At 44.4% G+C, this 130,529-nt stretch overlaps 1 protein-coding gene across 1 annotated transcript; it reads left to right on the top strand.

The window, feature by feature from the left end:
• The first annotated feature begins 8,986 nt into the window (after positions 1-8,986).
• On the top strand, positions 8,987-116,243 carry CMTM8 (CKLF like MARVEL transmembrane domain containing 8). The gene is made up of 4 exons (XM_044252624.1): positions 8,987-9,407; positions 101,290-101,463; positions 114,076-114,192; positions 115,800-116,243. The coding sequence occupies exons 1-4, from the start codon at positions 9,261-9,263 to the stop codon at positions 115,881-115,883; spliced, it is 522 nt and encodes a 173-aa protein (XP_044108559.1). The 5' UTR covers positions 8,987-9,260; the 3' UTR covers positions 115,884-116,243.
• Positions 116,244-130,529: the final 14,286 nt, after the last annotated feature.

Consider the following 130,529-nt stretch of genomic DNA (forward strand, 5'->3'; position numbering starts at 1 on the left):
TATTCACCCCCTAAAAAGATTATATATGCATACACAAGCACACACGCGCACACACACACACACAGCCCTGCACCTCTCCGTATCTCACATAGGAGTGGGTATAGTGTGACCTCCAGATGCATAAATGCTCACTGATGGCATTTCTCCATAGCTTCCACTTTGCCACATGCAGTTTGATAGATGCTTTTTGATCAAATGGAGAAGGAGCAGGAAGAACCCATTGTTCTCTATCCTGGAAGGCCTGGAGGACTCCCAACTGCCTCTAGCCACCTCTCTCAGCAAACACACAGGCCCAGGGCTTCCTGATGGGGGGTTGGGGGGAGTTGCATCTCTGCTTCTGGAATTTCCTTCTCTATCCCCTTATTCTTTGCTTAGCTAAATTTCAAGGGTCCTTACAAATAGCTAAAATGTGCGCTCTTTGAGGAAAATGTCTCTGCGCCCCAGTCTGACTTTGCTGCCCTCCTCCTGTGCTGGTTGCCCCTGGGCCTATCCCTGGCCTGGTGGGGATCCCACCCTGCTTACTCCCTGGCTCCTGATTACATAGTCACTAAGGGAAGGGACAGTGTCTTACTGAACTGTGTAATGCACTAGTGCATGGCGACTCATAGACAGTGGATGAATATTTCTTGAACCCAAAACACAGCCAGAATCTTTGGGGAGCCCATCTTTCTCATTGAGATAAAAACCCCTAAGGTTTGTTTTTTTTTTTTTTAAATCAATGACTTCACAGAATTATTTAAGGAGTTGAGTCAGTGAATGACACAAAATAGGCCAATAATAAGTTAGTGACTATTTAGTTATTACTATTATCTTCCAGGAACCCCTACTTCTAAATAAGCTGAGTCTTAGCATCCTTTTACCTTCTCCCAATCTTAACCTTCTTTGGCTTCAGAAAACCCTCTTCTGCCCTGAGCACCATACCTTTTATTTCACATTTCACTCAACGTTCTCCTTGGAGTTCCCTCCAGCTCTGACCCTCTCTACTTAAACTCTGAATGCCCCAGGCCTCTATAGGGCCTCCCAGAGAAAGCTGGGGGTCTGAAGGGCAGGGAGAGGGAGAAGGGGCCCTTCTCTCGTTGCCTGAATCAGATGGGACCAGCGGATTGTTCTCAGATATGTCTGTTTAGCCCACAGAGGTTGGCATATACAGTTTCAAAATAATGTACATTACCTGCCCATATTTAAAAATCAGGATTTCTAATGATACCAGGGCCCAAATTCTGACATGGTAACAATTAGATGGAGCAGAAAGCCAGCTGGCCCCTTCAGAACATTAGAACTCTTTTCCACCACAGACCCCCACAACTCCCTACTGTCTCCTCCACAACTGAGTTTGAAAGTTGGGGAAATTATTTGAAAAATGATTTTAATGCAGTCCCAGGTTCCCAAATGTTGCTTTATGGTGAGAGGAAAATGAAATCTTTCTGGTTCCTGTGTGTTTTCTGCACTAAAGCAGAAAAATGAAAGTACAACCCAGGAGTTCATATATTTCAAAAAACATGGGAGTGAATACACTCCTTTGTATGACTGAAGAACTCTCTACAAAGTTAATATTTAAGCTCAACAGTGTCTGGTTCAGAAGAATACAATTCAAGAAGCCATTCTGAAACAAATCTAGCCTGATTCACTTATCTTACCTTATCTCCTAGCCCCAGGGGATTTAAAACCTCTGCCCTTACTGATAGACCCTTTTGGAACCCAAACAAACCTCAGACCCAGAGATTCATTGGCAAACGGATTTGGGCCCTACCTCCACTGGTTTTCTAAACTGAAGTCTGAAGACCAGACTGCTTGGTAGCTTCCGAACTGGAGTGGAAAGTACATTCTTACTTCTCAGCCAAGCTCCTGGTTTCCCTACAGGATGTGCTCAGAAGAGGAACGGAGGCAGGAAGTTGTAGGGTGGATAAACCACAAAATCAAACGTGTTTGGAAAATGTGAACTACAGTTGGAATTAGAAAACTCTATTCTTGGGGCACCTGGGTGGCTCAGTGGGTTAAGCCTCTGCCTTCAGCTCGGGTCATGATCTCAGGGTCCTAGGATCGAGCCCTGCATCGGCTCTCTGCTCAGCGGGGAGCTTGCTTTCCCTTCTCCCTCTCTGCCTGCCTCTCTGCCTACTTGTGATCTCTGTCTGTCAAATAAATAAATAAAATCTTAAAAAAAACCTTTATTTTTAATTAACCATAAATTAAAATTATTTTTAACTTTTCCTTTGAAACTATTTCAGACTAACAAAAAAATTGCAAAATAAATAAATGAATAAATGAATGAAGATTTGCTGTAAACTTTCACCCAGAGTCCTTAAATGTTAACATTTTACACAACAAGAGTACCAGGATTAGAGCCATAGAATTAACATCGGTACAAAGATGTTATCTAATATACAAAGTTTATTCAGATTTTACCAAAAGTCTCGCTAATATCCTTTTTCTGAACGAGGATCCAGTCTAGGATTTCCCATTGCATTTAACTGTCAGGTCTCCTTAGTTTCTAACAATGTGGAACAGTTCCTTTGTGTTCCATTGTCTTTCATGACCTTGACATTTAATTTAATTAAAAAATTTTTTTGACATTTAATTTTAAAATGTCCCTCAATTTTGTTCTGTCTGTTCTTTCCTCATGATTAAATTTGGGTTATTCATTTTGGTAAGAGTATCACAAAACTGATGCATTCTTCTCAATGCATTGTATCAGGATGTTCATGCTGTCTGGGCTACCTTTGATGTCTGGTGGTGTCCCACAGGTTTCTCCACTGCATGGTTACTTATGAATTACAATGGGAAAATAGTATCTTTTGGAGAATTTATGAAAACATAGTGTATAACCAAAGCAACCTAGATTCAATGCAATCTTTATCAAATACATAAGACCCTTTTCACAGAACTAGAACAAATAATCCTAAAATAGGGGCACCTGGATGGCTCAGTGGGTTAAAGCCTCTGCCTTCAGGGCGCCTGGGTGGCTCAGTGGGTTAAGCCGCTGCCTTCGGCTCAGGTCATGATCTCGGTGTCCTGGGATCGAGTCCCGCATCAGGCTCTCTGCTCAGCAGGGGGCCTGCTTCCCTCTCTCTCTGCCTGCCTCTCCGCCTACTTGTGATTTCTCTCTGTCAAATAAATAAATAAAATCTTTAAAAAAAAAAAAAACAAAAAAACACAAAAGCCTCTGCCTTCAGCTCAGGTCATGATCCCAGGGTCCTGGGATCGGGCTCTCTGCTCAGCAGGGAGCCTGCTTCCCCCTCTATCTCTGCCTGCCTCTCTGCCTACTTGTGATCTCTGTCTGTCAAATAAGTAAATAAAATCTTAAAAAAAAAATCCTAAAATATGCAGGAAATCACAAAAGACCCCAAAGAGCCAAAGCAATCTTGAGAAAGAAGAACAAAGCTGAGGGTATCACAATCCTGGATGTCAAGACATACCATATAAGCTGTAGTCATCAGAACAGTATGGTCCTGGCACAAAAAGAGACACATAGATCAACAAAACAGGATGAAGAGCCCAGAAATTAACTTATATTTATACGGTCAATTAATCTGCAACAAAGGGAGACAAGAGTATACTCTGGGGAAAAGACAGATTTTTTTTTCAATAAATGGTATTGGTTAAACTGGACAGCTACTTGCAAAAGCATGAAGCTGGACCACTTTCTAAAACCATCCATAAAAATAAACTCAAATGGAATAAAGTTCTAAATGTGAGACCTGAAACTATAAACTCCTGAAAGAGGGTAATCTCCTGGGCATCAGCCTTAGCAACATAGTTATAGATATATGTCCTCAGACAAGGGAAACAAAAGCAAAAGTAAACTATTGAGATTACAACAAAATAAAGGCTTCTGTGCAGTGAAGGAAACCATCAACAAAACAGAAAGGCAATTTACTGAATGCAAAAAGATATTTGCAAATAATATATCTGATAAGGGATTAATATCCAAAATATATATTTTAAAAAAACTTCTACAACACATATACACCCTAAATAATTTGGTTCAAAAATGGACAGAAAATCTGAACAGACATTTTTCCAAAGAAGACATAGAGATGGCCAACAGACATACAATAAAATATTCAGTATCACTAAATCATCAGGGAAATGCAAATAAGGACCTCAAAGAAATATTATCTCACATGAGTCACAGTGGCTATGATCAAAAAGACAATAAAGGGGCATCTGGGTGGCTTAGCTGGTTAAGCATCTGATTCTTGGTTTTAGCTCAGGTCATGATCTCGGGCCGTGTATCAGGCTCCATGTAGGGCTCTGCACTGGGCATAGAGTCTGCTTGAGATTCTTTTCCCCTCCGCCTCCTCCTGCCCCACTATGTACTCTCTCTAAAATAAAATTTTTTAAAATCTTAAAAAAAAAAAAAGACAAGAAACAACTAGTGTTGGTGAGGATGTGGAGAAAAGAGAACCCTCACACACTGTTGGTGAGAATGTAAATTGGTACAGCTGCTGTGGAAACAGTATGGAGGTTCCTCAAAAAATTAAAAATAGAGTTATCATATGATCCAATAATTCCACTACTGGGTATTTATACAAAGAAAACAAAAACACTAATTGAAGATATAGTGTTTATTGCAGCATTATTTATGATAGCCAAGACATGGAAGCAGGCCGAGTGTCCATAGATAGATGAATAGATATGGACAGAATATTGCTTAGCCATAAAAAAGAACAAAAGTTTGCTATTTGCCATATGACGAACCTAGAAGGAATTATGCTAAGCAAAATTCAGACAGAGAAAGACACATACCATATGATTTCACTTATATGGGGAATCTAAAAAACAAAAGAACAAACAAAAAGAAACAGACTCTTAAATACAGAGAACACCCTGGTGGTTGCCAGAGGGGAGATGGGTGGGAGGATGGGCAAAATACGTAAAGGGGATTAAGAGGCCCAGACTTCTAGTTATAAAGAGGTCACGAAAATGAAAAGTACAGTGTAGGGAACATAGTTAATGATACTGTGAGAATGTTGTGTGATGACAGATGGTGACTACACTTACCATGGTGAGCACGCAGTAGTGGACAGAAGTGTCAAATCACTATGTGGTACACTTGAAACTATATAGAATGGCATATCAGCTGTACTTCAATAGTAATAAAAAACAGAAAATGACTTTATAAATGAGAATGCCCCTTGCTCCTCTCTGAGACAGCAGGTAGAAATCACAAGGTGTCCACTTATTAAATCATTGATGAGCCTTGGGTCCTCACGGAATGGCCTGGGCTCCACAGACCCTTGGAAGTGTAGGTCTCAAAACATGCTTGTTGGGTGATACAGTCCTGTGGAAACTATATCTCAGACTCTGTATATGCCCTCTACCGTGTTACACTTCACACATCGCCCTCATTCCATGTGAAGAGATCCCCTTAGATTCTTCTGTATCTATGTGCACATGCTGGCTCATCCTGGCACTGTGCTGTCACTTGGGCTGTTCCTGCAGGCTCCTTCTCCTCCATTTTTATCAGTTATATGCTTTCCACAAGTCCCCACTCAAAGCTTTGCTCTGCATGAAGTCTTTTATGGGAGGGTAGGGCTTATCTTTTCTTTCTTTGTTATTTTTCTGCACTTAATGAATAAAGTTGGGTTTCAATATTCATTTAGTACCTCCTATGGCAGGAGGGAGCCAAAAAAAGGTTCATTCATAGACCTTCAAGACGTGGAAAAGAGAAATGTACACAATTAATGAATTCTGTGGCAAAGAAGAAAAGAAGATTTATGGGTCTCCAGAGGAAATCACAGAAAAGGAGGTATTTGAACTGGATTTTGAAGGATGCAGATTTGAGCTGTGGGTAAAGGTCGGAAGCTTTCTAGGCTGAGTCAAGCTGGTTATAAAGTGGTCTCACCTACAGAGACATAAGAAAATGTATCTGGGGCTGGAAAGGAAAGCATTCTAGACTGGTTGGGAAGAGACAGGTTGAGGCACCCTATAGAGGCCCTTACAATGTGCACAGAGGGATGTGAGCCCAGTTTTGAGCCTGGGATTTCAGGCAGGAAGAAGGAGGGGAGTTTGGATAATGGTATTATTAGAGGAAGGAATACCGATCAGGATGATTCCAGGCAGAAGAGGAGCACTTGAACCTAAGAAGAGCACCTGATGCAGCATTTGGAAAGGGGCAGCCATTTTGTCAGCATCTGTTGTACAATTGCTTCTTTGCAAATCTGGAAACTAAAAGGCTAAAAACTAATAGTGTCTTCTCAAGTTTGCAGAAAATTTATTTTATGGAAAACCTGACCCAAACTGATATGATGCTATCTATGGTTTTCATCTATCCTACTTCATGGATTAAAAGATGGCCAACATTCTTTTCTGCTTCTATTCCCCATCCCCCCATGCAGATCCAGCCTGCTCTTGTCATTGGCCTTAACTGGTAGAATGTGCTGGAAATGATTCTGTGTAGCTCTCAAGGCTGAGCCTTAAGACATCAATAACTTCGGGGTGCCTGGGTAGTTCAGTGGGTTAAGCCTCTGCCTTCAGCTCAGGTCATGATCCTGGGGTCCTGGGATCAAGTCCTGCATCGGGTTCTCTGCTTGGTTGGGAGACTGCTTTCTCCTCTCTCTCTCTCTGCCTGCCTCTCTACCTACTTGTGATCTTTCTCTGTCAAATAAATCAATAAAATCTTAAAAAAAAAAAAAAGATATCAACAACTTCAGCTTTTTGGCCCTCTTAGAATGTCCTGGAAGACAGTTGTCATGTAGAAGTCCAGCTACTCTAAGCCCAGCATACTGTGAGGACACCCAGGTTTCATGACGAGAAAGACTACACAGAGGAGCACTGAAGTGCCATAATGGAAACCAACAGAACATCAGTGAAGCCTCTTCGGACTCTCAGGCCTGTCCAGCCGCCAGCTGAAAGCTGCTGCATGAATGACTCCAAGCAACACCACATGGAGCAGAAGAAACTGTCAGCAGAACCCTGCCCAAATTCCTGACCCACAGATTCAGGAGCAAATAAGATGGTTATTTTACACCACTCACGTTTGGGGAGTGTTTATTACATTGCCATAGACAACCCAAACACAAACTTATGTCATATATACATATATTTTATTGCAGAACATGACTGTGTTGGACAAAAGTGCCACTCTAGACCTCACTGAGGGTGTTATGTAGTATATATGGTCTGTGTATATTTTACCTTTTTAAATTAGAAAAAAAAAATCTGAATTTTGAAATCCACGTGGGCCCAAGGGTTTTGTTTTTGTTTTTTGAGAAGAATTGTCCTTTGTATTACAGAAATAGAGTTGTCTAGACTTCCTTCCTGTCTTCCTGCATTCCCTAAATGTCGTGTGCATGATGCCATAGTCTTTTTCCCAGCCACTTTGTATGTGCACCCCTGATCTCCCCAGCTGCACGGCCAGGTTCTTTAAAGCAGAAGTTCTCAAACCAAAGTGTGTATGGAACCCCTTGGAGAGCCTGTTCAAACACAGCTTCTTGGGCTGTCCTCAAGAGTTTCTGCCTCAGTGGATCTAGGGTGGGGCTGGAGAACTTGTATTTCTGACAGATTCCTAGGGTAAGAGAACCATTGCTCTAGGGAAGAATGCCATTATTTCAATTTTTGTTGTATTTACCTACCAGCACAAGGGGCTTAGTAAATGCTCATGGATGGAATTTCTCCAAATCCTCATCTTTATAATGCTGTTGAAGCCTTAACTTTTACTCCCTGAGGTGATCCTGACTAGACCCTAGACTTACAAAGAATCGAACTCCCTGTTTTATTAGATACAGTTTTTGCTTTCTTCTCACCTGACAGGACATGGTGAATAAAAGGTCCCTTCTGACCTCTTTTTTGATCTGTCTTGCAGCAGATCAGAGGGAAGGCCTTTCCAGTGACCTGGAAGCAGCCCTTTGTGACTAAATTACTATTCCTTTCCTTTTGGTCGTTTCCCAATAAAACTCGCTTCTTGCCAGCCTCTTACAAAAGAGAGGGAGGGACCACCCAAAAGATCCCCTTTCTGGCAAGAGGACCAGTCTCTCAGAGCCTGCATTTTACAGGTGGCCCCACTGAGGCCAAAAGGGGTGGAGCCATTGGCTCGTGGTCACACAGGTGAAAAATGGAAGTGCCCTGTTGGAGCTCAGGTCTAACTTGACCCTGTAACAAGCTGTCTCACTCACCAGCACCCTCATCCCCTCCCCCATCCCAGAAAAGCATAGCCCGTTGGTCATAAACTTCGCTTTGCATAATCCACACCTTTCGAGCTTTCCTTCCGAGTACCACGGGATGGTCGCACTGATTCATCTTGACCAGTGACGCCGAATCACTCCCCCGTCCCGTCTCCCGGCCAGGGGCCGTCACTCAGACTCCACGAATCCCAGATAGAGCCAGTGCGAGCGCCTGTAAGAGTCTCGCCCTCGAAGCCCAGCGATTAAGTCGGTTCCTCAAATTGTTCCCAACCGGAGGGGCAGGAAACAACGCCCGCCCTCGGTGGCGGCCGCAGAGGGAGGGGGAGAAGCTCTGGCCGGCTCCCGGGCAGTCCTAGCGGCCTCCCATCGATCTCCGGTCTAAGGTTCGGCCGGGTCAGAGTTCCGGCCGTTCTTTCTCCCGTTCGAGTCACACCCCCACCCCCGACCCCGGGAACCCCGGACCCCTGGCCTCTGTTATCGCGGAGCGGGCTGACTCCCGGGGCCACAGAGCCCCCAGAGTCCGCGCTTTCCCGGGGGCCCCGCAGCCCTGGCCCAGCCGCCAGGTGGAAGGAGACAGGTCAGCGGAGCCGCCCGCGCGAGAAGGCGGGGTCTGGCGGAGGCTGCGCGGGCGGGCTGCGGCAGGCGCCCGGGACCCTCGCGCCCCCTCCTCCGCGCTGCCCGCCGGGCCGCCAGCGCCGCGACCCCCACCGCCAACCAGTGCCCTCTCTGCCGCACCGGCCCCGGCAACAGGTGAAGAGGCCGCCGGCCCGCAGCGCCTCCCTGGGGCGGTCCTTCTCCCGCCCGCCTCGCGCCCGCCCCTCTCCACGCCCCCTCCCCTCCTCCCGGCCTCAGCCGCCTAGCTCGGCCGCCCGGCGGTCTCCCCTCGCGCGGTCTCCTCCTCCTCCTGGGCCCCAGCGCAGCCGAGAGCCCCGCGCGGAGGAGCGGGGGGCGCCGAGCACTCGTACGACACGCGCCGCGGCGGGACCGGCCCCGGGGGGCGCCCCCGGCGCGCCTCCCTCCCCGAGCCCGCAGCGCTCCCCTCCCCCCCGCCGGTGTCCCCAGGACTCCGGGCCGCGCGTCCAGCCCCAGACACACGGGGGGTCCCCGAGGAGGGGCCAGCCCGGCCTCGGCGCGGCGATGGAGGAGCCGCAGCGCGCCCGCTCGCATACCGTCACCACCACTGCCAGCTCCTTCGCCGAGAACTTCTCCACGAGCAGCAGCAGCTTCGCCTACGACCGGGAGTTCCTCCGCACCCTGCCCGGGCTCCTCATCGTGGCGGAGATCGTGAGTGCCGGGCGCGCGGGGGGGGCGGGGAGGCGCTGGTGGACCTGGGCGTCGTGCCTCCGCAGATCCGCTTCCAGGGAACCCTTTTGGCTCCGTCTCGCCTCCTTCCCAGAGTGCAAAACTCAGAGACCGCCTCTCCGAGCGAGGTACGATCACCTGGCGCTCTCATCGGAAAGAGGGTCCTGACCCCCACCCAGGATGTCTACTCGGGCAGAGACCCGACTCGTTGGGCCCTCTCGGTGGTCCTGGCGTCCCTTGGGAGCGGAATGCTTGGGGGGCGTTGAGTTTGTGTTAATGAGTGTCACGGACACCTGATGCCTCCCTTGCCTGACCTCCACGTGGATGGCCTCCTCCCTAAAAGCAAAGCTTTCTAAAACTCGGAGCGGAGGAGACATTTTCTTTGCTGATTGATCTCCGTGGCAGTAAAATTGAGGTGAATGAAGAAACTTTTACTGAGTAAAATCTGAGGAGCTCAGCCCCGTTGAGGACTGGAAGGCTTCCTGCCTGGTGCAGTGCACATCCTGGTTGAGGCTCAGAACATTCCTGGACAGGAGGCCTGGCTTGTGCCTTCTCCTCTTCACAGCACATGGAGGCTGAGAGATCAAGCGATTTCTCCTGAAGTCCCAGCCAGTCCTTCTTGTCTGGAGCCCTGTTCACAGGGCTAGTAGTGGGTACTGTTTATTGTCCTCATGGGACATAAGGGTTCCATGAGGGTCCATGGGCTGGGGCTGGGGTTCCCTCAAGACCTTTAGATGCCTTTGTGCCCTCATGTAACCCACACAACAGCCCTACTCTGTGAAGGTGTCTTCAATTAATTCCACTTTCCATGGGAAGAAACTGAGGTGTAGAGAGGGGAATTCAGTCCCACCTGGGGGTGGTGGGTCAGCCTGACTCTAGGGCCCTGCTCTTCACTGCAGAGTGGTGATACTGATATTTTGTCTGTCTAACTAGTCCCCTCTCCATCATATGTCACACACATTCATTTACACATTGGTGGAGTTGAAATCTAGCTTTTATGGGGTGAGAGAATGTGGGCTGTGGTGGTAAAGACATGGCAGAAGACGCAGATGCTTTCTCTGAGAAACCCCCAACTAAACCTGTGTACATCAAGCAGTTTCCCTGCTCCTGGGAAGTCTCAGACTCCACTCCAGATCTAGGGAATGGATTCCCTAGCACCTAAAGTTTGAGAAAGGTTGGCTCAGCCCAGCCCCCCCCCTCCCCCCCCCCCCCCCCCCGCAGCTGATTCTCTCAGCTGGTACTGAGAGGACTTCAGGAGAACCAATAAAAAAGATTACGGTATTGGACTCACCTTGCAGGGCCTGGCTTATAGGAATTCAACAAATATTTGCTGTGTGAATGAAGTAGTTGGCAGGCTCCCCTGCTCCAGCAAAACAAATAAAGCTGAAGTCAGAGATGGGGGCTTCTTCTCCTGTTCCATGCTTTTTCAGAAAATAGAAAAGTGAAGGACAAAATGTAAATGGCCCACAATCCCATCCCTAGAAATAACCATGAGTCATTGATATTTTGGCATATTATCTTTTTAGATTTCAATAATTTTTTCTAGGGTGGAAAAAATAGGTGAGTAAAATTACTCATACCACTATAATAGTTCAATTTTTATTTTTTTTAATTTTTATTTATTTATTTTTAAAAAAGATTTAAAAAAATTTGTTTGACAGAGAGAGACACAGCGAAAGAGGGAACACAAGCAGGGGGAGTAAGAGATGGGGAAGTAGATTTCCCATGGAGCAAGGAACCCAATGTGTGGCCCCATCCCAGGACTGTGGGATCATGACCTGAGCAGAAGGCAGACGCCTCACGACTGAGCGACTCAGGTGCCCCCAGTTTTTATTTTTGACTATATATACACGTTTATCAGTCTTACAGGCAGAGTTTTAAGTTTGCCCCACCCTCTCCTCACTTTCAAATCTCTTAGAGCCATTAATGTTTATAATCTGTTCCTTGATTTTTTTTTTTTCCCAGTTGTAGGTGTTATCCACTGGCTTCTCCCTCTGAGAGATGAGGCTTTAGCCCTCTCAGACCACCTTTTACCCATCACACCCCACCCCGTGTTATACATATATCCCTCCTGTCTCCCACAGTATTTTAGGTTAGACTAAGGACTAAGAGTTGACCTTACGACACCATAAATGCTGTTCACAGTTGAGCCAGAGTGGTCTGTGAGGACTTTTCCTTTCCAGCCCAATTTATTTCCCGGAATTAGTAATTTTCTTTTTCCATTTCTTCATTCTCTAGCTGTTTAGCACTAATTTTACCTTAATTGTCAAAATCTCCTATCAGGCAAGTGAGAGACATTTGGGAGTCTGTCAAAGTCATCATCTCACGACCGACCCTTTCTGGGAGCCTCTGCCCTGCTCCCACCAGGCCTCTCACCTTGGCACAGGTGACAGCATGGGGTCTATAACAAGACTCTGGAGATTCTTTCTCTCCCCTTCTCTTCTGGGTTGGGTCTCCTGCTTCTCCTGACCAGTATTCCTCTCTGTTTTGCCTTACAAAACCCCTTTTATTATTACTATTGTAGTTTACTGTGGGGGAACCGCACAGACTTTAGTCATTTCCTGAGAAGGGATATATGTGTGAATAGAGATTTACATCTTTCAAAATATCTTGATTTAACTCTTACACATAATTAATAGTTTGTCTAGGTAAAGAATGTTAGATTGGAAATTGTTTTCCTTCAGCATTTTGAAAGTAGTCCTCCACTCCCTTTGAGCTGTTCTGTTTTTTGTTTTCATAAATTTCATTTCTTCATCCTTTTTTTTTCTTTACCTTCTGGATCTTTTCCCTAAGAAATCTTTCAGTTCATCCTAATGTGCCTTCTTCTGAGTCCATTTTTCTTCCATTATACAGGGGACCTCATGTCTTCTCTGTCAGGAAAGCTCATGTATGTGTAAGGAGATTTTTTTAAAGTGATTTTTACATTTCTGTTTTTTTTTTCTTCTGAAACTCCTTTTATCCCTTATTTTTGTTTATTCATGTATTTTCTTAGAATTTTACTCATGGGTTTGTGACATGCTGTGTTCACTTACCATGCCCTAAGCATTTCTCAGGATCTTGGATCTCTCAATTATTACAGTTTTCTGTTGTAAGGAAGTACCATATTTGATTTCCTCCATTTTCATGTTTCGGGGTGACTGAGTGGCTCATTTGGTTGAATGTCTGCCCCTTGATTTTGGCTCTGGTCATGATCTCAGGGTTATGGGATCAAGCCTGCACTGGGCTCTGTGCTGGGTGTGGAGCCAGCTTGGGATTCTTTCTCTCTCCCTCACTGCCCTACTCCCCACCCGCTTCACACGCCCACATGTTCCATCTCTCTCAAAAGAAAAAGAAATAAAAGTTAAAAAAAATAAAATTAACATGTTTCTAGGTTTTACTAGTATAGCCAGTGTTATAGCAATTTTCCTTCTTTGTCCCTCTTTCCACATTTATGCAGTGATTTTCTCAAGAGAAAGTTCTTTAAAGTACAGTTTTGTGTCAAAGAGTGCACAAAATTAAAGGTTTGTTACATATTCTGAAATTATCTTTCCACAAAATTCTGCTGGCTTAAATTATTATCAGTAGTGTGAACCTATCAAACTAAAAATACTTCTTTTTTTTTAAGTTAGGGGAATTTCTAAAATAAAAATCTGAAAAATCATCTTAAATGATATATGCTTTATTGATCTAAGATATTTCTGGTTCGTGTTTTAATGTCTAAATCAGGATGTGGCTTACTGTCGATGGTTTCTTAGAAGTAAAGCAATATGGTACCACTGAGTCTTTATTGGGGGGTTGTGAGGGGAGCAGGTTTCCAACTATTGCTGTCCCCACCCTGGAATTCAGATAGACCTGTCCCGAGAAGGATGTTATTTTCTGCCTCGAAAAATAAACACCAAATACCGGGACAAAGAATTGCTAAGACTCCGACTTCCTGCTTGAATCTGGGAGAAATGAAGTAGTAGAGAATAAAACACAATGTTTCCCCAAATCTGTTGTCAAATTCACTAGCCCTGGCTTTCCCACAGGAGCAAATGGTTGTAGCTAACCTACTCAAACACTGGGCTGTGCCAATGTAACATTGTGTTGAAACCAAATTGTAGTCATTTCCTTCCGTTTAAAGTTTTATAACAAGCTAGAAGCAATCCAGTACCTGACCCGTGACTTGTAGGATGCTGTGATCTTATAATAATTACGAGTACTTGAAGAATTAAAGTGGTTTGTCAGAAGCTGAGTTAATTGCACCCTTCCTGTTATTGGTGACTTCAAAATGAATTACAGCATTCGGGTAATAATGTCAGGTCACCTTTCGTGTGCTTACTGTCATAAGCAGACGTAGGTGGGGAGGGATGAGTAGAATTTATCGAGAGCTGGAATCTAAATCATATTATCCTGTTGAATTCTTTAAAAAAGAAAAACTCAGTGACCATAGTTTCCATTTCACAAAACAATACCTAGTCTTTGTAGAAAAATATAGAAAAATGCAGTTAAGAAAAACCCCCTGTAATTCTAGCTCCCATGGTGGTTCCTAATGGGCATGGTACTACTAGGGGATAGGATTTAAAATTGAAAAAAAAATTGGTTATTGTAATATTGAAGCATCTACTGGTGTTTTGTGCCCTGGGGGTCAGGGTCACTAAATGTCCTGAAGTGCACAAGACAGTCCCCAACAACGAATTGCTTTACCAATTGCCAACAGCACCACTGTTAAAGAACGCTGAGTGAATCACTATTTAGCACTTGGAAAAAACCACTCCAGAATTGTTCAAGTGGTTATGTATCATTTATCTGTATTTTTTTTTTTGGATGCAGTCACTTACAAACTATTCTTTCGTTTACTGCTATGGCCATCTGCGCTGGATATCTCCCATTTGTCCCCCAGATCCACTCCACACCCTTCCCCACTCTGTCCTCCACCCTGAAGGCTGACTTGCTTGGACTGTCGCAAGGAGCTCCCCTTTGATGTTTCACTGGATTCATCCGGAAGTGATAACCACAGGAGGCTGGCGGTGAGAAGAGAGCAGGTTCTGGGTTTTCAGTCCCTGGGATTCCTGCCTGCTGACTCTGAGCAGGTTGACTCTCTTGGTGGAAGGAAGGCTGTCTGGCAACGCTCCGCACCCAGCTGTTTTCCCTGGCTCTCAGAGCCAGCTGTTCCCTCCCAGCTGCTCTCCACTGCCAGGCCCTGCACTATCACTGTGGTTTCCCTGCACCCTGCTTTATAAATAACACCTTTATTAAACTCATCTGGGATTACCCAATCTGAAAGTGCTGGGTGTCCTGCTGAGTCCTGATAAATCACCTTTCCTCATTAATTAATTTCTTATGACATTCTTAATGGCCACATAGTATTCCATAAATATTCAGGCTCCTACTCTTCAGGTTATGTTTCTTTCCTTTAAAAATGTAACAAGCTTCCTTTATGCTGATTCTTTCTGGTGGTTCTTTAATGTTTACTAAGAGTGAGTACTTAGAAGTGAATAAAAGGTCATTGAATTTTCTAAGTCAATTTTGAGGTATCCAGTAAAATTCACCCTTTTTATTTTAAAGATTTTATTTATTTATTTGACAGAGAGAAATCACAAGTAGACAGAGAGGCAGACAGAGAGAGAGAGAGAGGGAAGCAGGCTCCCTGCTGAGCAGAGAGCCCGATGCGGGACTCGATCCCAGGACCCTGAGATCATGACCTGAGCCGAAGGCAGCGGCTTAACCCACTGAGCCACCCAGGCACCCAAAATTCACCCTTTTTAGTGTAGAGTTCTGTGAGTTTTAGCATGTGCATTCCTAAAATGCAGCTATATGGAGATATTCAGATCCTAAAATTGACCTTTTTAACATGTACAATTTGAGATTTTTAGGATACTCACAGAGCTGTTGTACCACTATTTTAGAACATATTTGTCACCTCAGAAAGAAACCCCATACCTCTTAACAGTTACTTCCTATTCTCCCCTCCTTGCAGCCCTTGGTAACCACTAGTCTACTTTCTGTCTCTCTAATTTGTCTATTCTGGACATTTCAAAAAATGGCCCTATAATATGTGGCTCTTTCTGTCTTGTTTCTTTTACTTAGCCTAATGCTTTCATTAGGCCATCCATGCTGTAGTACATATCAATACTCAATTCCTTTTTTGCCAAATAATATTCCGTTATGTATTTAATTTTGTGTATCCATAATTGATGGACATTTGGGTTGTTTCCACATTTTGGCTATTATGAATAATGCTGCTATGAACCTTCATGAACAAAGTATTTTTGTGGACATATGTTTTCACTTGGGCAGTTACCCAGGAGTGGAATGGCTGAGTCACAGGGTAACTCTTTGTTTAAGAGTTTGAAGTACTGCTAGACTTTTCAAAGTGCCTGCACTGCCCTGCAATCCAGCCAGCAATCCGAGTTCCAATTTCTCTGCATTTTCACTAAGATTCTTTATTTTCTCTCTTTTTGATTCTGGGTATCCTACAGGGTTTGAAGTGGTATCTCATTGTGGTTTGGGTTTGTATTTCTCTAACAACTAGTGATGTTGAGCAGATCTTCATGTATTTATTGGTCATTTGTGTATCTTCTTTGGGGAAATGTGTATTCAAATCCCTTGTTTAAAAAATTATTGTTGAGTTGGAAGATCTCTTTACATATTCTGGATACAAGTCTTTTATCAGATATATGACTTGCAAATAATTTTCTTCCATTCTGTGAATGGTCTTTTCACTTCATGCGATGGCATCCTTTGAAGTGCGAAGATTCTTAATTCAGTAAAATGCAATTTATGTAGGTATTTTCTGTCATGGCATATGCTTTTGATATCATATATGAGAAGACTTTCTTAATCCAAAGTCATGAAGATTTACGTTTATGTATTCCCCTAAAAGTTGTATAGTTTTGTCTTATCTTTGAGTCTGTGATGCATTTTGAGTTACTTTTATACAGTATGAAATAGGGGTCTAAGCTGATTCTTTTTCATATGGATATCTAGTTGTCCCAGCACCATTTGTTGAAAAGACTTTTTCTCCCATTGAATTGTCTTGACACCCTTTTCAAAAATCCAATGTAGTATTATAAGAGCTTATTTCTGGATTCTCAGCTCTAGTCCATTGATCTCTGTGTTCTTTTTTTTTTTTTTTTTTTCAAAGCCAAACAGCAAGGGTCGTTTATTACGAGTTCAAACCCGGACCTCTGCGCCCTCGTTGCCGGTGACGCTAAGAGGTCCTGAGCTCAGGATCACGGCACTTTTTTTTTTTTTTTTTTAAGATTTTATGTCTTTATTTGACAGAGAGTGATCTCTGTGTTCTTAATGCCAGTACCACACTGTACTGATTATTGTAGCTTTGTAGAAAGTTTTGAAGTCTGAAATTGTGAGTGTGCCAAATTTGTTTTTCTTTTTTCAAAATTGTTTTTTGGCTATCCTGGGTCCCTTGTATTTCCTTATAGATTTTTAGTATCAGTTTGTCAGTTTCTGTAAAAAGGGGCAGCTGAAATTTCAATATAGATTATGTTGAATCTGTAGATCCATTTGGGCAGTATTGCCATCTTTAACAAAATTAAATTTTCCAGTTCATAAACATGGGATGGATTTCCATTTAATTAGGTTTTCTCTAATTTCTTTCAACATGTTTTATAGTTTTCAGCACACAGGTCTTATTTTTCTTTTGTTAAATTTATTCCTAAGTATTTTATTCTATTTGATGCTGTTGCAAATGGAATTATTTTCTTAATTTCATTTTCAGACTCTTCATTGTTAGATCATAGAAATCCAATTGAGTTTTGTATCTTTGATCTTGTATCCTACAATTTTGATGACCTCATTTATTGATTCTAATAGTTTTTTTTTTTTCGTGGTTTGGCATATGTGTTTTTAAGACTTTTGATTCTGCTGCCAAGTTGTACAGAGTTTATACCAATTTACATTTCCTCTAGTGGTATTTCAGTGTGTAACAGGGTTTGTTTCTACAAATACTCAAACTTTGTTTTAATATTTGCCAGTTCTGTTAGAGTGGGAGATACTCAAAATAAAAAAAAACTAGTTTGGCATAAACAACTCTAGTCAGAAAGAACATCAGCATTAGCTGATTTAGGGGAACCCTGGACATGTGAAAAAGAACAAATTGTTTTTATTTGCATTTCTCTGATTATTAAAGTTGAATATTTTAAATATACTCATTAGCCATTTATTTCTTCTTTTGATAACCAGTAATTTTTTCCTATTCATTTAAAACATGGGCTCTTTCTTTCTTTAAGAAAATGTTTAAAAGATATAAAAGAGAGAGAGAAAGCTTAAATGAAAATTACCTCCCAGGAGACAGATAAGGTTGGTATGGGGAATGTGTTTGAATGGGTTGTTTGCTTTGTAGCTGCTTATCTTTTTATAGGTTTACATTTTTCTATAACAAGGATATATTTATGAGTTAATGGAATTAAAGAAGCCTACAGCAATGTAATAAGTGCTCATTGTAAAGGTAAATTTCATATCATTTATATATAGAATGAAAACTGAAAGTCTCTGCTAACATACGTCCTTCATTCCATCCCTCATCTACCCTTCTGCTTTGATGTATTTACCATTCACATTTCTCCCAGACCTTTTTCTGTGTACATGTGAACATACAGTATTCTGCACATACATGAATGAGTATATTACATATATTCTGCAACTGCTTTATCTTTTAATAATATCTTAATATTTTTCTATGTTCTTCTTTGTTGATTTATAAATTTCCTATATACGGTTATTAATTTTCCTCTGTCACTTGTTAATAGCATCAATCATGCCATTTTCACTAAAATAATTTTCTGATTTGCACAGTCTAAACTGTTATCTTTGAAGCACCTGGCTGGCTCAGTTGGTTAAGTGTTGGACACTTGATTTCTGCTCAGGTCATGATCTCAGGGTCGTGAGAGCACACTCCACATTGGGTTCTTGGCTCAGGGCGGAGTCTGCTTGAGATTCTCTCCCTCTCTCTCAGCCCCTCCCTCTGCTTGCATGTTCTCTAAATAAATAAATAAATAAATAGGATCTTTAAGCCCATTATCTTTATTTAGCCTTCTAGGGTTTGCTTTGCTTAAACATGGCTTCCCTACCCACAGGATTATGCAGATATTTGAAGGAAATATAGGATAATTTTTTTTAGTGTTAAAAGTATTTACTGTCTTAAGCCGTAAGTTCCTTTTGTTTGTATAAGAATGTGATTTCACTTTTTTCCTCAAATGGATATGTAGTTGTCTCACCATTAATCATATATATCCCCATATATGTGTAACTATTTCTTGACCCTAATCTGTTCTATTCCTGAGTTAGCTTTATAACCTTTTAATTACTGTAGCTTCATCGTGAATTTTAATATCCAGGAGAGTAAGTCTTACAGACTTGTATTTCTTTGCTGTTCTTGTATATTTACACTAAGTGATTTTCAGAATCAGTGTTCCTTAAACCCCCTTACAACTTTGAGTTGTATTAAATTTATAAATTAACTTGATAATTCAATAATGTATAAATTAATATAATCAATATTATAAATTAATATATTGAATCTTATAATCTAGGGATATTGTACCCTTCTATTTATTTGGGTCAGTTTATGCTCTTGAAGTCCTAAGTTTTTTCCAGATGAATCTAATATATTTTTTTAAGATTTTACTTATTTATTCAAGAGATAGAGTGATCAAAGGAAAGCATGAGTTGGGGGAGGGGCAGAAGGAGAGGGACAAACAGATTCCCCACTGAGCAGGGAGACCAACACTCGGGGCTCAATCCCGGACCTTGGGATCGTGACCTGAGTGGAAGGCAGACGGCTAATCAACTGAGAGACCCAGGCACCCTTTATGTATTTCTTACTAGAATTAGGAATTCTCAATTTTGATACGGGATATTTATAAAAATTAGTAGGATTTATCAATTTCTAATTATTTGTGGTTTATAAGGAAGCTATTATTTTTCTTATTTCAATCTTGTGTTTAGCTATCATATTTACATTACTAGTTTTAACAGTTTTATTTCTTTTATAAGTAAATTATAGTACTGTTTGTGAATGAGGATTGTTTTCTATTTTTGCTTTTTAAAGATTTTATTTATTTATTAGATAGAGGACATGAGAGAGAGAGCACAAGAAGGGGAGGGGGCAAAGGGAGAAGCAGACTCCCTGCTGAATGAGGAACCCAATGTGAGGCTCAGGCCCAGGACCCCAGGATCATGACCTGAGCCAAAGGCAGATGCTTAACCAACTGAGCCATCCAGGCACCTTAGATTCTTTTCTTTTCCTTTTTATATTTATACTTTTTCTTTTTCCATTATTGCGTATGTTGGGACTACCAGTATAATGTTGAATGATTGGGATGGTATGAGTGTCCTTGGCTGGCTCATAACTTTAGTTGGTCGCTTTCCAATGTATCAATGATAGTACAGGTTTAACTATAGGTTCTGGTAGATATTCTTTGTTGAGTTAAAGAAGGGAAGTTTAACTTGTACTTCGAATCAAAAACTATTGTTGAATTTAGAAGATAGGATTTGGGGGGAGGAGTGTTTGTCAGTGTGATCACCAGGATTTTATTTCCCTTAATTCGCTAATGGAGTGAGTTATATTAGGAAATCCAACATGGAATCATTCTTGTGATCTTGGAATAAATCTCTACTTTGTTATAATATATTCTTTTAATATTCTATTTTATTTTAAAACTTTTTTTACTCTTGAATTTAATTTGTTAATATTCTGATTGTTTCTACACTCATGTAAGACCAGCCTCTTTGATTCATTTGCTGTGATCCATTTTGTTTGATTTTAATATTGCCATACAAGCTTTCTGGCTAACGTTTATCTGTTATGTTCTTGTCCCTTTATTTTGAATTGAAGTGAGAGTCCCAAAAGACAAAATTAACTATTTAAGTTTTTATTTTAATTCCAGTTAACATACAGTGTTATATTAGTTTCAGGTGTACAATGTAGTGATTCAGCAATTTCACATGTTGCCTAGTACTCATCAGAGTAAGTGCCTGCCCCAAGCCCCATCATCCACTTCACCCATCCTGTCACCCCCTTCCCTTCTGGTGACCATGAATTTGTTCTCTCTAGTTAAGAGTCTTTTTCTTATTTTGTCTCATGCTCTCTTTTTCCCCCCTTTGCTTGTTTGTTTTATTTCTCAAATTCCACATATGGCTGAAATAAAATTGAGTATTTTAAAGTGAACAATTGAATGGCGTTTAGCACATTCACAGTGTTGTACAATCACCACTTCTGTGTAGTTCCAAAACATTTAATCTTCCCAAAAGGAAATCCTCCCTTTATTTTTCACTTTTTTCTTCTCATTATAAGTACATCTTCTATACCCATCGTATAACTAAATTTTATTTATACACCCAGTCTGAGAACTTGTTTTCCACATGGAAATGTTATCACATTTACATTTATTGTAATAACTTACTTAGTATTTTTAGTTTTCCTTATTTTTTCCTCTAATGAACGAAATTATAAATTCTGTTTTGTTTAGAGTTTAGTTTTAAGTTTTCCTCAAAGTACCTAAACATATCTTTCTAACCACCCAGAAAATTAAGATGTTTAACCTCAAAACCATTCAAAAAACAATACTGTCCTCCTTATTTATTCTTTTTTTTTTTTTTAAGATTTTATTTATTTATTTGACAGAGATCACAAGTAGGCAGAGAGGCAGGCAGAGAGAGAGGGAAGCAGGCTTCCCGCTGAGCAGAGAGCCCGATACAGGGCTCAATCCCAGGACTCTGGGATCATGACCTGAGCTGAAGGCAGAGCTTTAACCCACTGAGCTACCCAGATGCCCCTTAGGAATTGTTTCTTGCTGGTTTTCTGAAGCTTCCCACCCATATTACTGAACAACTATTTAAACTTAACAAGTTTAGATTTTTTTCACTCTCTTGTCAATTTTTTGTGTCATTTACTTTCTTATTTTTCAGTTTCCAGATAACTCCTTGAGTAATTGTTTTAGTAAGTGGGAAGATGGTAAACATTTTAAATTATTGCGCATCAAAAAACATTTTTCTTTTATCTTCATACTTGAATAATAATTCAGTATAAAATTATAGGTCTTAACACTTCTTTTCGCTATTTCTTTGAACACCTTTCATTGTCTTCAAGCATCTAGTACTGTTAATAAGAGACCTGGTGGTCTGGTAGACCCTAGACAGGCCATGAAGTTTAGTCCCTCCCAGGCCTTGTCCGTTCATGATTGTGCATTCCCACAGACTTCATTGCAGCACAGCCTTGCATGAAGTGACTTGCACGTTGCAGGAGAATGTAGAAAGATGGCATTGGTGGTATAGCAAGAACTTGGGGGTGGAATGTTTTATTGGGGTGAAATAGTTTGTGAAAGGTCATTTTGCGGCCATATCTGGTAATTATAGTAGACCTTCAGATTGTTATGGTTGGTAATTAAAGATTGTTAAACCCTCACTTGGAGTTCCCTGAGTCCTGATGGCTTCTCTCCCTGGGCAGACAGAATGCTGTTGCCCCAACCTGGGATGGATGAAGAGGACTTGAAGGTCCTCTCTCAGGGCGGTTCTAGACTGATGGCCCCTGGTGATCCCTGCTGAGACTATGTCCTTTGCATCTCTTGCAGAATAGAACCTTTGTAATATTTAAGTCAGAGAGCTTGTTTGTCCTAGGTTATAAACCCACTTCTCTGTGGGAATAATGTTCGTATTTCCTTTTAAACAACCAAATGGTGTTTTTAAAAAATCTCCTTAGAAGCTTTTGGAATTTTCTCCCTATGTTTATAAATCTGAAGAGACCATATACTTTACCACTGTGTGTCTAGAAAAGCATTCCTTATTTATCAGCCTTCATGGTACCCTATATAAATAATAATGAAATCTCTCTTCAGCACAGAGAACTTTTTTCTATTTCCTGCATCTGTTCCATTTCCTCCCCAAAAACTCTTTATTCAATCCAGAAGTTCCGGGAGAGATTAAACTGTCTTCAGTATCTCCTTGCTTCACCTCCCCTCCCCGCCTCACCCAAACTTTCCTTCTCTTTGTTGTTTTGCAGAGTTTTGGGAAATAGCAGTTCCAGCCCCAATTCAGATTTTCTGTGGAGTATGGTTTTTTGGGCTTTGATATTTTTAATTCACAACAGTTTATCATTCTTTTTTGTTTGTAGCCTGATCATTTCTTTTTTTTTTTTTTTTTTTCAAATTGAATCATTTTAGGACCCTTTGGTATATTTACACTTCGTTTGCAGAGAGACCTTGTCTGCTTGTTGAATCTGTTGGCTCCTTCTCTGGCTGATTTCCTCAATCATTTGGTGATTCATATTTGTCGGTTTGTAATTGTAGATGAGATGGCTGGAGAGTGTTTGCTTAGTGTGAGTGAGAATCCTGTGCCTCTGGCAGTGAACATGGGTTTTCATCACATGACCTAGACCTAGTGGGTTTTGTTTTGTTTTGTTTCCAGAGGAAGAGAGATATTAATCCGGTGAAGGGGGAACAGTAAGGAACAGTGTACCTGTGTGGACTTTTCTATGAGGTGTGCACATAGCTTCCTGAAGGATCTGGCTGTCTTGAAGCTTTGTCTTGGGGGCTTTTTCCAGAAGTAACTGCTGGAGGGAATCGGGGAGATGATGATTAACTTGGCAGCTTCTAAGCCTTCAAATTCATACTTAGCAGATTACTCTTGGCTTATTCCTTCTTCCACTTCTGTTGTTAACTCTAGTTTGGATTTTTCTGAGGGTCTGTTTGGAAGCTCACCTTTTTTTGATAGGTCCTCAATTTTCCTTTCTAGAGCTATAGGTTAGAAACTGCATGTTTGTCATTAGTTTGTTCCCACGTCCCTCCCAGGAATCCCTCACTACTCTAGGAACCGCTGCTGCTCTATCCAGCTTTTCAGCACTACCCTGTACTTTTTTTTTTTCAGATTTTATTTATTTATTTGACAGAAAGAGATAGAGGGCATGCACAAGCAGGGAAGCAGCAGGCAAAGGTAGAGAGAGAAGCCAGGGTCCTCACTGAGCAGGGAGCCCCCATGTGGGGCTCAATCCTGGGACGCTGGGATTGTGACCTGAGCTGAAGGCAGACGCTTAGCCAACTGAGCCACCCAGGTGCCCCTGCACTACTCTGTGTTTTGAAATTACTTGGGGGTTTGTTTTGTTTGTTTGTTTTTCAGTTATTTCAGTGGGATATAAGGAGGATGAAGAGGTAAGCATACAGGTCTGGTCAGCTACTTTGAAAGAGAAGTTCAGCTGTTTTGTTACTTAGAGGTGTTTTTGATGTACAGAAGGAATATTGACCTTCTTTCTGTATTGCAAATTTTTTTTTCTGCCCTATCACACCATAATTTTATTTATGTTGATTTTATTTACAAAATCCAAAGTTTATCTTTGATTCATCTCATTTTGACCCCACATTTGCCATCATGCTTAGAAGTTTGTACCTCACTAACAAAACCCAAATACATTGTATTTAACTTTTTTCTTTTAAGACTTTTTGATGTTTAATCTTCATATTGAAATTTACTGTAGTAGAAGGTATAAATTTGAGCTCTAACTTTGTTTCCAAATGTCTGTTCAGTTGTCCCAGCATGATCTATTGACAACTCTATTCTTCCTTCACTAATCTGGGTTGCTTCTTTGTTTCACTTACTTAATTCTTGTATCTTCTTACCTTCAACTCTGTACTTACCACTCTATTCCAGTCTCCGTTCCCATTTTTTACCATCTGTAGTTCTAGGATAACATTTTAACATCTGCTAGGGTAAACCACCTCAGATACAACTTTCAGAATTTTTTTAAAGCCCTGCACTGTTTTGTCCCCTCTCTCTTGTCAAACTGTATTGCACTTTGATTAATGCATAGATTAATTTTGGGACAAAGGATTTACATTAGTTCCTACAAAGACGACTTCTCAACCATTCCCTTGTCTTCAGTGACATGTTAGGATTGATTCTCACGCTCTTCAAGGTATTTTCCAGTGTAAGTTAATAATGCATCTCTTATGTATTCAGTCATCAGGTATGTGAATATTTATTGTGTGCCAGAATCTGTATCTGGCATTTAGAATGTGGTGGTAAATAGCACCTTTCTATTTTTATTATAACAAATGATCAGTAATAGGATGTAAGACATAAAAAGAAAATACGCTTAGGGAGGTACTGAAGGAGAGTTTAAAGCTTCAAATTTTCAAGTTTGAGCTGAAATTCAAAAGGCATTTATTCCTTGTAGGTCTTTGGTCCATTATTCATCTCAAAATCTAAAATATAAAAGATACAAATTATAGTTTGTTTGTTTTTTTTGCTAAGATTTATGACTAGAACTATTCATAGGAAGGTAGCAGTACTTTTCGTTAGATGAGTATTTTACTATTAATTCCTTTCTCTCTCTCTTACTTTCTTTTAGATTTATTTACTTGTTTGTGGGGAGAGGGGCAGAGGGAGAAGGGGGAGAGAGAATCTCAAGCAGACTCCCGACTGAGCATAGAACCAGCCGTGGAGCTCAATCTCACGACCATGAGATCACAACCTGAGCTGAAATCAAGAGTCAGATGCTTAACCAACTGAGCCATCCAAGCACCCCACCATTAATTTTCATTTAAAATGATTTTTTTAAAGATTTTATTCATTTGAGAGAGAGAGAGTGAGAGAGCATGAATGAAGTGGAGGGGTAGAGGGAGTGGGTGGGAGAGGCAGATTCCGTGCTGAGCAGAGCCCAATGAGGGGCTCGATCCCAGGACCCTGAGATCATGACCTGAGCTCAAGGCAGACACTTAACTGACTGAGTCACCAGGCGCCCCATCAGTAATTTTCATTTAAAATGAAATGAATTTTGGGGCACCTGGGTAGCTCAGTGGGTTAAAGCCTCTGCCTTCAGCTCAGGTCATGATCCCAGGGTCCTGGGATCGAGCCCCACATGGATCGGGCTCTCTGATCAGCAGGGAGACGGCTTCCTCCTCTCTCTCTCTCTCTGCCTGCCTCCCTACCTACTTGAGATCTCTGTCTGTCAAATAAATAAATAAAATCTTAAAAACCAAAACAAAGACAAACCTATAGGCTGTCTATGGTGACATTTAAATGTCCATATTTCCATCTGAATTATTAAATGCTTAGCTGGTTGATACGAACAAGCCTTCTAGGTATTCCTTGCTTTTTTCTATTTCTTAGAAGGGCTGGTGATGGGGGTGCTTGGGTGGCTCAGTGGATTAAGCCTCTGCCTTCAGCTCAGGTCATGATCCCAGAGTCCTGGGATCATGCCCTGCGTCCAGCTCTCTGCTCAGCAGGGAGCCTGCTTCCCCCTCTCTCTCTGCCTGCCTCTCTGCCTACTTGTGATCTCTGTCTGTTAAATGAATAAAATCTTTTAAAAAGATAAAATAAAATAAAATGAATTTTCACTCTTATTATCTCAATTGATATTAAGCCAGTCCAAGTTTTGGGGAATCCTCTTACCTTTACTTTCTAGTTGAGCACTGATTTGAGGAAACGGTTCCTAAATAATACACGAATGAGTCAGCCATACTTGTGGAGAGACAGGTTGAAACAAATCTCACCTGATTGCTTCTCCCTCTTCTGTACCCACCCATCAGTTCATGCTAGCCTGTCAGTAAAATCTCCTTTCAGTGGGAAAGCAGGATATCCATTTGTCTTGGTCATGGTTCAGTCGCAGATGACAATATCCATTCTAGCTGGCTGAAGCAGCAAGAGGTTTATTAAGCATCATTAGACGACTTCCAAAATTTTTTGTAGGGCTGGAAGAGCAGGCTTTAAGTGCAGCTTTTGGGCAAAACTTTTCAGAATCACCCTGAGAACTCCTCTGTCATGGGTAAAAACATAAAGAAGTAGGATTTACTCTCACAACTGCTGGATCCTGGGGCTCCATTGCCTCCATTGTGACCCACGGCCTCAAAAGGCTTCCCCCTGACTTGTCTCTCAACACTATAAAGCAAGGGACAGGACACTGGGATTTCAGTATAGTGGCCACAAGGAAATCACTCCTTGGTTTGCAGTAGGAACACAGAAGCAGGGAAAGCATATCTTCTAGCCCCATGATGTTGTCTTTTGCTTTCCAAGCCTTGTTCATATGAGTGTGTCTGCCCAAGCTACACCATGCATGGAACCTGGACTATAATCTGGTTTCCAGCCTCTGGTGAGCAGTAAGGCATACTGCAAGGGGAATGGAGTGGAGTTGAGTGGGTCTATGTGCTGTACTTACCACAGCCACTTTCATTGGATTCTACTAGGCTCATTGTGTTGGAAGTGAAAGACCTGTGACTTGTCACACTTCTGGGACATTCAGAGGACTTGCCCTTTTTCAGTTCAGACATGCATTCAATTTCTAGCTCTATGTCCTTGTACGACTGACCTAATGTTTCCTGAACTTCCATCTATAATAATGAGAAGGGTGATGATGAGTTAGCAGAGAGATAGCGGAAGATGAAATGAGCTACATGTAAGCCTTGTCCCAGAGGTAAACATTGGTTTATTTCCTGGCTAAATATAGATTTCTTTCTGTCCTTCTTCCTTCAGTAGATCCAGACTATATAGATTAATCCCAGTTGGACAGGGCTGCGTTGAGAATGGATGGTCCTATCTTAGGTTCTGGTGAGTTTTTTGTACCCAGCCATGAGCGTGAACATAGAATTGAGCTTCTGTGGTGTACTGAGGTTAGGACTATGATGATACTTCTGACTAAAGAAAGCTTAAAGGCTACAGTGAGAACTCCAAACACCCATGTATTTTACCTTTTAACATGATCAGTTCACTTAGACTATGAGTAGAAGAATGACCTAGCTACAATTATGAATGATGCCAGCTTTGTTGGTGCAGTGGAAACATTTCATCCATTTATGTTCCTGTGTAAACTCTATTCAGTAAAGGTCTAAGAAGTTATGAGGTAGGTCAGTTTTCCGGAGGCCTGAGTTTAATGGCCTGTTTTGGAAAACATGCAAAGTTCCGACCTTCTTATCTTGCCTTTCGTTTCTTTCCTTCTTCTATCTAAAACCTATTTATAAACAGTGCCACTTTCTGGGGGGGAAATAATTCAGAGGAGAAAGACATCTTTATTGTTGATTTGTAACCTGCCTGGTTTCCAGAGAGGACTGGTGGTGGGACAGACGTCTTTAAATTGTGGTTTTAGGGGAGCCTGGGTGGCTCAGTTGGTTGAGCATCTGTGTTCAGCTCAGGTCATGATCTTAGGGTCCTGGGATTGAGCCCAGCATTGGGCTCCCTGCTAGGTGGGGAGCCTGGTTTTTCCTCTGCCTGTGCCCCTACTCGCGTTTTCTATCAAATAAATAAGTAAAACCTTAAAAAAAAAAGAATCTATATAATCTTTATCAACAAGGATTGACAGGCTTCAAAGTTCACTTCAGAAAGAGAACTTTGTCATAATCACTAAACTGTGAGCAGACTTGAAGGGGCATTCTTTTATTTATTTATTTATTTATTTATTTATTTGACAGACAGAGATCACAAGTAGGCAGAGAGGCAGGAAGAAAGAGAGGAGAAAGCAGGCTCCCGGCTGAGCAGAGAGCTCGATGCTGGGCTCCATCCCAGGAGCCCTAGCACCTGAGACCATGACCTGAGTCGAAGGCAGAGACTTTGACCCACTGAGCCACTCAGGTGCCCCTGAAGGGGCATTCTTGAATAGACTCTTTAGAGACAGAAAACAGTTGTGTTTCCTGACACTACTCTGTGTGGTGGTCAAGAGGAGAAGATATCCAGGACTTTTCAGCTCATCTGCCTTCAACTCTCGGTTTACTTTAGGGGGGAAAAAAGATCTGTGTGCTTTGAGTCTCTGGCCTCCTTCTGGTTTCATGAACCCAGAAATTTCCTTAGAGATGGAGACATTAGAGGAGACCTATGTAGTTGCTGTATTTAATATTCTACTAGCTTATATTTTGGAAATCATGTTTCAGGTTCCTTAAACTGTGACATGATGAATCTTGAGTGGTTTTCTTTTCATTCACATTTCGGATCAAGAGCTTACGTTGTTCCTGCCGTGGGATGCTAATGTTGGTTGTTTTTTTGTTTTTTTTGTTTTTAACTTCCCTCTATGTGGCTAGGTTCATTTAGTGAAAGGTGGAAAAACCAAAGCGCAGTGAACTAAGTCACTGGTTAATCAGGCTGGCTTAGCTGCTAGCCTGTGGAAAGAGAGCTCAGATGGGAGGTGGCATTTGTGTTTCCTGTTCCTTGGAGGATTTGAAAAGGTTGGGCCACAGTAGTTCAGTGGCTTACTTGCATTAGCTGGGGAGTAGTGTGTTTTGTAGACTTGTACCATGCCCCCAGAACTAAGATTCCTTAAAACATTTTTCTGTGTGAAATATCGTATGGTACTAAACTTATATATGATTTAAAGAAAAATTTTAAAAGTAAAGAATAATTTAAAAAAATTAAATAATAGGGGTGCCTGGGTGGCTCAGTGGGTTAAAGCCTCTGCCTTCAGCTCAGGTCATGATCTCAGGGTCCTGGGATCGAGCCCCACATCAGGCTCTCTGTTCAGTGGGGAGCCTGCTTCGCTCCTCTCTCTGTGATTTCTGTCTGTCAAATAAATAAATAAATTCTTTAAAAAAATTAAATAATAATAATAATAAAGTATTTTTTAGTGGGAAAAAAAAGTATATGCCAAACCCTCAGCTTAAGAATTAGAACTCTACCGTATCTTAGAGGCCCCTTGTGTGCCCTGTCTACTTCCCAGAGGTAACACTGTCCTGGCTTTGTATTTTATAAAGTTCAAAGTGTTCCAGCCATTGTTTAGCCTTGACTCATTTTGAACTTTACCGAATACAGAATCAGGTGATACCTTCTGTTACTTGCTGCTTCTGTTAGAGAAATGCGCATCCCTCATTGGCCCCTTCTATGTTGATGACCACCTGGATTACCATGTTTTGGAATGATTCGGTGTTCCATTTTGTATTTCTTATCCACTTTCTTCTGTTTGTTTGGAAGTTCTGCTCTAACTATCCTTTGTGGATTCCTTAGCTGTCTTAACATTCATACTTAGTCTGGTGTATGGGTTGAAATTAATACGTATTTTTAACGTGCTCCTAAGCAGGAAAAAAAAAAAAGACCTCAGAACTCTAATTCAGATGACATCCCTCACAATTTATAATATTGTACTCTTTTCCACCTACATGTTAGGCATTATAATTATTGTATACATTCAACAGTTTTGTTTTACCCACAACCCACATGGTTGCCCAATTTCTTTGCTCATTGTTTTTTTTTTTTTTTTTAATAACTCAGGCCCACCATCTGCTTTTGTTTTTACAAAAATCTTTCTCCTCCTCATTCTTGAAAGATAATTGCACAGATTATAGAATTCTAAGCTGTCAGTCTTTTTTGTCTCCATTCATTAGAAGTGTCATTCTTTTGTCTTACTGGTTTCCTTGGCTGCTGTTGAAGTTGGCAGTCAAATTGCAATTTGCCTCCTTTTTAATTTGGTTTCTTTTTCTTTTAAAATTGTCTTTGTCTTTGTATGCAGCAATGTCATTGTATGTCTGAGAATTTCTTTTTATTTATCCTTGGGTTTAACAGGATTCTTGGGTCCAATTTTCCATCTTTCAACAATATTGGAAAATTCTCAGCCATTATCTCTTAAAATGTTGGAAATATTTGTCTTATTTTATTTCGTCTCATTCTGAAACTCTAATTAAATATGTATTAGATCCCCAGGCTCTGTCTTCTATTTTTAAAATTGATAATTTCCGACTCTGTGTTCCTGGCCTGTATGTATGTATGTATGTATTATATCTTTTATTTTAATAATTCTTTTTTAGCTGTTTAATCCATATGTTCAACTTTTAAATTCAATTCTTTACATTTCTAGAAATTCCTTAACTTTTTCAGATCTCCTGTGTTCTTTAGTGCCTGCATAGACTCAGACCCAACCCAAATGAGAGACTGAGTGTGGCTCTGAATTGAAAGAAGGTATTTTTTGCTCTCTACCCATTGCCAAGACTGAGATAGCTGTTATCTTGCTGGTCCCTTTGGGCAGTGAGTTAATTCTTATCTACCTTGACATTGAAAGGATGGTCCTCTAAGATTCCAGCTCTACATGGAGTGGGGGTGGGAGGTTGTTTCCCTTTAGACTTTACGCCTTGGGTGGCCCCTTGGCTTTAATTGTCTTCTGCCATCTAGCACCAAGATGGAAGCTTGGCAAAGGATCTGAATAGCAGTTTCTCAAAGAAAGTATACAAAAGGCCAATAAGCACATGAAAAGATACTTTTTCTCCTTGGTCTTTTGGGAAATGCATATCAAAAGCACAGTGAGATCCCTGTGCACAGCCAGTAAGATGGCTATAACTAAAAGGACAGGCAATAACAAGGTTTGGTGAGGATGTGGAGAAATCGGAACCCCTATGTGCTGCTGTTAGGATCGTGAAATGGTACCGTTACTTTGGAAAACAATTTGGCAATTCTTCAAAGGAAAAACAGAGTTGTATCACCCAACAATTCCATTTCCAGGCATATGGTCAAAATAATTTAATAAAACAAGCTTCTGTTAAAAAAATTTGAACATGGGCACCTGGGTGGCTCATTAGGTTAAGTATTTGCCTTCGGCTCAGGTTATGAGCCCAGGGTCCTGGGATCAGATCTTGCACTGGGCTCCTTGCCCTGCGGGGGGGCCTGCTTCTCCCTCTACCTGCTGTTTTCCCTGCTTGTGCTCTCTCAGTCTCTCTCTGGGTAAGGAAAGAAAAAGAAAGAGTGAGAGAGCAAGAGAGCAGGAAAGCAAGCAAGAAAGGGCACAATGGGAGGAGGGGCAGACAGGGAAGGAGAGGGAGAGAATCTAGAGCAGACCTGAGCTCATGACCTGAGCTGAAACCAAAAGTTGGTGCTTAACTGACTAAGCCACCCAGTTGGCTCCATAGAATGGATTATTAATTTAGCAATAAAAAGAAATGAATCACTGATCCAGACTACAGCATGGATGACCCCTGAAACCATTATGCTCAATGACAGAAGCCAGACACAGGATGCGACATATTGTAGAATTCCGTTTATATGAAGTATCCAGAATGGGTGACTCCATAGAACAGAAAGCAGATGAACGCCGTCGGGGCCTGGCCCTGGAGGGGCGGTGGGGGAATGAGAAGGGAGTGACTGCTAGTGGAAATGGGGTTTCTTCTGGGGATGATAGAATGTTCTGACATTAGATACTGGTGATAGTTGCACAGCTTTGTGAATATACTTAAAAAAAAAAAAACAACCCTGGGCACCTGGGTGGCTCAGTGGGTTAAGCCGCTGCCTTCGGCTCAGGTCATGATCTCAGGGTCCTGGGATCGAGTCCCGCATCAGGCTCTCTGCTCAGCAGGGAGCCTGCTTCCCTCTATCTCTCTCTCTGCCTGCCTCTCCATCTACTTGTGATCTCTCTCTGTCAAATAAATAAATAAAATCTTTAAAAAAAAAAAAAACCCAAAAAACAATACTGACTCCTACATTTGAAAAGCTAAATTTTATGGTGTACAAATTGGATCTCAAAAAAACTGTTAAAAAAAAAAAAAGAAAAAAAAAAAAAGGAAGCTCAAGGTCCCCATGAGTTTCAACAAACTGTCAGCATGAAAACTGGCTTTGGCATTTGATGATTCCCCAGGATTCCTGTTTTATTTCCATTTTGGCCTCTTAGGGTTCTTTCTTTTCATGCCAGCTCAGCAACATGATTTAGAATGTTTTATGTTTTATCTGTATTTATCTCATTTGGGAAACCTGTCACACCACTAGAAAGTGAAGGCAGAATCTTTTTAATTTTTTAATTTTTAAAAAAGTTCAAATTGCTGAGGAAAATTATTAAGAACAATATAATGAATTTCCTCCTCCATTCAGTGTGATTTCTCAAATGTAAATATCCTACTTTATTCTTCCTCCCTGTCTGTCTACTTAATATTTTTTGTGGAACTGTTTTAGACTAGGTTACAAAAGTCACAACCCCAGATACCCCAGGTATTTTGGATGTGTCTCCCAAGGACAAGAATATTCTCCTGTGGAACCACCATATAACTGTCAAGTTCAACAAATGTACCGTTGATACAAAGACAGTTCATATTTAAATTTTACCATTTGTCCTAGTAATGCCCTCTATATTTATTCACTTTTTTCCCTATCAGGATGTACTCCAGGATCATGTGCTACATTAGCTGTCCTGTCTCTTTAGTGTCTTTTAACCTAGAAGATTTGCTCAGTCTTTCTACCTTTCACGACTTTGGCAATTATGAAGAATCAAGGGAGTTGCTTTGTGGAATGCTTTCGAGTTGGGCTTGTCTGGGGATCCCTACATAGATTACAGTTACATTGTCAGAAATACCACCGATGTGATGTGTGTCCTTCTGGGTGCAGCGTAGAGGGAGGCACGGGATTGCACTGCATCTAGTGATGAGTGAATCTAACCCAAGTCCTTTTCCGAACGCTAAACATGGCATATTTCAGAGCAGAAATGGCAGAATTTGGAATCCAACAGATCCAGCTTTCAGTCTTGACCTAGCAGGTGTTAGCTCTCTGATCATAAGCAAAATATATAACATTTTAAAGCCACTTGTAAAACAAGTCCCATAACACCTACTTCTTGAGACTATTGGAAAATCCAATGCAAATTCGTGTAAGTTGTTGAGCACGGTGACTGGCATAGGAGGAACTCCTAACTCTTGTTTTGGGAGAGGCGATGTTACCTCAGTGTCTTAGGAGCCTCCCTGGCCCTCGAGGGTATTGTTGAAATTACTCAGAACCTCAGTAAAGGAGCCCACAAGCCTCCTACACTCTTTAATTCTCAGAGAGCCAGTATTCTCTTGGTCTTCTCTGCTTTCTCACCCACCTCCTCGCCCCCTTGCTAGGGTGCATCTCCAGTGCCCCTAAGAAGCCCACTTGCCTGACTTCTGGGTTAGTTTTAGGCATTGACCGATGATGGGCAAGAGGCTCTTGGCACATGCACACGGACATCCCACTCCATTCTCCTCCCCCTCATTTTGTCACCTTCCCTCCCAGATTACTCATCCTCCTCACCTCCAAATCCAAATCCTTCTCCCTCCATTGGGGGAAACTCTCCAGCTCCTACCTCCAAATTTGTGTCTCTTACCCGGCGGGAGCACCACAAAGGCTCTGCACCCACCTGGACCCCAGCTCCTAGAAGGCAGGTGGTTTGATGAGAAGGCACCTCTTTTCCTGGAACACGATCTTTGGCGTCTGTTCATTGTGCTGCTTGTGCAACAGTGATGCCACAGTATTTCTCTTATCTTTCAATCGGCCTGTGACGACAGTGGGTGGTTTGACCTGCATGGGGAGAATCTTCATGGAGCCACTGCCCTGCTGGCAGTTGGGGCGATCAGTCGCCTGTGGCTAGCCATGGATGTTTGCATAGACATTTAAACCGGAATTCCAGTGGAAAGATGGGCTCAGCTGAAGTTGCCTCACATGGGATCTTCCTTTTTTAGAAGCGAGTGTAAGCTGGGACCCTGCAGAGTGATGAGGCCACCTAGGGTATTTTCTTGTTACCTGTCTCGTCGACAGGTCCCCCCTGAATGAGCATTGGATGTCGCATCCTCTGTGTCTTCTGTCACTGCGCACTCCTTCTCCAGGGAGTGGTTTGTCTGGGTGAACTTGTTTGGTGAGGCTGCCAGACCTTCCATATGAAACGGAGGGATGCCTTTCTCACCTTCGATTTTGTTTTGCACGGGTGGGTGACACTTGCCTGGTACTGTTGTCTATCCCCATCTCGTGAGAAATTCCTTAATCTTGAAAAGGAGGGGGAAGGGACCATGTTCAGCCTGATAAAGGGCACTGGTCTCCAGGGAGGCTGTGCAGTGGGCTGCAGGCAGGTAAGACCTGATGGCTGTCGCTGCTGCTGCCTTACAGGCTTGGGCAGTCAGTTCTCCAGAGGATGGAGCCACTAGGGAGACCATATTTGAAGGTGGTGAGTGTTTGGTAGAACACTCTTGTTTTGTCCAAGCTTTCAGGACTCTGAATACCTTGTCGCTATTATCACCCTAAATTATGTTGTTCATTCCCATAAAAAGTCTTCGTTTCAGGGAAGCCTGCAGAACAGAAATGACGATGGCCTCTCGACTGTTTTTTTTTGTTTTTTTTTTTGGCTTGTATAGTGTTGGAAATCAGAGTTACTTGCCAGTATGTAAAAGTCAGATATCTTAAGGAAATCTGCATTTTCTTTTCTCTTGGAAAATTGGACAAATGTACAGTTTTGGACCCATAATCCCTCATGGCGATAATCCTTTGGAACCAAGCAATGGCTGCCGTCTGCATATAAGTGTTAGTCAAGGAGCTCCTGGGTGGCTCATGGGTTAAAGCCTCTGCCTTTGGCTCAGGTCATGACCCCAGGGTCGTGGGATTGAGCCCCACATGGGGGGGGGGTGTCTCTGCCCAACAGGGAGCCTGCTTCCCCCTCTCTGTCTGCCTGCCTCTCTACCTACTTGTCATCTGTCTGTCAAATAAATAAATAAAATCTTAAAAAAAAAAAAAAAAAGAGTGTTGGTCAAGATGCGTGTTTGACTCTTGTGACCAAGACCGAAATAAGTGGTTTAAACAAGATAGGAACTTGTTTTTCTCTCCTTTGAAAGTTAAAGCGACAGTTGTCCAGGGCAGAGAGGATGACTCTATGGTTCCAAATTTCCAGCTGCTTCTGTCTTGTTTTCTCTGTTTCATGCACCCTGGGTTCCATTTTGTGGCCCCTGTGCTTTGTTTCCCACCATCACGTCCGCTCCAGTCGGAATAGTAGGAAGGGGCAAGTGGAGGATGCCTGCCTTCAAGCCCTAGCCTGGAAGTTGCACGGATCACTTCTTCTCCCACCGCTTGGGCAGAATGTCCTGGTGTGACCACATCCGGTGGCAGATAAGGCTGGGGAAGCATGGTCTCCACGTCTATGGCCATGTGCATAGCTTAAATCCAGTTCTCATTAAAGGGAGAGGGTGAGAGCTGGTGTCATGGACCGCTGGTGTTCTGTGCCACCCCAGGCCAAGAGTCATGGCCATTCATTCATTGCTTTATACCTGATGTGTTTCATTCATTGATATTACCTGTTTGGTCCCTGTAGACAGTCGAGGTTCCATTCTCAGCTCTGCCCTGATACTCTCAGGCAGGACACTTCCGTGCTTTAAAAAAAATTACTTAAATTCAGTTTAGGGGCACCTGGGTGGCTCAGTTGGTTGAATGTCTGCCTTTGGCTCAGGTCGTGATCCCAGGATCCTGGGATCAAGCCCTGGGTTGGGCTCCCTGCTCGGTAGGGAGCCTGCTTCTGCTTGCCATTCTGCCTACTAATGTTCTCAGTCTCTCTGTCAAATAAATAAATAAAATCTTTTTTAAAAATTCAACTTAATTAACATATACTGTATTATTAGTTTCTGGGGTAGAATTTAGTGATTTCTCAATTACATGTAACACCCAGTGCTCATTACATTACATGCCCTCCTTAATGCCCATCACCCACTTACCTGATCCCTTCCAGCAACACTCCTTTCGTTTCCTAGAGTTAAGAGTCTCTATGGTTTGTCTCCCTCTCTGTTGTAACCTTATTTTATTTTTCCTTCCATTCCCCTATGTTCATCTGTTTTGTTTCGTAAATTGCACATATGAGTGAGATCATGTGGTATTGTCTTTCTCTGACTGACTTATTTCACTTAGCATAATTCCCTCTAGTTCCAGCCAAGTCATTAAGCATGGCAAGATTTCATTCTTTTTGAAGACTGAGTAATATTCCTGGGTGTGTGTGTGTTCCTCTTTACTTTCTGCTGCCTCTGCTTAGAATTCCCTTCCCTCCCCTTCAGGCCTGGCAGACTCTTCCTCAGGATAACTTGGCCCCTTCTTTCCCATCCCAAAATGACTTCTTTCTCTGTTGTCTCATCCTAATACACAAATGCTCGTTTTTATATAATACCTTTTAGTTTCTTTACCTTTATATATTCAGTATACCAAGTGCCTGGCAAAGCACTTGGCACATAACAAACTAATGATCAGTATCATTTACTGACCAGAGAAATGGTACTGACCCTTTCTCAAAGACCCTTTCTCAAACCTTTATAAGCATTATTTTTCATACCCTACAGTGAAATTGTGTGTTAATTGTGGCTTTTGCTGGTGTAGAGGATGAAAATGTGGCCCAGACAGTTTGAGCAGCAGCCAGAAAAGAGGGGCCCTTGTTAGTTCATGTCTCTGACAAGTGGAGATGTGCGTCTAGCTTTAGGTACGGCTGGGACCAGGAGCACCAATGATAGCACTAGATCTCTTTCCATCTCTTGGTCATGCTTCCTTCTTTATAGACTTTGTCCTCAGGAAAACTTTTTCTGCATGATAGTAAAGATGCCACTCATAATTCTGTATTATCCTTCTAGTTTACTGATTCCGGAAAAAAAACAACATGAATCCATTCCTTTGTTGTGGTGGCCAAGTGCTGGAGGAAGCCCCTCACTGTCCTGGCTCAGGTCCCATGGCCATTCCTAGTCCATTCGGCAGGACCAGGGAGATAGAGGACACTAGTCATACTTGGATCATCTGTCTCCTTCTGGTACCAGGGTGTGGAGTCAGCCCTGCTCAAATTACATTACAGAAACATGAGCCTGCTACACTTGGAACTGTCACTATCCCATTTACAGTTATGGTGCCTGAGGCTAAAAGAAGGGTGGTGACCTAAGGTCAGACCAGGAAGTAGCAGAGGTAGGAATGGAACCAGGTCTTTCTGACACCAGGTGGTACTAGGTTCTTCATTTACCACCCTCAGCTTTTTCTGGAATGAATGATGCTGGAACTCCTGTCTCTGTGTGGGGGAAAACTCTGAGGTTTGATGCTCCTGTGTGTAGCAGTCAAAATATGGAAAGATCTCGTAGCTCCACCAGGGCAGGGTTTTATGTAGAAATACAGGTGTAGCTGTGAGCTCTGTTTTCCCCATAACACCTGCAGTGGCTGTGCCTGAAAACATTTCGTTGGCCAGCAGAATTCCGTTCACGTTGACGAGAGTGGGAGGAGTTAGGTAGCTGGATTCTTCTCTTCTCTTCAAGCATTTTGGTTCCTTTAGCACGTGGGATACTGCCCTCAAGGAAGCAAAACTGATTCTTGGGGAGAGGACAAGAAAAATCTTATCCTTTTTGTGTATAAAGTACATATATATGTATAGTCTATAAACATGTGGTTTGTAGTGTTAAACTTGCATGAGGAGGCTATGTCATGTTTGGTCCCCTCCTTTCTCTGCTCCCCTTTGAGGCAGAATTTCTTGACACACTTGTCATGGTTTCCTGTCTCTTTCTCTTCAACCATTTGCTCTTGAACCCTCCCCAGTCAGTCTGTCAGTTACCCACCCAGCCGGCTCTGCCAAGACCAGCAGTGGTGTCCACTTTGCCAAACCCAATGGTAAACTTTCCATCCTCATCACTGAACCTGTGGACTACACTGATACAGGTAACCACTCTCTCCTCAAGTACCTTCTTTTCTTGATGTTAGGGTCACTGGCTTAAACTTCTTTTCTCTTATCTGACTGGATTCGCTCATCTCCCTCGCTGTAAGCCTGGGAGTGCCAGGGCTCAGGCCTTCCGGCCTTTCAGTTCTCTGTCCAGCCTCATTCCCACAGTGCTCCCCAGAATCATGACTTCACACGCTCTCTGTCCAGGACTCCTAGTTCCTACCTCCAGCCTGGACCTCTCCCCTGAGTCCCAGATTTGTAATTGTCTGCACACCGTCTCTCTTTGGGTGTCTCACAGGCAGCTCAACTGTAAGTACCAATTTGCAGGAAATGTAGAGGACAGAGAAACATGGAAAAGGACCCATGAGAATGCAGTCAGCAAAATCCAAACTGTGTCACTAGGACAATTTCCCTAAAAACAACAATAACAACAAAAAACACACGAAAAACCCAATGTTAAACTAAAAACCAGAAAGGTGTAATGGCGGAGAAACCTACTGATGAGGGAGACTTAAGAGATAGATCAATGTCAGTCAGTTGCAATATACGATATATAGCCCTTATTTGGATGTTGATTAAAACAAACAAATGGTAAAGAAATTATGAGACAGTCGGGGATATTTGAATATTGATATGTATTGAAGTTAAATATTGTTTGTTTGTTTGTTTGTTTTCCCTAGCTGTGACAGTGATTTGGTTATGTGAGAAAAAAAGTTCCAAAAAAATGTACCCAGAATGTTATCGGTACTCACCACCTCCAGTATTTCCACCCTTGGCCAAACTAACATCCTCTCTTGTTTTATTTTGGCAATTGCCTCTTTTTTGAACAGATTTATTTATTTGAGAGACAGAGTGAGCAAGCAGCAGGAGGGGCAGAGGGAGAGGGAGACAAGCAGACTCCCCACCGAGCACAGAGCCTGTGGGGGGATCTCTGGATGCCAGGACCCTGAGACCATGACTGGAGCTGAAATCAAGAATCCGATGCTTCTATGTTAATTAATAGATTTTTAAATTAAAAAAAAGGAAAAGAGATGCTTAATCAACTGTGCCCTCTTAACTGACCTCCTTGCTTGTGCCCCCATCTCCGGCCCCCCAGTCTATTCTCTAAGGTATGTCATATTATGCCACTTTCTGCTCATTTGAAGTCAGACCCCAACTCTGTTCAATCTGCAAGACCCCATGTCCCACTCCCCTCCTGAATCAGCCCCTCCAGCCACTCTGGCCTCCTCCCGTCTGCTTTACTTTTCTCCATACCATTTATCACCATCTGACAATCCCCCTGACCTTTTTGTTCTGCTACTTCCCCTAGAATATGAGCTATGTGAGAGTAGACTCTATTGTTCTTTACTGTATCCCCAGGGCTTAAAATAGCTCATTGCACATAATAGGCACTAAGTAAATGTTTGTTTAAGGAAAAAAAATTTCATGGGAAGAGGAGTGCCGGGCATTAGGAAGAAAATGGTTTTGCAAATGTTCCTTGGATGTGAGGGGAAATAAGGAAAAAAAGGTTGAAAATCAAGGCCTTAGCCCAAGCCACAAGGAAGGACATGATTATCCAAGGCCTGCTCTTGTACTGAATCTTTCTTTCCTCTTCTCCCATCATTGGGACAATCTGTGTTGTTTTATCTATGATGTCTAATTGTCAGACAGCAGAGTTTTGCTAAGTGCCTCTCACTGGGGAAAGGCCATTTGAATTTCTTCTTTTCGGACAGAACCACAACCATGGGGAACTGCAGGAGACGTTGGCATGCTTTGCCCTCTGGAGAAGTCTCAGATTTGCAGAGACAAGGCTCCCACCCATAGTAGGTGTATGCGAGACGTGCAGCGCACAGTAGGGCCATTTGCTTTCTTTCCCATATGTGAACTGGAGCATGTGGAGCAGTAACTGGGGCAGTTTACTGAGGTGCCAAAATCCATGGGGGGCACTTGGCATTTTAGGCTAGGCAGTTGGCTGTTGTATGGGACTGTCTCCTCCAGGGCAGGATTTTTAGCATCTCTGGGCTCCCAGGATTTATCTCGACACCAAAGACATCTTCAGAGTGTCACCCATGGGCACACATCCCCCCAACTTTGGGAGCTGAGGTAGCAAAGGAGGAATAAGGAAGAAATGAAGGCAATCCATTTGGAGACTCAAATGCGCTATGAGTTTGTGGCCAGAAAACGATGCTCTGGCTATGTTGAGGTGCCTCTGATATCTTCTCTGAAACCATTCGTAGTAATTTGTCAGTGCAACCCACTTCTTTCTAAAAAGGATTAAAAGTGTTTATGCATACATATAATCCCCCATGCGCATAGACACTGAGATGTAACAAAACAGAAGCGGAAAAAAGAATTTGAGCCAACAGGAGGAAGCAGGAGAGTGAGCCCTCGGGCTGGGACAGGGCCTCTGGGGGAGTACCACATTCTGCCTACCACACCTGCCCAGGGACATGAGCTGGGGGGTCCGCCCCTCCGCGGCCACTATCCCTTTCCTCATGATGCTTGTAATTATTTTATTTATCACATTGTATTTTTTTTAAATTAAGTAAACTCTACACCCCAATGTAGAACTTGAACTCATGGCCCTGACATCAAAAGTTGCATGCTCCACCCACTGAGCCAGCCAGGTGCCCTTCCCCCGCCCATTTTTTTTTTTAAAATTGAAAAACCTAAGTAACTGATCCTATAACCTTATTTTAAAAGTGGATCTAGGCATTTAAGTAGACATTCTAGACAATTTGTGTCTGTCTTCAACACCGGCTGGTGATCACTGCTCACAGAGGCCACAAACTGTGTCTATTCCTCTTTGTACTCCAGTACCTGGAAGACAGGAGGAACTCAATATTTTATTAAATAAATGAATGGTGTTACAGTTCTCCTTACTGGAAAAGAAGAAACCAGTCGAGTGTTTGAGGGAGAGTTGTTCCCCACCCTCCCCCCACCCCTAGGTCTATTCTGAGAGTTTTCCATGTGGGCAGTTACTCCATTTTTTTTGAAGATTCTATTTTTTAAGTAATCTCTACACCCAGAAGGGGACTTGAACTCATAACCCCGAGATCAAGAGTCACACGCTCCACTGACTGCATCAGCTGGGCGCCCCTCGTGTGAGCAGTTATAACAAGAACATTAAAGGGTGTCCTGAGTCTTGTTCTCAGGAAAACTTGGGAGAAGCTTCTCAGAATTCATGTGGCCTTGAGTCATAGAAGGGAAGTTGAAGGGCTGACACGGAAGGGCAGTTTAATGGATTTAATGGAGGAGAGTCTCAGAGGCCCCAGCTAAGGCAGTCTGGGTTGGCGCGTATCTTCTGGTCATTCTGCCCTGATCCAGGAATGAAGCTTAGAACCCGTAGTGGGGTTGGAGAGCCGTCCTTAAATATGTGGCTTCCAGCACGGTGGTGTACACACCGGAGGTGGTTCTCTTTGAGGTTATGCAACATAACAGTGAAGAGCAGGCACCTTGCACAGACTTAGACAGATCTACACCCCCATCCTCCCAAAAAAGACTATATGCGAAAGTGGGTGAGATCCGTAAACTGCATAGACTAGTTAAGTACACTGTGCAGTTATCTGTGTCTGGGTTTTGGCAAAGTGCTGTTGTTATATAAGATGCCCCTGTTGGGAGAAGCCTGGCCATGGGTACAGAAGACTTCTGTCCTATTTTTTACACCTTCTTGTGTGTTTATGATCAATTCAAATTGAAACATTTTTTAAAAAGTGGGGTCACGGGGCTCCTGGGTAGCTCAGTCGGTTAGGTGAACGACTCTTGATTTCGGCTCAGGTCGTGATCTCAGGGTCCTGGGATCAAGCCCCCCGTTGGGCTCCCGGTCACCGGCAACAGAGCTGGGTTCAGTCCCATACTACCCCATGCTGAGTGGAGACTCTTGTCTTAGCACTCCCCACGTCTGGAAACTGCATATTTGCTCTTTGCCCTTCTTCCCTTGGAATATAAACTCCTGGAAAGGAGAAGTGGGTCTGTTATGTTCACTGCTGAATTCTCCAGTACCTACCATGGGGCCTGGCACCCATTTTTTGGTGTTCAGATGTTTGAGTGAAGTTAGCACTGCTGATGTAAACTCTGTAAGACTGTTCTGTCCTTGTTACAGTGAGAACAATGCCACTTCCTCAGGATCTCGGGAGAATTACATGTATGAGTTACGGGTATGTAACACTGGTAAAGCTCAGGGCCCGCTGGAGGGCAGATGCTCAACTTCAGGGGTCAGCAGACTTTCTGTAGAGGACCAGACAGGCCGCCTGCTAAGTTTTGCAGGCAAGACAGCCTCGTCACTGCTGTCCCTACTCCCCTCGCCCCTGCAGCACGAAAGCAATCATAAACACTATGTGAATAGTGAATATGGCCGTGGCCCAATGAAATCTTATTTGTGAACACTGAGATTCGAATTTCATATAGTTTTCACATCATGAGGTATTCCCCCCGCCCCGCCGCCCCCGGCAGCCATTTAAAAAAATATAAAAACCACCCTTTGCTCAAGGGCCACACAGAACTAGGCTGTGGGCTCCATTGGGTCTATGGGCCCCAGCTCGCTCAGTAAGGACAGACACCATGCTTTCGGGCAAGTCTGTTCCCTGTATTGCTGGCCACAGGCACACACATGCTGGGGAAACCAGACACTGTGGTGGCAAAGTTAGTGTTCCCTCCCAAACAGGGGTCTATGTCCTGGGTCATCTCTGGGCTGCTTCCGTGGCCTGAATCAACCCAGCCTGCATTGTACTCTGGAACTCCATTTCCCATGTGGATTCTTAAAAACCCTCTTGCTCTGGGCATGCTAGAGTATTCTCCACGTGACCTTGTCTAGTGGGAAGGTCGAGTAGATTTGGGCTCAGACCCTGCTGGAACAGCCTCTTCAGCTCCATGAGCTTGGGCAGGTTACTCTGAAACTCGTCTGTCTCTAGTTAAAAATCAGAATGCCGATGTATAGTCATGTCCTCTTTGTGGCCGCTTCCCATCTTGTATTTTGGGCTGGGTCATATCCCTTAAATTCCTTTTCTGCCTAAAGTAGTTCTGTTCACCCAGCACATTATAAGGTTGTTTGAGATCTGGCACAAAACAATATACTAAGGTACTGAACACTTAACCAACCATGTTCATTGGGCACCTTCTGTAATATTTAAACCCAGATAAGGTAAGGGACTGCCTACCTAGGATGGAATAAGGTAAGATTGTCTCTATTCTTTAGACACTCCCACACAGAGCTACTCAGGTCTCTCAGTTTAAAGGGTTTCTTCAGTATTTTGTCTTTATCAGAATTAGTTTGATAGGTAGTCATAATTTTTTTTTTCAAAGTTTTACTTAAACCTCTCAGATATTTTGCTTCTGAATACCAACGTGATATTGCTTTTACTCTTAAAATCATGAAACACTGGAGTGCCTGGGTGACTCAGTCAGTTAAGTATCTGCCTTGGCTCTGATCATGATCTCAGGGTCCTGGGATCAAGCCCCACATCAGGCTCCCTGCATCTCCCTGTCCTTTTGCCCTTCCCCTGCTTATACTTTCTATCTCTGTCTCTCTCACTCTCAAATAAATAAGATCTTCTTTAAAAAATCATGAAACACTTTAGCTGTTAATACTATTCTTACTGGCTGAATTCTTTTCTTATCTTTTTTTTTTTTTTTGGTGAGAGAGAGAGACTGGGAGAGACTGGGGGAGGGGCAGAAGGAGAGGGAGAATCCCAAGCAGGCCCCATTCCCAGTATCAAGCCCAATGAGGAGTTCAATCTCCCAACACTGAGATCATGACCTGAGCAGAAATCAGAGGTCAAATGCCTAACTGACTGAGCCACCCAGGCACCCCTAGTTGAATTATTTTCACTAGTAAAGGAATTATTTTGTTTTTGTGTATGCTAGGAATTATAGGTTTTTTTTTGCCAATTCAGAATAAAGTTAAATTAGAACATTAGGGAAATAATAGTTTAGTGGAATATATAAATGTCTCTTGGAAGGCTTTTAAAGGCTGATTAGATTGATAGAACAAATATTTTTGAAAATTATTGGTTAAATAAAAATCTACATTATGTCACATGTTCCCTCAACCTTACAGAGACAGCCAAATCAAAAAGGATGGCACAAGTCTGTTGACTCAGACTTTGGTTATGAGTGAAAGAAATGTGAAAATCACCTGGAGGCTGTGGATAGGATTATAGAGAAAACCATGAGAGAATCTGGAAATATACTTATGTGCCAGCTGATGTTCACAAAGCGACAGTGTTCTGAGCTTGAGGTTTGGCAATGAAAGAGACAGTCTGTCCAGGGCCTTTAAAAAAAAATATTTATGAAATCTTAACTCACGTGATCTATACTATTCACTTGACATGACACATTTTATTGTGGATGATAAAACTGAGGTTCCAAAAGATGAAGTCACTTTCCAGATAATAGCTAGTCACGCAGCCAGACTGAACAACTCATGATCTTTTTGCAACATCTCTGTGTCTAGGAGTCTGTGACCACAGGACGATAGATAACAGAATTCCTGCCCTCAAGGGGCTAAGAATTTAGCTGAGGAACTGACTTTCGTGCATGATGGTAACAAGATGACAATTTGACTATAATTTCTAAAGCTATTGCATTTTAATTTCCTGCAGTTATAAATTAACTGCGACCTGTGCCCTTAACTCATTTTTTTTCCTGGTGTGGAGACCAAAACTCAAAGAATTAGTGACTGACCTAAGGTCATACCAGCAAGTGACAGCTGGAGTCCTGATCCTCTGTCTCTCACAGTTGCCTTCCTACCAGCAGTCTCAAAAGCAGCTGCAAACGGGAGCCAGACGGGCAGCATTAACGAACTAAGCAGGCTGGTCCTCAGGCAGCATGGAGCGGTGGGTTTGTGGTGAGCTGGGGGAACCACACCTTGCATATGCGGGCACTGCGTCTGGGCTGTAGCTGATTGTTGCTGCAGAGAAAGGAAAGGCTTAGCAGTAGCCGACCTGATTTCCCAGAGAAGCCGTACTCTGAATTTTCATATAAAATTTCTTACGAACCTTCTTTTAAAAAATTATCAAACCACTGTATTTGTTGGTGAGAATGTAAAATGGTACAGTCACTGTGAAAAACAGTATGGCGGGCAGTTCCTCAAAAAATTAAAAATATGGGCACCTGGGTGGCTCAGTTGGGTAAGCGTCTACCTCTTGATTTTGGCTTAGGTCATGATCTCAGGGTTGTGAGATCGAGCCCTGCATTAGGCTCTGTGCTCAGTGGGGAGTCTGCTTTTCTCTCTCCCTCTGCCAGAGGCTCTCCCCGCTCCAGTTTGTGTTCTTTCTGCCTCTCTCTCAAATAAATAAATAAATAAATAAAATCTTTTTTAAAAAATTAAAAAAAGAACTACCATATGATCCTGCAATTTCACTTCTGGGTTTAATCCTGAAAGAATTGAAAGCAGGGTCTCAAGGAGATATTTGGATGGCAACATTAGTCACAGTAGCTAAAACATGAAAGCAACCCATGTGTCCATTGACGGGTGAATGGATAAGCAAAATGTGGTATGTGCATACAGTGAAATATCATGTAGCTTTAAAAAGGAAAGAAATTCTGATGTGCTGCATACAATGTGGATGAACCTTGAGGACCTCATGCTGCGTGAAGTAAGCCACTTACAAAAAGACAAGTACTGTATGATTCCATTTAGATGAAGTAGTTAGAATAGTTAAACTAATACAGACAGAAAGTTAGGATGGTAGTTGCCAGGAACTGTGGGAAAGGGGAATGGGGATTCGTATTTAATGGGTATGGAGTTCAGGCTCACACAATGAGGAGAGTTCTGGAGATGGATGGTGGTGATGGCTTCACAACAGTGTGAATGTATTCAGTACTGAACCGTGCACTTAAAAATGCTTAAGATGGTAAATTTCAGATGGTGTGTGTTTTACCACAATTTTTTTAAATGGGGGTAAAAAAAAAAACACTCTGGAAAAACATTATGTGTGCTAAACAGATTTGGCCATTGGTCTTCAGGTTTGAGAATGAAGTCTGCTGTATACTCTGTGGCCTCTAAGATAAACTCTGATTTTATTACCCCAAATAAGTAGGAAGTCAGGAAGCTTCAGACAGCCATGGCATCAGGGAAGCCTTCCTCAAAGAGGTGGAATCTGAAAGAGGGCTTTAAGGATGGATAGTAAGAAAGAGGGAGAGGTCTTTCCAGGTTAGGAGGGGTACTACGAAAGGAGAGAGGTTGTACAGTAAGTGCTGAGCACCATGACACCCAAAATATTAGCCAAAGGAATAATACCAACAGTGGTGCCAGTATGCTCTTAATGCCATAGTAGCAGGAGAGCCACTCTGATTGAAATGGGTGCATGGAGAATGTGGGGCCCACAACCAAAAACCTTGAGCAAGCCGCATAGTCAATGATGAAACTTGAAAAACATTGTAATCTGAAATCAGGAGCATAAATGTGTTCATTATCACATTTATATTCATGGCTCTAACCAGCATATTCATAGCCCTGTATATATCATAACCATATATTCAGAGCCTTAACCAGTATGGTAGAACAAGAAAAAGAAATAGCAAATGTGAGGATCGAAAAGAAAGAAATCAAGCTGTCATTATTCGTAGTCATTAATTGTCTACAAAGAAAATGTACAAGTGATTGGAATTACAGTGTTCAGCAAGGTTGCTTGATAGGAGAATATAATACAAAAGTCAATTGCATTTCTGAATACAAGCAGCAAATGGTTTGCATGTATGATTTTTAAAACAGATATGGTCTTTATGGAGCAAAACTATGAAAGCTAAAGATCTCAATAAATGAAAGGCTATACCATGTTTATGAATGAGAACCATAAATATTGGGGCGCCTGGGTGGCTCAGTGGGTTAAGCCGCTGCCTTCGGCTCAGGTCATGATCTCAGGGTCCTGGGATTGAGCCCCGCATCGGGCTCTCTGTTCTGCGGGGAGCCTGCTTCCTCCTCTCTGCCTGCCTCTCTGCCTACTTGTGATCTCTGTCTATCAAATAAATAAATAAATAAAATCTTTGGAAAAAAAAAAAACCATAAATATTATAAAGATGCCAATTCTTCCCCAAATAAATATATTCAAAGTAATTATAACTCAAGTCACAAAAATTTTCTGTGGGTAATTATAAGGGTGTGTAATGTAAGCTGTTTCTAAAATGTGTTGTATGTGAAGCAGTCTGAAGCCAAATTTAGAGGTCTTTGTTGCCAGAAGATGGAATTTAGGTCTGATCTGAACGTTAAATGTCAGTGTTTTTTAGGCTGGGGTCACTGTATTTTCAGGGATTTAAAAAATTGTGTTATTTTAACATGATAAGCAAATTCTGGACATTCCGAATTTTCCCAAGGGCCTCCAGGTGACTTCAGGGCAGACACTTATGTTTATACTGAGCTTGGTGCTGTTATAGGAATATGTCCTAGGCTAAGGAGAAAAGAACAAATGGACTGATTATGGAAGTGTCTGGTTAGACCAAGTGTAGGCTTTATAGGGTGACCGTCCAGTAAGGGGCTTGCAGCCACTAGAAAAAAGTGACTGAATAATCCTTTTTTTTTTTTTTTTAAAGATTTTATTTATTTATTTGGCAGAGAGACAGGGCACAAGCAGGGGGGTGGGAGAGGGAGAAGCAGACTCCCTGATGAGCAGGGAGCCCAACATGGGGCTCAATCCCAGACCCTGGGATCGCAGTATGAACTGAAGGCAGACACTTAACTGACTGAGCCACCCAGGTGTTGCGATTGAAGAATTCATATCACATAGGATATGTTAGATGATACTGGCATAGTAAACACAAAGGAGCTAAGATGACTGCTGTCTGTACCATATTTGAGTTGCAAATAGTGGTCCAGTTTCATAAAAGCCTTACTACCTAATAATCCCTAATGTTGATTTGGTTTTATCATTGTGAACGGTTAGTAAAGTATGTACATTTAGGTCTTGTTCCTACTGACCCTTCATGATTTAGCCATGACTGAAGGTTGTTTCAGGAATTATTTCCACTTTAGGGGCGCCTGTGTGGCTCAGTGAATTAAGCCTCTGTTTTTGGCTAGGTCATGATCTCAGGGTCCTGGGATCAAGCCCTGCAACAGGCTTTCTGCTCAGCAGGGAGCCTGCTCCCCATCCCACCCCACCCCCACCCCCTGCCCCTCCCCTCTCTGCCTACTTGTGATTTCTCTCTCTCTGTCAAATAAATAAAATCTTTAAAAAGAAAATTATTTTCACTTTAAAGAGGCCCATACACTGTTCAAGTTTGAAAAATACTGGAATAGGCTGAGCAGGGCTGGGGTAGGATATAGATTTTATTTGTGTTACTCTGCTGGCATTTTGCAGGGTAGATGGGAGGTAAGAGGCAAAGAAAGTTCGGGTAGAGAAGAATATTCGCTCAAGGTCAACTATTGACAGGCTGAGGCATTTCATTTAATCTCCTTGAAACAATCCTGTGACTTAATTTCCTCTTTTTTTTTTTCTTTTTTTTGGGGGGGCAAAAATTACAAATGGGGAAACGGAGACTCAGAAAAATTAAGTGACCAGAGCTACAGAGCTAGAAGTGAAGCGAATAGGATGTCAGTTCAGACTGTATCCTTTTTCTACTAAATGACCATACAGGGATGAATGGTGACCTCATGGGGACAGTCACAACTGGATCCAGAGAAAGGAACGAATCTGGAAATGTTCTATCTTAAATTTTCCTTCCCCCACGTAAAGATCTGAGGTACCCAGCACCTGCCTGGTGTAGGATGAGTCCAGCCAGTGACCCCGGCTCTGTGAGGCGTGCTCCTTGAACTCATCTCCTTAGCCCATATTCCTCTCCTGTGCATTTACTTTCTAGAGGAGCAGAGGCAGCCTCTGCTCCTACTGGAACGGCCAGTAGGAGATGAGATTCCCAGCCCATACTTGGTGATTGAACACAGGATATAAACTGTTTCTTGGATGTTGGAAGAATAAATCAGGTAACACTATGTATTCTCCAGCCTCTCCAGCGCTCTGTTGTAGCCAGATTGATCTCATGGTTGATTTTTAGCAATCTCGTCTGGAAACCGAGAATGTTCTGTCTTTCAAGGCGATTATTGGGGGAAATATTCAGAAAACATTCCTGTGCTTGAGGTTGTGTGTGGCAGAAAGGCCTGCCTCCCTCCTTCAACCCACATCACCTTGCATTGTGACCCCTGCCCCCTTCCCGTGTGTGCGGGGCAGCCTGAAATCGGAGCGGGTTTTGAAGAGACCGTTAGCTTCTCGTATAAAGATGCTGTACTTCACAGTTGAGGAGGCTGGGGTCTGGAGGTGGGCACACTGCCTGTTTCTGAGAGTTGGATCCCTAGCCCTGGGCTCCTGACTCCTAGTCCCGGAACTCTCCTGATGCTCATAGATCACCGCTTTGGGATTCTTCTCTCTTCAACTTAATTTCCAACTAGGTATATACTAGGTACTATGTCTACATGGTTCAAAAGGTGAGATTTGGAAAAGAGACACAGATATCTTCTTGTTCCTTCCTTCCCTGCTCCATTAACCTGCCCCCTTACACAGGTCAACTTTGAGTTTCTTGTTTATCCTTCTGTTGTTTCTGTAGGCCAGGGTTTCTCTGAGCACTGCTGACATTCGGGGATGGGTAACTCCTTGTTGTGGGCGGCTATCCTGGGCACTGTGGGGAGCTTACCATCCTTGGCCTCTATACACCAAATATTAGTAGGCTCCTTGCCACCCTCCTTCCCCCAGCAGTGACAATCACAAATGCCTCCAGACACCGCCAGATGCTCCTTGGAGAGCAAACCTGTCCTTGGTTGAGAACCACTGCTTTAGGCAAATAGAAGCAAATGTGAATATATAGATATATATATATCTATATATCCATCTTTATTTCCCACCCCTTTTTCATTTAAAGGTGGCAGTCTGTGTGCAGTTCACCCTTGAACAACACGGGTTTGATGTGGGTCCACTTATACTCAGACTTCTTTCGATAAATACAGTACAGTACGGTGAATGTATTTTTCTTATGATTTTCTCAATAACATTTTTTTCTACCTTTAACGTGAGAATAGAGTATAGAATCCATAGAACATAGAAAATATATGTTAACAGGATGTATATGTTATCAGTATGGCTTCTGGTCCACAGTAGGCTATTAGTAGTTAAGTTTTAGGGGGTCACAAGTTCCAGACAGATTTTTTGCTGTGTCAAGGGTGGGGGCCCTGAACCCCCGCATTGTTCAGGGGTCAGCTGTACACAGCTCTTCTTCCTGAAATGCCGACCTATATTCTTTCCTTTTACATGTATGGATGTTCTAGGGATTCCCCGGTCAGTCCACGGAGGCTGTCCTCACTTTGGCAGCTTCATGACATTTCCTGCTGCGGAATGCCATTGATTCAGCCAGTGCCCTGTTGTCGGGCACTTCCGTCCAGTCTGCTGTCATTCAGCTGTGCTCGGCTTTCGCAGGGGCATCTGTGGGATAGACTCCCTGAGGCAGAGTTTCTGGATCAAGGGTAAATGCACTGTTGGCGGATTTCCCCTTCCCAAGGGCCATGACCTTTGATACTCCCATCAGCAATGATGGAGAGGCCTATGTCTGCAGGGCCTCACCAGACACGTTATGAGGCCTTTGTATTCTTGCCAGTTCTGTAGGTGAGAAATGCCTCATTGTTTCCTAATAGACCAGCACATTTATTTTGATAGTCTTATTCATTCTGAGCAGGAGCTCAGTGAAACTCAGCCTTCTCTGCTTTCCCCTGAGTGGCAAGTGCCCTAGATTGGTCTGTTTTAGGGCCTCTGTTCTTGCCATGCCCTCCACTAGGAATGCTCTTCCTCTTTACTTTACAATTTTTCACTGTTCTTTGAGGCTTCCAAGTGCTGTCTCCCCTAAGAAACTTCCTGATTCCGCTCCCTACCCCACTTTGCAGTCATTTCTTCCTCCTCCTTCTCCTGCTTCTCTTCCTCCTCCCCGCCCCCTCCTCCGTACCCTCTCTGGCTTCCCACAGTTGCCTTGTGCTTGCCCACCACAAGGCTGTCATGTTGCTCAGAGTCTGGGGGGATTCCAACATCAGACAGGTCCGGTTTTGAATTCCAGCTTTGCCACTTACCATCTATATGTCTTTGTTCACATTTCTTAACGCAGGGCCTCACTTGGGGCACCTGGGTGGCTCATTTAAGCATCTGCCTTCGGCTCAGCTCATGATCCGAGGGCTCTGGGATGGAGTCCCACAGTGGACTCCCAGCTCAGCAGGAAGTCAGCTTCTCCCTCTCCCTCTGCAGCTCCCCCTGCTGTGTTCTCTCTCTCTCTCTCTCTGTCAAATAAATAAAATAATCTTAAATAAAAAAACAAAAAAAAACCTGAACCTCCCTTTCCAGGTCTGTAAAATGGGAACAGTGCTTCCTTCTAAAATTATGGGAAAGAGCAACCAGAGAACCCACATGAAGTCTGCAGCAGCACAGAGGCATTTAATAAATGCCAGCACCCTGCCTCCGACCTACCCGGAGAGCAAATCCATCCATTTCTCTTCTACAGTGTTTTCCACGTACTCCTGTGTTCCAGGCATTGATCTCAGAACTGAGGATTGAGCAGTGAAAAGAGACAAGATCCCTTCCTGTGTGGCTTACATTCAGTTGTGGTGACAAACAATTAACAGAAGTGAATGGTACATAGTAAATACAGATAGACCTACTTGATACCATTTCTGAAATCCTGTAGCACCATCTTTGTGTTAACTGCGTCAAGAATTACTCATTTCTTCTTCATTTCATGGTAAGGTGCTTGGGGCCAGGAATGATGACTGCTTTTTGCAGAACCTCCTTGGGGCCTGGTCTGATGGAAGAAACCCAAACCCAAATCTACTCATTTCTGTCCTCTGCTTGAACCCCTCCAAAGCAATGCCATCCAGCCTCCTTCTGGGGCCTGCCTGCTTTTCAGCCTTGTCTATTACCTACCAGTTTGCCTGCGCCTAAGCCCTGTACAGGCTTCAGCTCCACTGGACCTTTATGTTCTAGAATGCCCCATGCTGTCTCACATCTGCCGCTTTGTGTGTGCCGTTCCATTTGCCTGGAGTAGTTTCCTTGCCTGCTGCCCCTGGCCAGTGTTGTCCTGGTCTCCATTAGATGTCACTTCCTTCGGGAAGCTATTCTTCATCTCCCCACCCCCCGTCTGGGTCACAGGCCAGGCTCGTGTTTTAGTAATAACCAGGATTTCCTTCTCTGCAGACTTCCACAGCCTTATTTTTGAAATTGCCTGTTTCCTTGTCTCAGCCCCTCTAATAGTGAAGCCCCCCGGGAGTAGGGACGCGTTCGCCTCTCATCTCTTAGTATGTCCACAGTGAGTGCCTGATGATGAGTGGGATGGACGGATGGATAGTTGAAGCCTAGACTGGGCCATGGATACGTGTTCTAACTTGTCTTATTCAAGGCAGCCCGGTTGGAACCTGTTTTCCTTTGTGGGAAGCTGGTTTTTCTTTGCCACTCCCTTGAGATAGGCAACATGTTCTGCTTCTGGCCCTGTTACTGGTCTGATGACCCTTCAGAGATCACTTGTTCTTCTGGAGTCTTTCTTAAATGACCAGCTGGGGCTGTAGTGTTGCTTAACTCTGAGAGCTTTGTTGACAGTACGTCCCATGGGGATGGTGTCCTTAGGGTTGCATAATCCGCTGTGTTGCTTCACACGTTCCTGCCGGATTTGAGGTTCCATAGGTCAGGCCTCTGCCTTTCCCACCTAGGTTTTTTTTGTTTGTTTTTGTTTTTAATTTCTTTTTCAGGAAGACCAGTGCCTAATTCAAACACAGGGTGACAGGAGGGATGTGTGTGTGCACCCCTGGATGGGCCTTTGTGTGACTGTTGATCCTAAACCTAGCCAGGAGAGGGCAGCAGAACAGCCCACAGTAATGTCCACATTTTAACTTTTTCTTTTCTTTTCTTTTAATTTTTTAAGATTTTATTTATTTGAGAGCGAGAGCATGAGTAGGGTGAGGGGCAGGGGGAGAAGCAGGCTCTCTGCTGATCAGGGAGCCCGATGTGGGGCTTGATCCCGGGATTCTGGGCTCATGACCTGAGCCAAAGGAAGGTGCTTAACTGACTGAGCCACCCAGGTGCTCAGGTAATTGTTTTCTTTATAAGGATGATCCTTTTTTTTCTAAGTAGGCTCCATACACAGCGTGGAGCCCAAGGTGGGGCTCAAACTCATGACCCTGCGATCAAGACCTGAACTCACATCATGAGTCAGACACTTGACTGACTGAGCTGCCCAAGTTGCCCCTTACATTTTAATTATTTTGATAAGCTATCATGAGGTTATCTTTTCAACTCACCCTCTGTGTTAGTTTGCTTCCAAAACATGGTTGTTTTCCTGGCATGTGGTCTAGCCACCGAACAGAGAGAATAAATCCTCCTATTATGTGTTCATGTAAGAAGAGGATTTTAGGACAGTCGCTCTCTGCTTTTGAAGAGGGATCACACTATTTCCTCACCTTGAGTGGATGCTATCTACCTAAATTTGAACTAAGCCGTTCTCTTCTGTGAGCCAGCGTCTGTGACTAAACCTCCCCTTGTAGAGTAAGTGGTGGCCTCACACAGAGAATGCCCCCAGTCTGTGTCAGCCCAGTCTGCTGCTAGGACAGACACTGGAGGCTGCTCTTGTCTTAAGCCCACCAGTATCATCACAGCATCTTGTGCAAAACGGTGAAAGATAACAATTTCTTCTATTGTTCACCAGCCTTATCTGGAGGAACGTTTAATTATCAGCTGTGGGAGTAAGGAAAAATAAAATTCTTAAACTCGTTGTTGGGGGGAGGGGGATTTGGCAGTTGAAAATAAAGGCCTGTGTGTAGGAAAATAAGATCTGTATGTGGGAAGGATTTGGGGAAATCGTTTGAGGACTAATTTAAGGACTTGAAGTGTTTGTTTATGAAAGAGCTCTGGATAAGAATAACATTTTAAAAGTCAAGATGGTGAGAAACTCAAGGGCAAAGAAGTCTGGTTTGTGTTCTCCAGCAGGGTTCATGGTCATTAGCAGTGTTCATTGCTCGTAGAATTCCAACAAAATCTTTATAATCTCCTAACTGACTACAAGCTTTCTGTGGATATTAGAATATCTAAAGTAGGAGAAAGCTATAGACACGTGACTTTTTGCTTTTTGAAATCTTTTATTCTCTTAAAAATATTTTTCAGAATAAGAACTCTTGGTGTGTTTCTAGGGAGACCATAGCTAGGAATTTTCCTTACATTCAGCTTCCACTTATTATATTAAAACAACCCTGATTGTGTATTTTATTTGCTCTCCTACCATCCAGCCCCTTGTCAGATGATGTTCAGCATCTCAGAGAGTGCTGTTCCTGTGCGGAACATTCTGTGGACCTGGACAGGAGAGAAATGTCAAGGCACCATTTCTAAATGTAAATGTTTTTCTCTCTACCCCCTCCTTTTTGGAGAAGAATTCAAAAGAGAACATTGATTTGAATCGATGAAAATATTGGCTTAGGTTACCCTGTATTTTGTAAACATGTTGGAATGCCAGACTTCTGTTTCCTCCGCTCTCCCTACTCTGCAGATGGGTTTCCCTTCCATAGGAGTCAATGACTCAAGGGGAAAAGCACACATATAAATTGGTAGAGAGGCTTTTTTTTTTTTTTTTTTAATTATGTCAGTGTTGGAAATAGGCAAGAAAAGATTTCTAAGTGTCCTTTTATTATTCTACCAGAACATTGTTTAACAAGTTCACCAAAGATCACCTGATACTCTGGGGCAGAAGTCAGAAAATTTTTTTTAAGCTGCCAGATAGTAAATACTTTAGGCTTTGTAGGTCATATGGTCTCTGTGGTAACTACTCAACTCCTCCATTGTATTGTGAAAGCAGCCCTAGGTAAAGCATCAGCAAATGCATGTGACATGAACTTTATTCATGGGCATTGACATTGGGATCTAATATGATTTTCATGCATTGTGAAATAGCTTTTAAAAAATTTCAGTCATTTAAAAATACAAAAATCCGTCTTCACTCACAGGGGCCATGAAAACAGATGGCTGATATTACTAAGTTGCAAATGGTTTTTTCCCCGTTGAGATACAGTTGATTTCTCCCAGGTAGAAAAGGACCACGACGGGTATTACTTTATGCCCTGCATTAATTGTGTGACTCAGTTTCCAGTCCTCTCAAGCATTTATTTTTTCCACAGGTTCTTTACTTCACATAGGTGTTAGTAACCCCCTTTGAGCCAGTTTTGACATCCTGTTGATGCTGTCACTAGTAAGTTAAATAAATCTGTCGTGTGCCTCTATACATTTATATGAGAGAAAAATGTTTAACTTTTTAAATATGAGAGTTAGACAGCCACATATACAAAAACTTGTGGAACGTTTTGAAAAACATAGATTTCAGTTCATTGATATTTAGAACTAAGAACAGGGCAATTCAATGAATCATTCAGTATAAGGGTAGAAGGTTTACACCTCATCTTCCCTCCTGTCAATTAAATGCAGGAAGTCATCGAGGGAGGGTGAAGGTGGCTGAAGGGGGGCAGAGACGGAAGGTGGGGTCCCCTCTTGTGCCCACTTGGACTTGGTGGAGTCACAGCGTTGCTACTCCAAGCAGAGTGGAGGCAATGCACTGTGGACGCTTGACATCTCATACAATTTTCTGGAACAATTTTGGTTTCCAGTGAGAGGTTCTTATCTACTGATATATTTTTAGAAAGAAGAAGAAAGGGAATTTTTTTCTTGCAGAATGCATTAATGTGGAGAAGCCAGGTGAGGTCCCCAAGAACATTGGACTAAGTGTCAAGAGGTTTGGAGTTTGGAGTCTGTGACCAACTAACTGTATGGCATTGGGTGTCATAGGACTTTTATTTTTGCATATGTAAAATGAACAGCTTGCACTCTCTAGTCACTGACATTTTTTCTGGTGCTGAAATGTCACAACCAAATGTAGACTCAAATTCCATTTGGTGGAATTGAGTGGTCACTGATTCCTATTTTTTTTTCCTAAATAAGAATAGTCTATGTTCAGAATCTAGATTTCCAGATTTGACTTTTTTTTAAAAAAAACCTATAAAAGACTTCTCATAAAAAATAAAATAATCATATAGAGTAAAATGGTATAGGAAAGATAACCACTTTCAAGTTAATTCTGTCCTTGGAACAAATTGTGGTGGAAAAGTACAGAGTGAATCGCCTGCCTTTGTTTGCTATTCAGTTTATGGTGCCAAGTGCCTCCAACAGGACCCTTCTGTTACTTAGACTTTAGGGTCACTTCCCTGTGCAAAGTTGGTTTTATGTCTGAGAGCAAAAATTTTCTTGGCCAAGGGTGGAAACAATGAAACAGAGCTCCAGAATAGCAGGTTGGCATCCTGACAAGCCAGCACGTTGGTGAAAGAGATGGAAATAGAAGATAAGGAATCCAAGGCCCCTTTGAATGTAAAAGTACACATGCAGGTGCTTGAAATTCCCTGGTGTTTCAAGCCCTGGGAAGAGATTACCGCATATCTCAAAAGGCACTGGCTCTCACCTTTTTGGGAGGTCAGGGATCTGTTGAGAACTGCGGAAAGCAAAAGTCCCCTTTCTCATAAACATGTGCTCATATGCATGTGTCTCCCCACTCCCCCCACTCCCCAGTCCCACCCCACACATCCCCACCAAATTTTCTCTTAACTTCAGGATCTTCTTTTGAGCTCCCAGACACAAAGAGATGGCTCGCTAAATTTGAACAAAGGGATCAGAGCATTTGGTGTAGAAACTTGTCTTTGAAGAAGGACCTGGCCTCAAAGTTTTAACACCCAAGTGGCTCTCTTAAAATATTAAGCTAATTTTTTCTCTCTAACCCCCTTGCAAACAAGCACATGCTTGATTGTGCAGCTTTCTCCTTTTTGCAGCAAACTGTTCTTGTTGACTCTTACATGAACTCTAAACTGAATGCCCAAATTGCACAAGTCCAAAATCAAAATCAAAAAAGAAATGAATTTGGGTCGTGGGGCGCCTGGGTGGTTCAGTGGGTTAAAGCCTCTGCCTTCGGCTCAGGTCATGATCCCAGGGTCATGGGATAGAGCCCCGCATCAGATCTTTGCTCAGCGGGGAGCCTGCTTCCCTCTCTCTCTGCCTGCTTGTGATCTCTGTCTGTCAAATAAATAAAATCTTAAAAAAAAAATGAATTCGGGTCTTGAAGAAGTAAGGTGTACTAACAAAAATCTTTGTCATTTTATTTTAAGTTGTTGATTGTTACTGTTTGCTGGAAGCACAGGCCTTTCCTGGCAAGATTTCTCTATATTCTCTTGAGAACATTTGCGTTAACAAATTACAAAGATTACTTTAATCTTTGCCTGGGATTCATTTGGTGTGTGCATAAATCTTAAAGCCCATTATCATATCGATGAGAAATTTCTAGGGTTTTTAAGAGCTCTGAGTCATCAAAACTTCTGATTTCCCCTCACTGTTAATGTGACAACAAGAGTCAAAACATGTTGGATTGAATTCAGAGATTTTTTTTTTTTAAACCTTATGCTCCCAAATTAACTCAGGTTACTTCAGATTTGAGGCAGAATATGATGTGGGATTCTTTTTGAAATAATTTTATTTTTAATTTTTTTAAAGATTGTATTTATTTGAGAGAGAGAGAGAGTGAACGAGAGAGAGAATGTGAGCAAGGACCGAGGGAGAGGGAGAAGCAGACTCCCCACTGAGCAAAGAGCCTGGTGCGGACTCCATCCCAGGACTCTGGGAACATAACCTGAGCCAAAGGCAGATGCTTAACCAACTGAGCCACCCAGACACCCCTCATAATTGGTTTTTGATACCTTTTCCCCTGGGCAATGCATCTCTGAAACATTCTGGCTTGATTATATATCATAGTAATAGATCTGTACCTAGCGTTCTCTGCCCGACCAACTTTAATTTTGAAAAATTTCAAATCTGGGAAAACTGAAAGAACAATTAATTCTCCCTCACTTAAATTCTTTTTTTTTTTTTTTTTAAGATTTTATTTATTTGTCAGAGAGAGAGGGAGAGAGAGCGAGCACAGGCAGACAGAGAGGCAGGCAGAGGCAGAGGGAGAAGCAGGCTCCCTGCCGAGCAAGGAGCCTGATGTGGGACTCAATCCCAGGACGCTGGGATCATGACCTGAGCTGAAGGCAGCTGCTTAACCAACTGAGCCACCCAGGCGTCCCATCCCTCACTTAAATTCTATAGACTCCTCCGTTTGCCTTTGCCAGCTAATGTTTTGCCACATTTGCTCTGTTTCCCTGTGTGTATGTGTGTGTTCACTTATTTTTGTTGTTGCTACATCACTATGAGGTAAATTGCATACATGACATTTACTCCCTAAATACTTCAGTTTATATCTCCCAAGAACAAAGATGTTCTCTTATATAATCACGGTACCTTCATCACACTGAAGGAATTTATCATTGATTTAATGGTGCGTAGTACAGCCCCTATTCAGATGTCCCAAAATGTCCTTTGCCCCCGCTTTTTTTTTTTTTTAAGATTTTATTTATTTATTTGACAGAGAGAAATCACAAGCAGACAGAGAGGCAGGCAGAGAGAGAGAGAGGGAAGCAGGCTCCCCGCTGAGCAGAGAGCCCGATGCGGGACTCGATCCCAAGGCAGGTCATGACCCGAGCCGAAGGCAGCAGCCCAACCCACTGAGCCACCCAGGCGCCCTGCCCCCGCTTTTTGTTCAAGGATCCAGTCAGGATCTAGAAATTCCCTTTAGTCACCATGTCTTTTTAGTCACTTTTAATCTGGGAAAGTCCCCAGCCTTTTCTTGCCTTATGACATTGACATCTTAGAAGAGTCCAGGCCAGTTTCTTCTAGAATGTTTCACAGCCTGGTTTGTCTCTTTCCTTACGATGAGGTTCACATTAGACAGTTTGGACAACAGACAACCTCGGCAGTGCTGGACGTTTCTGATCCTATTACACCAGGAGGCAGACGTTAGCAGGTTGCTTCCATATTGGCGTCACCATTTGGTCACTTGGTTACAGTGATATGGGCCGGATCTTGTAAAAGGGACCCTTTCACTTACAATAAGTCAGTGGGGACCAGTTTTGCCAACACCATTTTACCCACTGATTTAGGCATCCACTGATGATCTTAGCATCATTGTAATTTAAAGTTGGAGGTGGCAGAGGAGTAACGTGAAAATAATAAAGAGGACCCACTCAGATCTTTGTAGAACCATCCTGACTTGTAGCATTGCAAGGAGTGAATGATGGGAGTGCTCTGTATTTTCCTTTGTTATCCTCCACCTCCATGAACAAAAGAAGTGTAGTTCAGCTCCATCTGTCCATAGAGAGGCCTCCAAGGCAAATACTTGTCTGGAGTCAGTAGCCTACAGTGATTACTGATGGTCTGAATGAACTTATTAAAATGCCTAATGTTTGCCCTAGCGGCACACACAAGACCAATAAGCCAGAATTCTTTTAGCTTGGTTACACATTAGTTTTCAGGTTTTAGTTAATAACACGGAGCAGGAAGGTCTGCTTCAGCGGCCTCAGCCGATGAACAGCCTGTGCAGCGTCACAGAGAAAACTTAGCAGCGTCGCTCATGGACTTAAAGACACAGATTTAAACTTGGCAAAACAAGGGTTTGACTAAAACTCCCGAGGAGAAACATTTCTGTGTGGATGGGAAGACTCCCGTGAATTCTGTATTTGGTCTTTCCCCGTAAGGGAGTGAGCTAAAACTGCTTCGGGCTGGTGGGTGAGAACCGTGCAAGGAGGAGCCGCGCTGGTCATCCCAGTCCTCCCTGGGAGCTGCTGTATGCAGAATGATGTAATTAGAGTTACAGACTCTAGCAATGTCTCTGTCCGACTTGTTCAGTGTTTCTCAAGTGCCATCTCAGAATTGCAGCCTTGTGTAGCCCAATCCTTTAAGTCAGTGCTCCCCAATCAGGGAGTGATTTGGGCCATCAGGGAACAGAGGGCAATGTTGGGAGACATTTCTGATGGTCACAACGTGGGAGGGCACTAGGGGCATCTAGTGAGAGGAGACAGGGAGGCTTCACAGCCTGCAGGACACAGAATGGTGCCCCCTCCACACACACACATCACTGTCTGTGACAGAAATGCCAAGTCCAAAATGTCAGTCATTCCAAGGCTGAAGACTCTCATTTACAGAATGATAGAGTTCTTTCATTCACCAGTGTGTGCAGTGTCTTGCTGTGTGGGCACTGGGTGTTCCAGGAAAACTAGGGCTCTACACTCAAAGTGACCATCTCGTTAGGAAAACAGACCTGTAGACAAGACTTACCACAAGACTGGTAAATGCACTTTCTCATTCTTCTACAAGCTTTCTTCACTATTTGAGAGACAGTGATGCAGCCGGCCCCAAAGAGAAGAAGCCTCACCTGGGCTGGAGCTTACCAGAGGAGCAGGCGTTACTAGGTGTGGACGGTGGAGAAGTTGAATTCCTCAGTTCACACTGCAATCATGGGCCTTGTGTTGTTTCCCCACCTGCCCCTCCTGTCCCACCAAACCATTGGCAACCATGTTTATGGGTTAAACGTGAATCTTTAATTTTGCATGGTTTTTTAAAAATAAAATAGGCATTACTGCTTTGTGTGGCTACCTTCACACAGTTACATTTGTATAAATTATCTCATTCCGTTTCTTTTCCAGTTAGCTCTATGCTGTGAAAAACCAATTCGTGTTGCCATGGACCCATCTATCCTGTTACCTCTAATTGCTGCATAGTACTCCTTGGGGTGTGTATCTGTTAGTTACGCTTCGCAATAAACCACCCCAAATGTAGTGGCTTAAAATAGCAGTCATTCATTTTTCATGTGTCATTGTCATTGGTGAAGTGGTTTGGCTGATCTGTGTCTGGTTCTGCTCATTTCAGCTGGTGTCGCTCATTTATCTGCTCGGGGCGGGATAATTGAAGAGGGCTTTGGCACGTTGATGTCATGCATCAGGCCAGCCCAAACTTGGTCACACAGTAGCAAGGCAAGAGTCCAAGAGAGGGAAAATGCACGAGTTGGGACTTGGAACCTACACACAGTCATTTCTCTCGTACTCTGTTGGCTGAAACAAGTCACGGGTCTGACCCAGATTTGGAGTGTTGGGGGAAAGATTCTGTCTCTTGATGGTATAGACTGAAATGTCACATTGCAAAGGGTGTGGTTATGGGGAAGTTCACTGGGGCCATTGATCCAAGTAGTCACCCAAAGCTTGCATCCGCCGACTTCACCTGTCCAGCCTCCCAATGACACCTGTCCATATTGCTTCCAGTTACTGGATTCTGTGACAAACATCCTTGTATGTGTCAAGGATGGACCTTATGGACTTAAGTAAAAGCCGTGGGGATTTATTTCCAAGAATAGGACTGCTAAGGCATTGTCCACGGCTATCCTTACTTTACACTGACTTCCTCCCAGACGCCTGCTGTGGTCCTCCCTGCCACCAGTGCTGCTCAGGGCTGCTCTGCTTCCACACCGCAGCCGACTCCTAGCACTGCCCAACTCTGAGATGTTGGCTGGCTTACTATGCGTGAAGTGGTATCTGGTTGCCATGATCTGTTGTGCATTGCCCTGATGACTGAGTGGGGACATCTCTTCCCATGCCTGTTGGCCCACCGACTTCCTGGGCAGAGACATGGAGGAAAGAAGCCACGTAGGGCCGGTGGTGACATGGTGACATCTCTTTGGTATGGCTGCAGGACCAGCAGGAAGCAAGGTTAGGGACTGAAACAAGACTCCCTTGTTTACAGGTGGGGACTCAGTGCTGAGGGCAGTGGACAGCCCGAGGTTGGAGGTGAGGCCTTTGCCTTTAGGCTCTTGTTCTAGAGGGGTCCTCTTGACAACAGTATGAAGGGATCCGAAGGGACAGATACTGCACTACTAGTAGGCACAGGATGTCTCATTGGAAGCTGGTTTAGTTCAGCTGAGAAATGATATGGTCCCAAGGGGAGGCTACAGAAAGGAAGAGGGCAGGTGCATCCACCTGACCTGCTAGTTGGTCAGAGCGGGGAGGTGAAGGGAAAGCAGGGTCTAAAAAGCATGTCTTGGTGGAATCTGTCTTGGATGGGAGGGGATGCGGTGTTGGCATGAGTTGTTGGGAAACATGTGAGAATGCACAGACCTTGGGGAGAAGAGAAGTCCTTTTGGGACAGCGTTAAGTTTAAAAGCCTACTGAGTGGCAAGGCCAGGATGTCTGGAGAGTGTGTGCACTTGGTTGGATGTGCAGCTGGAGAATAAGCTGGGGTTCAGGGTGAGGGACTGGGAATCACCAGACAGTGGGGGCAGGTGCCTGCCAGGCATGGGTTCATCAAAGGCAGTGGTTCTCAACCTTTCACATGCGTCAGAATCACCTAGAAGATGGCTAAATCACACGCCACTGGATCCCACCACCAGAGATTTTTAATTCAGTGGGTGGGAAGGGAAGCCAGAGTGACATGCTTCCAAGTGATGCTGCTGCTGGTCTGGGGACCACTGTCTGAGGACAGTGCAGAGCAAGAGCACGAATGGAGAAAGGCCAGGGAGGCTCATGGTCAAAGAAGGGGCAAAAAAACCCCCACAAAAACCCTACAAAGCCCTCAGAGGAACCTGAGACAGTGTGAGCCCTTAGAAGACCAAAGAATAGTGTTTTAATAAGGAACTGAGCTGCGTCTTAAGGCCATTCATTTTAGCATCTCAATTCAAAAGGAAGAGAGAGGGGCATAGAAAAAGGGAAGGTAAGAAGCATATTTTCCTTGCCTTTTCATTTTTATTCGTAGTAACATTATTTTAGGATGAAAGACGCCTAAGCATCTTTTTAAGAAAAATTAAGAACCCGGTGAAGAGTCACTCCTGCCTCAGACACTAGATTGCCAGGGCCATTAGAGATAGATAGTAAAGGGTAGTACATTGAGTTTTCAATATAAGGGAAAATAAACACATTAACTCTCCTGCCCCATCTATGTGTGTATTTGCTTAATGGAAACCAAAGGAATTTGCAAGAGAGCTCTTTAGCATACCCGGTGGGCATTTCCACCCCACAGCTTCTTCCCTGGAGCGGAGCCGGAGAGCACTGGGTGGAACAGTGGAAGGGATTCGGAAAGAGCTAGACTCTTTGTGCATGACCTTGGTATTAATCTGTGTGCCTCGGTTTCCTCATCTGTACAATGAGGCTGATCATGGTACCTACCTGACAGTGCTGGTGACGATCAGATGAGAATATGTATACAGTCCTTAGAACACTGCCAGGCACATAGTAAGTACTTAAAATCAACGTGATCCTTGATTATATTTTAATGTGGGTTGATAGACACAGTGTGTCTTAATGAATTGTAGTTTGTTTTCTGTTAGATCGCATGGTGTAAACTGTTAGGGAAATAAGGTGGCAGCAACTTTAGGAATCTAGGGTTCAGAACTTTCACAGTTTGGGATCCCAGCAGCCCCGTCAATTAGAGATGCTCTTTTGTCCATATACTGTCCACTGAGAAGTTGTCCTGATAGCTCTTTAACCAACAATGACTAGAGATGAGTGACCCCCCACCTAGGAATAGCCAAGGCCTTCTGGGTGATGGCATTAAGGGGGGTGGGAGGATTTAGGACGTTTGAATATTTCATAGACAGGACAGCTGTGTGTGCTGGGGAGTACCTGTGTCTTGGTCATATGTACTGAGTTGCTTATTTCTAAACAAACATCTTTAACCCTCTGCTGACCCACTGAACTGTTGAGTGGTTCCAAAGCATTGCCTAGGCCTTTCTCATCTTCTCCTGGTACAGCAGCAAGACCAGCTAATTTGAGTTCAAACTTGGAAAGGCTCATGCATGCCTAAGCTGAAAGCCAGTTTCTTCTTTTGCCTTCATGGGGACTCATGTGCCCACAAAATGTCCCAAACTTAGGGCATCTGGTATCTCAATTTCCTTAAAAGGCCAGACCCATGGGAGTTTTTGAGTCATTCAGCTCTTTGAACTGAACCGTTGGTCCATTAGGAAGTGCAGAATGGATGTTCAGATCCCATGCTAACCTTGTCTGGGTGCTCTGGGCTCTGTGAGTTCCCAGCTCACAACAGGGTATGGGAACTTTGCAGGTGACCCCACACCCACTGTGGGCTCTTGGTGTCCGTGACAGAAGAATGTGTTTGCTCTCCTGGGCATCCGATGATGGCCTTCGGTCGCCGGGGACTGTGCTTGGTTGGCTCTGCTTTCTGCAGGATTATCTGAGATTCTCAGAGCCCGTCTTTCGATTCCTAGCCCAGTGTTCAGAAGGGAAAAGAGGAAGCAAGCAAATGGCATTCAAAACAGGACTAAGCCAAGATAGAGCAGGAAGCTCATCCCCCCGATGTTTACCATGCAAGTTACACATGTGGAAAAGAGTGGGGGAGTTATGCATGGTCTTGTAAATTTTGTGGGTTTTTTTCCCCCCTGAATAACTCAAGCATGTCAAGTAGACGGGTAGATTTGAAGAAGCCACATCTGCACTCATCTGTGGGGGAAGGTTCTGGAGATGGTCTCTTTGCGAGGAAGGGCCCATCAGAAAGCTCTCACAGCAGCTGTGGAGCAGAGGAATTCTGCTAGCACTGTTAGGCTGCAGCTCGAATTTACAGCCCAGCTGTATTTCTGTTCCAAGGAAAATTATACCTGAGCTGCAGATATGCTATCTGGAGGCTCTTTAGTGATCTCTCATCCAATAAATAACATTTTTTTTTTTTTTTTAGATTTTATTTTTAAGTTATCTTTACACCCAACATGGGGCTCGAACTCACAACCCCAGATGAAGAGTTACACACTTCATCAAATGAGTCAGCCAGGAGCTTCTAATAAGTAACCTCTTATTAGGAGGCTTTGTCCTTGCCTGTGAAGGGTGCCAAAGGAAGAAATGAGTTTAATGAAAATAGGTTGAAGCTGAAGGTAGCCCTTTACCACTTTCTTCTGGGGTTATTTCTTCTAGGGTTATTTTCCTGCAACTAGAAGAAGAAATCATAGGGCTGGGGCAACACTGCTGTTGTGAGCCTGAGAATTTGGCTGCCTTGGATTATGTGTTGGTAATCCTTTATCATCACCTCATCATCAGGGCACAGGCCTCAAGCAACGCCAGGTACCAGGTGTGCCTCTGAGCCTGCAAACTATTTAAGAAATACTCGGACTCAATTTATAAGATTGGTTTGCATTCTTCCTAATTTTTTTATTTGATCTCATTTTTATTTTTACTTTAGTTAAGTAGGCTCTATACCCAATGTGGGTCTTGAACTCATGACGCTGAGATCAAGAGTCATGCCCGTACCAACTGAGCCAGCCCCTGATTTGCATTCTTAAGTTATACAAGTTAGAAATTTGGAAAAAAGTTATAGAAATTTAGAAATTGGGGGAAAAAAAGGAAATACCTATGCTTGTACGCTTTTCATCCTGAGCATTTTGTAGGGTATGTTCTTAATGGTTTAAGAAATTATGTTCAATAAGATGTAAATAGTCGGGCCTCTTTACCGGTAAACGAATAAATTGCCGTGGTGTAACCATACACTGGGATACTGCGTAGTAATCTGCATTACTGATATATACAACAATACAAATGAATTTCAGACATTACACTGAATAAGAGAATCCAGACGCAATAGAGTCTACACTGTACCAGGGGTTGGCAGACCCCTGTCTAGAGGCCAAATTGGGCCCACTGCCTGTCTTTACAAAAACACCGAGAGTGACGTTTCCTTTTTTTTTTTTTTTTTAAGTGATTGGGGGAAAAAATTAAGATAAGAATGCTATCTTGTGAAATGTAAAAATGACATGAAATTCAAATTTGTGTCCACAAATCGAGCTTTATTGGAACACAGCCACGCGTCATTTTTGTACTGTCTACGGTTGCTTTTGTGCTTTTCAGACAGACTTGGCTGGTTGTGACAGACTGTACGGGCCACAGAGCCTAAAATAGTTACTGTCTGGCCCTTTACAGAAAAAGCTGTTGTGGCCCCTGTGCCGTATGATTCTATCCATATGAAATTCAAATACAGACTAATCAATAGGGTAGAAAACAGACCAGCAGGCTGCTAGAAGGTGGGACTGGAAATGAGCCCAAAGGAACTTCGGGGGCAGCAGAAAAGTGAGTTCTGAGTGTGGTAGAGGCTCGTGGTGATGTATATATTTGGCAAAACTTATAAAGCTGTGTACTTTAAGTGGGTGTCATTTATTGTATGTAAATTGTACTTCAGTGAAGTTGTGAAAAAAACCATTGACTCCAAATCTCCCCACCCCCGTGGTAATTCAGTAAAACTCTAAATTTTGAGTTCCTTCCTCTTTATTTATTTATTTATTTATTTTAAAAAAGATTTTATTTATTTATTTGAGAGAGAGACAATGAGAAAGAGCATGAGCGAGGAGAAGGTCAGAGAGTGAAGCAGACTCCCCATGGAGCTGGGAGCCTGATGTGGGACTCGATCCCGGGACTCCAGGATCACGCCCTGAGCCGAAGGCAGTCGCCCAACCAACTGCGCCACCCAGGCGTCCCGAGTTCCTTCCTCTTTATACAGATGTATAAACATTTTCTGAAGTTGGGATGATAAAGCACATCATTTTTTAAGGTATTTGTAATATATTCATTTTTTTGCGCCCATTCCTGGGTCAGTGCTGGAGGAAGGAAGTTTGTCTCCTAACTTAGGATGATGCTTTCAAAAGTTGCTTTCCTGAATCCAAATCCATGATTGTCCCCCAGGTACTCGGGCCCCACACCGCAGCTTTGCTTTCCAGCTGAAGAGGAGTCTGGCTGAGTCTGGGCATGTGGCCCTTCAGTCCTCAGAGCCATCCTAGAATTTACCGCTTGGTGGCCAGTCAAGGTGGCCCTGTCCCCTTCCTACCTGTGGCTTCCATGTCTGACCTGACTGTCCCCTCCACTCTCTGGGCAGCTAGGTTGAACTCCACCCCCTGCTGTCTGCAGCTTCCCTGACCTAGACCTCTGACCTCCTCGCTCCCCACTGGCACCTCCATCTCAGCAACTCCCTCTCCTCCTTGGGTCCCTGCCGCCCCTCCTCGCTTTGCTAGCCCTGTCCACCCCTTCGGACCCTGAGGTCCCTGTCACTGCCTCCGTCCATCACACCTCCCTTTTCCTCTTGGTGAGGTGGTCTCCTGCCCTGCCCAGCGGAAACTGCCTGAGGGAATGGGGAAGAAGCAATGTCACAGATGTGAGAGCTGAGGACAGCTCCTGGCATGGAGCAAGAACCCACGGGTGCTTACCGCCATCAGCGTGCCCCTGCCACACTCCACAAGCTGTTCCTGCCTCAGTCTTCCTCCTCCACTTTTGGGGCAGAAGCATTTAGATGCATTTGCCAGCTGGCAGTTTTCACTTAAAATATCTGCCTCTTAGGAAGGGGATATATTTGATGTCTGGGCTACAGGCTTAGCGCAGTGCTGGGTTTTTTTGGGTTTCTCGTGTGTGTGTGTGTGTGTGTGTGTGTGTGTGTGTGTGAGTTTCCTGTCGATTCTATAACAAAGTCTGATGGACTTAGTGGCTTAGAGCAACACAGATTTATTTTCTTACAGTTCTGGAGGTCAGAAGTCCAAAATCAGTCTCACTGGGCTAACGTTAAGGGGCTGGCGGGGCTGATTCCTCCTCCTTGCTCGGAGGGAGAATCTGAGTCCTTGGCTCATGGTTCCTTCCTCCATCTTTAGAGCTATCTCCAGATCTTTCTCTCTGACTCCCTGCCTCTGTTTTTCACGTTTAGGGGCCCTTGTGGACCCTTGGGCCCATCCTATAATCCAGGACAACCTCCCTGTCTCAGGACCCTTAACTTAATCACACCTGCCCTGTGAGCGAACAGCCCCAGGTTCTGGGGACTAGGATGCGGATGCCTCTTGGAGGCCATTACTCTTCTAACCACAAAATCATCCCTTTTCCCACTTTTCCCTCTTCACTTAGTCTTTCAAAGCAGCAGTGTTCAAAGTCCCATGCATCCATCACTCACACGTAAGCTGTCAAATGTAGATTGTTGAGCACTCTGCCCCCCAACCCCACCCTGGCCCCAACACCCACCCAGAGATTCTGACACAGGAGTTCTGGGATGGAGCCCAGGCACCCGCATTTTTAACAAACTCACCAAGACATTTGGGTGCTGGTAGTGTAAGCATCGCCTTTTTTTTTTTTCTTTTTTTTCTTTTTAAGCATCACCTTTTAAAAGGAGGGCAGTTCAGTGTCAGAGGTGCTCCCGAGGCTAGTTCCTGCAGAAGGTTCTACAGAATTTATTTCTCATCTTGGAGCCTGGTACAGCTGCAGGAGCAGCCAGCCCCCCCGGAAGCAGAGCCTTAATGCTTTGTTCTGCGTCAGCTAGTAGCCCCTCTGGAGAAGGGAGAGCAGTGGATTCAAGTGAAGGAAGTGGCAGCTTTGTTATTCTATGGCTGTGCAGGGGGTGAGAGGCAACACTGTATTTGGGATGCCTGGGGAGGAAGAGGATGAGCGGGGTGCTTTTTGGGGGGCACCTGACCCACAGTCACTCTGTTCAAAGTTGAGGGACAGTCAGAATGAGTCTTCAGGGCCTGGCAGTGTGAGGACAGCTCTGGCTCAGGGGGAGCGTGGGTAAGAAGAGTCAGATGGGAGCTTTTTTCTTAATATGTCCTTTTTCTTTCTTTTCATTATGGGTAAGGAGGGAGAATGGTCTGGAGTGGGCTTTGTGGATTTGTTTGAGGCATTGCCGATAGGGATATTGACAGCCTTTTACAGAGATCTTGAATTGTGTGTTCTAGGGAGCATAGCTTAACACTTTAGTAAATGCTAGAAATCCCCATCCCAGCTCTCTAGATTCTCTGTTGATGCTTCCTGACTTTTGAGTGCTGCGGTGAGCCTCAGGGGTCATTCAGTGGTAAACCGAGTGCTGTGGGGAAAACACATGCGGCTCAACCATAGTCCTACTTTCAAAACTTTACAGTTTTCAAGGGGAAAGAGATGTGGACAGTGACCATGACCGACAGGCAGGGCGAAGAAAGTGGTAGAACAGAGGTGTGACTGGCCGGATGCTCCAGGAGGACTCCGCACACTGAGAATTCTTGAGTGTTGGGTTTCAAGTGAAAGGGGTCCCACAACCACATAAGTAAGGAAGAAGCCAGGTTAGACAAAGTTAATTTTATTACTGTGAGTCCCTTCAGACCCTTTAATCTACTACATTTCTAAGAGACAGCTAGAGTCTTCTTTTTCCAAATGGATCTAACTATACACCTGTTTTCCTGGAGGACCTTTGAGAACATACTTTGAAATATGGTGGCTTATGGAGCAAGTGGCATATTTTTTGGTGGCTTTTGGCATCAGATACTAATTCCTAAATTATCTGGAATTGACAACCTGTGCTTCATTCCTTTTAAGAAAGCCAAATGCTTCTCAGTCTCTCTCTTTTTTTAAAAAATGAATTAACTCTATTTTGAGAATCTGTTGACATTCCTTGAAATAACTAGGCATCCTCTGGGATGTTACAAAAGGAAATCGCTGAAATCTAAAACTTCTGTGATTCTGCCTCTTTACTTGCTCAGGTCCATCAGCTGGTGAAGCAGATTTGATAAAGTTTTGGCCATTGTCTTTGAAAAGAGAATTCCTCTGAGATTAACTCAGACTTTTCCAGATGCCCAGTGTTTACATGTTGGGTCTCAAGACTTGACAGATGGGCAGCTTCTTCAGAGCAACCTAGAAGACGGGTAACAGAAGGCATGACAAGAATGTGACCTTTATTGTTAGAAGGTTTGTGGCTAAATGTGTAAGGCCTTATGGAGACGCTGAATCATTTGTCGATAGCTCGCTATCTGAATATGAAATGAAAGCTGAATAGAGGAGTGCCTGCTTGCTAATTCTGGGGTTCTTTTTTCCAAGACAAGCAGCATGTTGAGACTCAAAGTGTATTCAAAGGGAATAATGTTTGGGGTTGAGGTGGGAAGACAAGTTGAATGATTTGAGTTGAAAGCTGAATTTTTCCACAAAGTTTTCAGAAACCAGTTGGTTATATGGCAAGAGAACTCCTCAGGGCTAACTTTTTTCTTTTTCTAAGTCCTAGAATATATGGACTGTTTTTTGTTTTTTGTTTTTTGTTTTCTGTGAAACATTTTCCATTTATAAATATTTCAGGGCTTAACGCTGGGATCAAATCCCCGACTGACTGCGAGCCCAGATTTGAAGGTCCATTTGCCAATATGGTAGATATTTTCCTACGATAAGAAAATGCTTTTGTGTTTAATTTATTCCTAAAAATGTAGGGCAAACCAAGGTTTGAAGATTGAACACACCAGACTTCCATATTACTGTAAGAGACCTAACTATTGGGAAGTGGCCTGGGATCTAAATTTGGAAGTTTTCTGAGTCTCTAGGGGGTTGTGCACAGACAGGCAACGGAGGGAGAGTGTGCGGTGCCCCTGACATCAGCTTGTTGCTCACAAGCTGTATGACCTCAGACACTTATTCACGCCTGGGCTTCTTTCCTCATCTGAATTGAGGTTGGCAATAGAATTGACCTCAAGACCGTGTAAGGATTCAGCTCAGAGTACTGCCTGGCCCTTAGGGGCTGCTCAGTAAATGTTAATTTATTTTTTATGTAAGTACTTAAAACAGATTAAACTGTATGGTCAGTTGGAATTACTTTTCTGAAGTGCATTCTTCATGTCTAACTTGGTCCATCTTACTTGAAATGACATTAGGAAAATAAATGTTCATTTTGGAAGAAGGACTTGCTGCTGAAGAAGAGGAGGCAGGAGATGGTCATAACCCTGTGCACGTTTTATTTTTAAACTTACGTATTGTTGGTGGCAAAGTACACAGAAGTAAATGAAAGTCTAACTACTATGAAGGGCCATTTTTTTTTAAAAGATTTTATTTTTATTTATCAGAGAGAGAGGGAGAGAGAGCAAGCACAGGCAGACAGAATGGCAGGCAGAGGCAGAAGCAGGCTCCCTGCTGAGCAAGGAGCCCGATGCGGGACTCGATCCCAGGACGCTGGTATCATGACCTGAGCCGAAGGCAGCTGCTTAACCAACTGAGCCACCCAGGCGTCCCTTAACAATAGCTATCACAAGAAAAATGCAGTTCCACTTCGGTATAAACTTGCCAACAGCAAACCTGAACGTATACAAAATAGTATCTGTATAAGGTGATCTTTGCAGCACTGTTTGCAATAGCATGAGACTGGAAGCAACCAAAATGTAGACCAGCAGGGAACTAGCAGAGACGCTGTATATTATCAGGAATATTTTGTAGCAGTTGAACGAGAAATAATGATGCTTTCTAGGTTCTTACAAGAGGTCTCCAAAATGCATTAAGCTGGGAAAGCAAGGGGGAAGGACTTAAGTATAATTTTGGAAAGATTCACCGGAAACTCGTAACAGGGTTTGCCTCAATGGGTTAAGGATGGAAAGCCGTGGCAAGAGGGAGACCCGCAAGGAGACTGGTGATAGACTTCTCACGGTCTAAGTTCTTCAACTTTTTAATTTCTGAGCCGTATCAGGATATTACCTATTGGAAGAATTTGAATCATCATGAAGATTTCGAACCCCAGTCTTCCTCCTTTGATAACAGGGTGTCTGCAGTGCACTGTCTCCCTGTTAGCAGTGCCAAGACTCTGGGAGTTTTTCTCTGCATTTAGGTCTCAGGAATATGTGGTTCTATTTTACTTATTTATGGGAAATTTCAAACTGCACATAATAAACTCCCATCTGCCACTGCCCAGTTTCAGTAATTACCAATTTATGGTCAATATTGTTTGATCTATATATATGTTTTTTAAGATTTTATTTATTTATTTGACAGAGAGAGAGAGAGAGAGATCACAAGTAGGCAGGGAGGCAGGCAGAGAGAGGAGAAAGCAGGCTCTCCGCGGAGCAGAGAGCCCGATGCGGGGCTCTATCCGAGGATCCTGGGATCATGACCTGAGCCAAAGGCAGAGGCTTTATCCCACTGAGCCACCCAGGTGCCCCTGTTTGATCTATATTCTACGCATTCTTCCTCCATGGGGATTTTGCAGGAAATCCTAGATGACATGTCATTTCATCTATAAATATTTTAGTATGTTGCTCTAAAAGGCAGGAATTTTCTTTTAATATTTTGTAAATGTTATATTTTAAATGCTGTGAATTTTTAAAATTAGTTTTCTCTCCCCTCCCCCTCATCATACATAAAATCATTCTAAAATCTAAATCTGAAAATGGACCATGCCGGATTATTTTTTGAAATATGAATCCTTAACCCGGACTTTTAAAGTTTTCACCACTTTATCCATTACTCTGCTTTACATTTCAGACGCTCTTCAGAGAATGACTTTCCTTTTTTTTTTTTTTTTTTTAAGATTTTATTTATTTATTTGACAGACAGAGATCACAAGTAGGCAGAGAGGCAGGCAGAGAGAGAGGAGGAAGCAGGCTCCCTGCTGAGCAGAGAGCCTGATGTGGGGCTCGATCCCAGGACTGTGAGATCATGACCTGAGCCGAAGACAGAGGCTTAACCCACTGAGCCACCCCGGCGCCCCAGAGAGTGACTTTCCGCATCTCCTACATGTTAAGCTTGTCCTTCTCAGTTGACCCGTCTGGTAGCTTTCATCCTATGAATGAGTAGTTAACAATACTATCACTAGCACCAGCAATTTCAATTTTCCACTTCCCACCTGCTTAAAAAAATCTAGTAAGGGTAAAAGACTATGAAATGTTCAGATACAGGTGCAAACTAGTTCTGCTGTAAAAGTAGGCATGACAGAGCTGTCAAACCACCCTTGAAAAAACAACCCTCAGTGGAAATATTGGTTTGTCAGCTGATGTCAGGACGCTTACCATTGAAAGCGTTTGAGGGTTGCAATCAGTAACGTGCAAAAATTGAACTTGAAAGTTGAGGCCCCTGTGTATTTCCTCCTATAGTTCTGCTCTGCTCCTAGCAGCTGTGTGGGAGAGGGGGTGCCCAGAAAAACTTCTGCTCCTTCTGACTAGAGGTCCAGCAAGCCTGTTACCTAAAAATCTAAACGAACTCCAGCAGGGCTACTCCCTCGGATCCTCAGCAAGCTTCTCTCATATATCCGAAATATGATTGGATTTAAGAGAAATGAACTTGTATGCTCCCACAAAAACGTGAACGTGAAGGTTCAGAGCAGCATTATTCACAGAAGCCAAAATAGGGAAACAATCCAGACGTCCGTCAGCTGAGGAGAAGACAAACACAATGCAGTACATCCTACAATGGAATGTCACTCAGCCATCAAAGAATCCATACCACTGACACCTGCCACAACGCAAACGAACCTTGGAGGCATTATGCTACACGAAGGGGACCCAACACAAAGGGCTGTGTGTCACCTGACGCCACTTCCATGAAGTTCCCAGAATAGGCAAATCCACAGAGACAGATGATTGGTTGCTTAGGGCCAAGGGTGGTGGGGGGTGGGGTGGAGCGGCAGGGTAATGTAGAGTGGCTGCTGGCCGGTCAGGGCTTTCTACAGGTGATAAAAATGTTCCACAGCTGTGGTGATGATGGTACAGTTCTGAGGAGACACTAAAATCTGTTCAGTTGTAGCCTTTACATGGGTGACTTTTATGAGGTGTCAGTCGTATCTCAGTAAAGCTGTTATAAAAGTAGGATCTGACTAATATACCGCCGTGCCTCAAGATGTACCTGGATCTGCCTCTTGGCATTTGTCTTTGTTTTTTCCTGGAGTTGGGGTGTGGTGCATTCCCGGGGTGAGGGAGAAGGTGTGGTTTCCTTTCACCTTTAAAACTCTATGTAAACTTAGTTTCTCTCCCAGAAAGATCACCTGGAAAACAGTAGCGACTTTATTTGACCCCAGCATCTTATTTTACTTCCAGTCCTTCATCTGGGGTTATGAGAGTTCCTTTAGCAGATAATAACTTCCTTCCTTCTCTACCCACCCCTGCCCCCGCCAAACTTATTTTAAAGCATCATTATCCTTCTTGGGTGACAGCCAATGAATGTCCTTGTCTGGAGTTTTCCTGCATTGGAAATTGCTTTGGTCTTCAAAAACCAGTACTGGTATCTGCTAAGGATGGGCCCTTTTATTTATAGGGCCCAACCAGAAGGAAGGGTGTAAAAACAACGCTCAAGTCAAAGGGGTAGTTTCCTGCTGGTGAAAGAGCCACGCCAGCATGGTTTCCCAGGAAAACGTGGCAGCGCTGTTTAAACATTGGGGACCTGCATGAGGCTCGGGTCATACAGCAGCATGCCCACTGGAAAATGGGCCAAAAACAGAAGACCAGTGTAGGAGGAGAGGGACAAACAGAGAGCTGGCAAAAGTGTGCGTGTATCACATGAGTGTGTGTACCACATGAGTGTGTGTGAGTGTGGATGGAATATGAGGACAGGCCCCTCTCCAGAGCCTTGGGAGGAATAAAGAGAGGCAAGTCCTGACTTCTTCCCTGAAATGCTACTGTGAGGAGGAATGTGCCTTCCTGGGGGAGGGAGCCCTACCGCATTATCCCCAACTTCTCATGGGATATGAAGGGAGACTGGAATCTGCTAGATCAGGAGTCAGCAAACTACAGCCTAGGGGCCATGTCTGGCCCACTGCCTGTTTTCAGAAGTTCTTGTTCAAACCCAGCCATGCCCATTTGTTTACACATTGGCTGCTTTCAGGCCTCCACCGTGGAGATGAGTTATTGCAACTGTCTGTCTTGCAAAGCCTAAAATATTTACTATCTGGCCCCTTACAGAATAAGTTTGCTGACCTCAGTGCTAAAAGCCAGAATTCCCTTCTCCTGGGGAACAGGCCTTTATTCATGGTACTTAGAACGTGAGCCTAATATGTGTTTGAGAGGAAAAAAAAAAACAAAAAAAAAAAACACAAAAAAACCCACAGGTCTCAGAGCTCTACAGCCAGGGGTTCAAGAATCCAAGTCAGCCTGCAATCCATTCTTACTCCAACATGGCATACTAGCTCTGTATTAATCAGAAGGTTTCTTAGGGTTCCCTTTGTGGACTGGTCTGGAAGGCAAGTATTTGGTCATCTTCCAAAGATTCTTTAGTAGTGTGCTCATCATTTACTGGGAGCATTTGGAGTCTGTGCTGGCTGGTATGAGAATAATGTAAATTTTGTATGACCCAAGTTTACTATTTTTCCCATAAGGATTTTAACCTCCTCATACGTAGGTAAGTAGCTTCTTGTCTGGGCCACTTTTGATGCTGTCCTGGTCATGGAAACCTGTTGAGTTCTTTGCTCATAGAGTCTCTAGGAGTTGTCAGTCCTTCTCTTTTCACAGGGTGGTAGCAGGAACAGCCACATTCACTTACTGTGATATCCCCCCCACAGATCCTGCCCCAGCCCTGGCTACAGTTTTATGGTGGAGGGGCAGGCCCCTGACCCAGGCTGGGCCAATTACAGTGTGCCCCAGGAATTTGAACTTGAGACTGAGTTGCTGTAGTTTCTCCCTGAGTGGCTAGAACCCTGACCTTGACAAGTCGGGTAGCCTTTTTCTTCCGTGTGGCTGGGGTACAGAGAAATCCTAAGGCAGAGACAGTAGAGGGAGCGTCTTGTGTTCCCCACAGCATCTTGGTAGATCTTGGTTCCTGCTTCTCCAATCTAGATATTCTGGGTGCTGGGTGGGGTTAGACCTCATGGAGAACTTCGTGTGCTCTCACCAAAGATGTTGGTCCAGGTGCCAGCCCTGAGCTTTCCTATAAGCAGGGAGTCAGTGAGTTCCAGCGAAGTGGTTGTCAGGTGGCCCGGAGATGCTCAAGCCAAGACAGAGGGTGTTCAGATGGTCTGGTCGGAAGACTGAGAGGGGAGTCCTTCTGGCTGCATGTCTGGCAGCTTCTGAGCTCCCGAAGCCAGCATGTGTGAGCAGGAGTGATAGGGACAGCTGGGTGGCTGTTGTGGGCCAGCCCTGAGAGCTTTCCACCAGCCACTTGTCGGTCAGGCCTCCTGGCTCATTTGCTTCCTGGAGATGCAGTCATGGATTTCCAGGAGTAAACAGCAGTGATGAAACAACCATTTCCCCATGTCCCCCCGATTCTCCATCTCTATCTTAGGTAATTCATAAAAACAAGCTTGTTTTTGTTTAGGTGTATAAAATGAAATTTTGAGTTAATGTCAGCATGGCCAGACTTTGACTCTCAAACTTGGTAGCTTTTGTCCGTAATGTAGGCCTGTGGCTTTTATTCCCTTTTTTTTTTTTTTTTAAAGATTTTATCTATTTATCTGACAGAACACAAGCAGGAGAAGCAGCAGACAGAGGGAGAGGGAGAAGCGGGCTCCCCACTGAGCAAGGAGCCCAATGTAGGGCTCAGTCCCAGGACCCTGGGATCATGACCTGAGCCGAAGGCAGATGTTCAACTGACTGAGCCACCCAGGTGCCCCCTATGGCTTTTATTCCTAATCATGCTTGCATGTAAATAGTTCCCTGTTGTTCCTGAACCAGAGACCAAGTTATCCCAAGCTTTGCTCTATAACCCAGAGACTCTGAGAGCTTTGTGGCAAGAGCCCCCTTCCTGCTTGAGTTTGCCCCGAATGGTGTCTGTTACCCAAGAAGTCTACACTGCTATATCCCTTTCTGGCTTTTGAGCATAATTCAGAAGAGGTGGCCAAAGATCTTCTACGTGAGTATGGCTTTTAGAGGTCAGAAAAATCCAGGTGCAGATCCTCCACCTTTGCTGGCTTTGGGCAAATTGCCAATTTTGCCTCTGCATCTCCATGTTTAAAATGTGGACAAAATTACCCACATTGTCAAGCTCTTGCAGTAAGTGGTGGTGATACTTGGAAATCCTCAGTTCATGATATGGACTCAGGGAATAGCTAGCTGTTTCTTTTTTCCTCCTCTGTAGAATGAGCAGGCCAAGGCCAAGGCTGACCAGTTTTGCTAGTTGCAAACATTTAGGTGGATGCAGTCACGAATGACTTTGAAACCTGTGAAGTGAATTTTGAGGATTTCTGGCAAACTTTGATTGGATATGCCAGCCCCCTTGTTGCTTCCTTTCATGTCTATATTGTTTGCAATGACCAGACTTCTAATTTCACCGGTGGTTTGCAACAAGGCACATTGCACCATTAAGAACAATAAAGTATAGGGGCACCTGAGTGGTTCAGTGGGTTAAGCCTCTGCCTTCAGCTCGGGTTGTGATCTCAGGTCCTGGGATCAAGTCCCACATTGGGCTCTCTGCTCAGCGGGGAGCCTGCTTCCTCCTCTCTCTCTGCCTGCCTCTCTGCCTACTTGTGATCTCTGTGTGTCAAATAAATAAATAAACTCTTAAAAAAAAAAAAGAACAATAAAGTATGGTGTCTGGAGTCTGGTTGTAAAGCTGTTTGCTTATAACATAAAACCATTGTTTCCAGTCTGGGAGCTGTACCTGTACTTCGTGTGTTCTGAAATACAACAGCATTAAATGTATTTGTTTTATGTATTTCTTAGAATCCTCTGCCTCCAGTGGGCAAGCCTCCGTTTAGTGTAGTCATTTTGAGTTTCCTGGCTCATTTTGGGGTGGCCCTTCTCTGACACGGAGCTGTGCCCCACGCTTCTCAGAGACGGAGGAAGAAGATAGCAGTCTCATTTCAGGACTTACTCTCTCCTTTAGGGAATTCTTACTGTTAAACTCATCTAAGGTGAAGGAGACTGGGGTCTCCCCCACCGTGTTGCCCAGGAAGGAGTTTAGCAAACCGTTTAAAATCTCAGCCCAGCTGGCGGCAGCATCTTGTCCCAGCTTTAATGGGAGCACTGATTTATGATCATCCCCAGTGGGTCATTACATGCCTATTTAAATTGTGAAGCAGAGCCAGGGGTGTTGAGGTGTAACTCAGTCACAGAGGGAGAAAGAAGTTCCAATAATAGAGATGCATTGTCATTGGCAAGCTTGAAAAAGCCCCCATGATCGCCTGTTCTTCTGAGAAAAGTCTGTGCTGAGCCATGAATAATAAGCTTGCTTCTACAGTTGGAGAGGGGGCTTGTCTTCTCTCCACATTCAGTGGGAGAAAAATGTCACAGCAGGTGTCTAAATTAACGAGTCTTGTTTCTGTAAGCCTGGGTTTAATCACCGTTTTCAACCAAAATATCCCAAACCTCTGAGAGTGAACTCATTCTCTCAGGGATCTGACGATGAGGCCCGAAGCTGCCCAGGTAAAATCTGGGGGAGGGAGTTGTTATTTTATTTTTAAATTCTTGTGAGCTGTCTTTGCCTCGGCAATATTTCTGGTTTTGATTTCCAATGAAGAGGCCCTTAGTCTGGGCTGCTGTAACAGAATTCCATGGACTGGGTTGCTTATAAACCACAGAATTTTTTTTTTTAAGATTTTTTTTTTTTAGGGACGCCTGGGTGGCTCAGTTCGTTAAGTGGCTGCCTTCAGCTCAGGTCATGATTGATCCCAGCGTCCTGGGATCGAGTCCCACATCGGGCTCCTTGTTCTGTAGGGAGCCTGCTTCTCCCTCTGCCACTCTGTCTGCCTGTGCTCGCTCACTCGCGCTCTCTCTGACAAATAAATAAATAAAATCTTAAAAAAAAAAAAAAAAGTGTTTTTTTTTTTTTTTTTAATTTTGAAGTAATTTCTGCACCCAACGTGGGGCTCGTACTCACAACCCTGAGATCAAGAGTAGCATGCTCTACCCACTGAGCCAGCCAGGCACCCAACAACAGAAATGTCCCTCTCCCAGTTCTGGAGCCCGGAAAGTCCAATAGGAAGGCAGATTCGGTGTCTAAAAAGGGCCTACTTCCAGTTTCATGTTTGCCATCTTCTCACTGTGTCCTTGTGGGAGAGTCGAGCTTCCCAGGGCCTCTTTTACAAGAACGCTAATCCCATTCACGTGGGTGGAGCCTAATCACCTTCTGAAGGCCCCAGCTCCAAGCACCATCCTGCTGGGGATTAGGCATCCACTTGGGACCATTAGAGGAGCACAGAGATCTCATCTGAGGAGATGCTGTGGAGGGATTTATCTGCGATGGTACTTCTTCCCCATCACACCCCCAGATCTTTGGATTAAACTGATGCTGATGTGGCTTCCCATACTCCCAGCAAATTGTCAGGTCCTTCCCAAAGGTTAGCTGTGTGCTGCACCCTCTTCCTGCTCATCACCCAGTCTCAGGGGAAGTCCCTAGAGACCGGGGGCTCGTGATAAAATGCTTGATTGAGCATCTGAACCCACCAGACGGAGGAGTGTTACTTCCCCAGGAGTGTGACCTGGACTAGGGTGGAGACCCTTACTGGGACCTGTGAAACGAGCCAACCTGGGACATCTGGCTTAGGACCTTCTCTCAGGAATTCTTGTCTGCAGAGGCAGCCAGGAGAAGTCTAGAGGCCAGCCTGGCAGAGCTCCAGCTCCACACTCTGCCCATCCATTGGCCCTCGAGGCAACATGGCATGAAAACAAAGCCTCCTGAGGACTAGCCCACCCTCAGTCACGTGACTGGTTCTTCCATTGCCAAAGAAGATTTTAAAGACGTGCCGGGGCGACTGGGTGGCTCAGTCGGTTAGGCATCTGCCTTTGCCTCAGATTGTGATCCCAGAGTCCTGGGATTGAGCCCCATGCTGGGTTCCCTGCTCAGTGGGGAGTCTGCTTCTCCCTCTGCCCCACCCCCTGTGCTCATGGTTCTCTCTTTGCCTCTCAAATAAAACCTTTAAAGATGTGCTAATTCTGAAAAGCTGATGCCAGAAATACCCATTTCAAAAAATTGCCTCTGGTCCATCATGCCTCTGGTGAATGAATTCTGAACTCCTTAAACTGCCATTCCAAGCTCTCCATAGGGTGACCCCCACCACCCTCTCCATAAAAAGTTTATGGAAGATTAGTTTTTGTTTTCTTAATGCTTTCCTAGATTTTCCAAGTTTTCTACCGTCTACAACTCCTACTGCCCTCCCAAGTGTCACCAACCCTCTGGTCTTTTTCCCATATCTTTAAAGCAGATAGGTACCACCCAACTTCACCCCTGCCTAGAGAGCAGCTACTCCTGTGAGGTCTGTCCTCCTTGATGCCCTTAGTCCCCTCGGAGCACCCAGAATTATTTATTGCTCTTTTGTTCCCCTTGAAGGAATCATCCCGCATTTCATGACATGATTGTACTTCTTTGATCCTTACCATTGACTGTGCCACAGGTGAGGTATGTTTTCTGTTTATCTCCCTGACCACACTGAGCATTCTTGAAGGGAAAGAACCATGTCCTCTTTCTCAAGTGCCCAGCCCACGTGCAGGGCCTGTCTCTTTGGCTCTCCTGGTGTCCGGTAACCTTTGTGACCTTTCAGCTGTTGGGAGAATGAAAAATAGAGTTTTATGCAGATGTGCCGTAAATAGATGCCATCCAGGAAAATTTGAATTTACATAGGAGCTAAATTAGGAAGGCAATTATTCTCCCAAACAGGATGTTATGCATCCTCTTGTGAATAACACTTCACTAAGGCTTTTAAAAATAAATTTTGATTTACAGCAACCTGTAAACATCTTCGAGGAAAAAAGCTCTTAAAAGGTTGGGGCTCCCCTATATTTAAAACCTAGTTGCTGGCGCATCTTTAAAAGGTATTAGGAGGAAAATGTTAATGACCGTTCAATTTAAAAATAAACTCTTACAACTCAATAATAAAAAGACAATCCAACTACAAAATGGGAAGAGGACCTGAGTCCTTTCTCCAAAGATAAACAAATGGCCAGTAAGCACATGAAAGGATGGGTGTTCCATCTTTAGCCATCAGAGAACAGCAGATTAAAGCCGTGGTGAGATCGCACTCGCACCCGCTATGATGTCCAGAATCAAAAAGACAACAGGTGTTGGCAAGGATGGAGAGAAATGAGAGCCCTCCGCTGACTGGGGTAGGAATGTAGAACGCTGCATGCACTTTTGGGAAACAAACTTTCGTTACCACTAAAGGTTAAATATAGAGTTACTTACTAATGACCAACGATTCCATTCCTGGGCACATGCTCAAGGGAATTGGAAACATTTGTCCACACTGAAACACGTACACACAAATATTCATAGCAGCATTACGCCTAATAGCCAAAATGAGGAAACCACCCAAGTGTCCATCAGCTGTCTGATAAATGGATATATGACATGTGGCATGTCCATGGGGGTGGGGGGGAATATTCTTGAATAAAAAGGAGGAAGGTAATTCTACATGCTACCATGTGGACAAAGGTTCAGAACAGGCCAATGGGTGGAGATAGTAGATTGAAAGTTGACTGGGGGCTGGGATGGAGTGTGGTTGAGGGGCCCCAGGGAGGGACTGCTAGTGGCCACAGGATTTCCTTTTAGCATGATGAAAACGATCTAAAATCGGTTGTGCTGCTGCTGACACAGCTCTGTGAATATACAAAACTGCATTGGATTGTAGGCTCCTTTTAGTTGTGTGCTGTGTTATGTGAATTGTAGCTCAGAGCTGTTATTGGGGGTAAAATATATTCTCTACCCAGCCAGATTGTAACTGCAGTATAAAGGCAAAATAGGCATTTTTAGATAAAAGACTTAGTTAGGAAGCTGCCAACAGTAGCTTCCAGTAGCAGCCTGAATGCTGAACGCTTCAACTCAACTGATTGTTAGGTTGATAAAGGGAAGAAACATGATAAAAGACAGATGCCCAGGCCTTCAGAAATGCTGCTTTGGTGGTTTGGGGTGTACCCAGACATCTGCATTTCTAATAATGCCCCCATTATCTCCCAGCAAGTGGCCATACTGGGCGTGGTTCCCAAGAGCCTTACAAATACCAGCCCTTACCTCTCAGAGTGGCGCTAATAAGTATTATGCTCCTAATGTTCCCTATTGGAAACATTCTCAAGCGTTTGAAGCGCCTTCACCAGAGTGTTCTCCGACTCAAAAAAAAAGTTTATGGAAGATTAGTTTTTGTTTTCTTAATGCTTTCCTAGATTTTCCAAGTTTTCTACCGTACATCGCCTGCCTCCCTTCTAAGTAAAAACAAAGTTCCCAAACTCACACAAGTTGTCGGGGTGCACGTGCTGAGTATGACAAAATGGCCAGCCGGAGAAGCCCTCCCTGACAAGATCCTGGGGCTCACAGCCAGTCGAGGTCCCAGCAGAGAGAAACCAAGCCAGTCTGTAATCAGGACAGTGTTGAATCCGGAAGACGCCGCTGTGGGAGATTCCTTTCCTGATGGAGGCTCTGTTGGCTTCTCACTGCAGAGCTGTGGCTTGTCTGAACTTCCGAATGCTGGCTGGAGTATAGAGCTTGGGGAAGGTGGGCCTCTCGCCTGGGGCTCTCACCAGTCTACGTGCTGGGGGCAAATGCCTCCTCCGTCAAGTATCATGCTACCCTTCACCTTGAGAATCTAGTGGTGCCCTCCATCGCGGTGGGTCCCCTCCTCAGCCTGTGACTATTCAGTTTCTTGTTGGCAGTCCCCTCCTGCAACAGCGGGAGCCGTAGAAGATAGAATTTGGTCTCTAGTTGCTCCCGGGAAGTAGTATGTAGGGGAACCATTTGTCTGAATGTGAAAAGCTGCCGGCTTATTTTAGAATTCAGTATCTGCCAAGGAGAATTTTATCTTTAAGGAGGTTGTCTTACTTTGACTTTTTGTTTTGTTTTGTTTTGAATGCCTGAAGGGTTTGATTTTTCACTCTGGGAGTGAAGTTTGATTTATTTATTTATTAAGATTTTATTTGAGAAAGAGAGAGAGCATAAGCTGGGGGGAGTGGCAGAGACAGAGGGAGAAGCAGACTCCTCACTAAGCAGGGAGCCTAACATGGGACTCAGTCCTGGGACTCTGGGATCATGACCGAAGCTGAAGGCAGACACTCAACAGACTGAGCCATCCAGGCACCCCTGAAGTTTGAATTTGAGACTCTCAGGCAAATCTGCCAAAATAATCCCACTGAGTGTTTGTTTGTTTTAAGATTTTATTTATTTATTTGACAGACAGAGATCACAAGCAGGCAGAGAGGAAGGCAGAGAGAGAGGAGGAAGCAGGCTCCCCGCTGAGTAGAGAGCCCAATGTGGGGCTCCATCCCAGGACTCTGGGATCATGACCTGAGCCGAAGGCAGAGGCTTTAACCCACTGAGCCACCCAGGCTCCCCCAACTGAATTTTTCTTAGTTGCAAAGTAGAAGATTTGGCACATGAGGTATTTTTGAAGGGCAACTGGGGGGTTTCATTCTGAACTACAAAATGGTGTAAACCATACCGAAGCCTCTCCTAGCCCTTAATGTAGGTAGAAATCGCATTTTTTATGGCAGGTCAAAAAGACTGAAGTGTGGAATGTATGACTACGGGAAACTGCCTGGGAGGTCTTCAGTAATATGGCAAATTGGCCACCTTCTCCACACAGATTCTGATCTCTCATGGCAATTCTCTCCTGCCCAAACATTAGAACCTGTGGGTATGTACAGATAACTGTGTTATAAAGGCATGTGATCTTTGCCATCAAGAAAGCAGCACCTAATTAGTGTTTTGAAAGGTTCAACAAAAGTGATAAACCCTTAGCTAGACTTAAGAAAAAAGAGGAAAGACTTGAATAAAACCGTCAGAAATGAAAGAGGAGACATTAAAACAAGCCACAGAAATGAAAAGGATGACAGGAGACTACTAGGACCATGGTATGTCAACATGTTTAGGATAACCTAGAAATGGATATATTTTTTTTTTTTTTAGATTTTTATTTATTTATTTATTTTTAAAAGAGTTTATTTATTTATTTGACAGAGAGAGATCACAAGTAGGCAGAGAGGCAGGCAGAGAGAGAGAGAGGAGGAAGCAGGCTCCCTGCTGAGCAGAGAGCCCGATGTGGGACTCGATCCCAGGACCCTGAGATCATGACCTGCGCCGAAGGCAGCGGCTTAACCCACTGAGCCACCCAGGCGCCCCAGAAATGGATATGTTTCTAGGAACACACAGCCTTCCAAGACTGGATTATGAAGAAATTAAAAACCTGAACAGACCTGTGACTAGTGAGGAGATTAAGTCAATAATCAAAAGCCTCCCAACAAAAATAAAGTCTAGGGCCCAATGGCTTCACTGGAGAATTCTACCAAACATTCCAAGAAGAATCACCCCGATCCCCTGGCAGCCCTGGGGTTATCTGGGGAGTGAGGGAAAGGATAGGGAAAGGCTGTTGGCCCATTTGGGGGCTATGTCTCTCCTTAAGTGCCCCATTTGGGGGCTCCATCTTTCCTTAAGCACCTGCATGATTCCCAGACAAGAGCTCACCCCTGCCATACTCCATGCTCGTCAGGAGGGTGGAGGCCTAGCCAGGGGCATGACCTCCATCTTTTCAGGGCTTCTCTGTCTGTGATGGAAGGGAAGGGCCTGCCTTGGTCTCCAGGGCCACCCACGGGTCTTTCTGACTGGGCTGTGCCCTCTGCACCATGCCTTTTCTGGGAGAGCTGGGGTAGTGTGATACCTTCCTGTAGATGCCATTCTCCCCACCTGTGTGTTTTGTGGCCACCTCCTGACAGGTGTAGACAAGGGAGGACTGTTCTATTACTTCAGGATCAGGAGCATAAGCTGGCAAGGAGTCGGGCCCTCCCATCAGAAGCAAACCAGCTGTATAAAAATATGGAGGTCAGACTCACCTTAATCCACACCTTGACATTTCTAAACCTGTTTTGGAGGGCCAGATGGCTACCCTTCTCCATAACTGCTGTGACATAACTGCACATGCCCTTGGCTCCACTGAGCTTGCTGCCCCTGCTGCCATTGGGGCAGAGGCTAGCTGGATGGCACAGATGTGTTGAAGATGGCTTGTTTCCAGGTGTTTCCTGGGCAGACCATATGGTTTAGGGCTGCCCACATTTCCTGCTGTTTGAAACAGAAAGGCCTGCTAATCCAGGAAGCACAGAATTAAGAAGAACGGACACAACAAAGGAGTGTAGACTCCTGAGAGGCAAGCGTGTTGGCTGGGGCCCTTTCAGCTCCATGGAGGCAAGGGGGCTTGCAGGACAGGAAACCAGAACTCTCACTCGAAGAAGAAGCGTCTTCTATTCCACACTCAGAGACAGTTAAAGGGCTGGGGGTGAGCGGATCCCAGACAACAGCAGCCCAGACAGAGAGGGTTAGAGAGCCTCCTGCCTGGGGTACGGTAGTTCTCCACGTGACGGCTCGGCCCTTCACACCCAGCGTCTTTGGTGCAGGGAAGCATATTCTAGTCCTCCCTGTTTGATTTTTATTTCAGTCCTTTTGAGATCAACTTGAAAGTGTGGCTGTGTGACTTCTGGTATCATACTGTTTACCCCTGCCTCTGAACCTTTCGGTCTGATCTCCTCCTTCCCTAGTGCCTAAAGGTAAGGCCAGGGTGGAGCTGTCCCCGGTGGAAGCAGGCTCACCCTGCCAGCCATCCCTGCAGGGCACCTGTGATGGAGTGCGTGCGGCACAGATCAAGGTGTGTGCCTGTAAGCGTTCTCCTTGACCTCGGAGGGAGCTGTGGGCCTGTGGGCAGTGCCGGGAGGTTCTGTCTCAGAAAGGAGTCCTTGGACCTGGCTTTGACCCAGAGTGCCACCCGCTGTGTGGAGTATGGCGTTGGACATGGCCCATCACTGCCGAGTCCCAGAACCCGAATGGAGACAGTGACTGTATACATCACGGGGCAGCTGTGTGTCTAAATGGGGTGAGAGCGTGTAACATGATACTTTAGGTAGATCCAATGCTCGGAGGCAAGAAGGTGAGAGTCCTGGGATCCAGCATCTCCCACGTGAGAATGAAAGATGTGATTTCACAAAGGCTCTACTTGCCCTGGTTTCTCGTTCATCCCCCTTCCTGTTGCTTCTTTCCTATCAACCTTTCATCTCCTATTCCTTAAAAGACATACTTTGTCCTTTCCCTCTTTGCCTTTAATATCCCCACACTTCACTGAAATGGAGGGAAACCAGCCTTCCCCTAAATTTGCCTAAAGAAGCGAGTCAGGCAGGGAGCCAGGTTGGCACTTGACCACAAAGGGCTGCCTCCAGGTCATGGGGTCAGAGATGACCTTGACCCATCACCACTTCCAATCCCCTGGCCCCCAGAGTGTCTCCACCCTACAGCTTGTTCTGGCTCCTTGAAGACTAAGCTGTTCGGCTAGGATTGGCTTCTGCCTTGCTTTGGGGTTCCCGGGACCATGAATGTTTTTCAGTGATTCGTGGAGAATATTGAGATATTTTGTGTTCTTGGTGAGACTAGAAAAGATCTTTGGTCAGGTCATTGCCATCTGAGAGTCCTCTGAAGTCCCTGGTGCCTGGAGCTCTAGGCAGAAAGCAGGGATGGGAGCTAGGGCTTCTCAAACTTGAGCTGCTAGGGGTGCTTGGGAAAACCCATTGGGTGGCCCCCTCCCCACGAAGGCTGATTCGGCAGAGCTGGGTGGGCCCGAGTGTCGGCGTTTCTGGCAAGCTCCTGGCGATGCTGATCCTGCCGCTGCGGGGACCACACACTTCGTGAGGCAAAGGCTCAAGGGCAGAGGTTGGCAAATGATAGCCTGCCTACCAAATCCGGCCCGTCCTGTTTTTGTAAATACAGTTTTAGTGATACAGTTACTTCCATCCATTTGCATATTGTCTATGGTGGCTTTCCTGCTACAGTGGTGGGATTGAGTGGTGGGGACAGAGACCATATGGCCTACAAAGCCAAAAATATTTACTATTTGGCCCTTTACAGAAAAAGTCTGCCAACTCCTGCGCTAGCAGTCCCCTCAGTACCCTGAGTACCCTGGTTCTGGTTACAGGCCCGGGCCCCCCCATCCCCTTCACTGGTTTAGTGCTCTAGGTCCCTCACTGTCAGGTTGCCAGGGATCCTGACCATGAAGTCATGGTTCCTGGAAGAAAAACCATGAGACTAGTAGTCATTGCTGTTCACCTAGATCTTTGCATATCACAAAACACCTCGAGATCCTGCAGCAACCTAGCTGGTGCTGTACCCATCCTATGGAGGGGCACACTGAGGCCCAGAGGAGAAATGGCTTACCTGTGTTCACACAGCAAGTTAGTGACAAACTTAAGTCTTCTGTCCTTTCTGCCTACCATACTGCCTCTTGCGTATGAGCCCAAATTGCACTTAACTTGGGGTATTAGTCATCTAATACATGTAACAGTTACCCCCAAACTTAGCTTTAAAGAGCAGTAGACATTTATTACGGCTCACATTTTATCATGGGTCAAGAATTCGAGATCGGTGTGGCTGGGCCATTCGGGCTCAGGTGTTCTCCTAAGGCTCAGTCGGATGTCATCTAGGGTGGAAGTCTTTGAAGGCTTGACTGGGCCTGGAGGATCCCCTTCCAAGGCGACTCACTCACCTGGGGGGCAGGTAGGTGCTGGCTGTTGGTAGGAGATCTCAGTTCCTCTCCACATGGGCCTGCCCACAGGGCTGCCTGAGTGTCCTCCTGGCGTGACCGCTAGCTTCTGTAGAGCACACTCTCTGAGACTGAGACCACAGGGGGACAGCTGATGACTTAGCGCCCCCAAGTCACATAGCATCATGTCTACTATGCTTTGTTCATCAGAAGCAAGTCACTACGTTCAAGAGGAGCCTACACTCTAGGGGTGTGTCAAAAAATTGGTGGGTGTATTTGTAGGCAGCCTGGTTTGCAGATTTCCATTCTGTTGCCTGCTGGGAATATTGGGGTCCTGAGTTCTTATCTCTAGGCAGGTCTAGTTGATCATAGAATGAAGTTCTAAGTAAGAGCAAGGTCAAGTCACCAAACCTTAGCCACACCTAGGTCTCAAGCTTTGATTTGCTCTGGAGCACCCAGGGATTTCCTACCATGCTACTTGAGGAAGGGTCAAGGAGGGCCAGAAGGAAACACTCCAATGGTGTGTGTGAAAGTAGGAAGAAGACCACGTGCTGTGAAGTCCCCCAGGTAATTCAGATATGCTCCTCCTCCATGCTGGCCTCCCCACTCCCATGGAAAAGCTGCTTTTCTTATCCCATTCTTCCCATTTCCCCAATTGGAAAGACGAAGCCCAGAGAGGCCAAGTTTCTTCCTGAAGAAAGCGGCAGAGTTCGAGCCCCCTTGGCGGCACTGGCGGGTACTTCCCCACAGTTCCTCCTGGAGAATAATAAACACACTTCGTGGGGCATCTCCAGGGGATACGAAGAAGGCTGTGAGCGGGTGGATTTGTCCTTCTGAGTCTTTGACTAATTAATCTGGATCTCATTTGGGTGGCTACATTTCTTGTCAGATCTGTTTCCAGGCAACGTCTGGTTCTAATGGGTGAGTACCAGACCACATTTATTCTTCCAAGTCCTGCCACCTCTGTGGCATGTGCTGCCGGTGTAGGAGCTCATGCAGACTGATGGTGACTCCGCCGGCTCTCCCAGAACTGGCAGCGCAGCGCCTTCATCTTTCATGAGCAGTGTCTGGCCGCCCTCTAGTGGATAAATGGAGAATATCACATGCTTGCTGAACAGAAGAGTTTGCTTTTAGGAGGCAGATTATAATCTGGAAGGGGCATGGAAATGCTGGGTTAAAGATTCCTTGGACTCCATAAAGAAAATACTGAGCAGGTGTAGGCAGCAGTCAGCTTGAGGGTAATGTCATTCTTGGATGATGCAGAAAAGGGTACAGGCTTTTATCCTGTGGTCTCTTCTGGCTCAACATAGTAATAATCTTGTTTATTTGAAACAGTGCAGGAACCAAAACTGTTAAGTGCATGTATCTTTCCTGGGCAGAGGGTGATGTGGGTGCTGGTCAACAGGAGTGTCTAGGTTTTTTTTTTTCTTTGTTTGTTTTTTTTCCTATAAAAGGCCAAATTGTGAATACTTTAGGCTTTGCAGCCAAGGACCACATGTGGTACTCTGCCATCATAGCACGCAAACAGCCATAGGTAACATGTAGGTTAAAGAGCATGGCTGTGTTGAAGTCTTGCACACACCGGGGTGGGGGGCATGAGGCCACAGGCCATAGTTCTCAGTGCCCTGGTGAAGAAGAGTGTACTGAGCTGTGTTTGTCTCACGCTAGATGGTACGTTGCTCAGGGGCAGTGATTGCGTGCCTTGCCCACCTTTGGACCCTCCACCCAGCACTGGGTCTGGCAGGTAATAAGGGCTCAGAGCACATTCGCTGACCCAAGCTGGCTCTTTTTTCGACCTCTGTGGGGTAGCAATTTTCTTCCAGAATTTCTTGGAATTCATTGAGTTAAAAGCACACTCTTTGAATTGGGGGTTTAAACCATCAGAGCAAATAGGATTTGCTGCCATCCCTATTTTCTTCCTACTTTTCCTTCTTTAAGATGAACCAAGGTGTCCCATGTGAGACTAAGTAGATAAAAAGGCCTGATCATGATCAGCTCCATGCCAACCTCAAGATGGCACTCCTGGGGGGGACGTGGATGGGCATAGAGTAACTGTTCTGTACATACTGGGTAAATAAATTAATTTGCACAGTCATACAGCTGGTAAGAATTCAAAGCCTGAATCTTTCTACCAGGCCAGACAGCCGTGGCATCATACTAGTCAACTGCACAGGACACAGTAATGGTGACACTGAAGGTGTCCACACTGGACAGGGAGGACAGAGCTGGAGTCCACTTAGCCTGCCATCTTGTTGGTATTTGTGCTTATGGGAGAGCGCTCAAGTTCAAGCCATACATCCAGGGAGCTGGAAGAGAGATAGGGCTCCTTGGCTCCATGCAAGTGTAAAGATCCTGAATTACAGAGAAAAAGCTGCTTCTTGCCTAAGAAAGGAAGAGAGGTGGCACTCCTGAGTCTTTGTAAACCTCCTAATAATACTCGCATAATAGCTATAACAGACACAACACCTAGCTTGTACCAAGCACTGTTGTGTGGGTATTATTTAAATCTGTTGTCTTCCCACACTCTGTGAGGCGTGTTTCTGTATCCCCATTTTATCGATTAGAAAACTGAGGCTCTGGTTAGTGATGTGAAAATGTTGGGGTTTGGAGCAAATGGTCAAGAGGGAATTCTTGAGGAGTCTTCAGTGCAAAAAGGGTGGTTTTATTAAAGCATGGAGGCAGGACCCATGGGTAGAAAGAGCTGCACTGGGGTTGTAAGGAGTGTCGGATTATATATACTTCCAAGGTGGGAGGGGGTCAGGGACAGTGTAAGTCTCTAAGGAATTTGGAAGCAAGATTTCTGGACCAGGACCTCACTGTTGTTAGGAAAAGGTCATTTACTACTGCCTAGTAAAACCTGAGTTATGAGACCTTTCAGCTATGCATCAGTGGGTCACATGCTTGGGGCATGATTGCCAACAGGTATCTTGGAGGGGGAGGAGGAGATGAAGTTTCCCAAAGGAATTTTTATATGTTAAAGAAGACTTAGAGGATCCCGGAAGTCAGGCTAATGTTAAGCTAAGATTGCCTTTTGCCCTTAGCAAAGATCAACATTGAGGCAGTTGAGCTCTTAAAGGAAGGTCACTCCGCCTGTCTCAGGACTTGTCAGCGGATTGTAAAGTGTAAGGAGATTTAATTTTTTTTCTTTGGCCTTGGTTCTCCACGTCAGTTGGTAACCTGCCTAAGGGCAGGGAGTAGAAGTCAGGCAGGCTGACTCCAGAGTCCATGATTCCCTTACTGAGGTACTCTGCCTCTCAGTCTGAATTACCACGAGTGGTAGCATCACTCCAACAATGGGGAAGGAGAAGGAAGAAGTGGGAGAATAAAGAAATCAAGACCTTACAGTACAATTAATTTAAAGCATCATTGGACTGGAAGTCCCAACTGAATGCTGGTTCTGCTTTGACCGCTGCCTAGCTTTGTGATCGTAAGCTCGTTGCTTCTGAGCGTCTCCTACGCTTCTCTTCCAGGACAAGCGTTCTTTGGCCCGCAGACTCAGAATGAGCCTTGACTTTGAGAAAGGGTGCTGTCTGGAGGAGACTGCTATCCAAGTGCTGGGCCCCAGGTCACCCGGCTCTGGAGCTGGACCTCCCGCTGATACTCCTGCATTCGGACAGATGCTCTGGGAGATTCACAGCGCCAGGCCAGCTGGGGTAGCTGTCTCCGTGTTCACATGCCCTCTACCCCACACATTTTTGCCTGGCTGACTCCCTTTCACTGATCAGTGTCAGATCTCCTCTGACCGTGCAGGCTTGGCTGGGTCCTTAGGCTTTGACATTGCCGTATCAGCCTCCTTTGTTATATAGGACTCACACAGTTTGTAGTTAAATAACTCACTGAGGCATCTACTCTGGGGGTAGCGGGTGGATGGACAATAGCAGATTTCCAGTGCCACTCCATTGCAAGGAATTAAAATGGTAAATGATTGAAAGCGCAGCAAGGTGTAGCACAGGTGTGCTGAGCTCACGCCTGGAGCAAGGCAGCCCCCCTAGGGCAGAGCCAGCCGGAAACAACCAGTACCTTGCTCCTAGGGTAGCTTCATTAATCATCAGAAGTCACCTATCTGCCTTCGAGGCTGAATACAGACGCAGTGATGGTGCTTGTACCAGTGAACACTGATTGCAGAAATAAATCCCACCACCTGTGCCCCTATGTAGTCCTGCCCTACTAGAGGTGCTAGAGAAACCCAGCTCATCTTAGATGCCCAGTGGACATTTGAATAAATGGAAGCCGTTAGTGTCACCATCTGGTAATTCCTCTGAGCGGCAGAATGGCTGTCCCAAAATTCACAGGCTTTGTAGACTTCACTGGAGAAGCCTCACAAACTTTATTTTGCCTTTCGGTGTGATTTTTTTTTAAGATTTTATTTATTTATTTGACAGACAGAGATCACAAATAGGCAGAGAGGCTGGCAGAGAGATGGGGGGAGGAAGCAGGCTCCCTGCCAAGCAGAGAGCCCGATGCGGGACTCGATCCCAGGACCCTGAGATCATGACCTGAGCCGAAGGCAGAGGCTTAACCCACTGAGCCACCCAGGCGCCCCTTGGTGTGATTTTTTAAAGTCTAAGGCATCTCTTTTCTTGGGTTCATAGGATATTCCAATAAAGATAACGTGCGGGCATGTACAAATGAAGGGCAGGGGAGGGGCTGTTGGAATCAGCTCACTAAGAGCCTCAAGAGGTGATCATTGATGATTTCAATGAAAATAAATCACAGGTGTCTGGTACCATTTAGAGTCGAGATGGGTAAGCTCATCTTGTGCCAAAGCACAAGGCAGTAATCAAAATAGTGCTCTTAACAACCTGGGTTGGGTCTTTAAAAGGTTTAGCTGTGTTAGGAATACTCCACTTAATTGTAAAAGGGAGATACAAAAAATCCATTCAACTGAGTGCATTGCCCTCTTGTTCATGGGGGAGGTTGGAGAAGAAACCTTAGTTTGCTAAAAAAATGAAACTCTTCAGCTTAACCAAGGGTATATACATCCACTGTCAAAACCAGACCTTGTACAAATGTAAACATCAAATGAACAATAAAGTAGAATAAAAAGGATGGTCACTATCATGTGGTAGAAGATGGCTCTGGAGATTCCAGTTAATGCAACACAAGAAAAACAAGTAATGGAAATACTGGAGAACATCAAAACTGGTTATTGTAGATGGCTTAGCCAGAAAATTCTAGGGAAGCAATTGAGATCAGAAGGGCTTATAACAAACATTCTCACCCCCATACCTCCTTACTCCAGGGTCTCCCTCCCCAGAGACTGCCACTTGGGACACCTCTGCCTTTACTTATATCCATAGCTGCAGATAAAGTGGGCAGTGCCATCTTCTGACTCAATGTTACATGTTAACTGGTAACTATCTGTTGCCATCTGCCTTAGCTTGGGCCACCATAACAATAGACCATAGACTGGGTAGCCTCCAGTATCCAGAATTCCTGATCAAGGTGCTGGTGGGGTTAGTGTCTGGTGAGACCTTTCTCCTTGGGTTGTAAGACAGCTGCCTTCGTCCTGAGTCCTTGCATGACTTTTCTTCAGTGCATAGCAGAGGCAGTTGGGGATGGGGGTGCTTTCTGGTACCTTTTCTTATAAGCACTGATCCCATCATTGAGGACCCTGCCCTCATGACCTTAGCTAGTCCTAAGTACCTCTTAAAGGCCCCCATCTCCAAATACTATCACATTGGGGGTCAGGGCTTCAACATAGGAATTTTGGCAGGGGGACACAAGTCAGTCCAGTGCACCACCCCCATTGTTTCCCTTCTCCGTATTATAATTCATTTAAGTCAATGTTTAGTGTTTACTATTATCTCTATGCAAATATTATTTAGGATGGAGTATTGTAGTGAACATCTAACTACAAACAACTTTTGTAGTTTCTTTTGTTCTTTACCGAAGTTAATAGTAGTACTGTTGTCTCTATTGCTGTTTCTACTTGCTTAGGGGGTTTTTTGGTAGCTAATTTGCCCAAATTTTTCCTGTAACAGCCTCTCAGGAAGGTTTCCCCCAAGGGCAGTCACATCAGATCATCACAGTTTAATTTTTATCCTGGATGAATTTCTCCTGGGGATCTTCCTTCACTTTGGAATTCCCTCTGCCTTTGGGTTGGGCTGAATTTTTTGTTTCCTGGCATCACTTCACTTCCTGTTTCTTATTTTCCTCCCTCATTTTCAGGGAGCTCGTTTCCTAGCTGCCTTGCCAGGTTAAAAAGAAAGTAAAGTGACATAAAGCAGGAGATGGTCACATCTGTAATGCCTGTCTTCTGAGTCACCGTCCCAGCCTGGCCCGGGGCGCCTGTCCTGCTTGCTTTCCGCTCCTCTCGGGGATTGCCCGTACCTCCCTCCTGTGTGAACTCTAAGTCTCCAGGTCGGCCTACACGTTTCCTTTTTCAGAGTTTGTGCCCTCGTTTTGGTGAGTCATAGCCAACACTGCATGTCTGGGGACAAAAATGTATTCTCCTCTTGTTCTTCATTGATAATTTTTCTGGGTAGTTTCTGGGTTAGGAGTCATTTTCCGATTTGAAAGCATTTGCCTGTGTCTTCTAATACCCTAATATCCTATTGCTTTTAGTAAAGTTCAAAAGCTATTCTTTAAAAAAAAAAAAAGCTGTTCTTTTTTCTGACGCTATTCAGGTCTATAGGTGACCTGTTTGTTCTTTGGTCGTTTAAAAAATCCTTTCTTTGTACCTGATATCCTGAAATTTCATGTTGTACCTTTTCCATTTGTATCTATTTTCATCCATTGTGCCGGCTTCTCAGGGGAGCTCTTTTATGTAGAAATTCATGTCCTAAATTTTGAGGTTTCTTGAGTTATCTTGTGGTTGACTTCTTTCCCTCCTTTGTCTCCTGTCTCTATTCCTGGAATGTATCATTCAGATACCTGACCTCCTGAACCTGTCCTCTAATTGTCTTCTTTTCCTGTTTGTTTGTTTTTTTCCTTCATCTTTTTGTCTTTTTGCCATCTTTTCTAGAAGATTTTCTCAATTTTATGTCACACTTTCATGGCGTTTTTAATTTCTGCTAGCCTATTTGTAATTTCAAAAGCGAATTTTCTTCCCACAGGACTGTTTGTGTCCTTCCTATAACCTATTTCTGGTTCACTACTGTAATATCTTTTCTCCCTGAGGATACCGATTTTTTTTTTTCCTCTCCCTCTTCAAAGTTACTTTCTTCCAGTTTGTGTTTTGGTCTCAGCTCCCTGCCCCATTATACTGCTTTTTTTGTCATCATAGATCTGGTAACCTTGGTTGTCTGCCTGCGTTTTGAAACTGCAAAGCTGTTCAGTTGCTCTAAGCACATAGGTGGGGCTTATCAACTTTGAACTCCATTGTGGACTGGCCTGGCCAAGCTCTGTGTTGGTCAATCCCCAAGGTCTTTTCTCTTGTGTGAGTGAAGGCTTCGCTGCCAGTGCCCTAAGAACCCAACGGAGGGGAAATGTTAGGGATTGGAAGGATGGGGAAGTCTTCACACTGAAGAGTCATTTCAGCCCTTCCTTCCCCTCCCCTCCCTTCCCTTCCCCTTCTTATCTCTGTGCCCAATTTTGGTCTCAAACTCATGACCCCAAGATCAAGAGTCACACGCTCCACTGACCAAGCCAGCCAGGTGCCCCCCCACCGCCCTTTTAAAATATTTTATTCATTTATTTAACAGAGAGAGACAGATCACAAGTAGGCAGAGAGGCAGGCAGAGAGAGAAAGAGGGAAGCAGGCTCCCCGCTGAGCAGAGAACCCGATGCAGGGCTCGATCCCAGGACCCTGAGATCATGACCTGAAGACAGAGGTTTAACCCACTGAGCCACCCAGGTGCCCTGCCCCCTTTTTTTAAAGCAATCTAGGACCCAGCTACTTTCAAACAGCTTTCTGCACCTCAACGACTTTTAGCCATCCCCCCTTCTCTCTCGGTCCCTGTTCCAGTCCCAGAGGTGCCTGAGTCTTTTCAGACCTTGCAGCGACCATGGTTTGGTTCTTGCCTTTCCCCATCAACCAGCGTAGTTAGACCCCAGCTTTCTCACAGTGGCCAAGTCCGTTATCCCTCATCCATGTGTTCCAAGCTGCTGAAACTGTGTCGCTTTTGTCTCCTTTCCTAATCATCCCATTCTCATGATAATTTTAGAAGGGTTTGGGGAAGGAGCAAAATTAGACTCATGTGTTCAATTTGACATCTTTATCCAGAAGCCTAAAATACATGCTGAAGCTACCGTGGCTGGCACTGGTACCGCCGTCTCCCAGATGGGTGGAAGAGAATAAAGATTCCAGAAACTAACCCAATATATGAAAAGTCACCAATACGTGGTAGCAGATCAATCGACTAGCTGCTAGAAAAAATAAAATTGGCCTTTCCTTGCCCCATATGGAGAACACAATTCTAGTTGGATTAAAGACCTAAACCTGTATACAAGCTGTAAGAAAATACAGGAGAATATTTGCATAATCCTAGATTGAGGAAGACCTTCCTAAAGTGGGAATAGAAGAAGGCTTAAAGGAGGACCCATTAACTACATAAAAGGTTAACACTTCCGTAAGACAAAAGACTGTTACAAAACCGTTAAAAAACAAACTTGGGTGGGGAAAATATTGCCACATGTGGTGTTACCATGCCTCTTCTCTAAAAACCTTTACAAATCAGGAAGAAAGTGATTTTTTAAAAACATATCAATAAATAAGGAAGGAACTCGAGATGGCTAATAAGCATTTGAAAAAGTGCTATCACATCCTCACCACTAATCAGGAAAACGTAAGCTAAAACAAAAAGAGTGCTATACACCAGCGATTTTTTTTTAATTTTTATTAACATATAATATATTATTAGCCCCAGGGATACAGGTCTGTGAATCACCAGGTTTACACACTTCACAGCACTCACCATAGCACATGCCCTTCCCAATGTCCATAACCCCACCACCCTCTCCCTACCCCCCTCCGCAACCCTGTACACCAGCAATTCTTTTTTTTTTTTTTTTAAGATTTTATTTATTTATTTGGCAGACAGAGATCACAAGTAGGCAGAGAGGCAAGCAGAGAGAGAGAGGAAGGGAAGCAGGCTCTCTGCTGAGCAGAGAGCCCGACGAGGGGCTCGATCCCAGGACCCTGGGACCACGACCTGAGCCGAAGGCATAGGCTTAACCCACTGAGCCACCCAGGCGCCCTCTACACCAGCAATTCTTTTTTTTTTTTTTTTTAAAGATTTTATTTATTTATTTGACAGAGAGAGATTACAAGTAGGCAGAGAGGCAGGCAGAGAGAGAGAGAGAGGAGGAAGCAGGCTCCCTGCAGAGCAGAGAGCCCGATGCGGGACTCAATCCCAGGACCCTGAGATCATGACCTGAAGCGAAGGCAGCGGCTTAACCCACTGAGCCACCCAGGCGCCCCTACACCAGCAATTCTTAATGTGTGGACTCTGGACCGGCAGCATTGGCACCACCTGGGACTTGCTGACCTACCGAAAAAACTCAGAGACTGGGACCTAGCCCTCTGTGGTTTCACAAGCCAGGCCAGTGATTCCACATAACCAGGAGAATGAACCAGTGACATTCATTGTCATGCTTGAATCGCACCATGCTCAGTGAAAGAAACCAAACCACAAGAATACCTACTGTAGGATTCCATGTATATGAAGTTCAAAAACATGCACCACTCAGGTGTTAGGAATCAGGATGGTTGTTACCCTTAGAGGAGGGCAGGAGTGACTAGACGTGAGATTGAAGCTTCCAGGCACTGGTCACTTTCCGTTTCTTGGGCTGGATGCTGGTTCTACAGGTTTGTGCAGTTTGTGAAAATTCGTTGAGTTGTTCATTGTGGATTTGTACATTTTTCTCTATACTGCAATTCAGTGAAGCAGGGCAAGGTTAAACATGAGATCTTTCTCTCTCTCTCTTTTTTCTTTAAGATTTTATTTTTAAGTCCTCTCTGTGCCTCATGTGGGGCTCGAACTCATGACCCCAAGATCAAGAGTCTCATGCTGTACCAACTGAGCCAGCCAGATGCCTCAATGATCTCTTTTTTTAAAAATTGGGTTTTAAATTATTTAAAACATGGGAACTTGGGGTTGAAGGGAAAAGCATGCTTTAGTATAAGTACAGTTAGCACAAGGCCTTGATGAGTAATTTGGCAGTATCTCTAATACTTTAAATAGCCTAGAAATTCTGCCTCTCAGAATCCTTCCTGGAATTCAGGTATATATCATAAGAATGTTCCCTGGGCATTTTTATACAAGCGTAAAGGAAATAACTTCAATTTCTCTCAATCGGGAACTGGTTACACGAGTTATAGAAAACTGGGCAACTGTCAAAATTGGTGTAGATCTGTATGTAGTAGCGTGAAAGGAGGTCCCCCATGATATTATCCACAGAGAGAAGCCAGTCACAAGCCCCGTGTACAGCCTGATCCATATTTTCAAGAGAGAAAGAAAAGGATGTTCAGGTGGTAGTTACAGACGCAAGGAAAAGAAGTTAAGAAAAGTAGATTTAAATTTTTTGTATTGGTTTCTCTTGAAAATTTGTAAGTGGTTGGGGGTTGTTGCTTGTTTGTATATTTTATATATACTTTCTATATTTTTTAAATTTTTACCTGCATTGATCACTTTGGGAATTCTTTTTTTTTAAGTCCTAGCTTTACTATTCAAAAAAGTCTTAGCCTAAAAAAAGAATGCTCATCAGTGAAAAAAACAAACAGTATTTTTGTAGTCTAAGCAAATAAGATTTAGCCTTTGTCTTAAGCAAATAAAGATCTAGAGTTTGTCTTAAACACACACATGCACAGCCAGCAGGAGAGGACTAACATTTTTGTAGAGTGATTTTTGTCAGTATTGGTATAGTAGTAGACGAAAGGCTTGCTTCTTGTTTCTGTTACCTAGGAAATTCACTTGGGTAGAATTCTTTTCTTGACGGGGGCATTCTTTTAACTGTGTTTGTGGGTGAGGTCATGGGTCAGGTATTCCTGCTTTTAAAGAGATGACTCAGTTAACGATATTGTCCCCGTGTGTAAAAGATGAGCACTGCTAGCCCATTAAACAAAGCGTCTGTGGACAGTGGGCCCTGCGTGCTTTAATAATGAAAAACGTCTTTGCATTCAGAGCCAAGAGCTGTTAGCGGAGCCGGTCGACCTGGACACGGGCTCATGCTGGAGACTTTTAAACCCTTGCACTCCCCTGGGTGGACAACCTGACCCTGTTTGCTGTGTTTCTTCACACAGTGATGTTTCCTCTGTGCATCACCAACAAAAGGCTGTTCTGACCCCTTCAGTTTGAATCAGGAATCCCATGATGTTATCTCAGACCCCACCGTGCTGGATTACATCTATTACCAGTCTCACTGATCCGATGAGGATCACATCTCTGTGTGTAGATTACCTGTCAGTTATGATGAATTCAGGCCCGAAACCCCATCAGTGTGAGGCTTAGCACTTTCTGGAATTCTATCTCATTTTGCACGTCTTCACTTTTGATCAATTCTGCTGCCACGAATGGAAGCGTAAAAACACGTCTCCATTAAGCCTTGCTTTGGAATCATATACAGTATCAAATGGATAAAAGGAACCGCAGCTTTCACCTCCAAAGGGGAAGCAGCAGTACTGTGTGTCTTGAACTGCCCGGCACGGCATCCAAACTGTAGCAGAGAGGTGGTCTCCTCGCTGTGAGCAGTGGGCAGTGTCCCTCGGAAACTTGTCTGCGGGCTTCGTGACCTCACAGTAAGTTTCCTTCTGAAAAGAGGGGCCTGCACCCTTGTCCCTGCAGCGTCCACTTGTCATCCTTAAGGTCCTGCCCACCTCAGGCTGGGTTGGTTGAAAACGGAGCTCTGAAGCTGTGGTGTAGATCTGCCCCTTCACCTGTTCTTGTTTCATTGTTCAGTGAGGAAGTGACAGCCCTCTCATACACCGTACATCTTCCCAGAGGCTCTGCATAGCTTTCCACTCTGTCCTAACCTACTACATTTGTTCAGGTCCTGCCCTGGCCACTTCGGATGTGTGTCTGGAATTCCCTCACTTCCCAATAGTTGCTGCCACCATCTTGGTCTTGAATACATCATCTTCTCCCACTGGGACTATTGTGACAGTCTGTGAGCTTGTCTCCTCACACATACCCCCTTCCCTTCCACGTGCCTATCCTCCCCAAGCAGCCAGAGTAGTACTGTAGCCCAACTAATGTGCGTTCTCTCCATGGTGAGACACGGATGGAAACCCCACCAGGCGGAGGTCTCGTGCAGCAAAGGAGGAGATCACGGGGAATCACTTCCAACGCTGTGACTCCCCAGGCAAGGGTGAAGGGGTTCCTTTTATTTAGGGTAAGGATGAATATTTAGATTTGTCACTGCACTCTGTAGAGGGGAGTGTAAGGCTGCATGTGTGCCCTAAGGAAACCTGCCTGTACATACATTGTGTGTTATGTAAATGAGACTGGGGCTCCTCTGTGAGCTTGTGGGGAATTTTTTTTTTTTTTAAGATTTTTTTATTCTTGTGAGAGAGAGCACATGAGTGAGTATGAGCAGGGGAGAGGGCCAGAGGGAGAAGCAGGCTCCCCACTGAGCACAGAGCCCAATGCGGGGCTCCATCCCAGGACCCTGAGATCACAACTTGAGCTGAAGGCAGACGCTTAACTGACTGAGCCACCCAGGTGCCTGGAGATTTAGTATTATAATAAGATAAAGGTATCTGTCAGTCATTCCCTGAGTCACTCCGTGGGCTCTCTCTAGAGGCATGAGTGGGGTTTAAGTTCAAACTGATCTGGGGTTCTGGGCCACCAGAACTCTGGGTCCAAGCATTCGCTGTTGCTTGAGGGGTAGTCTCAGTTTTCATCACAGGATGTTGTACCCGTTCGGTCTTTTTTCTCAGTTAAGAAATAAACTAGAAAGCAGAGCTTAAGGAAAAATGTGGGACAGAGGTCAGTGGCTACAAGCAGGTGAGCCGTAAAGGTCAGGTCTTGGGGTCTAGCTGGTGACAGTATTAAAACTTTACCCTGGTCCTATCACTGTCTTGTTCCAACCTGTCGCCACCCTTAGGAGAAGGTACAAAATCCCTAGACCTCCTGGTCCCATATAATCTCACCCTCTCCGACCTCTCAAACATTTTGCACCAGTGTCCTAACTTAGTATACTTTCTTATAGGTTCTAGAAGACAGCAAAGCCCTTCCCCCCGGACCTTTGCCCTTGCTGTCTTCTTGCTTGTCTGTCTCGCTAGCTTTTCCTGGGTCTTCAGGATATTCTGCAGTATGGCCTTCCCTGACACTCCCCATGCCTGCAACAAGGGCGTATCTCTCTATTATACACCCATACCATACCCTTCATTTTCCTTCATAGCATTTTCCACAATCACAATTATTCAGATATTTCCCCCCACTAGACTTTAAGTTATGAACCACAGGGTTGGTTCAATGTGTGTCCCGTCCATCCTTGGGGCCTCACAGCAGGAAGCTTTGGCAGAGTTTAGTGCTCTCAAAGGTTAAACAAATAAGTGAAAACAATCTTCCTAGATTTGTGATTAACCTGTAGTATTTTGTTCCATATGCCACAAACAAAGCGAAAAGATAAATGAAGTAATTTGTCCTGAGCCTGAACAGCTAGAGCCAGCCCTGGACTCCTGGGGATATAGTTGGGATACTAACTTTTTCATGACTTAGGAATAAAGTTCTGGTCCCTGGAAGGTGCTGGAATGTGAGATGCATCCTTTGTGCTGGCCTTCCTTTGTTCAGGACTAAAGATGCCCACAGTTCAGATCGGTTTCCTTTCCCTTGATGAAATCTTTCTTTAGTCAATTGGAGATTGATTTGGCTTTGGGCTTGGTCTTATTCATCGGCCGTGAAGATTTGGATGGCTCTTCCTGGAATAAATGCACAGCTTATGTTAAAATGCTCAAGGCCCTTGGGGGTTCTCCTTTCTGAAAATTCTCTCAGGCCATGCATTATTTGCCATCTGCTGGGGGACAGGGCAGAGAGGGCAGCGGTGGCAGGTGGGGAATCCTCAGAAGTTCGTCCCTTGAGAGAAGATCAGTTCCGTGATGGTGAGATCACCTCAAGTGATCAGTTCAGATCACCTCAAGTGGACCTGCCGTCTTGTTCCTTGACAAGCATCAGCCTGTGAGCAGGTGTGTGTAGCTTCTCCCCTCGTAGTGCTTCAGAACTCCTTATTAGTGCCAACATTTAAAAATCAAGATGATCCTGTACAAACTTGACTTTCTGTGTTTTCTTGAGGGGAAAATAAAGATGACAATCTAGCAAAACTGACCCACAACAGGGGAGCCTGCCTGGTCCAGCCAGTGGAAAATGTAACTCTTGATTTTGGGGTCATGAATTTGAGCCCCACCTTGGGGGCTCGAGTTTACTTAATTAAAGATTGGCCCAGAGCAGTTGGCTGGAGCTGAGTAGAGACCACCCCTTACAACAGATACAGTTTTTCTTGTTTTCTGGTCTCTGTTCAGCCAACCACGTTCATCTCTTGTACCTCCCTGGCATTTGTGGGTACGTGCGTCTGCAAACGTGAGTCTGCAACCCCTGTTTTGTATTCGTAAGTCATGTGTGTGTGTGAATATGAACTAAAGCTGTAAATGGCACCCTAACATTTTTTTTCTCTCTCCCTGCTTCCTTCTTTACCTTCCTCTTGTGTCTTCCTTTTCTTTCGAACTGCCTCTGCCATTTTACAGGTTCTGGGTCTGCTGGTGTGGACGCTGATTGCTGGAACCGAGTACTTCCGGGTCCCTGCGTTTGGCTGGGTCATGTTCGTAGCTGTATTTTACTGGGTCCTCACCGTCTTCTTCCTCATCATCTACATTACAATGACCTACACCAGGATTCCCCAGGTGCCCTGGACAACGGTGGTAAGGAAACCAGGGGTGATCGTCTTGTCCACTGCCCACTAGGTAGGGTGGAACTTAGCCCTTCCTAGTCCTTAGTGTTGGAATTCATGGTTGTTGCTCTGCCAGCAAAGCAGGGGACAAAGCCAGGGAGAACCCAGTGCAGCAGGTGTTTTATACCTGGGTATGAAACTGGCCATGCTGGAACATCCAGGAATTTCTTTTAGTCAAAATAGCAAACCGGTTCTCGGAAGACTGAATGAAGAGAGAAGTTCACTTCTTCATTCATTCCCCATAAACACCATCACCTAGAAACAGGCACGTCAGGGCGCCTGGGTGGCTCAGTGGATTAAGTCGCTGCCTTCGGCTCAGGTCATGATCTCAGGGTCCTGGGATCGAGTCCCGAATGGGGCTCTCTGCTCAGCAGGGAGCGTGCTTCCTCCTCTCCGCCTACTTGTGATCTCTCTCTGTCAAATAAATAAGTAAAATCTTTAAAAAAAAAAGAAAGAAAGAAACAGGCACGTCAGGGCATCAGCCTCAGCAGACCTCACTTCCTTCAAACCCCTCCTGGGGCCATGACCTTAGCCTTTTGCACACAGGCCTCTTTGATGTTGGGAAGCATAGTGTGTGCAGAATTAGAACGAAAAATGAACTGCTGTTCAAATAAATGGGTGTCTTCATAATTGGAAGCAAGTGCAATCAAGGGTGATTGGATGCTTGTGTTGGCTTCAGACGCTGTACTGGGTGTGGGATTAACTAAGAGGAACACATGGTGAGGGATGAAATAGATAAGCAAATGCACCTGTCTTAGCTGGCTCCGGCACCATAACAAAGCACTACAGACTGGGTAGCTTAAGTGACAGAAACTGATTTCTCACTCTTCTAGAGGATGCAATCAGGTGTCAGGAGAGCTGGTCTCTGGTGAGAGCTCCCTTCCTGAGTTGCAGGTGACTGCTATCTTGCCGGGGCCTCACATGGAAGAGTAAAAGAGTGTGAGCTCCAGATCTCATTGAACCTGAATTACCTCTCAGATGCTGCATCTCCAAATAGCACCATGTTGTCAAGTAGAACTTCTGTGCACCTGGCGGGACACAGACATTCAGTCCATAATATTCTGCCCCTGCCTCCCCAAAATCATGCCCTTCGAATGTGCAAAATGCATTCATTCCATCTCAGCCTCTCTAAAAGTCTTAACTCGTTCCAGCATCGACTGAAGTCTAAGATCCAAAGTTTCGCCTAAATGTCATTGAGATCAAGTATGATGAGATTGGAGGTACAGTTCATCCTCAGGCAGAATTCCTCTCCAGCCGCGAGCCTGTGAAACCAGACAAGTTATGTACTTCCAGGATACCGTGGTGGGACAGGCACAGGATAGATGTTCCCATTCCAAAAGGAGAAATAGAGGGTGCCTGGGTGGCTCAGTGGATTGAGCCACTGCCTTCAGCTCAGGTCATGATCCCAGGGTCCTGGGATCAAGTCCCACATCGGGCTCTCTGCTCAGTGGGGAGCCTGCTTCCCTCTCTCTCTCTCTGCCTGTCTCTCTGCCTGCTTGTGATCTCTCTGTCAAATAAATAAATAAAATTTAAAAAAAAAAACAAAAGGAGAAATAGAGAAGAAGGAAGGGGAGGCAAGTCCCAGGCAAGCCCAGAACTTACAAGACAAATTCTATTGGGTCTTAAGTCTCCACAATAAGTCTCTTTGGTTCAGTGCTCTGCCGTCAGGCCTCCTGGGGTGGCATTGTCACCCCTATGCATCTGCTGGGTGACCTGCTCCTGAGACACAGAACCTAGAGAGGCAGGCCAACCCTTTGAAACTGAGGAGTAACCAACTTTCCCCTGGGGCCTGATCATCTCTGCATCAGCCTCTCGGTGATTCATTTTTTTTTTTTCTGGAAGACTGGCACGTATTCACAGCCAAATGGCTCTGTGGTTCGAAGTTGGCAACAATCCTTTATTTTGTCCCATCTCCACCCTTTTCGTTCAAATGGCAGCGTTTCACAGGTATAATCCCTTACCCGTTCCTGGCTTCTGCTGACACATGATTAGATCTGTGGTTTGCATCCATGATCTCTTTATCAAATGGTTGTTTGGCCACACCTGTACTGTTCTCTTTGGAGCAAGCTCTTTCTTTCTTTTAGTAGTTTTTTTAAAATTTATTTGAGAGAGAGAGAGTTGGGGGGAAGAATGGAGGGAGAGGAGGAGAGAGAGTCCTAAGCAGACTCCATGCTGAGTGTGCACAGCCCAACACGGGGCTCGATCCCAAGACCCCGAGATTACAACCTGAGCTGAAACCAAGAAGAGTTGGATGCTCAACCAGTTGTGCCACCCAGCACCCCAAGCTTTCTTATTTTTTTTGCAATATGGATAGGCTGAGAACTTTCCAAACCTTCAAGTTCAACAGTTTCTTCTTTAATTCATCTCTCTCCTTGTGCATTTTACTATAAACAGGAGGAACACTTTGCTTAAAAAATCTCCTCATTTAAATATCCAGTTTTGGGGACTCCTCGATGGCTCAGTCATTTAAGCGTCTGCCTTCATCTCTGGTCGTGATCCCAGGGTCCTGGGAGTGAGTCCTGCATCCACTCCTTGCTCAGCAGGGAGCCTGCTTCTCCATCTGTCTGCTGCTTCCCCTTCTTGTGCTCTCTCTCTCTTTGACAAATAGATAAAGTCTTAATCAGCTTCAACATCCATAGTTCTAGTATGTTCTTCAAAATTCTACAGCCTTTACTCATTATCCAGTTCCAAAGCCAATTTTATATTTTTAGATCTTTGTTACAGCAACCTCCCACTCCTGGTTCCAAAATCTCTCTACCCCACTCTTGATCTAAATTCTGTATTAGTCAGAAGAAGAAGAAGCACGGGCTTTAGGTTGTGTGTGTGTATAAAGAGATTTATTAGAAGGAATTGGTTCACATGACTGTGGAAACTGAGAAGTCCCAAGATCTGCTGTCCACAAGCCAGAGACCCAGGAATGCTGATGGTGTAGTTCCCGGCTGAGCTCAAAGGCCTGAGAACTAGGGATGCTCTAAGTTCTAGTCTGAAAGCCACCAGGCTTGAGACTGAAGAAGACCTGATGTTTCAATTCAAGCCTAAAGGCAGAAAAAAAGACTGATGTCCCAGCTCAGGGCAGTCTGGCAGGAGCACTTCCCACTTACTAGGCCTTCTAGTTCTATTCACCTCTTCAAGTGATTTGATGAGGCCCACCCACTTAGAGAGGGCAGTCTGCTTTACTCACTCTGTAGATTCAAATGTTAGTCTCGTCCAGAAACCCTCACAGATAGACCCAGAATAAGGTTTGACCAAATATCTGTGTACCTGTGGCCCAGGCAGGTTATGATTTCTACCCTGTAGAAAGTGTGACGGAAGTTACCATCTTAGCTGGGACAGCTGGGAACTCTTCCAGGAGGAGCCAGCATTTAGTGTCATCTTGAAGACTGAGCATGCACATCCTGAGGGGAGCTCACAGAGATAAAAGGTGAGGTCTCCCTTGCCTTGGAGCATTTGCAATCTTGTTGGGGAATTTGAAGTAGCTGCATGATTTAAGAAACAAAAGAACCCCATTTAGTGCCACACGTGTCTGTATGAAACAGACCTCTAGAGTGATACTCTCTTTTTGTTTGTTTTTAACCAATATATCAGAAAAATATCCAGCTCCCAATAACCGGTTGATAAACCAGATTTGAAGCATAGCGTATTTGTGGGTTGTAAACAGAAATGAACTTGGCAGGCCTTGCCCACAGCACCATCACTGCTCAGAATGTACCTGGCTTTGTTCTTCCTGGGAGCTGCCTTCAGAGCTAAGTCAACCCACAAGAAAGCAGGTCTCATTCGATTTCACAAAACACAGTGACTGCCTCTTGACGGTTTTCCCAAATACAAAAGGGAGGATTCTCCACTATGATTCTCAGAAATGTGGTTCTGAAAGTAAAACCAGTCGATGTGCCCAGAGCCAACTGGGACAGCACACACAGCCTTGCTGGATTTGGGGTCCTGCCTCCCTGGGTGGACACTGGGAGAAAAGACTCATTTGGATGTGGGGAATCAAAAAAGGGGAGCCCCTCGAAGTATCAGTCACAGGGGAGAGCATACAGCCCAGGGGGTTGAGGGAATGTAAGGAATGCTGTCATGGAGAAAGAGGGGTCTTAAAAGGGTGTCTTGAGCAAAGTGCTTGGAACTTGGAAGAAGAGAACTTGGAGACTGTCACAGGAGAGGAAGTGGTTAAATGCGGGAATGAGCGGTACCTTGCATTCCACTCCGCTGAGTCTCAATTCCTAGGGATGTTATCTGGATCAGGGCTGGGCAAACTTCCGCTATACAGGACCAGACAGTAAGTATTTTCTCTTTGGGGGGCTATACAATCTGTCATGACTACTCAGCTCTGCTTGCACCTTGAGGTCAGCTGTAGACAATTTGCCAATGAATGAACGTGATAGTCTTTTTTTTTTTTTTTTTAAGGATTTTATTTATTTATTTGACAGGCAGAGATTACAAGCAGGCAGAGAGGCAGGCAGAGAGAGAGGAGGAAGCAGGCTCCCTGCAGAGCAGAGAGCCCGATGCGGGGCTCGATCCCAGGACCCCGAGATCATGACCTGAGCCGAAGGCAGAGGCTTTAACCCACTGAGCCACCCAGGCGCCCCTGAACGTGATAGTCTTTCCTGTAAAACTTTATTCCCACAAACTGGCTGTGGGCCAGATTTGGCCTATGCCCATAGTTTGCTGACTTCTGCTCTATATCATCTCTGGTCTCTCTCTTCTCTAAGCCAAAAGTACTTCCACTGACTTTTACATTAAAAATTTTAAATTTCAAAATATTTATAATAGTTTATTTTGTCTTAATTTATTTTTTATTAATTTATTATTTTATATTTTTAAAAATATTTTAAATGTCTTACTACATTAAAATTTTTAAAAATTAAAGATTTATTTACTTATTTTAGAGAGAGAGAACAAGGGAAGGGGCAGAGGGAGAGAGAGAGAAAATCCCCAGCAGATTCACCACTAAGAATGGAGCCCTACATGGGCTTCATCCCAAGACCTTGAGATCATGACCTGAGCCGAAATCAAGAGTCAGCTGCTTAACCATCTGAGCTACCCAGTGGTTTAAAATTTAAAATGTAAATTTTAAATTTTAATAAAATTTTGAAATTTAAAAATAAAGTTTTAAATAAAAATTCAAATTTTAATTATTTAAATTTAAAATAAAAATTTAAATTAATTTAAAATTTTATATTATTTATTTAAATTTAAAATAAAAGTTGAGGGACGCCTGGGTGGCTCAGTGGGTTAAAGCCTCTGCCTTCAGCTCAGGTCATGATCCCAGGGTCCTGGGATCGAGCCCCACATTGGGCTCTCTGCTCAGCGGGGAGCCTGCTTCCCACTCTCTCTGCCTGCCTCTCTGCCTACTTGTGATCTCTGTCAAATAAATAAATAAAATCTTTTAAAAAAAAGACTTTAAGGGCGCCTGGGTGGCTCAGTGCGTTAAGCCGCTGCCTTCGGCTCAGGTCATGATCTCAGGGTCCTGGGATCGAGGCCCATATCGGGCTCTCTGCTCAGCAGGGAGCCTGCTTCCTCCTCTCTCTCTCTCTGCCTGCCTCTCTGCCTACTTGTAATCTCTCTCTGTCAAATAAATAAATAAAATCTTTTAAAAAAAAAAGACTTTAAAATAAAAATTGAAAAAATTATAATTTTAATATTAAAAATATTTAAAAATTAGAAGAATGGTCTAGCTCAGTCGGTAGAGCATGAGACTTTGTTTTCCCCCTAAGCAATAACAAGACTGGATTTGCTCATAAATTTGTGATTTGGGAGGAGCTCAGTAGGACAGTCTAGCTCTGCTTCCCTCATCAGCTGGGATGGCTTGAAGGTGGCTGGAGGCTGGAGTCATCACATGACTAGCAACTGATACTGCTCTGGCCAGGGCCAGAGTACCTACACGTGGCCTCTCTGTGAGCCTGCTTGGATGGTCCACAGACCAGTGGCTTGGCATATATATATACACACACATATATATATTTATATGATTATATAATTAATTACATATTTATAGATTATAAATATATAACTTATGTATAAATTTGTATATAAATATATGAATTATACTTAATTATACATTATATAATTATATATTTTTAATTCTATAAATATATAACTTTTAAAGTTTTTAATTCTTTATTTACATTCAGATTAGTTAACATGTACTGTATTATTAGTTTCAGGGAGAGAATTTAGTGATTCATCATTTGCCTCTAACACCCAGTGCTCATTCCATCAAGTAGACCATGAGACTCTTAATCTTGGGTCTATAAATTTGAGCCCCATTTAGGTGAAGAGATTATTTAAAAAAAATTTTTTTTAAAGATTTTATTTATTTGTCAGAGAGAGGGAGAGAGAGCGAGCACAAGCAGACAGAGAGGCAGGAAGAGGCAGAGGGAGAAGCAGGCTCCCTGCCGAGCAAGGAGCCCGATGCGGGACTCGATCCCAGGACGCTGGGATCATGACCTGAGCCGAAGGCAGCTGCTTAACCAACTGAGCCACCCAGGCGTCCCGAGATTATTTAAAATTTAAAAAAAAAAAAAAAAAATTGAAGTATTGCTTTCTTTTTTTTTTCAAGATTTTATTTATATATTTGAGAGAATGAGAGAGTGAGCATGAGAGGTGGCAGGTCAGAGGAAGAAGCAGACACCCCACCCCCCTTCACACACACCCCCCACTGAGCAGGGAGCCCGATTTGAGACTTAATCCCGGGACTCCAGGATCATGACCAGAGCCGAAGGCAGTTGCTCAACCAGCTGAACCACCCAGGCACCCTGAAGTATTATTTTTTTGGTTTTTTTTTTTTTTTTTAATTAACAATGCTCCCTTCTGGCACTTCTTAGTTTTAAAATGCTTTGATTTGCTTGATCAGAATTCATCATAATGAAGTGTGTCCCCATTTTATAAGCAAGAAAATTGAGCTTTAGAGCCTCATGGCTTCTCCCAGATGCACACACAGCTGGGGTCCATCTCTCTCGATTTCCATCCAGCATTTTTTTCTGATCTTGTTCCATTCCAAGCATGCCTCTGCCTGAGTAATGTATAAGAACCCAACCAGCAGTCAGGGGACCAGGACTTGTGGACCCATGAGAGTTTCCCAAGCAAGCCCGTCAGCCTCCACCTACAGGTTGCACACTCACATGTGGGCCAAGACCAGACAGGTCATGCAAGTGAGTGTAAATTCAGTGAGTGCTGAATTCTCACCATCCAGAAACAGTTTGGAGGCATCTTAACCAAATGGGGAATATTCTTCACTTCCCAAAGAAATAAATTGCAAACGGGCTCTCAGAATTGTTAGATCTGTTGTTTATTTCCCTCCCTAAGGCAATCCAGAAATCTGGGCTTTTGTGTGAACTCTTTCACTTTTAAAATATTTATAGCCAAATTTTAAAAACTTATTTTGTTACTGACAGATGCTACAGGTCAAACATGTCTGACTTCGGGTTGAGGGGGTTTCTATTTCCTGCTTTGAGAAGCCCCTTTGCGACCTCTCCGAGCATTCGCGAGTGGGTTGAGCAGTGTTAACTGGACATCCTGAGTGGGGTCTGCGGAAAGTTTTCACGTGTAACAGTGGAGGTCTCAGGTCTTTTATTACCTGCACCCAGCAGGGGCTCATGTAGGAACAGACTAGTTTGGACGCTCACTAGCCCCCACTGTATGTCCCACACTAACTGAAGCATGACAGGGGTCAGGCGGACCAGGACTCTCCAGAGATAGCCAATAGGCTTCTGGTGCCAGACTGAGCCTTCTAGAATTTCACTGCTCAAAGTGCAGCCCCTGGACCAGTAGCATCACATGGGAGCTTATTGGAAATCTTTGGCCCTGCCCCAGACCGACTGGATCAGAAGCTCTATGGAGGGTCTGGAAATCTCTATTATAAGCTTTTCAGATAATTCTTAGGCACCTAATGTGTAGAAAACACAGGTTTACAGATAATACGGGTCCACACCTCTTCCCTGGAACCTTTAGGCCAGATATGTTTGCAATCACGATTTTTCTTTTTCCAAATTTTAGGAAGAAGTAATCTGGCGCATTTATTACGTAAGTTGACCCCTCCCCCTGAGTCTGGGGGCAGCACTGTAATCAGACATGTTAATATTTCTGCAAAATACTTGGATTTTCCTGCTAAAAGGAATGATAAAGACTGCATTGCTCCCATGTCCATGCTAGACAGTTTTCGCTGTCAAGTGACTTTGGGATTTACTTTTGGTTTTTCAGAGCATTTGGGGAATATCTAAGATTTCAGAGAAGGGAGCAGTAGATCCCTTTTAGTCCCCTGGAAGCTTGACTGGGAGACCCCCCAAGGGACACTGCAAAAAACAGAGTGGTAGTTTCGCCCTATATCTCTTTGCTTGACAAGGCATGAGCTTTGCACTGGACTTGGCTTGACAATAGGCATTTTCCTTAACACATCTGAAGAGAATACAGGTGCACATTTACTGTCTCCTTCCTTAACATGGAGCGGGAACCACAGCGGGTTGCCGAGAGCACCTCTGAGCTCCTGGGCAGTATCATCTACTAGAGAGGCTGCGATGTGCTTTCTGACAAATCTGGTCTGAGCTCAAACTTCAAGGCAGAACAAAACAGTTTGTCCTCAGAGCACTGAGCACCAGGACCTCCACAAAAGCTTTTTCTGAGCATTCGTCCTCTGTACCTCACCCCTGTTGGCTTCACTGCAAGCCCTCGGAGCCACAGGGGTCACAGGGCAGAGGCCGGTGGGCGTGGCCTCCTGCTGTGGGCAACAGCAAGCCATCATTGGGAAATCCCTACTGAGTGCCAGAGGTCATGCTGGGTCCTTCAGATCTTAAAGTGTTTCACCTCCCAGTAACTGTAAAGAGGGAATGGATTATTTCTGTTTGGCGGGTAAAGAAACTGAGACACTAGAGGATTTTTGTAGGAATGGGATGCAGGTCCTGGGAGGCCAACCGCAGTTGTCAGCCCTGGAGTCTGCTTGGCTCCCAGGGGACACAAGTGCCCTGGTTCTAGTCTTCAGGAATTCGCTGGAAGAATCTGCCTCCCCTCTACTGGGAAGGAATGAGGCATTCTTGACAGTTAGGTTTGGTCAGTGGCAGATCCCAATAACACAGTGTGGAGGGTCAACAAGGGGGCTAGCTGAGGGTTTTTATCTATGGGTGCCTTTATGGGGGGGGAGGACATTTTATACCAAAGAGGGATCAAATTTCAGAAAAGAAAAGCCTCCCTCCACCTTCCCCAAAAGGGAATAGCTGGAAACCTTTTATTTTTTTATTCATATATAATTATTATTAGCCCCAGGGGTAAGGTCTGTGAATTGTCAGGCTTACACACTTCACAGCACTCACCATAGCACATACCCTCTCCAGTGTTCATAACCCCACCACCCTCTCCCTTTCCCCCTCCCCCCAGCAACCCTCAGTTTGTTTTGTGAGATTAAGAGTCTCTTATGGTTTATATCCCTCCAGATCCCATCTTGTTTCATTTTCTCCTTCCCTCCCCCCACAAATCCCCCACATTGCCTCTTAAATTCCTCATATCAGGGAGATCATATGATAATTATCTTTCTCTGTTGACTTATTTCACTCAGCATAATACCCTCTAGTTCCATCCACGTCTTTGCAAATGGCAAGATTTCATTTCTTTTGATGGCTGCATAGTATTCTATTGTATATCTCTACCACATCTTCTTTATCCATTCATCTGTTGATGGACATCTAGGTTCTTTCCATAGTTTGGCTATTGTGGACATTGCTGCTATAAATATTCGGGGGCACATGCCCCTTCAGATCACTACATTTGTATCTTTAGGGTAAATCCCCAGTAGTGTGATTGCTGGGTCATAGGGTAGCTCTATTTTCAACTTTGTGAGGAACCTCCATGCTGTTTTCCAGAGTGGCTGCACCAGCTTGCATTCCCACCAACAGTGTAGGAGGGTTTCCCTTTCTTTGCATCCTCGCCAGCATCTGTCAGTTGGAAACCTTTTAGAAGGCACTGTATTTGTTCAATGACCCCTGGGGTCCAGGGATGCGAGAACTGGCATTTGAGTTGGAGGAGCTCAATGGTTGTTCAGCTGGAACAGTCTCCAACTCAGGTCCTGTTGCTCTGGAACAGTACATCCTCCTGTTTCCGAAACACTCTGGGCTGTTCCAGAACCCGCTGAAGCTTCGCCTTGCCCTCCTTCCCTTCTGTAGTCCCACAGATCTCTTTTTCCAACCTCTATAACAATCTCAGATCCAGGTTCTTTGCCCTTCTTTTTTCTTTCCCTCTCTCCACCTATTTTCACGAGTTTCCCACACCTGGTGTCTCCCCCAGACATACTTATTCTGGGAGTCCTCGAAAGATGGGGGGAGCCATTAGGTTTGGCTCTGAAGTAGCCGAACAGAGGCTGTGAGAACCCATTGGGACCCTTTGGGGTGGTTGTGGGGGAGGGAAACTCTTCCCCACTTCTCTCCAAGGGAAATAGAATTTCTTGTTTCCTTGCGAAAATCGATTCGGCCACACTTAGTACAGAGCCGTGTTCCCACTCCCTGTGCGGCCCAGCAGCAGCGGGGACAAGGGCCCGAGCCTGTGTCAGGGTGGCCCTGGCCAGGCTGGCCTCTCAGGAGTTCGCTCACTCATGTCTCCCCTCGTATGGGGACTGGACATGCAGGAGTGCCCCCAAATCCATGTTTAAAGACATTCCTCACAGCACTGTTTATAATCCTGGGAAAACTAGACACATCAAATGCCCATCAACAGGTGAAAAGTTCAATTCGAAGGTGTTCGTGTCACGACAAGAATTGAGGTCCCTGTGTTTGTACTGACGTGTGAAATTGTCCCTGGTATCTTTCTCAATGAAGAAAGAAAAATCTCAATGAAACAGAGAAACCCCACTGAGTTTCCTGATTCCATGGCTCTGTTTGTGTAAGAGTGTGTGTTTGTGTAGACCTCAGAGGAAAGGGTTGAGGTGAAAGGAGTAGACTTGACTTTCTACTCCAGATTATTCTGTCCAGACGGGATTTTGTTTGGTTACCATGAACGTGCATTACTTTTTGATTTTTTTTTCTCTTATGCATTTTAATGTTTTAAATGTACTACATGGCTAATTTATTAAATGAATAAGCTTAACGGCTACCCATAAAAGGCTACAAAATGGAAACTGAAGTCTCACACCCCTCAAAGATAACGACATCAAACTGTTTCAGCATTTAAGAAAAAAAAAAAAAGGAAGTCCTTTACTTGGCAAATAATAAATGTGCAAAACTCTAGAGGTAATGTGCAATTTAAAAAAGAAAAAAAAAAAAACACTAGAGGTTTAAAAAAGGCACGGATGTGTTCCTGGACCAAGAAAACCCCACAACCAGCAAACATAATGAATCATCCAGGGAAACCAGGGCTTCCTGGGGAGTTTTTTTGTTTTTTTTTTAAAGACTTCTTTATTAGGGGGAGAGAGTGAGGGGGAGGGACTGAGGGAGAGAGAGAATCTCAAGCACACTTTCTGCTTAGTGGGGAGCCCAGTGCCGGGCTTGATCCCAGATACCTAAGATCATGACCTGAGTGGAAATCAAGAGTGGACACTTAACCAGCTGAGCCACCCAGGCGCCCCAGGGGGCACGTCTCTCATGGCAGGCGAGCTTCATGGGCAGCCTGAATCCTGGGCCTGACCCTTATCATAAAGGTTAATCTCCTTAACCCAGAACAATATCAGCAAAGTGTGGAGGTGGTCGGTGGGATACACAGCCCACCTCAGAATGTGAGGACCTTCCTCTACATGCCTTTCTTTCTTCTAAAAGAAAAAGATACTGCTTCCCTCTTACCCCTACCCATTCCTGTCTCTGGATTACTGAGGGAGAGCTGTTAGACCCTTGGTGGCCTACCTCGGAGAGGAGCCATCCTCTTCCTACCTGTAAAAAGCGTTGGTTTTCTGCCTCAGTTTTGCCCCATCCCATCCCCACTTCTCCCCCTTGTTCTACAGACAGATCAAGTTTTGCACATTTCACAGTATGATTTCCTGAAGTTTAACTATAACGGAAAACCAAATATCTACTTGGATTTACATCTCTCTCTTCTCTAAGAATAGGAAAAAATTAGATGAAGCCAGGGGTGAGATTGGTTCCCAGAGGGCTCTATTAATATGTATAATGTTCTCTTCATTTTTAAGAAGTTGCTGCTAGGATTGCCGCTTAGCCTGAGGGGAATAGAATATTGGCTGGGGCTGCTTTGGGAAGAGCTGTCTCTCAGCTCTGGGTCCGGGACAGGTACTGAAGTGCCATGGCAGCTGGGGCCACCATCCTCACAGGGGGGCCCCCCAGCTGCCGGCCTTCCTCAGCCAGTAGGTTGCCAAGGCTGAAATCTGGATGAAGCAAGGATCAAGAGCAATTTGAAAGAGAGAGAGGTGGCCGAAGGGACAAGCAAGGCAGCCTGGGGGTCTTGGGGACAGGTGAGGGGTGTCTGGGTGTGCCATGTATAAGCTGGTGGGAAGCCCCCTCCGCCCGGAGGCACAGATAAGCTGCTTCTCAGATCCCTCATCCCTGCCCCCTTCAAGTGTCCAGATGCACCTCTTACCAGACCTGGTGTGCAGTTCTTGAGCAGTCCAGAGGTGCCAGACCTTCCACGCTCCCTGACCTCCCCACCTCCCTGTTTCCCCCAGGGTCTGTGCTTTAATGGCAGTGCCTTCGTCTTATACCTCTCGGCAGCTGTGGTGGATGCATCTTCTGTCTCCCCCGAGAGGGACAGCCACAATTTCAACAGCTGGGCAGCCTCATCGGTGAGTGACCAAGCCCTTTCACCTGCCCTGCCCCCCTCCCATGTGATCAGGGTCACAGTCTCCTCCTCCCAGAGGGGCTGGTGATCCAGGAGGAGGACCAAGCCATCTGTGGGGGCAGGAAAGCCTCACCTGTGCTCCTAACACTCTGGCAATTATCTTGTTGGTTGGAAAGCTGCAAAAATTGCTGGGGCCTCCTGATGGCCTGAAGTGAGCAGGGGCTAAATGACCCAGCTTGAGTGAAAGTCAAATAGGCAGAACAAGATAAGTGTTTGAGGAAGAAAAAATATTTGAGACAGTCTGAGAATAATTCTATTGACCACAGTTCAAGTGGGAAGACAGTTGCAAAAAAAAAAGAGCACACTATAATTTTATTTTTACTTAAGAAGTGGAGATGTTTGTTTATGCAATGAGAATGCTTAGGAAAGCACACGCCAGCAGAGGTTCCTTCCAGAGACGGTTGGGTGGATGGTGGGGGGAGCAGCCTGAGGGGCTTCTGCCTTTTTCTGTATGCTTCCATACTCTTTGCATATTTACACCATAAATGTGTATTGTAGTTCGATTTTAAAAATGAGTTTTAGAAGTTTCTCTAAGATTGGCCTTAAAATATTCCATTCCCAAAAGAAGTAATTGGTGGGGATGGGGTTGGGGGGATGGAGGTTAGACAGGAATACCAAAATGATCATGTTAAAACTGATCGATGATATACAGCCATTCATTATATTCTTCTTCTTTTTTTTAAAAGTAGGCTCCATGCCCATTGTGGAGCCCAACATGGGTCTTGAACTCATGATCCCGAGCTGAGATCAAGAGCTGGACGCTAGATCAGTCGACTGAGCCACCCAGGCAACCCGCCTCCTCTCTTTCTTATAGTCTTATATTTATATTTGAAAGCCTCTATTTAAAGGTAGAGAGCATGGTGCACATGGTTCAGTCAGTTAAGTGTCTGACTCTTGATCTCAGCTCAGGTGTTGATCTCAGGGTCTGGTGAGTTCAGTCCTGCACTGAGCTCCATGCTGGGAATGGAGCCTACTTAAAAAAAAAAAAATTAAATCACAAGCTTTAACAACACTGGGCTCCAGCTATCCTGCAGCAAGAACCAGCCAGAAATGCCCGATGGCTGCCCCTTCTAAAGGGCCTGCATTTTCCCTGCTCACCATTCATACCCCGTGGATTCATCACTTCCTCCCACACACTTGACTCCTTTATTTAACTGACCCTGTAGCAATCTGAGGTTAAGCCCTGGTCTAAAACTGTCTGTACTAAATTAGGAATACATGTGTTTTTCTCAGGTACACAACCACCATGTTTACCCCGAAGTGAACACCCTGTGGTTATTTGAGCAAAACTACAAGCTTTCCAGATATGTTTCCAAAAAAAAAAAAGAAAGAAAGAAAAGCAAAGCCCCAAAACAGAAAACCCCCGAAACAACCAACATAGCCAGGGATCATTTCAGAAGGAAGGTAATTGAACCAATAAAGCAATTTTAGATGAGAAAGCCTGGAGTCAAGGGATGCTATAAGTGCCTGATTCAGTGGAGGTGAAATGATAACTTCTGCTAATTAGAATGTGCCCTAAGCCCTCTTTCTGTTATGCTCTGTTTTCTCCAGTTCTTCGCCTTTTTGGTCACCATCTGCTATGCTGGAAACACATATTTCAGTTTTATAGCTTGGAGATCCAGGACCATACAGTGATTTGCCATTTTGAGAATTTTAAAAGAAAGGAGAAAACAAGAAGAATCTCACTGTAAAAAACAACAACAACAACAAACTGTAGGTATAATGTATATTTCCAGAGAATTGTATTTAACTAATGTTTTTATATACTTAGTTAAATTTGCTCACAGTGGTTTGTTACAATTAAACTGGATACTTACTTGCAAATTGTTGTAGCTTACAATGAACTCTTAAATATCTTGTTGATGTCTTTATGGACCTTATTTTCTTAGACAATGTATAAATAGGTAAATTGCTGATGTTAAGACTGTGTCGAGTTTGTAAACTTAACTTTTAAAATGCCAGATTCTTTTCTGAATTAAATGTTTCAAAATCTGGGGTAAGGTGTCTGATTTGAGAAAGGAGACCTACTGCCAAAGCCCAGGGTTGGGGGCTGTGGGAAATCTTTATCCTCACAAGGCTGCTCAGTGGTAGTATTGTCCAGACACCCTTGTACACAGCCACCAGGCCAGGATGGTAGAAGAGACCCGTCTCCCCGAGGCTGGGGTGGTCATCAGCGGCCACAATTCCCACATGCCAACCAGCTGGCCCAGAAGGCATCTAATGAGACGTGGCCTTGGAGCTCAGTAACAAGCTCCCCCTGAGTGATGCTGCCGAGTGCCCAGACTGATGGGCTGTGTGGTTATTGTTTCCTAATATATATTAAAATAAGTGTATAACCATTAAACCGATAAATACTTGCAGGTACCTTAAGGTACCTGCTGACCCCACAGTGACGCGTGTACCGTACTTTGTGGAAAATACCCGACCAAGACGTCTCCAGTCTCCAGAACTTCTATTTTGTGGCCACGCTGTTAGAGACTGTCAGATGGCGGGAAGAACCCCAGGCAGCTAGGCAGGTGTGTGTTGAAGCAGGGTGGTTCTTGCTGGCACGGCAATGTATCTTGGGTGATTTTTTTCAATGTGGGCTTCTGTTGAAAAACAAAAAACCACAGAAACATTAGTATAGTTGACGACAGTGAAAAGTCTTAGTTGCTCGCTCTCTGTGGGCACAACTCCCATGGCCTCTACTCTCCCAGTGCCGTTTCTCTCCCCTGTCAGTTGTTTGGTTGGTCTTCCTGTTTAAGTGTAAGTTCTTCTCCCAGTTCTGTTTACCCCTATATAGGAGAGTTGAGATTGCTTCAGTGACTAACACCCACCACAGACCAACCCACAGTTCTGGACCCAAATAGCTAGTGGGGAGGGGGGGCATCCGGCATAAGGTGGGTGTGGGGTCCAGATGGGTGGGAGTGGGTGAGTGTTGGGGGGATACAGGGGGCCACTCTGAGTCTAACGTGCAGATGACCTGGGCTGCAGTCCAAGGGAAGCTGCATCCCCAGCCATCACCAGGACACCCTCTCAACTTGCCTGATTTTGCAAGAAAAGCTGAAATCACTAGCCAGAATTGGTGGGCTCTGCCTCTCTGTTTCTCTCTCTCTCTTTCTCACTCACAAAGGCATATCCGTCTTCCATATACTTTGGGTGTTTTTAAGTATGTCGCATTGCAACCAAAGCTCCACACAAGGCAGACAAACTGTAACCTCCAGATGTGCCTGTTTTTGGAAACTTCTAGAAACAGCCATCAAGAAAGAAGTCTGTGTTATGTCCTCCCTACCCGCTGTGGGATGTGTGTGTGTGTGTGTGTGTGTGTGTGTGTGTGATTTCTATGATCATGGCCCCATTGATAGGCAGTAACTTCTGCAGTGAAAAGTTCCATAAACCACTTTGAAATGTTCTCCAAAGAGACCACAGCTATAGGTCTTTTTTGAACCAGTAGCACCAAGGAGATTGATTTCAAGAGAACAGTACTTGTTTGTGTCCATGCAGAGGCACTTGGTGTTTGTATTCGTGGTTTTTCAGGAGTTTGACCATTTGTGTGGTCCTGAACGTTTGCTACAAAAACAGAACAAAGCCCAGAAATACACGATTTTTTAACTGAAAGGAAATTCTTATTTCCTCTTTTGAATACTGACTTGGTTCTTGAATTTTTAAGTGTGGGTTTTTAGACAAAATGATTCTCTGTTGTTCAGATGAAGCTATAAGTTTTGAACTGCTTCAGTTTTTCTCCTAAGAAAGAAAAACAAACAGCCACATGCAATACAGCCAACATAACAAAAAGAATAGGTTTCTGGAGTTTGAAAAGTATTAGTGCAGGCACAGTATAAAATGGCTCAAACTGTTCTTGGTCATCCATGCCCACCAGCTGCCCTCCCCAAACCATCATGTCCTCTTTGGTGGAGTTGGGTGGGTTTGGAGTTTGATGGATTTACTCACTTATGGCCAATCAATGACACACTTTGGGCAATTAATCTCTCTCCATTGCAAGGTCCAACTCGGCCCTCAAAGGATAAATATTTAGCCAATATTTGAAAACTGTAAGAAAACATAGAGACAGGACTGTTCAATATCAATTATTTTTGTACATTTGAAAGTTGCTGCTTTCACAGAAAAATCCCTTCAAGCTATCAGCACACGAAAGCGTTTAAATACATAAAGTGATCTCTGCATAGAGCACAGACACTCAGAAATGCTAACGGAAGATACAGCCTTGGGTAGAAAATCAATTTAAAGTCTGTATTTTTATCCCCTAGACAATTATCATTTTAATTGTAAAGATAGATTTTTCGCAGAAAAAAATAATTCAGATGTATAAAGCTGGGACGTGTGAGCAGGCGCATACTCTGTAGGATGACAACCTAAGAAGCATTTGCTCACTTGGCCTTACGTGGAATTTCTGGCAGTGTGCTGCTGCCAACCTTGGGTTCCTGTGAAGGAAGGTAGGAGGACTGTCCCCATGTGGCTGACTGAGAGTAATGGGCAAGATTAGAATAAATCTGCTTACAAGTTAGAGGGTAGGTGAACTTAGGTGTTTGCTATACAGAAGAGGACCGGGCTTGAGGGAAAATGCTTGGCAACTGACAGGTGATGACTTCAGAAACTGAGGAAGGTGGCCAACAAGAAAGTTGTTGACCGAAGAGACATTGCGTTGGGAAGGTATGTTTTGAGAAAACTTGAATGTCAATGACAGAGGGTTTTTTTCCCCCTAGAATATTCAGAGTAACTAAATACGAGAAGTAGTGGACCTCATCACTGCCTGGCCCACATCTCTTCTCCATCCTTTTGTCTTAGTTTTTTTTTATTCAGTAAACACACACCCACTTATGCCCCAGCTTCTTGGGGGGAGCTGACTCCACCAGGACCCTGGAATGGGAGACGTGTGGCTCTAAGCTAATTGTACCCCCTGGCCACACAGATCGGTTCAGGGATGGGCATGTGACCCAGGGCTTGCTGAGGAAATGAGTAGGTGGGCAAATTGTTGGTAAATATTTTGTGACCACAAGAGGGAGCCAGTCATAGGATGAAGGTGACTGGAAGGAAGGGCAATGGGATGGAAAGAAACTTCTTGGTTACATCATTGAGCCACTGAATCCATGCTGTCAGACTCTGAGCTTTGCAATGACATGAGCAATTATACTCACTTTGCTTAAACTAATTCTTGTTACTTCCAACAGCAGGCACCCTAACCAATGCACAGGAGGACGTCCTGGCACATGGCTTTCAAGCAAATGTGTAACGCCTTGGTTCTGATATACTTTCCAGTAGTCGCCACAGGCTCTAAGGAGATGACAGTAGTGATGGTGTAGGTCAATGTTAGTTCCAGTACTATTTAGCAGTAGAAAGGTAGAAAAAGGGAGCTCCTTGGGTGACACAGTGAGTTAAGCGTCTGTTGGTTTCAGCTGAGGTCATGATCTCAGGGTCATAAGATTGAGCCCCAGGACGGGCTCCGTGCTCAGCGGAGATCTCCTTGGGATTCTCCCTCTCCCTCTGCCCCTCCCCACATGTGCCCAAGCTCTCTCTCTCTCTCTCAAATAAATAAATCTTTAAAAGAAGGGTGGGAGGAGAAAAAGGAAGATTTGAGAATCTGCTTGAGAGACTGACTCAGGCCTTTCCAAAGCTGTTGTTTAAGGATGGTGATAACATGGAAAGATCCTAGGAAGAGGAACAGCAGGGGAATGGACACTCAAAGGAGTTTGACCTGACTTTGGTCATTGCAATATTAAGACTGCCTATGAAGGAAACATGAACAGTATGACCTCCTATCATTTTAACTTATAATGAAAACTCTCCTTTGTTGCATCTCAAAGACAATTAGTCATCTAATTAGCCATCAAGAGATGGCTTCCTTCTCTGGAAGTAAGTTGGCCCTTAGTGCCAAAGAAACTAACCCAGTAAGAGTAAGGGTTAGTGGGAGCCTGGGTGGCTCAGTTGGTTAAGCATCTGCCTTTGGCTCAGGTCATGATCCCAGGGTCCTGGGATAGAGCCCTGTGTTGGGCTTCCTGCTTGATGGGAAACCTTCTCCCTTTTCCACTCCCCCTGCTTGTGCTCACTTTCTCTCTGTCTCTCTCTGTCATTATTTATATTGACATTATATATTATCATTATATTTATTTTTAAAAAGGTAAAGTTAATTTTAAAAGAAAAATACTAGGGGGCCTTTTGAAATGTCCTGAGGCCCCTGTCCTCCTCTGCCATACTGTTGAGTGGTTTATTCCTGTCTTTCTCCCGTCTGGTCTGCCATGGTTTACATGGGCAAGGTAGTGCATTTTCATCTCCATCTACCCTCTGGAGCTCAGCGTGGTGCGTGGACCATAGTACATGTTCAGTAAATGCCGGCCACAGTGAAGATGCTGGGACATGACTGCAGAGTCCCAGAAGACCTCAAAGGATCCACAGGTTAGAAGACAAAGAGGCTGAGCGTGGCTGTGAAGCCGGGGCTGTCAATGTTAAGTGGATGGTTACCACCTGTCTTTGGTAATAAAGTAACTTACAAATATAAGGAATAATTTGATTTTCATGCTAACGTTTTCTACCAGAATCAGCATTCTTTCTGTGAAATTATCAGGGGCGGAGGATGGTGCGGGAGAAGAGGTGGGGGCAGGAGAGGGGAGAGGCTGGGCAAGTGAGTGCTCTGCACGTGCAGGGGGCCCAGCACTGAGTGGGCCGCCAGGGACCTCCCTGCAGGTGAAGAGCTGAATCTGTGGCTCCACCCATGGTGCCTGAAAACTAATGTCAGAAAGCACTTAGTCAAAAAAAAAAAAAAAGAAAGAAAAAAAGAAAGCACTTAGTCATGAGAGCCACTGGCTCTTTAGGTTAGGGCGAGGTACCTGGGAAAACACACAACTAGCTGATTGGTTTCTGGAAGGCATAAATGACTAATTACCGAATAATCTCCAGCTACTTAATGATACAGCCTTAGGTTGAACTCATGAACTTGCCAAATTAGACTCTTTGACCTACAGAAAATTCATATGAGTCAGCTTACAATTTTATACTTGATGAGTTGCTTTCATACAGGTGTCTGTTGTTCTCAGAACATCTGTGTCTTAGAGAAAGCAGGTGTCCACAGCCGCATTTATCTGATAAGGACAGTTGAGACTTCATTAGGTATCCGCGGTTTGTCCTAGGTTATGCCGCAAGTAATTGGAAGAGCCTGGGCTGACATCTTGCAGGCCTTCTTACCCCAGTCTGCAGCTCCCCCAGCCCAGCCACCTGAAAAAATTAGTAGTGGGAGGAAAAGAAGAAGGTGGAAATGGCACAGGGTGGGGGAATAAGGTGGTACAACATTCCCAGAAATCTCTTTAGCAATATGTATGTAGAGCCTTAAAAATACTCTCTCCCTTGGATTTGGGCATGCTTCTCTTAAGAGCCTGAGGTTCAGGCGCCTGGGTGGCTCAGTGGGTTAAGCCACTGCCTTCGGCTCAGGTCATGATCTCAGGGTGTTGGGAAGGAGCCCCGCATCGGGCTCTCTGCTCAGCAGGGAACCTGCTTCCTCCTCTCTCTCTCTCTGCCTATTTGTGATCTCTCTCTGTCAAATAAATAATAAAATCTTAAAAAAAAAAAAAAAAGAGCCTGAGGTTCATGCACAAAGATGTTAATCCTGGCCTTATGTATGGCAGGAAAAAAAAACAAAAAACAAAAAACTACAGGGTGCCTGACTGGCTCAGTCGGTAGGGCGTGCAACTCTTGTTTGCAGGGTCTTGAGTTTGAGCTCTGCATGTGGCATACAGTTGTCTTAAAAACAAAAATTAAAAAGGCATTAGCCTAAAACCCTAACAGAAGAATGGTTAAATAAAAATAATAATGTTTTTCTGAAAATAAATAAATTAAAAAAAAAGAAAAAGGAAAAAAAAAGAATGGTTAAATAAATAAGTCCATTGAATGAGCCTTTAGATATGAATGCACTACAACCCACTCCCTCCCAAATTTATTCCAAACCAGAATTGATTAGCGCCATCATTAATGATTTAACTTTGTATTTTTAACACCCTTCGCAAGCTGTGCTGAACTGAGCTTGCTAAATTGGTTATTAAATTGAAGATCAGTTGTTAAAGGGCTGTCTTTCTAAAATTACATAATGGAGAAAAATAAGTCCTTTATGAACACACAAATCAATGCTGCGACTGAAAACTGGGGAATTTTTATTAGAGTGCATCGATAGTATCACTTGGAGCTGACAAAAGGCAGAGCAAACCAAATTATAAAGAGTGGTGGGATCACGGGGTGATTTTCATTTTCTTCGTTGTTTTGAATCTCTCCGAATTTTCTATAAGGAGCAGGAAATACATTCTTAATCAGGAAATAGCAAATATTTTTCGATTGAGAACAAGAGCAGGCAGGTTTCAAGGGGGTTGGAAAAACCAGGATCCTCATGATTAGTGGGAGAATTAACATCTTCACCGCCCGGTTATGAAGGTGGACTCATGGCCCCCAGACCAGTTGCATGAAAACCATTCAGGGGACTATACCCATCCTCCGTCTCCATTTGAAGGGAAGCAGAATCCTCTTTGGCCGCCATTTCTCTCATTTATGAAAGATTCCATGGAGAAAGTGGGATGCTCCCACCTGCTCCCACCTCTTCTCCCGCCCCCCTCCCCCTCATGACTTCATAGAAGGAATAGTGATTCTGGTAGAAAACATTAGCACGAAAAGCAAACTATTCCTTGTATTTGTATGTTATTTTATTACCAAAGACAGGCGGTACCCATCCCCTTAACAAAGAGAAACGCTGACCTTCAGGCAGCCTCACCTCTGGGCAGACCACCAGCCAGATTCCCATGCCCTTACTCCAGAGGACAAGCAAACAAAACCAGGAGCTTCGTGCAGACCCTCCACTACATAAGGAAATAAGGTGTCCTCCCCCTGCCCGACCATTCCTAAAATGCACAGCCGCAAAGCATGGGGAACCTGCTCGTCTGTAAGTTACAGCCATACGAAGGAGGCATGGCAAGCCCATAGGAAATCAACAAAGTGAGAGAAAACTCTCCCAGACTGGGCTTCACTGCCTGATGCGTGAAACGTCACCGTGTGCGCCCTGGCTGACAACAGACCTCACCTCGCCAATCGTATTGGAGTAGACAAACATCAGTGGCTATCAGTCTGCTCAATGGCAACCCACCATATGGTGGCTTTTCTAGAAACACGCTGTGCAGGAGGGGGAGAGAATAAGCCACTTGTGCAGTTTCAAGCCGAATTCTCAAATGCAGGCTGGCACGGAGGACAAACAGCTGGGCCAGCAAGCGCTAGCAGTCATTCTTGTCCCTCAGTTATGCACGGACCTCTCTTTTGGTTTTCTGTAGGACATGGGACAAGGCACCTGAACGGGATGAGGGTTATAAGCCAAGTGGGCAAGCATGAACCAAAGGCAGCCCTGAGGTTTTTGGTTTTTGGTTTTTGTGGGGGGGGTTTGCTTTTGTTTTGTTTTGTTGTCTTTTGCTAGGTCCTGGCTTACAATGCTGTTTGCACCTGTTTGCCAGTGTCCTGACCTGCCAGCCCCAACCAGCTTTCATCCCAGCCTGTTTCACATTCCACTAACCTGTACCAAATGTCCAAACAAGCATAATCTCATTTAGTGTAGCCTCACAGCAGCCTTGGGAGGAAAGCTGCGTTGCCCTCCGCTTTGCTGATACGGAGATTCATGCTCAGAGTGGCTCCAAGGTGCCTAGACACCAAGGACATCTACCTCTGAGTCCAATGCTCTTTCCGTGCTGCTCTTTTCTCGACTCTCTAGACATAGTTTCCCTCACTTTTTCCCCATTGCCAAGTAGAGGATGATTCTGTATGCACAACGAAGAATGCAGACGGGGCATGTGTGTTCAGACTTGATTTTGCTTGAATACAACAGTGAAATTGGTCTGACCCGTTTAATGAGAATCTCAATTCTTCTTTTTTTTTTTTTTTAAAGATTTTATTTATTTATTTGACAGAGAGAAATCACAAGTAGGCAGAGAGGAAGGCAGAGAGAGAGGGGGGAGCAGGCTCCCCGCTGAGCAGAGAGCCTGATGCGGGACTCGATCCCAGGACTCTGAGATCATGACCTGAGCCGAAGGCAGCGGCTTAACCCACTGAGCCACCCAGGCGCCCCGAGAATCTCAATTATTCTTGGGCTGCCTAGCAATTAAACATAAATAAGTGGTAAATAGTTTGTCTACTATCAAATAGAAAAATAATAAAGATGCACTATTTTGTGCCGGGCATTATGATTAGTGCTCAGGGTGTCAGGATAAAGGCCAAGAAGAGCCTGTGTACTTCAGAGGACTTGCTATGTGCTCGGCATAGTGCCGAGAGTTTTCCATGCTTTAATTTATCGAATCTTCATGGAAGGCACGGCAGGGTGTATTTTCAAAAGATGGCTTGGCGATGTAACCATACAACTTCCTAATCAAATGGTGGAGGTTATTTTACAAACTTCTAGAATCTGGGCAGGTCCTGTGAACTCATTAACCAGTAGAATATGGAGGAATCGATTATGTGCCAGTCCCAGGCATAGCCTTTAATGGGCCTGGCATCGTCCTTGCCCTGCCTCCTGGAATGTTTGCTGCAGTGCTCCCTCTCAGAACCCCGCTGTCATGATCTGAGAAGCCCAAGCCACGTGGAGAGTCTACATGCAGGCACTCCATGTGACAGCCATAGCTGAGCTCCCTGTCCACAGCCAGCATCAACTGTCAGACATGGGAGAGAAACTTCTAGAACATCCAGCACAATTGAGCCTTCACATGACTCAAGCCCTGACTCCCATCTGATTCCCACTGCATGAGACTCCAAGGGAGAATGGCATGGCTGAGCCAGGTCAAATCATGAGAACCATATGAGATAGTAATGAATGTTTGTAAGTCCCTAACCTTTTTTTTTTTTTTTTAAGATTTTATTTATTAATTTGACAGACAGAGATCACAAGTAGGCAGAGAGGTAGGCAGAGAGAGAGGAGGAAGCAGGCTCTCCACTGAGCAGAGAGCCTGATGTGGGACTCGATCCCAGGATGTTGGGATCATGACCTGAGCCAAAGGCAGAGGCTTAACCCACTGAGCCACCCATGGACCCCTGTAAGTCCCTAACCTTTTGGGTTGCTGGCTATGCTGCAAATGATAACTGGATTAGGAAGCATATGTCCAAGTTTTCATCCTCATTTTACAGATAGGGAAACGGTGTCCCAGGGGGCCTCAGAAACTTCCCAAATTCACAGACTAGTAGGTGGCAGAGTTAGGATTCAAACCCAAGGCAGCATGACCTTGAGTTTCCACAAGTAATTTCTTCCCGCTAGGCTCTTCCAGTCTGGGAAGAGAGCTAAGCCTGAAGTGTGGTGCACAAAGACATTTGCAATGTATGTGCAGGACTGGGTGCACACACAGGAGGGGACCTGCCTGTCTTTGCCGTGTTGTCTCGCCACCTCTTCAGCCTCATCTAACATGATGGGGCTTCCCCTCCTTTGGACCCCCGTGCTCAAGCCTCAATAAACTTCATGTCCTCTGATACATCATGCCTCTGAGTATTTATCTGAACTCTCTTCTCCAGCTACCAATGGCTGGTTAACGTGTGTGTGGTTAAGATGGCCTTTCGTGTGTGGTTAAGATGGCCCCTCCTCCAGGAAGCCTTCCCTGAGTTGACAGTCACAGCTCCCTGTTACCTAACTCCATTCCCCCATACTGTTACTGGCTACAAACTCCCTGGGTAAGGGAATTCCTCTTCTATGAATTGTTCTGCCTGGCATGTGGAAGGGTCATGACACATGAGTCACAAATAACTAAGTAAATCCTCTTTCTCCCCCTCCTCCCTTTCCCTGTGAAATTTCCCCCCAGAAACTCTCAGTTACTCAGATTGTCTGACATCTTATTAGAGATCCAAGAAGTCTTTTATTTCACCCTTAGAAATGGTCTCTGATGCTTATGGTTAATGGAAACAGCAACCCGCTGGGGGTCCCCCAGCCTCCAGGTGGTGGCGTCTTCTTGTTTAAATACATAAGAGCATAAGGAGGGCTCCTGGGTGGCTCAGTTGGTTAAGCGACTGCCTTTGGCTCAGGTCATGATCCTGGAGTCCCAGGATCGAGTCCCACATTGGGCTCCCTGCTTGGCAGGGAGTCTGCTTCTCCCTCTGACCCTCCCCCTTCTCATACTCTCTCTCTCTCAAATAAATAAATAAAATCTTTAAAAATACATACATACATACATAAGGGCATAAGGAATAATTACTTTTGAATATTTGGTGGGCCTCTCCAGTGCAACCTTCTGGATGTGGAATTTTCTTTATCTTTCTTTTTTCTTTTACTTTTAAGTAATCTCTATACCCAACATGGGGCTCAAACTCGCAGCCTGGAGATCAAAAGTTGCATGCTCTACCAACTGAGCCAGCCAGGCACCCCTTGAAATAATAACTAAAAAAAAAAAGATTTATTCATTTATTTGAGAGAGCATGTGTGTGCATGTGTGTGTGAGTGGGGGTAGAGGGGGAGAGAGAGACTCTTCACGCAGACTGCTGAGTTCAGAGCCTGACGGGCTCCTCCCCATGACCCATGAGATCACGACCTGAGCCCAAACCAAGAGTCAGACACTTAACTGATAGAGCCACTCAGGCACTCCTGGAATAATAACTTAAAAAAAAAAAATAAAGTTTATTACCATGAGCCAAACACTATTGGAGGCACTGTCCGTCTATATTATCCTATTCATGTCTCACAGTTGCCCTGGGGGTCAGTTGTGCTGTTGTTCCTCTTTACAGATGAGGAAATGGAAGCTCAGAGAGGTGGGTAACTTACAAGGGATGGAACTGGGAGCCAAACTCAGGGACTCCCAAGTCCTGCCCCTCAGCCACACAGCCAGGTAGCAGGAACAAAAGTTCCGGGGTCCCACCCAGAGCAGGGACCAGATTTCTTATTGGCTCACAATAATGGGCATATACTGCTCTCCATCCGCTGGGTTTCAGCCACTCTGTTCCACTGAACCCTTCTTCGTCCCTCCCATGGCCCTCAGCCTCACAACTTCTGCCTTATCTCTTGGGGTCCTGTGACTTCTGCTGCCTCTCCTTGCCAACTGCTTATCCCTCCCGGTGCCTCCAAGTCAGACTCCTCAACACAGAGGCTCTGATGTGCTTCTGTTGGGCAAAACTCTCATGTCAGGCCACTCCAAATGCTGCTGGCTGACCCCATAACGGGCTGCTCCTGGCTCATGGGCCATCCTGGTCCAACTGGATGTTGCCAAGAGGTTAGGGATGTCTGATGATCCTCAGAAGGGTCTGAAAGTCCAGTCAGGTCTCAGAGTCTAAGAAACTTCTAAAACTTCAACTCAAAAAGGACTTAAAAGGCAGATGTTAGGGGCACCTGGGTGTCTCAGTGGGTTAAAGCCTCTGCCTTCGGCTCAGGTCATGATCCCAGGGTCCTGTGATCAAGCCCCACATCGGGCTCTCTGCTCCGAGGGGAGCCTGCTTCCTCCACTCTCTCTGCCTCTCTGCCTACTTGAGATCTCTGTCAAATAAATAAATAAAATATTATTTATTTTTTTAAAAAGGGCAGGTATTAGAAGTATGTCATGGACATGGATGTTTTTCCCTTCCTGTCTCAGGTTGGGCTACCCTTACGAGATACCATAGACTGGGAGCCTTAAACGACGTACATTGATTCTTCTCACAGTCTTGGAGGCTGGGAAGTCCATGGTAAAGGTGTTAGCCAATTGTGTTTCTGTTGAGAGCTCTTTTCCTACCTTGCAGATAGTAGCCTTCTTGCTGTGTTTTCCCATGGCAGAGAGGAAGGGAAAGAACTCTCTGGTGTCTCTAATAAGGTCACTAATGCCATGGGTACTAATCCCCTCATGACCTCATCCAACCCTAATTACATCTCTAAGGCCCCATCTCCAAATACCAAAACACTGGAGGTTAGCACTTCAGTGTATGAATTTGTGGGAGCTCCCTTCAGTGTATAACACTGCCTAATATTCATTCCCCTTTCTGGGATCTACACCCTGATTTTCCTCTTGGGAACCACCCCTTCCCTTCCCCACTCAGTTCCTGTGGTCCTGGAGAACCACCCACATGCAGCTTCTTGGGTAGGTAGAAATTGCCCTGTCCAATGAATGTATCTACCCCCTGGATATAATAATCATTATATTTAATAATCATTATATTTAAGAGAACCATGACCTATATTTGGACCAATCAGAGGGACTGCTATAGGTTGAGTTATGCCACCCCCCAAAATTCATATGTTGAAATCCTAGCCCTTGATGTGACTGTATTTGGAGATGGGGCCTTATGAGAGATAGTTGAGGTTAAATGAGATCACAAGGGTGGGGCCCTAATCCCATAGGATTGGTGTCCTTATAAGAAGAGGAAGAGACCCCAGACCTCCCCCAAACCAACTCTTTGTCTCTCAACCCCAGTCCCTATGCACAGAGGGGTGAGGACATGTGAGGACCCAGTGAGAGGGTGAGCATCTACGATCCAGGAAAAGCGGCCTCATGGGAGATCAGCTCTGATGGCCCCTCGATCTTGGACTTCCTGCCTCCAGAACCCTAAGAACAGAAGTCCTGAGCATGCCTGATTTGAACTCCTGGTTCTGCCTGTGCCTGAACTAGGTCTCATGTCTGCATACCACACTTACACAAGCCAATGAATTCTTTTTGCCTGAGTTTGGTTTCTGTCCCTTGCAACCAAAAGCACTGTGACTGATACAGAGTCAACTCTCATTTTATTATGTTCTTTCAGTATATCTGACCAGAAAGGTCATCATAATTACATTGGTGTAAATGAGTTGTAGTCAGACAGTGACACAATAATTGAAGCCTTGGAACCTATACTCCCTCGGGGCAAGTGAACAGAGAACTTGGGAATTCTTGAATTCTCACCAGCTCCTTGGAGATCATGGGTCTGTTTGGCTTTCTCCCAGGGTGTGTGAAATCTTTAAGTGGGGTTAGGGAGTCCTCTGTCTAAGCCCTTGCTCCTCCAAGGGACAGCCCTTCCCACCAAGAGGCATCGCACTAGCGTAGAAATCTCCGTATTCATGGTAGCAGGTCCGATCTATGGAGTCTTTTCCTGCACACCAGGCCGGCACATTTGCCAAGCACCTTGCTCAAGGTTTTTTTGTTTTGTTTTGTTGTTTTTAAGATTTTATTTATTTATTGACAGAGCGAGAGATAACAAGTAGGCAGAGAGAGCGGGGGAAGCAGGCTCCCCGCTGAGTAGAGAGCAGTGAGCCCAATGCGTGGCTCGATCCCAGGATCCTGAGATCATGACTTGAGCCAAAGGCAGAGGCTTAACCCACTGAGCCACCCAGGCGCCCCTGATGGCAGTCTTCTAATTGGACAGCGCGGGCATCCTGTAATTTCTGAGAGGCAGATTTTTTTGGTGATTTACAAATGAAGTTAGAAGTTTGGCCACAAGGAACACTCTGCTCAAAGGGAACATTGATAACATATCTGCCAGTGGTAACCCCCATTGGGCCTGTCTTCATTCGGAAAATAACACAGAGGGGCTCAGTTCATGATCTCAGGGTCCTGAGATTGAGAGCCCTGTGTCAGGCTCTACACTCAGTGTGGGGTCTGCTTGTCCCTCTCCCTCTGTTCCTCACCCTGTTCTCTCTCTCTCAGATAAATAAGTAAAATCTTAAAAATAATAACCCAGAAGGGAAACAACCCAGTATGTTTCACAGCTTCTTTTTTTCTTTTTTAAATTTTATTTATTTATTTGACAGATAGCGACCACAAGTAGGCAGAGGCAGGCATAGGGTGGGGAGTGAAGCAAGCTCCCTGCTGAGCAGAGAGCCTGATGTAGGCCTGGATCCGAAGACCCTGAGATCATGACCTGAGCTGAAGGCAGAAGCTTTAACCCACTGAGCCACCCAGGCGCCCCTGTTTCACAGCTTCTAATGAAAGTAAACGTAGGCTCACCTTGTGACCCAGTAAGTCCGCTCACAGGTATTTACCTCAGAGAAATGAGAGCTTACCTCCACCAAAACGAACAAAACTTTCCAGAATGTTCACCACAGTTTTATTAGGTACAACAGGAAGATCTTAAATGCAGTGTTGAGTGAAAGACACAAATGAGACTACTCGGTATTCCAAGTATAGCAAGTCCAGAAACAGGCAAAACAAATCTATAATGACAGAAAGCAGAATAGTGTGGTTGCCTCATGCTTGGGGGCCAGGGGTGCCATGAGGGAAGGTAGATTGGGAAGAAGCACTAGGGATCTTTGGGGGGTATTGGCACGTTCTATTGATCTGGTGATGGTTACACAGGTGTGCAAATAAAGGGAAAGTAATGGAGCTGAACCCGGAGGGTTTGCGCGCTTCAGTGGGTATAAGGTAC

Source organism: Neovison vison, chromosome 6 (genome assembly GCF_020171115.1).
Source record: "Neovison vison isolate M4711 chromosome 6, ASM_NN_V1, whole genome shotgun sequence".
Classification (NCBI taxonomy): Eukaryota; Metazoa; Chordata; class Mammalia; order Carnivora; family Mustelidae; genus Neogale; species Neogale vison.

Bases quoted from the DNA above. Each gene is read 5' to 3' on its own strand.
- CMTM8 (XM_044252624.1), top strand. From the start codon at position 9,261: ATGGAGGAGCCGCAGCGCGCCCGCTCGCATACCGTCACCACCACTGCC. The intron at 101,464-114,075 runs GTAAGGAAACCA...TGTTTCCCCCAG, and splicing joins AGGTGCCCTGGACAACGGTG to GGTCTGTGCTTTAATGGCAG. The intron at 114,193-115,799 runs GTGAGTGACCAA...TGTTTTCTCCAG, and splicing joins ACAGCTGGGCAGCCTCATCG to TTCTTCGCCTTTTTGGTCAC.